At 36.8% G+C, this 144179-nt stretch overlaps 8 protein-coding genes across 13 annotated transcripts; 2 read left to right on the top strand and 6 right to left on the bottom strand.

Moving 5' to 3' along the window:
- Window positions 1-63300: 63300 nt before the first annotated feature.
- Window positions 63301-68410, bottom strand: gja1b (gap junction protein alpha 1b). The gene is made up of 2 exons (XM_081379490.1): window positions 68271-68410; window positions 63301-66094 (listed from the first exon to the last, which is right to left on the bottom strand). The coding sequence occupies exon 2, from the start codon at window positions 66076-66078 to the stop codon at window positions 64933-64935; it is 1146 nt and encodes a 381-aa protein (XP_081235616.1). The 5' UTR covers window positions 66079-66094; window positions 68271-68410; the 3' UTR covers window positions 63301-64932.
- Window positions 68411-68795: 385 nt separating this feature from the next.
- On the bottom strand, window positions 68796-74512 carry gja13.2 (gap junction protein alpha 13.2). 2 transcript variants are annotated; one of them, XM_081379497.1, is made up of 4 exons: window positions 74262-74500; window positions 73593-73711; window positions 72363-72421; window positions 68796-70001 (listed from the first exon to the last, which is right to left on the bottom strand). In XM_081379497.1, the coding sequence occupies exon 4, from the start codon at window positions 69978-69980 to the stop codon at window positions 69141-69143; it is 840 nt and encodes a 279-aa protein (XP_081235623.1). In that variant the 5' UTR covers window positions 69981-70001; window positions 72363-72421; window positions 73593-73711; window positions 74262-74500; the 3' UTR covers window positions 68796-69140. The 2 variants fall into 2 exon arrangements, with proteins under 2 accessions (XP_081235623.1, XP_081235622.1); XM_081379496.1 differs by lacking the exon at window positions 73593-73711 and having other exon boundaries at window positions 74262-74512.
- Window positions 74513-78576: 4064 nt separating this feature from the next.
- Window positions 78577-79966, top strand: gja12.2 (gap junction protein alpha 12.2). The gene is made up of 2 exons (XM_081379501.1): window positions 78577-78707; window positions 79102-79966. The coding sequence occupies exon 2, from the start codon at window positions 79108-79110 to the stop codon at window positions 79843-79845; it is 738 nt and encodes a 245-aa protein (XP_081235627.1). The 5' UTR covers window positions 78577-78707; window positions 79102-79107; the 3' UTR covers window positions 79846-79966.
- Window positions 79967-80480: 514 nt separating this feature from the next.
- Window positions 80481-84095, bottom strand: gja12.1 (gap junction protein, alpha 12.1). Of its 3 annotated transcripts, none has more exons than XM_081379498.1 (3): window positions 83987-84095; window positions 83436-83501; window positions 80481-82689 (listed from the first exon to the last, which is right to left on the bottom strand). In XM_081379498.1, exon 3 carries the CDS (start codon window positions 82655-82657, stop codon window positions 81896-81898), a length of 762 nt encoding a protein of 253 aa, XP_081235624.1. In that variant the 5' UTR covers window positions 82658-82689; window positions 83436-83501; window positions 83987-84095; the 3' UTR covers window positions 80481-81895. The 3 variants fall into 3 exon arrangements, with proteins under 3 accessions (XP_081235624.1, XP_081235625.1, XP_081235626.1); XM_081379499.1 differs by having other exon boundaries at window positions 83995-84053; XM_081379500.1 differs by lacking the exon at window positions 83436-83501 and having other exon boundaries at window positions 80487-82689; window positions 83987-84053.
- A 2228-nt stretch (window positions 84096-86323) lies between these two features.
- On the bottom strand, window positions 86324-88400 carry gja13.1 (gap junction protein alpha 13.1). The gene is made up of 2 exons (XM_081379495.1): window positions 88348-88400; window positions 86324-87614 (listed from the first exon to the last, which is right to left on the bottom strand). Exon 2 carries the CDS (start codon window positions 87590-87592, stop codon window positions 86738-86740), a length of 855 nt encoding a protein of 284 aa, XP_081235621.1. The 5' UTR covers window positions 87593-87614; window positions 88348-88400; the 3' UTR covers window positions 86324-86737.
- Window positions 88401-89327: 927 nt separating this feature from the next.
- gja11 (gap junction protein, alpha 11) lies at window positions 89328-92951 on the bottom strand. Its single transcript, XM_081379494.1, has 2 exons — window positions 91305-92951; window positions 89328-90551 (listed from the first exon to the last, which is right to left on the bottom strand). The coding sequence occupies exon 2, from the start codon at window positions 90529-90531 to the stop codon at window positions 89644-89646; it is 888 nt and encodes a 295-aa protein (XP_081235620.1). The 5' UTR covers window positions 90532-90551; window positions 91305-92951; the 3' UTR covers window positions 89328-89643.
- On the bottom strand, window positions 92135-95783 carry hsdl1 (hydroxysteroid dehydrogenase like 1). Of its 2 annotated transcripts, XM_081379493.1 has the most exons (5): window positions 95475-95761; window positions 95340-95380; window positions 93424-93869; window positions 93113-93331; window positions 92241-93013 (listed from the first exon to the last, which is right to left on the bottom strand). In XM_081379493.1, exons 1-5 carry the CDS (start codon window positions 95507-95509, stop codon window positions 92942-92944), a joined length of 813 nt encoding a protein of 270 aa, XP_081235619.1. In that variant the 5' UTR covers window positions 95510-95761; the 3' UTR covers window positions 92241-92941. The 2 variants fall into 2 exon arrangements, with proteins under 2 accessions (XP_081235618.1, XP_081235619.1); XM_081379492.1 differs by having other exon boundaries at window positions 92135-93013; window positions 95340-95783.
- Window positions 95784-95982: 199 nt separating this feature from the next.
- On the top strand, window positions 95983-134817 carry tbc1d32 (TBC1 domain family, member 32). 2 transcript variants are annotated; one of them, XM_081379488.1, is made up of 34 exons: window positions 95983-96124; window positions 96636-96831; window positions 96922-97083; window positions 98861-99038; window positions 99173-99244; window positions 99332-99457; window positions 100768-100846; window positions 100958-101061; window positions 101149-101210; window positions 101311-101461; window positions 101991-102050; window positions 102740-102842; window positions 103770-103907; window positions 104001-104090; window positions 105128-105270; window positions 106326-106453; window positions 107158-107359; window positions 108865-108944; window positions 109111-109249; window positions 109652-109739; window positions 110052-110170; window positions 110607-110726; window positions 111848-111936; window positions 115190-115312; window positions 115422-115530; window positions 116705-116798; window positions 117265-117390; window positions 118522-118605; window positions 120815-120884; window positions 125395-125510; window positions 126778-126932; window positions 128554-128694; window positions 131740-131928; window positions 134194-134817. In XM_081379488.1, the coding sequence occupies exons 2-34, from the start codon at window positions 96677-96679 to the stop codon at window positions 134311-134313; spliced, it is 3915 nt and encodes a 1304-aa protein (XP_081235614.1). In that variant the 5' UTR covers window positions 95983-96124; window positions 96636-96676; the 3' UTR covers window positions 134314-134817. The 2 variants fall into 2 exon arrangements, with proteins under 2 accessions (XP_081235614.1, XP_081235615.1); XM_081379489.1 differs by lacking the exon at window positions 95983-96124 and adding an exon at window positions 96503-96565.
- Window positions 134818-144179: the final 9362 nt, after the last annotated feature.

The following is a 144179-nucleotide window of genomic DNA, read 5'->3' as shown; positions in this document are numbered from 1 at the left end:
TGATAATGAATGTTAGGCTAGTGCTGAATGCATTAATCCAGAAATCAAATTATGAATAATTTGATGGCAAAATAGCCTGATTACCGGACACTTCTGTACTCATATAGTGTTTTGACCTTCAACAGTGATACATGTTCAACTATATGTAAGTTAGAACTGAGTCAGCTTATGAAAAATGATGATGTTTGTCATATACACATGTAAGGAGAGTATAGAAAGCAGCTGATAAAAAGTACATTAAAAATATTTTGGTCGCAGGTTGCTTTAGCAAGCCCTAGAAGAGTTCATGCATTATTGATTTAAATTAAAAGTCGTCATGAAATGAAAATTCGCTATGTATATTTTCTTATTGTAATTGACCATGTAATTTTAATCAATCTCATAACTCAATCGTCCAGTTGAACGATTTCACTCTTGCGACCAATGCCAGACTTCTCCAATCATTTTGTCCACCCTGCCCCTTTCTTACGATCATCTGCAAGCATCCAATCAACAACCAATGGATAGAATTAAATCCCACCCTACAAAGATCAGTTACTACTTTTTCATTGTGACTTTACCAATTTTTATTTTATTTTTGTGTGTGTGATTTTGACCAGTTTATTCAGCATCTCTTAAACCTCATTCTAAGCATGCAGATGTTCTGGTACTTCAAAATGGCTGGCAATGAACAGACACGGATTTGAAGTAAGCTTGAGTAAATCCCTGATCGAGGTAAAAAATGAATTTGCTCATCCATAATTCAGCAGTGTGTATTTTGTGCTTAGAAATGGCTTTTGTTTCCTACAGACCAAGTAAAAACAAGGGAGAGTTTTTTTTAAAAAGTGACTACTAGTGCATGAACTTTCTTCTGCGTCACTGTCCTACCATTCCCGTTTCTCGTAGATTATTGTTTGTCGAAAAAGATTATAGGTTGACTCGAATGATAATTCATCTCTTACTGGAACTCGTTTCCACTGAGGTGATCATTAAGTCACCTCGCAGGTCAACTTAAAACAGAGTCTTCAGGCCTCTCATGCTCTGCCCGGCAATATCTAAGCTGAGGACAGTAGTAAACCTGACACTTGTTCAAGTTGTTAAAGAAATTACTTAATCTCCAGGCAGGGGTGACTCAGTCATCTATGAAAGAGTAACATGGTGCACAAAACAAAAGGCTCGGACAGGATTAAGCTGTCAGTCTCTCATGCTATGGAGCTGGGTGCCGCTCCAGACTAATGACCTGTAACTGGGACTCAGAGGAGAGCTCTTCCCCTGCCCCAGGAAAACCAGTTTCAATTAGACAAAGACCTCCTCTCCGGAAGCTTGCAGGACGGAGTTTACCAAAACATTTACTTCCTTCCATCTAAGTTGCATCTTCCTCTACTTTACAAATTGTTTACAAAGATACAGTACATGATGAACTTTTTTTATTTCTTAATTATTGTGGCGTAATATGATCTCAGGCTGTCGAGAATAGGTTTATTGACTAATAAACTGGAGAGGAATTATATATTATATAAATAGGTTTGGACCGAAAGCTTAAATGAAGGAATTCTGCAGTCTCAGCAATATTATTTGATCATATTCCTGGTCAGGCCGCTATTTAAATTTCCAACCAACAAACAATTAGGAGTTATCAAGCCGGCAAACAACATACTAATGATGTCAGTGGAAAAGCTGTGGCCAAAAGCTAAAAGACTGCGGAATATCGGTCAGCTCTTGGATTGTCACTGTTGAAAAGGACTCCTTCATGACTGCACGAAAACTTCGGCATTATTGCTAACAGATGGAGAACAGAAGAAAAGCTGCAATTATATTTATCATTCTATCTATCTATCGCTCTATCTATCTATCGTTCTATCTATCTATTGTTCTATGGTTCTATCTCTGTTTGACTGTCATTCTATCTGACTAACTGTTGTTCTATCTGTCTCTATATCTATCTATCTATCTATCTATCTGTCTATCTATCTGTCTGTCTGTCTGTCTGTCTGTCTACGTTAGATGATCTGTCTTATCTGATTGTGTAAAATCTTGCATTAAAATGAAATGAATCATAACTATGCATTGCTAAAATAGAGAGCTACTTTAATTGAGAGTTATAGAAAGTGAGCAGCGATGCATTATGGGTAATCATTGCTTATGTTATGCTGAAACCACAATGTAGAGCCTATTGTGGAGTTCTGGGTGATTGCACTGACACGAAACAAGGGTGGTGTTTCTGTGTGTCAATATGGAAGGAAAGTAATGAGAAAGTATATCATTAATCAGCTAAAGGAACTAGGCACCATTATCACAGGATCTTTAGTTTCAAGAAAGGCTAAAATGTCACCTCGAAATACCAAGAGTATAGAAAATAATGGGATTGGGAATATTGTAATATATGCAGTTTATGGACTACTGTGCATGTAGTGCATGTCTTGACTCTGCATTGTAAATTCCATGGGCCTATTTAAAGTATGTTTGAAGTAATTGCCAGATGGATTTGTGATCAAGACTATTAAAAAACAGAACATAAAAAGCCAAACATTTGTGCTGTAAAACAAAGACTGAAAGGGAGAACAGATGTATAGCAGATACTTGGTGTTGAATTGTTTTTAAATTAGAGCAGTTTCTTTGTGATCTTAGCAGTAATTATCATCCTAGCATCCTTCACGTCTGCAACCAACTCCTTCATGTAACATGTTGAAATGGTTTGAACGTAAACATATTTGGCTTATTCTTCAATTAAGGGAACTTTTCTGATTGTAAAGAATAAATTCCTTTTTCCAGATTAGAAAGTAGACAAAGTACAATCACCCACTTCTGATATAAGGTAACACTTGACATTAAAGTTTATATTATCATTTAACACTGATTTAAATGGCTTTACTGCATTTATCTCCGGCTTGAAATAAATTTACTTTGCTAGCCGAAGTTAGCAAAGGACCTGTTAGCAGATTTAATCCCCCTTAGTGTCAGGACAATTTCTAGGCACAGTGGGAAAACAAACTAGGCCTAATGTATATCTTCTTCTAAACCACAGTAATGAATCCTTGCCTTTATAACGTAGGACAGAGGCAGAGTGCTTTGAAATAACTGTAGAAGTAAAAGGAGTTATTAATACTATAAAAAAAAACCTGCCTGTACTCTCTGACCTGCAAGTGTACTTGTGTTATATAGCTTGTGAATATAAATATGGCTGTGGTCATAAAAAAATATATATATATATCATCAGTACTGAGCAGATTGTTCCAGATTTGTAGATATATTACTGCAGATCAACCAGTAAATGTCTCTAAAATCACAAAAAAAGAAAATGAATCTCTTAAAATAAACAAAGTAACAAATGTTTAATAATTCCCTTATTGTAATTTCCCTGTTAATAAAGTAAAAATGGTGCAAACGTCTCTGCCTCTCTCTGCTTTTAAAGTCTACCATTAGTTGTGAATATTAAAAAGATTTATTATGTTCCTTCCTCTGCGTCACCTTTCCTCACCTCTTCTCACCCAAAGCATTTGTTCTTATGTCTAGTGTCACTGCATGACATAAAACATATGCTAAGAGAACCGAAAATCTGGGGCAATGTGAGATATTATTAAAATATTATTGTCCAGGTTGCACACATATTTCATATTCAAGTACTGTAATTTATGTTTTTCAGGAAAATCCCGTGATACATCTGTGGGAAATGCACTTATTATCTGTGAGTAAGCAAAAGTATATTTTAACTCTTGTAGTCCTCTTCTAATATTAATAGTGGTGATTTCAGTGATTAACAGTGGATGTGTATATAAATGTGTGTATATATACAGTGAGGAAAATAAGTATTTGAACACCCTGCTATTTTGCAAGTTCTCCCACTTGGAAATCATGGAGGGGTCTGAAATTGTCATCGTAGGTGCATGTCCACTGTGAGAGACAGAATCTAAAAAAAAAAATCCAGAAATCACAATATATGATTTTTAACTATTTATTTGTATGATACAGCTGCAAATAAGTATTTGAACACATGTCTATCAGCTAGAATTCTGACCCTCAAAGACCTGTTAGTCTGCCTTTAAAATGTCCACCACTCCATTTATTATCCTAAATTAGATGCACCTGCATAAAGACACCTGTCCACCCCATACAATCAGTAAGAACCCAACTACTAACATGGCCAAGACCAAAGAGCTGTCCAAAGACACTAGAGACAAAATTGTACACCTCCACAAGGCTGGAAAGGGCTACGGAGAAATTGCCAAGCAGCTTGGTGAAAAAAGGTCCACTGTTGGAGCAATCATTAGAAAATGGAAGAAGCTAAACATGACTGTCAATCTCCCTCGGACTGGGGCTCCATGCAGGAACTCACCTCGTGGGGTCTCAATGATCCTAAGAAAGGTGAGAAATCAGCCCAGAACTACACGGGAGGAGCTGGTCAATGACCTGAAAAGAGCTGGGACCACCGTTTCCAAGGTTACTGTTGGTAATACACTAAGACGTCATGGTTTGAAATCATGCATGGCACGGAAGGTTCCCCTGCTTAAACCAGCACATGTCAAGGCCCGTCTTAAGTTTGCCAATGACCATTTGGATGATCCAGAGGAGTCATGGGAGAAAGTCATGTGGTCAGATGAGACCAAAATAGAACTTTTTGGTCATAATTCCACTAAACGTGTTTGGAGGAAGAAGAATGATGAGTACCATCCCAAGAACACCATCCCTACTGTGAAGCATGGGGGTGGTAGCATCATGCTTTGGGGGTGTTTTTCTGCACATGGGACAGGGCGACTGCACTGTATTAAGGAGAGGATGACCGGGGCCATGTATTGCGAGATTTTGGGGAACAACCTCCTTCCCTCAGTTAGAGCATTGAAGATGGGTCGAGGCTGGGTCTTCCAACATGACAATGACCCGAAGCACACAGCCAGGATAACCAAGGAGTGGCTCTGTAAGAAGCATATCAAGGTTCTGGCGTGGCCTAGCCAGTCTCCAGACCTAAACCCAATAGAGAATCTTTGGAGGGAGCTCAAACTCCGTGTTTCTCAGCGACAGCCCAGAAACCTGTCTGATCTAGAGAAGATCTGTGTGGAGGAGTGGGCCAAAATCCCTCCTGCAGTGTGTGCAAACCTGGTGAAAAACTACAGGAAATGTTTGACCTCTGTAATTGCAAACAAAGGCTACTGTACCAAATATTAACATTGATTTTCTCAGGTGTTCAAATACTTATTTGCAGCTGTATCATACAAATAAATAGTTAAAAAATCATACATTGTGATTTCTGGATTTTTTTTTTTAGATTCTGTCTCTCACAGTGGACATGCACCTACGATGACAATTTCAGACCCCTCCATGATTTCTAAGTGGGAGAACTTGCAAAATAGCAGGGTGTTCAAATACTTATTTTCCTCACTGTATATGAGTACATAAAAAAAAGTATATGTATATATGTATGTATATGTATACACACACACACACACACACACACACATACATACATACATACATACATACATACATACATACATACATACATACACTCACCTAAAGGATTATTAGGAACACCATACTAATAATGTGTTTGACCCCCTTTCGCCATCAGAACTGCCTTAATTCTACGTGGCATTGATTCAACAAGGTGCTGAAAGCATTCTTTAGAAATGTTGGCCCATATTGATAGGATAGCATCTTGCAGTTGATGGAGATTTGTGGGATGCACATCCAGGGCACGAAACTCCCGTTCCACCACATCCCAAAGATGCTCTATTGAGTTGAGATCTGGTGACTGTGGGGGCCATTTTAGTACAGTGAACTCATTGTCATGTTCAAGAAACCAATTTGAAATGATTCGAGCTTTGTGACATGGTGCATTATCCTGCTGGAAGTAGCCATCAGAGGATGGGTACATGGTGGTCATACAGGGATGGACATGGTCAGAAACAATGCTCAGGTAGGCCGTGGCATTTAAACGATGCCCAATTGGCACTAAGGGGCCTAAAGTGTGCCAAGAAAACATCCTCCACACCATTACACCACCACCACCAGCCTGCACAGTGGTAACAAGGCATGATGGATCCATGTTCTCATTCTGTTTACGCCAAATTCTGACTCTACCATCTGAATGTCTCAACAGAAATCGAGACTCATCAGAGCAGGCAACATTTTTCCAGTCTTTAACTGTCCAATTTTGGTGAGCTTGTGCAAATTGTAGCCACTTTTTCCTATTTGTAGTGGAGATGAGTGGTACCCGGTGGGGTCTTCTGCTGTTGTAGCCCATCCGCCTCAAGGTTGTGCGTGTTGTGGCTTCACAAATGCTTTGCTGCATACCTCGGTTGTAACGAGTGGTTATTTCAGTCAAAGTTGCTCTTCTATCAGCTTGAATCAGTCGGCCCATTCTCCTCTGACCTCTAGCATCAACAAGGCATTTTCGCCCACAGGACTGCCGCATACTGGATGTTTTTCCCTTTTCACACCATTCTTTGTAAACCCTAGAAATGGTTGTGCGTGAAAATCCCAGTAACTGAGCAGATTGTGAAATACTCAGACCGGCCCGTCTGGCACCAACAACCATGCCACGCTCAAAATGGCTTAAATCACCTTTCTTTCCCATTCTGACATTCAGTTTGGAGCTCAGGAGATTGTCTTGACCAGGACCACACCCCTAAATGCATTGAAGCAACTGCCATGTGATTGGTTGATTAGATAATTGCATTAATGAGAAATTGAACAGGTGTTCCTAATAATCCTTTAGGTGAGTGTACATACATACATACATACATACTGTACATACAGTATAAGGTAAATTATAACCTGCATATTATTGCAGAATTGAACTATTCCTTTAGTATATGTCCAAATAACCTAGACTTCTTTTTTTCTATTTGACCATTTTATTCAAGCATGCAGAAAATGTGGTTTTATCACTGAAAAGTTTGAATCATGGCTCGTGATGAGACATTCTGCTCTACATTCGGGCCTGTGTTTGATAGCCCACCCATCCGACGGCTGCCAGCTCTGTAAACATTTACTCATGCTATTAACACAACCACTGAATTCAGCACTGTCTGACCACATATTACATAGCAGCTATAGTTAGAATATAATGTCTGACTTGTACCACTGCTGGGAAGCATTGTAACATACACAACCAATTCATGACTCATTATAAACAACACAGAAACAAATACACAACAGGGACGGGACATATTAAGGCCCTTTGATATGTGAACCGGGCTCCATGTTAAATAAAACTCTGTTTACAGATCCAAGAACCGAAAACACATTGGCTGCCGTCCCATTAACATGCGTTGAGCACAAAATAAGCTGTGAGATATGCATAAGATGTGGAATATAATGCTATGATAATTATAGGAATCTACAGGCGAATGACGGCACAACTCAGTCACTTCATAGTTTGCTACTATGTCTAAATTAAGATCTGATGAGTCAGAAAGACTGGTAGAGGAGACCTGTTAACATTGAGGTTACATCTGCCTCAAAAAGGTATTTGGACACTTAATTCATGCTTAAAAATATATGATTGTTATATTATATTATATTATATTATATTATATTATATTATATTATATTATATTATATTATATTATATTATATTATATTATATTATATTATAATGTCATACATAATATCTCATATATCATATCTCATACGTAAAACACCTCCTATATCATCTCATATAACACCTTAAATATCATATCTCATATCCAATATAACACCATACGTATATTTCTATCTCATATATCATATCATATCATATACCATACCATACTAGGGGGTCAGTAAGTTTTTTTAAAGAAATTAATTATTTTATTCAGCAAGAAAGCATTAAATTGATCAAAAGTGACAGTGAAAGACTTTTACATTGTTGCACACAATTTTAATTTATGTGAAATTTCTATTCATCATGGTTTCCACAAAAATATTTAGCAGCACAACCATTTTCAACATTGATGATAATAAGAATTGTTTCTTGAGCGGCAAATCGGCATTAGAATGTTTTCTGTAGGATCATGTGACTAAAGACTAGAGTAATGATGCTGAAAATTCAACTTATTTTCTGATCAAATGAATGCAGCCTTTGTGAGCATAAGACTTCTTTTAAAAACGTAAAAAATATATACTGACCCCAAACTTTTTAGTAGCATACTGAATGTATTTTAAAAATGTTTCTAATGCAATAACAGTAAGACAATTTTAAGTGTAATCTAAGTGTCTCAATACATTTTATGGACCACTGCATCATCCCTGCAGTTGCTCATGTTGTAGTGGTACTTTCTTGTGCAATTAAATCTCTGTTTAATTATTTATTTATTTATTTTGCTATAGAAGGCCACTGTGCATTGTATGGGCAGAGCTAATGAAATCTTGATGTAGTTTCAACAAGGCAGAGAACATTAAGCTTCTGAGATAAAGATGGCCCGAATAAATATTGATTTATCCTAGAGATATGAGATTTTTTTGCAGTGACCAATCTGTTTTGTTTAAAAAGGGCGACTCAAATACAGATGTCATCAGTTTCATGGATGTGATAATATCAGATATTCTTTCTTTGAAGTGAGCTTACAGCTCTGGATTGTCTTAAAAGGGAAGGTAACATCAAGAGGACTACATCATTATTTAATCATCTGATTTCTATATTTGGAGGTGAACCTTTTAATAGCCAATCAAAAAGCTTTCCGATGAGCAACAAAACTCAGCTCTGAAACACACCTGCGATCAGAGGCAATCTTTTGTCATGGGAATGAAACAATAAAATTCACTAGGTTTCAAAAGCTAAACAAGCCAACTAGATTTTTACATGTTCGAAAGAAACTGAATTTTGGTGCAAAACTAACCGCAGTGATGCTAAGATGTTCTGGGTGGTTGCCACAACATGCCAGGCTATTTCTATGGGGTTGCTAATGTGTTCTGAGATGTTGCTAGGTGGTTGCTAAGTCGTTTCTGTAGTGTTCTGGATGGTTGCCAGGGCATTTCTATGGAGTTGCTATGTGGTTTCTGCGGTGCTTCAGGGTTTGTTTAAATCCTATGCACCAAAGTATTGTGATTCTTGCCTTAACAAGCAGCACTAATTAGCAAAAATCTCTCCTCCTGCTTGCACAACACTGCCAAATGCATTCAGAGAAAGAGAGAGAGAGAGAGAGAGGGAAAAGAAATATAATCACATGCTACTCATTACAGGTCTGTTGCATTGGAGGAGGAGTTCTGAGGGGAACCCTTCACCTGTGGTTTAAACGCTTCTCAAACAGTTGAAACTGTACCGTCTCCCCTCGTTCTGGCCTCATTTAGTGCACTTGGTTTGAAAATGCACTATTCTGTTCTTAGTAAAGCACTTTGAATCGACGGTGAGTGTAACCAGTCTTACTCGCCCCGCTCCGAGCTGGATTCGTACCTGCGTCTCCGGCATGGGAGGCAGGCTAAAAACCGCAGTCTCAAGTCGCTAGTGCACCTCTTGTGGCCAGGGGAGGGAGGTTTAGCTCTTACTAGCTTGCTTCCGTTACATGAGGACTAAAGACAGGCTGTGAAATTAGCAGTGAGGAGTTTTTATGAAGTACATGAAATCTAATAACGGTTCCGTGGACAATGCCAATCACACTGTCATGAGAAACAAAGCAATTAGATCTTACCAAATACATAATGTGTGAGGGCGTGGGTCTTGTTATGATTGCTCTCACTTTAATGTGTTAATTTAGTGTGGTTCTTTAACTGTTTAAAATAATATGCAGTTAAATGAATCTGTATCATGTAATTAATTTGATTTGGGGTTTTTCTTTATTGAAAGAAAATGTGGCTTCTTGTGTGTTTGAAAGAAGATTCTTATACAAGGCTGAATTTATTGGATCAATAATGCAGTAAAAACAGGAATAGTGTGAAGTGTTATTACATTTTAAATCAACTTCTATTTTCTATTTTAATATATTTCAATAATTTATTCCTGTGCTGGCAAAGCTGAATTTTCTGCATCATTACTCCAGTCTTCACTGTCACATGATCCTTCAGAAATCATTCTAATATGCTGTTTATTTGCATGTATGTGAGTACATATTTGGTTAATCCTTGTTTTTGGCACAAAGGATTTTACAGTGAATTCAAAGCAGTTACTAAGCAGCTTTGAAACAATCAAAGCTTCCTTTAACAGGTGCAGAAACACACAAAAAATGTCATATTGCTACAGTATGAATCAGATAATTGCGAGAAACATTTACCTCTGCATTTAGGCTATGTATTTCCAGGAGAGGGATTATGGGAAAGTGTTGTTTGTCCTAATCAGATTCAGTCAAGATTTGAGGGGCTTTAGCAGCCTTCTGAAGAGTAAGTCTCTCCGTGAAGGCGTGTTTTGCAATTTTGCATTCTGACAAATTATGTTTAAACCTCACTGATACTAAATATTTTGCAGCTGACTGTGTGTGTCTTTGGCGCGGTGCTTGAGACTGGTTTACAGTGAGCACGTGTGTTTGTTTACTTCTGGGAATGGGAGAGAGAGGGTCAGAACGGGTGAGCATGAGGATCTCGAATATGCAGCTTCGCCCGGGCCGACTCTGACCCGCTCTCGCTCTCTGTCGGGAAACATTATGCTTGGAGCTCGGCCCTGTTCGGAGATGCTGGAGACAAAAGTCACAGGGAGTAACAAATCATTCTGACAACAAATCTCGCAGAAGTCCTTATGATGAGTCGTAAACAATGAATTTCTACTCAAAAAAAGCCTGTTTCATGATATTTATTTAAAGTTGCATTCAGGCTCTTCCTCGTTCCAGTTGATTTAGACTTTATAGTGACACCTACTGGTGTGGATGCATGAAATTGTTTACTAGCTGCTGCTGTGAAGTGTCGTGTGTTTGTACTCTGCGTTTGACATCCTGACGTTTATACTCGGTGGCATGCGAGCTGCATCACAACTTTTTCCAGCATAGGGAAACTGTTTGTTTGGACATTTGATTTTTCCACTGGACTGTCTGGTTGCACACATGCCAATACATCATTCCAGAAAATGCTGTTGACTCAGGCTCCGTTGTTATGTTGTGTCTGTGGTTTGTATATTGTATATGATGTTGTATTGTTTGGTTTGCTTGTTCTGTTTAGATGTACTTAGATGTTTATGCTTCGTAAAGCGCCTTGAGAGCTGAAAGTGCTGTATAAAGCAAACATATTGTTGTTATTAAAACAAGCAGGTCATGTGATCTCAAAATGGCGGCGCCCATGAGCTGGCGACCCGCTCCATGGAGGATAAAACTGAAGACTAAAATGACTAGGGTCTTCATCTCATGTAAGGATGCATAATTTCAATGATAAAAAAAAAAATTAATGAGTGAACCTTTAATCTTAAATCATACTGTCCAGAAAGTACAGAAAGAGTGATATGCTTATTTATTCAAAGTTGTACATCGCAAAGCACTTTGCAAGGACATTTAAAGAGCCTAATAAGTGATTTGAAAACACTGACTGTTCAGCTTTGGAAGGAAGACTCAAGGTCTCGCAGTGATTAACAGCTGTGTTTAGAAATCGAAGCAAACACTTCACTTCACGTGCCTCATAACCGAAGATGAATTTCCTTCAAACTATCCACAGCATGGCGACGTTTTATAATTATTCATGTTTATCTTTGGCCAATATTCACGGCTGTTTCGAATGCAAACAAGAACATTGATTTAATATGCTAAGCACTAACAGAACTTGCACCCAAAGCAAACACACTTCTCTTATTCATTTTTTTTTTTTTTTAAACAAACGCCCACTTTACCACCATGGTGGCCAAGAAATGCAGGAATTATAATGGAAGCCTTAAAGGGATAGTTCACCTCGAAATGAAAATTGTGTCATTATTTAGTCACCCTCATGTTGTTTAAAGGGATACTTCACCTCTGGAAAATGAATGTGTATTTAAAATAGGTCATTTATGTAGAAGAAATGTGAAATTATTTTTTAATGTGGAGCTTTCTAGACTAAGAAAAGCCAGAAAATGTATTTTTGGCTTATGTGGATGAAAGACAACAACTCCCAGAATGCACTTGCTTCGCTGCCCTAGGAGGCCACTCCCAAACCACGCCTACCGGTAAGAGAGGACAGTTGAAAACAACAAAGCTAAGCTACTAGCGAGTCTCCGTGATGAGTTTGCCCTGGATTTCGAGATCGCCCAAAATGTCCGGGATTCGGCTTTTGCGTTCTACAGTCGCCATTCATCATGTTTACTGTGGTGAGCAGGACGAGGCTGAGGGCCGCGGGAGAACGGCGCGAGGCCGGTGGCCTTATTACTGAGACACCAGTCTCGCATCTCTCACGGAGGAGCAGGAATTTTCTTAGCAATGTTAAAACGCACATCAACCGATCACTTGTTTAGCGTTCATGTAAACACTACATTCAGATTCACCAATCGGAATGAATTCAGCTAGATTGAAACAAAAGGTGTGCATGTAAACAATGAATGCAGAAAGCAAAAGCCGAATCCCGGACATTTTGGACGATCTCGACGGCTGGACATGTCCGGGAAAAAGAGGATGGCATTGGAAATCAAACGCACTGGCACTGATCTGTGATAGGTCTGTTAGCGCATTAGGTCCAACCCCCTATGGGCGGGTTTGAAAGGGTGGGAACTAGTGCTTGTAGTCTCGGGAAAATGAGAGAGTGTTGCACGACCATTCAATAGTATGACTGGGTTTCTAACAATGCAAAGCTTAATGCAAATGGGTGGAGTGTTCCTTTTAAAACCTGTATGACTTTCCTTCATCTGTGATTTTTTTTTTTTTTTTTTTTTTTTTTTTGGACAATATGCCATTCTTTCAATTTACTCTTTTAATATAATGAAAGTTATTGAGGACTTGGGCTGTCAAGCTAAAAAAAAAAAAATGATGAAAAAGTACCATAAAAATATAAAATATAAAAACCACTTTTGTGTTTTGAGTCGATTTGTTTTCAAATGAATTGCTCGATTCATTATGGAATGTTCACATATATATATGTAAAAGTATGACAACTCTCTGTGTGTTTGGTATGACAATGTTGATATGTTTGGTCTTGGCGGAATAGATCTGAAACAATCTGTGAGCAAGACTTGCTGCTGCTGTACAATATTACATACATGAATTACCTGTAGCAGATCTATACAGGTGGAGCTGGGGAAGGTGTTGGGTTTCTGAAAGCGCGCTGTAACTGTTACAGCAAATGCTATCCAAATATTTGAAGGTTGAGCATGATCTCATTGGCTACTGATACAGTAGGAACCAATCAGATGTGCCCTATAGAGAATGATGTGATTGTAAGCAGGTTGAGTTAAGGACCTATCAGTGCCATCTAGAGTTTCATGACAGATCTTTGTATGTATGTGTATACTTTTATGGGCCTTTTGTGCCCTTCTAGAACCTTAAAAGCTTCAACCCTTGTTAATTGTTATTGCAGAGGAGAACATATCTTCGAATGGTCTCATTGCGTTCATATAGAGGTTGGGGAGGGTGAGTAAATGATAATAGAATTTTCATTATGGATGAACTATACTTTTAAACCGAGAAAATCTTTCTTACAACATTTTAGAACCACTTTAGCCCTTAATGCTGGCACTCATAAAGTGGATAAATGTGAGATCTCACTTGAGCTTTGCAGATGTCTTTGTGGATACAGTGTAAGGTGTTAACACAGAGCCAGCTCACAGGTGTTTGGCCAAGACCTCGGTATTTAAAAAAACTCCTCAAAAATGGAACAGAAAGTCTAAAATATCAGGCACTGTTTTCATTTTGTAAACCTGTAAAAGTAGGATAAAGACCTAAGCTCAGTTCAGTAATTCACCCTGAACAAACGGAGGTCAGCTCAGCATGATGACATGCCTTTCACTTTCCCAGAGTTCCTACACTGACTTCTGAGCAGTCGCCACGTGGCAGGAAAATCTGCCTTTAGTAGGTTAGGATAAAAGAAAGCTACGTAAACAACATGAATGTAAAGCACAGCTCAAGTAGGGTCCAAAAGTCTGAGACCAAGTTGTTTTCTTATTTAAAAAATTGTATGTGTCTGTCTGTCAAAAAATAATAAAGATTTTCAGTGTGGTCTAATAACTGATAATAAAATGACTATGGAAAAAATCAAATTAGGTCATTTAGCTACATAAAGGAAAATGGCTTAATTAAGCGTATTGTGTGGATTTCAGATTTAATCAGTAGGCCTATATAATTGTGGTCATTTCCAGTCAATCAACAGCTGTTTAAAATCTTCAAGTGTTACCCTCTGTCCAATGGCGCCAGGCTCTTAAAGCCTATGATTGAGCTAAAGCCTATGTTGACCCACATAATGTACATGAATGTCATGTGAATGTAAATAAGGTCTAACTGCAGGCCCAGGGTCAGTATATTGTCTCACATTTCTCCAGCGCTAGATCATTAAAGCCTCCTAAGCCAGATAGGCAATGCTTTAGGAAGGGTTTCGCTAGGGTTGGCCCCTGGTCGCTCTCCAGCAACCTGACAGCCCTACTCCACTCTCTCTAATACGTGTTAATTGCATTCCCTCTTACTCACTAGATGGGAAAAATGCGCATGTTATTTCTGCACCAGGGACCATCAGCAGATTCCAGCTTTGAAAGTAAAAAAAAAAAAAAATGGCTGCTCAGAAATGTACAGGGAAGGTACACTATAAAGCACAATGATTTTTATTTTTTTACTTCTGAATTTAATTGAGTGGAAAGACTTTCCCATTTGATTCTTGCAATACTGTATATACTGTGTGTGTGTGTGTGTGTGTGTGTGTGTGTGTGTGTGTGTGTGTGTGTGTGTCTGTCTGTCTGTCAAAGGTGAGGTGGTTATCTTAGAGAGTCAAAGAATGGCATTTTTTATTTTAATTATTCTGGCCATCATTCATAGTACAGGTAAAACTATCTAAAAGCATATCGTCTTTTTATGACATGACATTATAACTTAAAGGACGATTATAAAAATTGGGAAAAGTTCGTTAAAAAAAAAATAGAAATTTCATCATCATCAGCTTTTCACTCTATCGTGTCTTTTCATACTTGCCTTTTTCTCTGAAAAATATTGTACAAATTATGAAACACATGTTATTGAGCATATCCAGGCTGCTCTGAAGTAATTTTCAGTGTGTAAATACACACATATGTGTATGTATATGTAGGATTTCATTTTTTAAGTTCAGTCTCCACACATATGACTTCAAGAGACTTTATGGAACTTTATTCACTTTCTTTATAATGTAAAGAGCAGCATGGATGCTTGATTAGTTTTGTGTTTCACAGATCATTTTTAGTATTCATTTTTTATTGTCAATTTATTATATTTTGTTATTTGTTATTGTTGTTATTATTATAGTTTTAAAGTTAAAATCCACATCTTTAAAAAAGATTTTGATATTTACTTTATGTATTACCAGATCTGACTGCTTGACCAGTCTCTTGTCTTTGCTTTCAACATATTGTCAGATTTCAGTTTATGCATTGCTTCTTTTTAAAGGAACTTTCTAGGATTTTATTTCTAAATAATATAGATTCTTTTTTCTTTTTTTAAGTGCATAAGGACATCAGTTCAAGTTGTAGATCCAGGGCTATTGAGCTTCACAGCACAGTGATTTTCCAGTTATTTAACACATCTGGTTTACCTAACTCCTGTGCTTTTTTTCAGTGGCTGGATTTACAGTAAAAGGTTTAAAGATCAAATTTAGATCAAGGGGTAATCATGGCGTTGTTGAAAGTAGGCTTATCTGGTAAAGGAAAGTGTAATCACAAGCTTTTGTGATGTTAAGGCTCACCAGCATTACCATGTTATCATGGCTCTACAGAGAAATAACAGTTGACAAAGGGGAAACAATTATTTGTATAGGGGTTTACCATTAGACTGAATCCCACTGGATTTTACTATAGGATGTTCAGAAGGAGGTCAGTCAGGCATGTGGTCTTCACTAACTCAAGACGTTATTCTAGAACAGAGATGTGGACTCAAAGCTCATGACTTTGATTGATGTTAGGCTTGTTATTTTGATGACTTATGGCTTAGCAGATGCTAATACTTTTCTTTGAAGAGGTGGGGGGGATCCTTTTATTTTTTTACATATCATTATTCACCTATACTGTACATAAGTTCAGTGAGTGTTTCTGCAATATTCATATAAACAAGTAAATCATATCAACACCACTGTGAAAGTTACAGCTAAAACTGGCACTGTTAACAACTATTAAGTTCTCAGTTTTATTATTTACAGTTCTGTTGTTGGCTAGCAATCAACATAGCTATATTTAATATTTTATTAATTTACACACCCACTGTCATAGATATGGACACCATAAATCAGTGTATTGTTATGAACTTTTAATGTTTCCATTTAGTCAACAGCAAAGCCAGAATTGTTCGTTTTCTCTTTTCTTTCCCCACTAATCTGTATTTTCCCAAATCCTTTCGGGATGTTGCTAAATTATTTGTGTGTGCCTTATTGAGCCATTAAAAAAAAAAAAAAAAAAAAAAGTATGTTATGCTCACCAAGGCTGCATTTATTTGATCAAAAATACAGCAAAAAGTTAGATATTGTGAAATATTGTATTTTTTTCTTCTAAATTCTAAAATATAATTTGGTGATGGCAAAGCTGAATTGTCAGCATCATTTCTATCAATGTTACTATCAAACATTATTATTGTTGAAAACAGTTGAGAAGCTTAATATATTTTTTTATGGAAACTGTGATATATTTTTTTTTTAAGGATTCTTTGATAAACAGAAAGTTCAACAGATTAACATTTATCATTTGAAATATAACTTTTTAGTAACAGTGTACAAGCCAATGCAGATTTGCAATTGGTCAGACAACCAAATTGCAGGACCAAATAGTCCTGCCCCAATGATTCTGTCATGTTAGCATACAAATATGACACTCTTCACCTTTAATGCCTTAATTCTAGACATTGGAAAGCAAATTGTCATGAAATTGTTGGCCAAATTAAAAGTGAAGGGTCGGGGGAACCAGTGATAAAATGCTACGCCGACAGAAGTCTACGTTAACTCTTATTCTGGGAAGTTTAACATAATTACTGTGTTTTGGTTTCTTGATTAAGTTTCTAGTTTCTAATTATTTCTTATTTGGTCTACCATGGTTTGGCTCTCATCATCAGATTTGTCATGTCAACAGGGTGCGGCAGGGTTTGTCATGTAAAAAAAAAAATAATAAAAATGATTCGCCAACTATTATATGTTTCATAGATGTCTAGATGAGAACATAGCGATGTAGTAAACGCAAGGAATAAAAGGATTTCTGGTAATAAATGTCAAATACAGACACTTGACTCCCACAGTAAAACAGTCTTGTGCCTTTGGTGAGCATGGTGCCATATTTTGTTTTTAGTGGTCCAACACACAAGCTTTCCTCAATAGCAATTTGTCCAAACGCAAGTTTCATATTTTATTTTAAGCGAGTCTAAATTACAGACTGGTCACTGGTGCAAAAACAAAAATGCTGCTTTTTGTGTGGTAGCTGCTTTTTCCTCAAACCTCGGTTGAAATGCATTGCAGTTTGTCTAATCTGGGATCTCTTTGCACTTTCTCCAATCATCTAAGTGAGTGATTTGTACATATGCCAGTTCGTTCAACTTCCCATGAAAATGTTTACCGAGCCATTGCTAATCTTCACAGTTAGGTGAGTGAGCTTTATTTAAAACCCGGAAAAAAGCGGTCATGAAACTTGTGAAGGAACGTATTTGCGGATATATATCGTCCATGGATGATTTATATTTTGTACAAACAGAACATGAATAAACGATTTCCCCATTATCTAATGAGAAATTACGGCAATTTACGCACTTTGTGATTACAATGATCATTCAAGAATGTTTCTCAAATCAAAACAAAACCATTGTCTGAAGGCCTGCTCAAACATCCCTGAATGCTGAGTACATTGTTTTCCTAGCATGGATTTGTAGGAATCACAGCGCTGAACCTCTTCTTAGGAGAGAGGATTAGAGGAAAAATGCGATGGCATTCCAGAGATGTTGCCGTAGAAACCGAGGAGTTGGCCAATGTAACGGGTCAGTAGCTTCTGGACAGGTGATGTGCTCACCCAGCAGCGAGGCACATTGAGACTCCCAAAGCACAACTAGTTCTAACAATGGGCCGCAAAGTCACGCTTTTAACACAAGGCACTTTAACGCCTCTTCGCTCCCAGGGGTGAAGGACTCGAGATCATAGTAATGTTTAATAATGCGAGGCAATGTTTGATTTGATGGTTGTACCTCCTATTGTTCTCTGTAACCGGGTGAACTCTGTGAACTCTGATGTCCCAGGGGTGGATTTTTATTAAAACTTTTTTGTTTTGTTATATGATTGGCATCTTGGAAACATTTAACCATGCCTCCATCATTTATTTTTGTTACTTTTAAAAAAATCTTTGTACTTAATATTATTTATTGAATTATTTAATTTTCAGTTTTTTAAATATTTTACTCTTGACCCAGATACAGACTTTCCATCTTAAATTTTGGTTGTCAAATCTATCATCATGATTAATCGCATTTATTATAAAAGTTTGTGTGTGTGTGTATATATTGTATATTGTGTATATTTACAAACTTTTATGTTAGATGTGATTAATTGATTTGACAGTGAAATATGAAAAACCATCATAGAATTAGATTTTTTTTTAACTATGATAACCTAAACAAGGGGTAAATTAATCATCAAAAACCATATTAATATTTATTTGTGTTATATTATATATTATTAGTTTAGTTTTTTTCCCCAGTAAAAATGAGACATGATGTATTAAAAAAACAAAGAAAAAGGGTAAACTTGTGAACAGAATATTTTATTGTGGATTATTTCCAACCATTCAGAATATGTTTCAGTAAAAAATAGTGTGAGAGCATTATTTAAATCTGTGTATTTTAGATGCATAAAATGCTAACTCTGAAATTAGATGTATAGCAAAACAAAATAGTCTGCCATTTTATTATAAAAATGTTTAAAATGTAATTTCTTCCACATATCAAAGATATAATTATTGGAGATGTGTTGGAAATGACATTAGCTAGTTTAATATATATATATATATATATATATATATATATATATATATATATATATATATATATATATATATATATATATATATATATATATATATATATATATATATATATATATATATATATATATATATATTTATTTGAAAGTCCACAGGGACAAAGGTGTCTGTAGTTGAAGAAACACCCAGCCATTTTTCATTGAACAAGAGAAAATGTCAAATAGAATAATCCGGGATTATTGTAAAGATGAAGGTGGGGGAAGCAGTTTGGAGTTTTGCACAGTCTGTCAGTTCTGGGAATATAATGGATTGTGTGCATGGTGATTCCCAGTATTGTGCTCCCCTCCAGAGCTGGAAGATTAAAAGTGTCCTGCTCATTCAGCTACCGCTCAAGAATCAAGAAAAAACAGACTAACTCACAGCTGAGTAAAGAAGAAGGGGGGAAAAGAGTGATTTCACTTTTATGGGAACACAACTCTTCAACCTTTTGTTCTCACAATGAAACTTGCCTCCCAAGGTCTGTACCTGGGGGCCCGAGAGAGGCGGAGGGAGGTACCTGGAAAAAAAAACTCAGTATATCTTGGCTAGCAAAACAATAATGGGAAGTCCAATGAGGTTGTCCCTGAGTGGGGTCTCTCAGTTATTTTTATTTTTTTTTCCACAGTGCTAAAGACGTGAAATAACAGAGGAAGAAAACGAACTTCCGCATCCTTCCTGGTGACAGTTCCATATTCACGCTAGATTGATTTGAGTGCGAATACGATTCTTAACAGTGAGGGCAATTGAAACAATGCTCATTTACTGGAATTTGCAGATGGGCCAACAGCTCTCAGGAAGCCATTGAGGATGTTTCAACAGCCACTAGAGAGTTTATCGACTGATTCACCATTCCCACGTGGTCAGAAGCTTAGAAAATAGCAAGCATGAATCTGTGTTCATAAGTACCTTGGCTTTGGCGATAATGGCCCTTGGCGTATTGCCAATGATTCATTTCGTGTTTCAAGGATAGCTAAATAAATGTACTTGAAGATCAAAGGTGAAACAAAGGTTGAACGCCGTGTTTTCGAAAATCCTTTTTGCCAAGTCATATGGCAAATGTGCCAGTGACGTCCGGATCGGAGCTCACGGAGCACGGGTGCGGTTGGGCCTGCTTATGTTTAGCTTCCTCCGGAGTTGTCTCGATTGTGTACTCATAAACATGTGCTGACAAATAGTCTTGGCTCTGGACACGTTTATGGGCGGTTTGTAGCATTTTATTATAAACAGATTGAAGACGTTTCTGTTAGATCAAGCTAAAAAAAAAAACTTGCAAGACTTAAAAGAGATGCACATAAATAAGGTTTTACCTTGACCTTGAGATTTATTATGCAGTGGCCCTAAATGTATTTCGACATTAAAGGGATAGTTCTCCCAAAAATGTTGCCATTAATTACTCACCCTCATGCCGTTCCAAACCGGTAAGACTTTCGATCATCTTCAGAAAGCAAATGTTGATCTTTTTGATGAAATCTGAGAGCTTTCTGTCCCTCCGTTGACAGCTACACAACTGACACTTTGACGCTTCAAAAAGTTCATAAAGAGATTGTAAAACAAATCCATATGAATTCAGCGGTTTAGTCCAAATTTTCTGAAGAAACTCGATAGTTTTTTTATGATGAACAGATTAAATTTTTATTTACATATAAACATTCATCAGCCACACATCAGTTGTGGTCAACGGAAGATCAAGCATGTTCGCTTGATGTGCGAGAGCCATTGAGGTTCATTCTCGTGTTATGCAGCACATTTGAACTTCCGCAAGAACCAATGAGGTTCATTCTCATGTTTTGCAGCACGTTTGAGCTTCTGCGAGAACCAATTAGGGTTATTCTCGTGTTACGCAGTACGTTTGAGCTTCCGCAAGAACCAATGAGGTTCATTCTCATGTTTTGCAGCACGTTTGAGCTTCCGCAAGAACCAATGAGGTTCATTCTCGTGTTTTGCAGCACGTTTGAGCTTCTGCAAGAACCAATTAGGTTCATTCTCGTGTTTTGCAGCACGTTTGAGCTTCCGCAAGAACCAATGAGGTTCATTCTCGTGTTACGCAGCACGTTTGAGCTTCTGCGAGAACCAATTAGGGTTATTCTCGTGTTACGCAGTACGTTTGAGCTTCCGCAAGAACCAATTAGGTTCATTCTCGTGTTTTGCAGCACGTTTGAGCTTCGGCAAGAACCAATGAGGTTCATTCTCGTGTTTCGCAGCACGTTTGAGCTTCAGTAAGAACCAATGAGGTTCATTCTCATGTTTTGCAGCACGTTTGAGCTTCTGCGAGAACCAATTAGGTTCATTCTCGTGTTACGCAGCACGTTTGAGCTTCCGCAAGAACCAATGAGGTTCATTCTCATGTTTCGCAGCACATTTGAGCTTCGGCAAGAACCAATGAGGTTCATTCTCGTGTTTCGCAGCACATTTGAGCTTCGGCAAGAACCAATGAGGTTCATTCTCGTGTTTTGCAGCACGTTTGAGCTTCCGCAAGAACCAATGAGGTTCATTCTCATGTTTTGCAGCACGTTTGAGCTTCCGCAAGAACCAATGAGGTTCATTCTCATGTTTTGCAGCACGTTTGAGCTTCCACAAGAACCAATGAGGTTCATTCTCGTGTTTCACAGCACATTTGAGCTTCGGCAAGAACCAATGAGGTTCATTCTCATGTTTTGCAGCACGTTTGAGCTTCCGCAAGAACCAATTAGGTTCATTCTCATGTTTCGCAGCACGTTTGAGCTTCCGCAAGAACCAATTAGGTTCATTCTCGTGTTTCGCAGCACGTTTGAGCTTCCGCAAGAACCAATGAGGTTCATTCCCGGGCCTCAAGCAAGCTTGGTTGAGCTTGATCTGTTTGTTCGCTGATAAATGTTTAAATGTGAATAAAAGCCTAAATTCAATCTGTCCATCATATAAAGCAATTGAGTCTCTTCAGAAAATTTGGACTGAACCACTCATTTTTTACAAAAAGTTTTATGATCTCTTTATGAACTTTTTGAAGTGTCAAAGTGGTACACTGTCAATGGTGGGACAGCATTCATTAAAATATCTTCATTTGTGTTCCGAAGATCCGAAGTCTTACGGTTTTGGAACGACATGAGGGTGAGTAATTAATGACAGAATTTTTGAGTTCATCTTGTGCTCTTTTTTTTTTTTTTTGTGCCAGGGTTGACTGCAGTGGTTTTCAGAGCGGGCACAGCTTTTTTTTTCTGAAGGGATTTACAGTGAACTGCAGGTGTCGTGGTCCTGTGGACTGTATGGTACTATTGTGAGAGGAACAATGGCACAGAAAGCTTGGGAACCGCAGCTTTGCTTTGTTCTCGGCTATTGTCTGTTCCCAGGATGTCCTTCAGGAAAATGACAAAAAAGGTCAAGCAACTGACAAACTGCATTACCTTCACAAGACGATGAAATGATTGGCAGGGGAAGACAAAGGAAAGGCTTGATTCTTTAATCTTACACAGATTTATGAGGTTCTAAGATACAGTGATTCTTAGATGATAAAAATGTAAAGAAAAGTATGACTATGACTAAATTTTTAGAAATAGCTATTTTAACATGAAAAATGTGAGTGGTGTTTGACTAGTATAAACTTGCCTCCAGGATGCTATTGGTTTGTGGAAGGTTTTGTCTTAACTCAAGAAGCATGTCAGTCAGATTAACCTAATACAAGTTTTGCTAAATACAAGTCTTCACTGAGGTGGAAGATATTATTGAACCAGCCAATCATTACTTAAGCTACATTAGGGTGTTGAGATGTTATCTCTGTGCTTTTCAGGGGCAGTCAGACATTGCAAACACAGACCTAAGCTGTACAGCAATATTGGCACATGGTCAGTCAGTCAATGTTATGTAATTCCTTGCACATTCATGCATGGCGGAATATATTTTATAGGGAATACCTTGTTTGTAACCGTTCAAAGAGTTTGGGGTCTGTAAGATTTTTTTCTTTTTCGTTTAAAAAAAAAACAAAAAAAAACAACTTGTATTCAGCATGGACACGTTCGTTAAATTGATCGATAAATTGATGTGTGTTTCTTTGGACAGAAAACCAGTGTCCCTTAGTGTAACACTAAGCATGTTTACATGCACACACTACATGCGCTGATAACTCACAAATCAGCTTATTGAAATAACCCGTTGTCCCGGTTTACATGCAAACCAATAACCCTGCAATTCAAGTAAACCGCGTTTACAAGACTTTATTAATAAATCAGTTTATTTCCCATTTGGGATGTCAAAACATAACCATATGTGTATCTGACTCTGAGTATTCCATTTGTTATGTCTGTTGTGATGTTAAATAAAGCATTAAAAACCGAAGAGTGCCAACAAACATGTCAGCGGGAAACTTATGGACTCTCATATATTATCCTCTCATGCAGTTACAGATGCAGCATTATGACTGTGGCATTTCTGCATGAGATGAGAGCACATTTTTATAATTTCTTGGGTCAAGAAAGAGTCAGAGTTTCCGATATTTCCTCCTTCCCTACAGAGCTTAAATCCACAGTAAGGGCGCTTTCCTGTCACATATCACACATACGCACTCCAATAAGCCGACAGAACGCGGCTTAATGCGTTTACATGCCGTTTATGCTTTTATGACTTTACACAGATAAAGGAAAATGGGTTAACCTGTTTACATGATGCACTGTCGGCTTATTAAGCATAATCAGTGTAAGAACGCTCATTGAGAAACCCTTCTGGGTGTCCTTGCTTTTATAGCACTGAGCATTAGAAGACATCTATATCTACGAGTAGTAGTCCTCCATTTTTTCCAAAGGAAATGACGCTTTCACTCGTCAAAGCTATTTATAATGCGGAGTGACTGTTGCGTGTTGGGAAGGCAATTACAACAGGATGTGACCCGTGTCAGCGTTTACAGTTTTCAAAGCAGGGCGGAGAGAAGCACAAATGAATCAAAACATTCCTCCCAAGTAACAAGTGCCTGATAGCAAAGCTCCATGCTGTAATTCCACAGAGAAAGGGATTGGGGTCAGAGGTCAGATGTTATACTAAACAACTTTAAGAAGCTCATTATGGAAGAAAATGATGAGACATCAACTTCTTAGAACAGGGTTTCTCAAACTCGGTCCTGGAGGGCCACTGTCCTGCACAGTTTAGCTCCAACCCTGATCAAACACACCTGAGCAAGCTAATCAATGTCTTCAGGATCACTAGATCAGGGTTGGAGCTAAACTGTGCAGGACAGTGGCCCTCCAGGGCCGAGTTTGAGAAACCCTGTCTTATAGCACACATTTCTCAGCATTTTAGCACAGAATGTGTTTTAAGTTGTTTATTGGTTAATTGAATCAGTTTTATTACAGAAAAAAAAATCCCCCCAAAAAACTAAAAACTAAACATCATTATAACAAGAAACGCAAGAAAGGCTTGTTTTCAGACAATATATCTATAATTAAAAAACTAAAAAAATACCCCACTGAAATTTTTTTTCTTGTCTTAATTTTTAATCTCAGTCATTTTTAAATTAAAAATGTATTCATATATGATTAAACTGAAAAAAATGTGCCCATGGGTAAGAGAAAATGAACTCTGAAAAACTCAGTTAGTAAACTGTTTTTATTTAAATAATTTTTAGATATCTATGAACATGTAGAATATGAAATTAAAATTTAAGATCAGTATCTATACTGTTTTTGATCCACCTACAATTTAAAAACAATCATCCAAATTCTTTACTTGTGTTATATAATGAAATGTAGTAAATTTGAGTTAGTTAACTAATGTATTTTTTTCCTTGACCTTTAGCCTACGTGCGTATTGCTATTGACCGAAAGATGACTGCCTCTCCTCAGACCGTTCTTTATTCAAGCACAAGTCATAAAACCCAAAAACAAAACAAACACGAACAGTTGTGGGCGACTGACCTTGCCAAACTTTTTTTGGGGAAAGACAGCTGGAACAGTACTTGATGTCATTTCAACAAGGCAGCCTAAGAAACTGGATGGTGACATGAAAAGCAAGCTTTGTTTATTAAACATATCCTCGTAGTTTATTTATTTCTGTATATTAAGTAGCGCTAGTTATCCTTTCATAATTGAAAGGAACACTAACACAACAAAAGCATAATTCCCAAGGGAAAATGTATGCTTCGGCACCAAAGGGGTGATGGGAATGCTGGGATACGCACCTTGGTCTAAGCTCTTGTTTGTGTCTGGTTATCATCAGTCTCTTTACAGTGCTAATCTGGGTGTGGTTGGCAGGAAGAGACTCGGCCCAGTGTACCCATAACAAAGACTGGAGTGGCTAACCCAGAGCTTCAACCTCTACAAAGCACGAATCTGCAGGGTTGATGAGTTTAATGTGAGTTTTCCCAAACATTTTCTTCTGAAATGATTATTCAGTGCGAAAAAAGATGCTTGCCAGAGCATGGATGCTAAGACACAGTTCCACAGTTGGCCATGTTATGAGATCAAATTATGGTAAACCAGTATAAATGCTGAAAATAGACGGGGAGAGGAGTCTATTGCAGATGTGAGATAAATGCTCTTCCTCTGAACGGAACCCATGGGATTAAAAACCCATGGGAGAGACATTTCTGGTTAGATGGCAGAGCCAAACCCTCAGAGACAAACAGCGCACCAAAGGGAATCTGCTCCCTGTTGCGCTGATTCTCAGTCTTTGCAGTGAAATTTTGAATTGAATTTATGCAACTGGATAAAAGTAGATGATTTGATTAGTCCTGCATACAGTACGTTTTACTTTCCAACCTCGTAGTATCATACACTTAATAGTTTAAATGATCAATCTTTTGAACCAAAAAAAGAAAATGAAAAAGAAAAAAAAAAAGCTGGATTTGTATAGATTTTATGGTGAAGTTGTTTATAAAATATGTTGAAAAGCTGAAGTGTGATATTTCTGCATTGGACATGTCTTCTTGTCATCCTGTTTTTCTCCCAATGATTTTTATTTTTATTTTTTATTGATGTATGGAGGCCTGAAAACGAGGTAATTATGACTTTATTTATACACTGTATAAAATTATATGATCAATAAGTTATGACAACATGTTTTTACATCGCTTTAACTCAAGCAATTTTCTACTTTTTTATAAGTTTTACAAGATTTATCAAATTTTTTAAGTCAGTTTAGTATAATTTAAGTTGAAATGACAAACATCCAAGTTGATTGTAATTAAAAAATTTAATTTTATTTCTCATTCATCTCACAAATTAAACTTCATATTTCACTATAGCGGCTATATACACTACTGTTAAAAAATGGGGTCAGAAAGATTTTTAGTATCAGTAAAATTGATGCTTTTATTATACAAAAACACATTAAATTTATAAAAAGTGTCATTTACATTAATAAAAAAAATGCTGTTTCAATAAATGCAGTTTTTTTTTTACTTTGTTCATCAAAGAATCCTTTAAAAAAACACTGTTGCCACAAACATATTAAGCAGCACAACTGTTTTGAACATTGATAATAATAAGAAATGTTTATTGAGCAGCAAATCAGCATTTTAGAAAGATTTCTGAAGGATCATGTGACACTGAAGACTTGAGTAAAGGTCCTTTCACATTGGACGCGATTTTGACGCACAAATAATTCGCGCGATGGTTTTATTTTTTGATCAGCTGTTTGTGTAATGAGTATGGAAGCTTGTTTCCACCACTGAATAAAACATTTTAAAAGATAATTCTGACTTTATTTCTCAGAATTGCGAGATATAAAGTCAGAATTGCGTGAAATAAAGTCAGAATTCTGAGATATAAAGTCAGAATTCTTAGATATAAAGTCAGAATTCTGACTTTTTTTCTCGCAATTGCGACTTAATATCACGCAATTCTGACTTTATATCTCCGAATTCTGACTTTATATCACGCAGTTCTGACTTTATAACACATAATTGCGAGTTTATATCTCGCAATTCTGACATCTTTTCTCAGAATTGTGAGATATAAAGTCCAATTCTAAGGAAAAAAAAAAGACAGACTTTTTTTTTTTTTACCTTAGAATAGTTTATATCTCACAATTCTGACTTTATAACACGCAACTCTGACTTTCTATCTCCCAATTGCGTGATATAAAGTCAGAATTCTGAGATATAAAGTCAGAATTGCGTGATATAAAGTCGCAATTGCGAGAAAAAAAGTCAGAATTCTCACTTTATAACACGCAATTGTGACTTTATATCTCGCAATTCTGACTTTAAAACACGCAATTGCGACTTTATTTCATGCAAATGTGACTTTATATCTTGCAAGTCTGAGAAATAAAGTCAGAATTGCGAGATGTAAACTCGCAATTGTGAGATAAAAAGTCGCAATTATCTTTTATTTTATTTTATTTTGTGGCGGAAACAAGCTTCCATAAATGAGCGCTTCCACACCGAACGCGAATGTGCTGCGGCGAAAAAACTACTTTTATTTTTTCCGCTTCGATGTTGATTTTTTTTTTTTTACTTTTGCGGCGATAGAAAAGGCTTCAGCCAATCGCATACTACAAGGACAATGATTGTGTGGCGTAGCATTGCCAACCAACTCGGTTATCACGACTGTGAGTATGTTGTGTGATAGTTTTCGGCGTTGTATAGTCCTGTGCTGTGTTGGCTAGAAGGCTAAACTACATTTGGGATAGAAAGCTAATCGTCAAAGATAGAGATAGAGACCGTGTTTACGCAGCTCATGTAATTGGTTTTGACGCGAACTTTTCGCACACGAACTATTCGCTTTTTCGTTACGCATCCGGTGTGGAAGGGCCTTTAATGATGGTGAAAATACAGCTTTGACATCACAAGAATACAATACATTTTAAAATATATATTCAGATATAAAACAGTTATTTTAAATTGTAATAATAGGTCACAATAATGTTTTTACTGTATATTTGATCAAGTATATTCGGCCTTGGCGAGCATAAAAGTTGCATCATTGAATCATTATTTCTTAATTGGGACTTTACATCTTCAATTTTTATCTTTCTCACAATTTTTTCTCACATTTTTCTGTTTCTATCTGAGGCGCAAAGGACCCGTACATAAATAAAGAAATGTCTGTCTTAAAAAATGTTTGTTTCTGATATCACAGAATATCTTTTTCTCTCCGTATAGAGTTTCTTGTAAGCTTGTGTCATTATGAGCAGAGTCTTCCTTTTCCCCCTGTTCTCACACAAAGAACTCACGTATCAACTTCATATCAGGAAGTTCATATCCTGACAATGTGATAGCTGATGATACACCGGCAGTGAGCACCTTTTTCCTTACCTCTTTGTGATTGTTTTCAGTATGATACTACTAGAGGATAAATATTTCCCTCTGCTTTCATTGTAATAACAGTGATAACTCTGCATCAACATGATAACATTGACATATTGGATGTTGTGTCACCCGAGGGAGGCATGAATCAGACACCGTAACGTCCAGCTTCATGAGTCGTCTAGCTTGGAAACCTGCCCTGATGTTTCGCACATCATCGCTCATGGCGCTCGCTTATTTGTCTTCATTAAAATAGTTTAGACTTGAAATTGCCTAATGGTTATGAGAGCTTTAGAATCATTTAAAAGATTTAGCGCCACACTGGGAGAAAATACCCTTAAAGAACGATTGCAGTTTGTACCGATCCACTAAATGACTTTTAGCAAACAGGGGTGTGTTGCTTTGCTGTGAGTTGTAAAAACAGAGCGTCACTGGTGGGGTCCGGCCGTGATCTGAACCTCTTATCGTCATAATTACATTAGTTCTTAATGGGCCGAATTTTGCCAATTACTGAGGGAACAAACGACAGAATAAACAATGCAGGGTTCTTGTTTATTATATTATCGCACTAAAGATGTCATGTTATTGTGCTATAAACAAATTGAAAAATAATTGAATTTAGATTATATCAGGGCGGAAGAACTTGTTCTCACCCCACTATCTAATTTCTAGCATTGTTCTGACTTTCCATTGTGATTTACACGTGGCCAGGAGGGATTAAAATGAATAATTCTTGAGCAAAAGTTCTGTTTATTTTATTCGAGTGTATTCAGAATGTGAAATATGAATGGGACCGAGGCTATTTTAGCTCATCACGTAACACTAGTGTAACCTTTTCTTTTTGGTTCCTGTAAGGAGTGCAGTCATCAAGTTGGGTTCACCTCTTATTGAATCAATACAATTCTGATTGGCAAGAGTGGACAAGCTAAATGTGATCATATTTGAATATTCAATCGTACAATCATACAAATCTATCTATCTGTCTGTCATTTTATCATTCTTTCACTCACTCACTCACTCACTCACTCACTCACTCACTCACTCACTCACTCACTCACTCACTCACTCACTCACTCTATCTATCTATCTATCTATCTATCTATCTATCTATCTATCTATCTATCTATCTATCTATCTATCTATCTCTATCTGTCTGTCTGTCTGTCTGTCTGTCTGTCTGTCTGTCTGTCTGTCTGTCTGTCTGTCTGTCTGTCTGTCTGTTTTGATTTCATTGAACAAATAAGAAAACCACTCTGAATGTTAAAGAGAAGTTATCAAACTCATTTAATAACATCATACAATATAAACATTATTTTGGTGATTTTCACACATAAACACTACTTTAATTTTGCTCCATTACAGTAAACCGTCATGGGAATTTTTCTGCACGCCACATCTCAGAGTTTAATGACTTTACTCCACCCCCACTCTCTCTTTCTTTCTCTGTTTATCATCTCCAGTCAATGCCGTGGAGCTGTGTACATACAAACGGGAAACGCGTGGTGTCACACACATATACACACCAAACCTGGCAGAGTGTGTCTCTTTGCTGTGTCGAGGGAGTACTGACGTGTGTGACACCACTGTGTGAAGGCCAGTTAGGGTGAGTGTGGCTGTTCCAGTCAAGTGCGTACGAATTTGGGAAGGTATGATGTGTCTGATTGGTGTTTTGTGTGTGTGTGTGTGTGTGTGTGCAGTTCAGCACATTTAATGTACATTGTCCCAAGTGCACTCTTCTGCACAAGTAGTTCAACTTCCTGTGGCTGCTCCTCTGTGGGAAGAAAAATAAAGGCCCGCTGCAGAAAAGGCCATGGGAGATGTCGGTGTCAAAGACAGACCTTTGGGTTGTTGGAAAAGTTGTTTATACATGCAAAATCAAAGCCAAAAGAAAGAAAATGCTAAACATTTGAAACTGTTCTTTGCCAATTCAATTCTCCATTTGAAGTATTTGTTCCTCTTTTGGTGTGTTTTTTTTTACAAGCTTTCAGAAGAGCAATTAAAATATTTGTGTAGCCAATGTAATTTAAAGATGCCAAATTTCTTGTAGTGGTATTCTTGCACAGCAGAGTTTGAGGTTGTTTGTCTTGAACAAAGTAAATATGATCAATCTCACAGCCGGTCAAAAACATTGCTGGGTCACATTTCACCCCGAGATTAAAAGAAAACATATATATATATATATTGCTAAAACAAAAGAAGTTTTTTTTTTTTTGCATTATGGTACTAACTGTTGTACTGCCTTTATTTTTTTTTATTGTAATATATTTTTGAAAATATTGTATTAAAATATTTAACAGAAAAAATTTAAATAAACAATAAATTAAATGATATTAAGTATGAAATAAAAATAATAAATGCAAAAAAAAAAATACTATAATGAGAATCACAATTGATAATTGTAATTACAAAAAAAAAATAGATGCGTAATGGTATTTGGGTGGGAAATATAATTGCAGTAATTTTTGCATAGCAAAGTTTGAGGGGCTACAACTTATTATTTGTCTTGAATGAAGTATGTTTAATCTCTCTCTCTCTCTCTCTCTCTCTCTCTCTCTCTCTCTCTCTCTCTCTCTCTCTCTCTCTCTCTCTCTCTCTCTCTCTCTCTCTCTCTCTCTCTCTCTCTCTCTCTCTCTCTCTCTCTCTCTCTCTCTCTCTCTCTCTATATATATATATATATATATATTATATATATATACTGTTATATAAAACAGTACATACAATTTTTAATTGACCATTAAGTATTTTTGCATTACGGTACTAATTGTTATACTTTGGTGAATTTCTACAAATTTAAATAAAGATCATTGTATTGCAATAACATATTTGAGTAATACATACAAAATTTTAAAAAGAAATATATGAAAATCACATAGGGAATAATGGGAGTTGCAAAAAAAAAAAAAAAAACCTTAAATGAAAAAGTATAACATTCATATGCATAACAATAATTAGAATTCCGGTGGGAAATATTCTTAATTGCCATGAAAATGAATGAATTAATTATGAATTAGTATAAAGATTATCATTTAAGGACAAAATAGTTCACTAATGTGTTTATCTGTGATTGTGAATGCAGGCTCGTCGTTGGAGAACGTTGTCCCGGGACCTGTGATGAGTGGGGCCCTCTAAATGTGTCCTTCCGGACTCCACAAATTCAAGTGACGGCTTTAGTGAAAGGCCATTTCGGTGCGCAACCGTTTCACAGATTTCTGCAGCTCAAGCAAATGGAAACCACACTGAACAAAGACCGAAATAGAACACAGAAGAAAGAAGCACTGTCATTTTAAAACCCTGACAAAGCACGCTTTTAAACCTCTTCTCTGAGGCAGTCCAGTAACATTTACACAGACATCCCAAAACAGTCATTCCCGGCGAGAAAATATGGAGGCTTATTTTGGCGACCAGACGCTCTTGTCAAACAGTGAGCATGTGCACATCCTCACTCTTGAGAAGTGCTGACGTAACAGAGCATTGACACTTCTCTCTCCAGCGACTGTCAGGCATCAGCATTGGCTCTCTTTCCTTCCCATTACTCGGAGAAATCTGATCCCAGGTCAGGTGTTAGGGGGAGGACGTCAGCCAGGGGAATTTAACATGCTGAGGAGATCTTGGCAGGACAAAACAGCGCTTTCGGGACACACTAAAGCATCAGCGCATGTCACCCTTCTGCCGTGCGACTTTTACATCGCGCCGCGCATTTGTTGATGAGCTGTAAAGTGAGATTCAAAAGCATTCCCCTAGTGTGGCTGTAACTTTATTAACATTCCAAATGCATTCTGGGACAGCGCTGTTATTAAAGGCCACCCATTAGTCCTGGAGCGCTTTGCCCAATCACGGCTGTCTCTCAGCCGTTGCCGAGAGACAGCGTCTCTCAAGCTGAGGAAGAGGATATCACGCGTGCTGGGGTTTCAGTGTCGTACATGAGAGGGAGAATCGACTCCAATCCTCTTCCTGTTGATTCCACTTAGGATTCCCAAACTGCCTCTTCCCACGTTGACACAAATACTTAGGCCCATGTGACATCCTGTGTGGAAGAGGCGAACAATACCGGACTAATGCGTCAAGACCTGGGAACTGCGTTGTGAGAGATGTACCATCACACCTCAAACACATCAAGCCAGTTCCGCACTTTTAGCAGTGTTTTGTGTCTCGTCATCAAAGTTCATTTCCCTCAATACTGTTAAAAGTGTTCATTTCATCTGTCAATACTTCAGCTGAACTTTCCATGAATAGGGTATGAAATAATTCATTTATAATATATAATTGGTGCTTATAATTTATAATAATGTTTTCAATATCGATAACTATAATGATAACTTTATTAGCAGTTCTGTTTAATCTAAGTATGTTGCAGTTTTGTCGTCTACCGCTTTAAATGCTCATGCTCCTTAAAGGGATAGTTCGCCCAAAAATGATATTTAACCCATGATTTACTCACCCTCAAGCCGTTCGAGATGCATATGTCAGTCTTTTTTCAGACGAACACATTTTCAGTTATTTTAGAAAATGTCTTAGATCTTTCAGTGGTTATAATGTCAAGTTATGGGGTCCACCTCCTTCAAGTCCCAAAAATGTGCATGCATCCTTCACAAAAGTAATCCATCCGGCTCCAGGGGGATAAACGAAGGCCTTCTGAGGGTAATCCGTGCTGTTTTGTCGTAAAAATATACATATTTAAAACTTTATAAACGAAAATAACTGGCTTCCGGTAGCGGTCGACGCGCGTTCACGGAGATGGATGCTGGCGTATGACGTAGGACATAGCGTAGGAAGCGCCGTGACGTAGAACGAACGTGACAACGCAGCCAGAGCAGAGCAAAACAAAAATCTACGTTCGTTCTACGTCACGGCGCTTCCTACGCTACGTCCTACGTCATACGCCAGCATCCATCTCCTTGACCGCTACCGGAAGTCAGTTATTTTCGTTTATAAAGTTTTAAATATGTATATTTTTACGACAAAACCGCACGGATTACCCTCAGAAGGCCTTTGTTTATCCCCCTGGAGCCGGATGGATTACTTTTGTGAAGGATGCATGCACATTTTGGGACTTGAAGGAGGTGGACCCCATAACTTCACATTATAACCACTGAAAGATCTAAGACATTTTCTAAAATAACTGAAAATGTGTTCGTCTGAAAAAAGATTGACATATGCATCTCGAACGGCTTGAGGATGAGTAAATCATGGGTTAAATATCATTTTTGGCCGAACTATCCCTTTAAAGCAGGATGGATTCTGATTGGCTGTCAGTGTTTTTATCGTTCATCGTCGGGTCAGAGGTCATTCTTCCACCAAAACTCGACTTGTGTACGGCCGTTACCGGAAACCAGTGATTATAGTTTATAAAGTTATAAATATGGATATTTTTCTTACAAAAATCCATCACTTTGCTTCAGAAGTCCCCTATTAACCACCTGAAGATTACTTTTATGATGGATGAATGTGCTTTTTTGGGCTTTAAAATGTAAGTTACTATTCTCTCACATTATAAAGCTTTGAAGAGCCAGGATATTTTTTAATATAAGTCTGATTGTGTTTGGCTGAAAGAAGAAACTCATATACGCCTAGGATGGCTTGAGGGTGAGTAAATTATGGGATAATTTTCATTTATTGGCGAACTAAGACTATTAAACATTTAATGTGTTTAAAAGTTCATTCTAGGTTAATTTTGTCAGAAAATTGTTAATATTACATATCTAATTGTTAAATAAAAGAACTTCGAGCCTCTAAAGCTTTAAAAAAAATACTCCAAGGACATAGTGTGCCATTTTAATGTAAAGTGCCAGGTGCATTATAATCACTGTAAGTTGTACCAACAACAACAATAAAAAAAGAACACATTATAATCACTGTAAGTTGTACCAACAATAACAACAAAAAAGAACACATTTCCTTAGTGATTGCAGAAAGTATTAAAATTGGGAAAGCTACAGACCTTAAGTACCCCTCAGTTGTTGGTACATTGCTCAATGTTCTAAAAACGTGTTAAATAACAGTGCTGGAGCCAGAGTACTTATGCAGTAGATTTTCTCAGGAGCAATTAGCTTTTTATGCCAGATCTGCAGATAAACAACCTAGCGCTCGATTTGTTTACAAAAGTGGCAGATTTCTTTCAACCCCTCTTTTTCTCTTCGTCCTTTCTTTAATTCTCACTTTCTCTGTTTTTGCTCTTGGTGTGTAGATGGAGTGGAAATAGTAGCGCTAATGATGCTTGTGATTTAGTGAAGTATACTTCACCTTTGACCTCTGATGTCACCCACAATAATGTTAAAGGGATAGTCTCACTCAAAAATCTAAATTCTGTCATCATTCACTCAGGTGGCTCCTTTGACTTTTTTTTTTTTTTTTACTTTTTCTGTCTAAACACAAAAGGAAAAATGTGACAATTATTTTTTTGCTCTTTCTGCAGGACATTCATAACATTGTGAACAATATCTCAGTTTTGTTTCAAAAAGGGAAAGCCTGTGAAATGTTCACCATTCCTTGCAAAACAACACATTTAGGCTCAATCGGATCTCTGTTTTATATTCTAGCTATATTAACTGCACTACCATATTATGCAAAGGGATTTATTAAAGACATCTCTTTTTTTCATCATCACAGCATGTCACATCTGAAGAACATGTTTGCATCAAACAGCTTTACTCAGATCTGTTACCCAGATTTCAGCTGGCCCTGAAGAAGTCTTTAGTTATTGGAGCGTGTGGAAGCACATGTCTTTCCCAGTCACGTCGTGCAGAGTGGAGATGTGGCTTTTGGCTGTGATTCAAACCTTTGGCAGATGCAGTTGACGTTGTCATTTTACGTAACATAATTTGTTATGTTAACTGCTTCATATTCACATGCCACAATCATGTATATGCTCAGAGGTGGACAGTAACAAAGTACATTTACTTGAGTACTGTACTTAAGTACACTTTTTGAGTATCTGTACTTTACTTGAGTATTATTTTTTCTGGACACTTTTTACTTTAACTTCACTACATTTGAAAGACAAATATCGTACTTTTTACTCCACTACAATTCTGTCAAAGTCCTTGAGTAGAAAGTAACATCAGTCAGTGGATGATTTTGGTTGCAGGGGTTGCATTTTGATTGAAAATAAAAGTCGGCTTGATGTCAGAATCACACTGATTTTGGTTTCTGACGTCAACCCGATTTTCATTTTCAACCACAATACAACGGCTATCCAACGTTGGAGATTAACGTCAATCTGACATAAACCTGATTTTCATTTTCAACGTTGGATTTTGGTCTTCTAAATGCGAATTTTGTCACTTTTTTGTAGTAACAGTAAGGCTAACATATTCATACTAAAAGCCAAAAAACTTTAAATTGGGCAATATTGGAGGGAACCATTGTGGACGTTATTGAGTGCACGTAGGCCCTGTTTACACAAGAACGCTCGCGGGTGAAAACGTAAAAATATTTTATCAGATGTGCCTTTCGTTTAGACGGCGACGGCGTTTTCGGGGCTTAAAAACGCAAAAAAGTGAAACCACCCTCCAGAGTGGAAATCTTAAAAACGCTCCACCGTTGCGTTTCCGTCTAAATGGTAAAAACGCAAAAGTTTGCTAGACAGTGAAGGCACCGATCACTGCTTCACATTGCCACCTAGCCGCCTGGAGTGCATACTACATTGAATTTCACACACTTTTGCGTCACCATGCACGCAGATTTCCCCCCGATAACGCTCGTCTAAACGCAGAATAAAAAGGGATCACTTCTGCGTTTTCTCTTCAGATCGTTTCCGTGTAAACGTAGCCTTAGTCAATCTCACATTCAATCCCACTACTGGAACTGTGTTCTAGAAATAAATGTGATATTGATACGAGGGTAGTCGGGCATAGATTCAGAGGCATAAGGTACTGTAACTATTACATACAACAATGCAACAATAATAAAACAATGCATTGACATTTACTTTTTACTTTTGATACTTAAGTATTTTTAAAAATGAATTCTTCTGTAGTTTTACTTAAGTAAAAATAGTTCTTTACAACTTTTACTTGTAACAGAGTAATATTTGACCAGTTGTATCTACAGGGTGGGCCATTTATATGGATACACCGTAATAACATGGGAATGGTTGGTGATATTAAAGTCCTGTTTGTGGCACATTAGTATATGTGAGGGGGCAAACTCCTCAAGATGGGTGGTGACCATGACATATACTAATGTGCCACAAACAGGACTTTAATATCACCAACCATTCCCATGTTATTACGGTGTATCCATATAAATGGCCCACCCTGTATACTTTCACTCATGTAAGGAAGTTGTGTACTTCGTCCACCTCTGTTTATGCTCTATATATAACAATGCTGTGGCGCCAGAAATGAGTAGCATTGATCACGTTAGTAAATAAAGTTCAAAGAAACACGTTTTGCTTGACTTCACTGACCACAGTTAATTAATTATATAAAAAATGCTCTTAATTAGGTCTTAGTGAGGTACCACCATTACTTTTGCTCATACTCAGAATTAGGTGTTTGTTGAAACCTCTAACCCGAAGTATTACACAGGTGCGTCCCACATAATTTGTGGTACGGACATAAATGAGACATTAAATCAGAGGTCTTCAATCCTGCTCCTGGAGGGCCACTGTCCTGCAGAGTTTAGTTCCAACCTGCTTCAGCACACCTGCCTTTGAATGTTCAAGCGATTCTGAAGAGATTGATAAGCTGATTCAGGTGTGTTTGATTAGGGTTGGAACTAAACTTTGCAGGACAGTGGCCGTCCAGGAGCAGGATTGAAGACCTCTGCATTAAATCATGCTGCTTATTGGTGAAATGTGTGCTGTTACTTTTCTAAGCAAATGTGTATGATTTTCAACTGCTGAATGATAAAACAGGAATAGATCCCATTGATGTATACTGATTTATCCATCCATCCATCCATCTTCCTCCGCTTATCCGGGGCCGGGTCGCGGGGGCAGCAGTCTAAGCAGAGATGCCCAGACTTCCCTCTCCCCGGACACTTCCTCCAGCTCTTCCGAGGGGACACCGAGGCGTTCCCAGGCCAGCCGGGAGACATAGTCTCTCCAGCGTGACCTAGGTCTTCCCCGGGGTCTCCTCCCAGTGGGACGCGCCCGGAACACCTTCCCGGGAAGGCGTCCAGGAGGCATCCGAAACAGATGCCCGAGCCACCTCAGCTGACCCCTCTCGATGTGGAGGAGCAGCGGCTCTACTCTGAGCTCCTCCCGAGTGACCGAGCTTCTCACCCTATCTCTAAGGGATCGCCCAGCCACCCTGCGGAGAAAGCTCATTTCGGCCGCCTGTATCCGGGATCTTGTCCTTTCGGTCATGACCCAAAGCTCATGACCATAGGTGAGAGTAGGAACGTAGATTGACCGGTAAATCGAGAGCTTCGCCTTGCGGCTCAGCTCCTTCTTCACCACGACAGACCGGTACATCGACCGCATTACTGCAGAAGCTGCACCGATCCGTCTGTCAATCTCCCGTTCCATCCCTCCCTCACTCGTGAACAAAACCCCAAGATACTTAAACTCCTCCACTTGAGGCAGGAACTCTCCACCAACCTGAAGTGAGCAAGCCACCCTTTTCCGACTGAGGACCATGGCCTCGGATTTGGAGGTGCTGATTCTCATCCCAGCCGCTTCACACTCAGCTGCAAACCGTCCCAGATTTCCCACTATACTGATTTAGTGTCCAGATTATCATAAGATGGGTTTCCATCCATGTGTTGTGCCAATTTTGCATAAAAAAATGCTGATTAGAAACACCAACATTTGTTTAAAATGTCAAAAATATGCACACACATTAAAAAAAAAAAGTTTAAAGGTTCCTAAATTTGTTTCGGAGGTCTCCTACAATAGGTTTACATTCATCCAAGGTCCAAAAACTGTAATTTTCTCATAATATACATTGCAGCATCACTTCTTTTCTCACAGTGTCTGAAACGGTTCTATAAAAGATTCGTCTCTATAAACTAATCCTTCCCGAGAGTCAGCTTGGATCTGATTGGTCATATGGCCTAGTCTTTTGTGATTGGTCTAGCACTTACAATGTGTGTCGAAATCGAAATGCCCATTACCATATCTGAATCAGCTCCGAAGGCTTCCTCAGCACAGTTACACAGTTAATCAAACAGTAAATATATGGTGACAGTTTTACCATATCATTTTGAGTCCTTTGGAAGTGCATGCAAAGTTTATTTGCTTTCGCAGCGCAGTCAACAACACAAACCAAACTCTTCCAGGCCTCATCTACAACAACAGTGTTTAAGGGTCAAAGTAGATGTTGTTTGCTGGCAGCCAATGAAGACCATATGGCATTATGCAAATTTGTTACAAACCGACATAGGTTTTTGCAGGATGTAAGACTGGAATTACTGACGACTCGTTGTAGGCAGTTCAGAATCGGATCGTTCTTTTAGGAGACAATAACAAAGACAATTTCCAGACCTTTCACATTCACAAACAGCTATATTACACACTTCATAAAAGGTAATATCCAAAAGAGCATAATTTTGGGGCACTTTATTTTTATTCCCTAGAAGCATTTGCATAAACTATAATTTAATAAATTCCTCAAATCATGCAAGTGAATGCAACTGCTGGCAATCTACTTTATTTTCCAATTGTTTTTGTGCTTTTTTTCTTCTTTTTTTCATTTTTCACATTAATTTACGTTTGCAACTTGATTGGAGGCAATGTTAATCAGCAAGTTAGAACCTCTAGAAACCCTATAGCAATGCTAATGCTAAACATCTTAGCATCTGCATAGCGCTATTCCCATTTTCTGAAAAATCTACTTGTCACTTATTGTTGAGCCTTGTATGTATTAGCTCCTTATGACTGACACAAATTTCTTGCAGTAGTAGGTCAAGTTCTTCAGGCATACTTCCCTCCAATTGAGAATGGACACCAGCCGGGTGGGAACAATGTGCCCAAGCGGTCACCACCACGTTCTTTCTGGGAATAATTGTCAAAGGTTAGTGTCCAGTGTGTATTGTGGTTGTTCAAGAGGCTTGACCCCCTCAACCACAACAGAAAAACCTCAACCACAACAGCTGTTCACTTCAAATATCCCATCATTCCTTCATTCCCCTAGCGGGCAGGCAATGTACACAAGCACCAACAACAATGCAGTGCATTTCAGGATAGACAGATAATCTTTTTATCCTAAGTACAAGAAAAATGTTGAGCTTTCTCTCACCTTTTCCCAAAATACGAACAAGCTTTGACAAGAGTTTTGAGGAATAACATGCACATTTTCCCCCTCTCAGTTCTTTGTATCCCTGTCCTGTAAACATGGCAAAAATAAGCCTTTGATTTTTAGGTTCAAAGTGAGAGCTGTGCTGGACGAAGTCTCTCAGCACCCACCTCAAGCCCACAAGCTTGGCATTGACAATAAAGCGAATCTACTCATAGCTATACACTTCAAAGATAAAATGCAGCATTTTTAGGTTGAAAATAGCATAATTCATCGTGCAGTGTGCTTTTACAGTATAGGGGGATAGAAGAATACAATGTGGCATTCCTGATTGGATCACATGTTAATTAGTTTGGATTTGCTGAACTTGAAATTAACTTCAGTGACTATTTCTTTGCTGAACTTCAACATCTTTTCTTTTTTCATTTCAAAGGAGTGTGTGAGGAGTTCTAAAAAGAACAGAAGATTTAGTGTCAGTTTATTTCTGAGGATTAAAGCACCTCCTTCTGTCCCCCCATCCCCCTCAAACACACTTTCAGGCCGTGTCCGCTGAACTGTTGCTTTCAAGAGGACAGAAGTGGCTTCTATTGCATGCACGGAAAAGTAGCATGACTGAGGCAATTATTGTTTTAAACTAATAAACGTATATAAAACAAAAGTTTGAGGTTAAGATTTTTTGGTGACACTTTAGGGTCCAATTTTCACTATTAATTGTTAATTAATTAATTAACTTTTAATTCTCACTAAGAAATTTCAACTATTTTATAGGTTATATGAGATTCAACACATTTTTTAAAGTTAGTTTAATGTAATTTAAGTTAAAGTGTTGATTGTACTTAACTTTTTTTTTCTTTTTTCTTTTTTTTTTACAATTTAACAACTATCTTATCTATTAATAAGCAGTAATTAGGAGTTCATTGAGGCAAAAGTCATAGTTAGTAGTGATAATTGGACCCCAATGTGACCAATTTTTTCCAACTGTTTCTTATGCTCACCAAACTTGCATTTATTTGATCGAACATACAGTAAAAACAGTAATGTTGTGAAATAGTATTACAATTTAAAAGAACTGTTTTCTATTTGAAAATATTTTAAAATGTAACTGGTAAAGCTGAATTTTTAGCATGATTACTCCAGTCTTCAGTGTCACATGATCCTTCAGAAATCATACTTATATGCTGATTTGCTGCTCAAGAAACTTTTCTTATTATCAATGTTGAAAACCGTTGTGCCGCTAAATATTTTTTTGTGGAAACTGTGATACATTTAGTTCTCATTGGTCAGTCGCATTCCGTGGTCAAAATAGTTTTTTGTAATGACCTTTAGAAAGCGACTGATTTCTTAGTCACTTTGCGTGGTCCTAATCGCCCTGTCTGTGTGTGTGTGTGTGTGTGTGTGTGTGTGTGTGTGTGTGTGTGTGTGTGTGTGTGTGTGTGTGTGTGTGTGTGTGTGTGTGTGTGTGTGTGTGTGTGTGTGTGTGTGTGTGTTTTTTATGTGATAATGACTGACTGACTGACTGTACATTTTCCCTTACATATTTATAACCCAACAAGACCCAGAAATTGCTGCGTTTGGGATGATTCAGCAGCCAGAGCTTTAAATGTTCTCCGAGTTAACACGATACTCTACAGGACATCAACCCCTCTCTCTCTCTCTCTCTCTCTCTCTCTCTCTCTCTCTCTCTCTCTCTCTCTCTCTCTCTCTCTCTCTCTCTCTCTCTCTCTCACAGAGCTGCTAGAAGGGGGATTACAGCCAATCCAAGTTCTTTTTTTTTTCTGTTTGAACCACAGCCTCCTGTTTTTAGTGACCAATTACATCAAGGCTGGATCAGCACATGTCCAAGCTGCCTTTCATAGACTCTCTACCGCCCGCCTGCTTGGCCTCGCATGTGAGGACATGCTGAACAAACACCACTCTATGCCCAATTATAAGGACGCCTCTATTAAAGGATGCTTCTGAATCACATAAGAAAAGGCCTCTGGTTCTTTAAAATCCCACTCATGTCATCATAAGGGACCCTGGATGCTTTTGAAGGAGAGTTGTAAGCAGAGTCATGGGGACAGGGACTTTTAATTGTTCCTGGTCAGTCACCACAATTACAGTCAGGCTCGTTTGCAAAGCAGTCCTCTTTTTTTTATTGTGCAGAAATGTTGCCCTATTGTTCATCTCCACGCTCTAGAAATTCCTGATCAGTTTAGATGAATAAGCTCAGAGCAGCTCTCGCCCGCTATTGATTGTCGCTAAAGCCAAAGGCAGTTAAAAATAAATCCCTGGTGAACCAAAGAGGTGCAATTTGTTTGTTTCTCTTTAAGCTTGTAAAGTGGAACCATGTGAAGCAGACTTGTATCTCTGAAGACTTTGCAAATAATTCCTGTCTCAATTCCTGGTTGCCACGTTTCAAACATAATTACATGTTGCAGACATAGTTTGTTTTGTCTGATGTGGTTCTTTCATTTGCTTGCTGCTGTTTTCAGCCCCGAAATCAGCATCAATAAATTCACTTTTTCATGTTTTATTTATTTACCCAACATAATGCCATGGCATAAAACTAAAGAGCGAACAAAAGCAATATTTAATACCTTACGTAACTTGCGACACACTCTTGAAATGCATGAATGCACTTCTGTATATGGTTGCCAAAGAGTCGTTTGGTTGTGCTGAGAGAACCATTAAAGAGTGAAATGCAGCACAGAACTGCTTTCCGATTTGGTGCTTGAGCAGAAATAGTGTGATCAGGTGGTCAGAGCGGACAGTAGTTGGGATGTAATGATGCAGAATACCTGGGGCGGACCGTTCTCCTTGACGTGAGCAATGTACAACAGCACACACTAACCCACACACACACACAACATGACTCCTTGATAAATCACCCAATGCTCCAGTATTGATCTGTATGGCTGCATTTGGACTTCCCTTTTTAAATGATGGATGAAGGAAAGACAAACGATTCATAAATGTAAAAGTGAATACACAATGGAATAGAATAGAGTAGAGAAATGGTGAATGAACAAAACTTTATAACAGAATAGAGTGGTGGTGTGGTTTAGTATGAAAGATGCTGTATGATGAGCTTAAATGCTGTGGTTTAATAAATGCACTGTATAGAATGATTTACATTGGGTCCTGCCTTGCAAAAAACATCATTTTATATATATATATATGTACTGTATGTATACATTTTTGCACAAGCTCTACAATTCACCGGCATCATGTCGCCAGTTGAGGTAATTAACATTACACTGTTATAGTTGAGAGACTGTGATAGTTTGATTATAGAATACATTTGAGACTATAGTTTGAATCAATCCCTTTTCTTCGTATGACAGATTGACATTATAGTAGGCTACAGAATAGCTCTTTTGGCATTATCCTGAACATTGTATAAGCATTCATTTAATGTGTCGTAGAACAAAAAACAAGGCTCTCTGGAGCATGCGTCAATGTCACATCCTTTTAATTTTCCTGGCAAAAACGTCCTTCACATAAAAAACAATCTACAGGATTTCAAAAACTGGAAACTGGGGAAGCTCTCATATTTTTAGGTTTCATTACAAAGCTGTTCACATGTTGGCAATAAAAATGTGATTAATACATGCAAATTCATACATTAAAGGGGTGGATCAGGATTTTGGACATCGGACCTCATTTCTAAGTTAGCCTGGGTGTTATTTATAAGTGGAGACAGTTTTCAAAAATTATCACCCAGTCCTCCCAGTTGCATAGTTCGCCGGTGCTAGGCTAGCGCGAGTCAACGGTAACTGCTAGACTGCCATTAAAACAGTTTTACCCACTCCACAGTACACCAAAAGCAAATAAATTATAATGCCAGACTATCGATGTAAATGTCTGTTGAGAGAATAATGTTAGAAATCAAACTACCCTTGTCCGATGTCCAAAATCCTGAACCGCCCCTAAGCCAGAATCAGTAAAATTGATCTTGTTGCGACAGATGCTGGTTAATGAAATCACCACTTTTACTAATAATGATTCTGAAGAATTTAACGTAATGCTCTTTAAACTAATGATGTTCATTAGTGTCTTTTTTTCCTGAGGTCTCCCTCAACACAGGATGAGGTTAATGTTGTGTGCAGCAGCCAGCGGCACTAAATGGATCATTTTCTTTGTTTCAGCTCAGTAATGACTGCATGCAGGACAAACAGAGATCAGCTCTATTAAACAACCTCAAGACCTTTAAGGAAGGTGTTCTGCATGAAACTCTGAAACACAGCGATAGGCATCACCCCCTCGGCAGACGGCGAAATGTTCTGCGTCTCTGTCCTGAAACTGGTGGCTTACTGGATATCTCAGATCTGTACGCACAAAAGTGCACGCTAAGAACAAGAGCGTTAAATTCCCTGCAGCTTTACCTGGCTCCTTTAGGAGCTCTTTATATCAGCTCACAGGGGACAAAGCGAAGATATTGGGATCTTTCTGTTGTCTGCAACATTAGCGGAGATTGCGTGTAATAAGGCCTTGGATGCCTCTGACAATCAGAGCTGATTGCTTTGGCTGGCCATAAGAGTGCCAGCGCCGTTTGATGTGCTGACCAAAAAGGCCAGAGCTGCTCTCTGATGCCTTGCCTCATCACGATATGAGCGTTCAGCAATGTAGAAGTAATGGGGGAGCTCTTGTCTACAAGGCCTCTGAAAGATAGAAACCAAATAAGAAAAACCACAATAGAAAAAAAAGTGACTTCAATGCCATCTTTAGCTGTATCTTTATAGATATATAAGCATGTCTTTTGAGAAACTGAATGAGAGAGAACTTATTGGTGTATACAACTAATTAAAAGTGTCAGGCTATATGGAGAGAACATTTCTATCCACAAGGAAAATCCAGGACCTTGGCCAAAACGCAATGCCACACAAAGAGCTTGGGGAAAAAAATAAATGCGTAACTGAAAACAGATATTTGTCTCTGTGGCATCATTCATATGGTCTCACATTTCCATGAGATGAGAACAGAATAGAATTCTATGAAATGTCAGGGTAACGCATTACAATGAAGTTAACATGAGTTAATGCAATAACGTAAACTGGCAATGAGCAATATATTTATTAACCTTTCTTAATATTAGTGCACCTATTATACTTTTTCAGATATTTCCTTTCATGAAGTGTGTAATATAGCTGTTTGTGAATGTAAAATGTCTGCAAAGTTTCAAAGATCAAAGTGCACGATAAATGGAGTTATTGTCTCCTAAAAGAAAGAAACAATTCTGCGTACAATGAGTCGTCAGTAATTCCAGTTTTACTTCTTACACTAACCTATTTAGGTTTGTAACAAATTTGCATAATGCCAGCCTATGGTTTTCATTGGCTGCCAGCAAACAACGTCTACTTTGACCCGCCCTCAAACACTTTTAGCATGAGGCCTAGAAGAGTTTGGTTTGTGTTGTCGACATGTTGAAGACGCTGTTTTGCACTGCGAAAGCAAATCCACTTTGCATGCACTTCCAAAAGATTAGGACTCGGGCTTGATTTGATACAGTACAACCATCATTACTGTTTATATCACTGTCACAAATGCTGAGGAAGCCTCCAGAGCTGAAATATGGTAATGGACGTTGTGTTTCCAACACGCAGCGTACGCGGTAGACCAATCACAACATACTTGATTGGCTATCTGACCAATCAGAGCCGAGTCGGCTCCAGGAAAGAAGGGTGTAGAGTAGAGATGAACCGCGGATCGGGCGGATGACTTGACAAAAAATAATATTTTAATTCAATTCGGGCTGGTGGCGGGCGGTTGAACTAATCAAATGAAAAATATACATATACATACAATCAGCGGATGGCGGGCGGGTGCGGTTTTGAAAATTGGTCAAAAACGTTGGTGCGGATGGATGGCGGACGGATGATGAGTTTTGTGATGCGGTTGCGGATGAAATAATAGCCCATCCGCGCACATCTAGTGTAGAGACCGGATCCTTAATTGAACTGTTTCAGACACTGTGAGAAAAGAGGTGATGCTGAATTTTATCAAGTCAAGTCACCTTTAATCATTTAAAGCTTTATACAATACAGATTGTTTCAAAGCAGCTTTATAGTGATAACTTGAAAATAATGCAATAATGGAGTCAGAAAGCTTTCAGATTTCATCAGAAATATCAAAAATATGTCTTACTGGTTTGGAACGACATGAGGGTGAGAGAAATTAATGACAGAAATTACATTTTTGGGCGAACTAAAATGAACCCTTTAACCTAGGATGCATGTAAACCTATTGCAGGAGACCTCCAAAACAAAATGATTAAAATGGGCTCTTTAATCAAAATAGTTACTAATGTTAAGAGATAACTTTAGCTCTTTGCAAAGCAGATTTAATGTGTTATATTCACTTATGTCATGATATAATAAACTGTAACACAAGCTCTTTCAGTTTTACAGTAAAAAGTGTCTTCTCATGGGCTCCCCGTTGTCTATGGTTTCCAAGAGGAACGTCTACGACAAGAAAAAATGCCCCCTCAAACAACATAATTCTTATTTAAAGGGCATATCTCTTCGAATCACAAGGAAATGTACAGGTATGTGCACATGTCCCAGTCCAGTTTACTTGAGTATCTAACATAATATACAGTAAATCTTCTAGAAAGTCTTTGCATCTTTGTATCTGGTGATGGATTGTGCAAGATTTAGACTTAACTTTTTTTTTTTTAATCAAGTGTCTCTAGCTATTGTGTTGTTTTTTAAGCAGACATGTCCTCACTCTCTGCTGACCACTAATTTACAACCACATAAATAATGCTTTTAACGTGTAATCAAGCACAAAATAACTGCATTTAAAAAGAGGCAAACTCATCCCAGATTATCTGAGAGGATCCACCCTTACAGCTGATTAACATGTAGGCATTTTCTGACATATGTAACTATCGAGAGGCTGTAGCCTCCGGTGTTTAACTTCAGTCATTAGTCATGTTGTTGACATCATAGTGCATAATATGCTATTATCCTGTATTGCGTAATTGCATGTTAGTACTGAAGCCAAACCAGGTAGACATTACGATAACAGCTTTAATTGGTTGTCTGGAGCCCCTGACTGTCCTGATTACCTGACTAACAGATGTGAGGTAAGCTGTGCCATTTACACGGGTTTTCCTAAAGACAAAGGGAAAGGAAACAGAAAAGTTATATTATGTGGGAATCATTTTCATTCCAAATAACAAATAAATGAGTTTATGCAAAAAAACGATACCACTATAAAGTCTATTTTGACTACACATTATTTCCAATTTTTTTTATATGTTCCTAAACCAGCCAGCAAATGCTTCAAAATTAATTTCAAAACATTAAAAATGTCATGTAACCTTATTTGGTATTTAGAAAACAAATTTACAAAAGAGATTTATTGGACTTGAACAAACTGTAAGGCGTTATCATCTCACATTCCAACCATCAAGGTAACAGGGAAATATGAAATGTTGATCTCTGTTTGTAGTTCCCCCTACTGTGTGTGTCAATACACAATTTTGTGGCATAAAAATCTTTGATTATTTTCTTTGAAAGCTGATTATTTTCTTTGAAAGGTGGGACTCTCTTCATCCCTTGGATACTCAAGTTTTTTTCAATGACACCCTTGTAATACTATCACCTATCACCTTTTTATCCACCTTTTACCCAGATGCAACTCTGACACATTTTAGATAAAAATGCAATATACTGTAGCAGCCGGTGAAGTCACCGGGTTCGAGCAGCAATCTAACTATTCCCTATACCGACAGAGGCCCTTATTGACTCATTGACAAAACATTGACCTAAAATCGCCTGATTTGCAGCTGATCAGTCGCACCTGAATAGTTTTTAAGATATATCTATGCACATTATTTGATACTTCAAATGTTACCTGTAATGTTTATGGACTTTTCATGCAGGAAAAACTAAAAAACATTTCGATTTGTGTGTCTGCTGCACACTGCAGACACAGGTAACTGAAATATATTTCTTTATGAACGTAATTATGCTGTAAATATTAACCATGAACATATACTGTATCTGGGAATGTTAGCAGAAATTTATAGATATTACAATACATACAGTCCTCTATTACTATATTGCACTGAATTGTATTAAAATCCAGGGTTTACCATGCATCATCTTGCTCGAAACGACATAAATGCTTGGAAGTAAAACTTCACGTCTTTAAATACATATGCAGCCAATGTGATTTCTCTGAATAAGTTGTGAAGTGTGTATTATTTCCTGATTTCTTTATATAGCTACACTTCACACTCTTAGAGATCTTGGAAACTGTTGAAAAAACTACAGGTCATCTCAAATTCGATGGCTCTTTACTAGCACGATTTGCATATGAATTAAGTGTTATTTGAATATTTTTGAGCTAATTATTCGTTAAGCCAACATTTTAAGTCGTCATCTTTATTGCTTCGAAAACATGCTGTTAGCAAAACCACAGTTGAATCATTTACAGTTACTGCACAATTAAAATCAAATTATATACACAACTACAGTGAACTGTACAAGGCAAAATAAGTTCTATGTACATGCAAAGCATAAATTCGTATTCATTTTGACATTTGTTGTACAAATATTTAGGTGTCTTGATCCTTAAAGTCCTGTAGGTTGTGAGGTGGAGCTGCTGTGGATCGAACTTGTCCGTCCATCACATTCCTAAGTAGACCTTCTGTTGGCTCGGACCAGATGGGATAGCCTTCGTTGGATAGGTATGGGATAGCCTTGGGTGTCCAACATGTAGCCAGTTTGTGGTTCGTCCCTCCTCGGACCACTGTTGGTAAATTTTCACCACTGCTGACCTGGATCAACCCACAAGCTTTGCCATTTCAGAGATTCTCTGACCCAGTCACCTTGCCATAACAATTTAGCCAAAGTAAAAGTTTCTCAGGTCTTTATTCCCTCCGATTTCTCCTGTATCAACATGTTGATTACGAGAACTGATTGTTTGCTCGCCGCCTGCCGATCTACCCAGACCATATATGGCCTTGTTAACACATGATCACTGATATTCTCTTATCTTATCTCTTCTTATCTCATAATATATATAGCCTGAATTTGTTCTAGTTTTACTGTATTTGAACACAACCAAGCTGGATTGTTTTAGCCACTGTTTACTTTCACAGAAGCATTGTATTCTGTGTTTATATATTAGTTTTGAGAACCATTTCCTTTCGCACAAATAGCATGTGCAGACAAGAATAGCATGTAAGACAACCGTTTTAACAGCCATCCGGTTTGTAAATGGTTTATAGTTTTCCACCAGTTCAGCTTTCAGTCCTTCGCTGCTTTTTTTTCCAGTTGATATTAATTTTACGTTTCACACTTTATGGCCATTTTACGCAGACTAATTCTGCAACAGCTGCACCATTAACTCTTCAATCACTCATGGCGTTCGGTGCAATAAAAAGAGCTGTGAGGCGAGACGCGCCGCGGGCTTGCGGTGAGGGTGACACACGGGAAGACCCGCTGTGGGCTGATGGAGAGGCATTCAACGCTCCCAGGCTTGTTTCTGGCTGGCCGCTCTTCCAAAGCCCAGCCCTCCCAGCAGGTGATATGGGTAGCTACTGTTTATTAAGCTGTTTTGTGGGCAGTAAAATGCAAGAAGTGGCCTATTAGGCCTTGTCTATGTCTGACAGACTGTGGCCAAGCAGTTCACTAATTACTGCTTATAAACGCTATAATTTCATTACTTATCGCTGAGCCCAGCAAAAAGGAAAGACGTTATTTGTTCAAATCGACCAATACCACTCATGTAAATCACAGTTTGCTCTCCATCCATTTGTCCAATTATGCACGCTTGTGCGCAAATGACAACCTCAGACATATATTTGCCTACTACTGTGTTAACTTGCTAAAATAAATGAAAGTTTGACCCATTCTTTCAGTAAGATTTCTTTCCCACCAGATGACATCACCTATTAGCTCTGTTTACCCATATTTTTTAGTCAATGCATGGGAACAGCGACTGGCTGACATGCTAATACCATGTGTATGCATTTAAACCCATTTAAATGTGTTTTTGTCAAAACATGGAACACCCAGCAAGTCACATATCATATAATTTAGGAATTATAACTCATTTAATTTTGTCTGGGTTTAAGTGCTTTTACTTAATTGTTTATGATTATAGCACAATAGCGCTTTACTATTAATCAGAAGCAAATGTTGTGGTTATTTGAGGGTTAGACATCAGCAAATCTCCAGAAACCTTATGGCATTCATATGGCATATTATATTCCAATAATTACAGTAGAAGTGTGAGGAACTTGATCTCCTCTGTGCCAGACCATTCTGGGTTGACTGAAACCAGATCATGCTTCAAACTGGTTTCCTTTAATTTTCGTATTTATTGGATTGTGGTTCAAACCATAACCACACTTTTTTTTTTTTTGGACTGACAAAGTCACATCAACCACATTTTTAGATATAGGGGGAATTCATGATTATAATTATTTAGTTTGTATTGACAGTCATATTTTCTTAGGTTCAACATTACTCTAAATTTCACAGCACAATTCCCGATCTTGTGGACCAATTCTGAGTGATTGTTTGCCGTTGAATTTTATTTACGTGAGGTAAAAGCGCAACATTAATTAGTGAGAATACAATATTTTTTGTGAATGCAATAATTTGCATAGAAAGATGCACTGATTTGCCCAGAAAAGAGCGACAATGACAAGGATTACTTAAAATAGTTACGGCACAGCCTTATATAAGCTTATTTAGTGCCTGGAAAAACTTTTACCAATTCTTAAGCCATAAACCATAAAACAACTGTAGTGAATTTACCTTAGAGTGGTCATATGGTGATTTGTCAAACCAAAAAATGACAAACTCATTGTCCAGATTTCCAAATACAGAATGTCAGAGAGTATAAAAGTATTACACTTTGAAGAGATCCACACCAAGATTTTTACAGACAGGAAGGAAGGACATAACATTGGAAGTAAAAGAAGAGCCAAATTAAACACTTGTCTGGCGCTGTTGGATTTTGCTATGGTTACTGCTTGGTAACTGTTCCAAAGGCTTTAAGACCATATCCACAAAAATGAGAGCTTAATAGGCAAAAGAGAAACTGCACACACACAGTCCATTCAGACTTAACTCAGATGATAAGCTTGTTTCTTTACGGGAATCTCAATGGAGGTTCTTCTGCATTAAAAACGTTCTCCCAGGTGAGCTCATAGCTTCAGATCATCATGACTCAAACACATCACTTCAGGCGTCGGCATTTAAATGATGTCAGCTTCATCTGAGTATCGAGCGGACTTCATTGCTTCTGGGTTGCCTGTCTAATAGCCTCTTTAGCAGAAATAATTGCAATATAAATAGGCTGTGCTGATGAAATACATACTTTTGCATTTAAAGGTGTTTCTTTTAAAGCCTTCATAAAAGCATCCAGAGCTTGGCACTCTGTTTAAGTATGTGTCAAACTCTTTGTTGCCAGTATTACAGAGCCAGACTCGGAGACGTGCAAAGCAGAATTGGGTTGCATAGGAACTGAATTCCTCCCACGGACTCATGTGGTGAAAATTTGAAAAAGCGTTCATTTGTGTGGGTAGGACAGCGTGTCTTTCTGATGTTTTTCTCTTTGTGTTGTGTTTTGCAGCATTTAAAATGGAAACACTGTGTCAATGCTAACGATAGACACACTTCATTATTCAAATGATTTCTTTCCAAATGTACAGGTACACCACGAGAACAGTGACTCAAGTTCAACTTGAATTGTGGGTTTGTCGCTATTGCTCGCATTCGGGCGCATGTGAGATTTTAGAAGTTCATTATGAGTTCTGAACCTTGTGATCAAATGAGGGGGCAGCTGAGGGCGGCCTCGCACTGAAGGCATTTTCTTTCAACTGTTTGAGCCCATTACCCCGTCCTCACCTCAACTCAACCTCAACATCAAGCCTTAATCCAATGTGTGCTGCAGCAGAAGCTAAGAGTGGGTAAAATAACACTTCTTTTCTTGAATTTCAAGAGGGAAAATGGTGGATTTATCTGTCATTAGCTTAGCATTCATCCTAAACATTTTCTCACACCTTTTGTCCTTTAGTAGCTCTTAAACATCACAGCATTGCTGATTAAAAACAAAAAGCTAGCGGGGGTAGCAAAGTCCACCCTGCTTAGCTCAATGTTGTGCCATGTCCAAACTCCTACTAAGAGCAGCTCGTTCCGCTGTGAGCTGATTTCTAATTAGCACCCTGTTCATTTTGTTTGTTGTTTTTGCTTGGCATGCTTACTGTGAGTTCTTTCTGCTTTGACTATGCAAAAACCTTTCCCAAAATCTCTTGTTTGGTAGTACCTAAATATTTGCCAGCTAACAACCTCAGAACAGTGCAAGCTGATGTTGATGTTTTATGCTTCAGCTTTTATTTAATGATTGATTCTTTTTTTTATTAACAGGATGACAAGCTGATGCAGTGTAAAGAAAAGCCAATACGCTTCTTGTCATAGATAGATCATTCATCTATCAAAACTCCAGACTGACTTTGGTAGGTCACATGAAATGAACATATTTGCATCATTCTCAATTGAATTAGTGTTTAAGGATTTTTGCGGAGAGCTTCCAGAAACTGATAAGTTTAACAACCTGAGGCACCTTTTCACGTTGGCTTGGAGAAAACCAGAAAACTATATTGTAAAGTCATTCATTCCATACATACCTCACTTTATTTTTCATTTCCTCAATCTCTCTTTCTTATTGTTTGTCTTTAATGTAGAGGGCCTTCGTTTGGTTTTATACAGGATGACATTTGGCCCAAATTCTTGCAATCATGTTAATAAGTAAAAAAAAGAAAAAAAAAAAATTGGCTGATCAGCATGTGATTAAACTGACCATATATCAATACAGCCTTTATTTTATTTTTTTCTACTGGTTGTGTCAGTTTACTTTACAATGCAAAGATGTTTAATATTACTTGGTTATAATTTGCCAGTGTTGCTAAGTTACAAACAGATCATGATTTAAAGTTTTTAAACTAAAGTCAAGCTCTCATGAAAAAAATTATAAGAGAGAGCGAGACTGAACTAGCTATTAACAAAAAGTAGTAGTCTCTCTCTCTCTCTCTCTCTCTCTCTCTCTCTCTCTCTCTCTCTCTCTCTCTCTCTCTCTCTCTCTCTCTCTCTCTCTCTAACAGCATTCAACTGCCACCTGAGATTTGAATCAGTGAATCATTTCTCTTTGATTCGGTTCAACAGTTCAAATACACCGATTCACTAAAGCGAATCAGACTTGTTAAAGGGATAGTTCACTTTGAAATTAAATTTTGGTATGTTTTAGCTTACCTCAAGGGCATCCAAGATGTAGGTGTCTTTGTTTCCGCAGTAGTTTCAATTTTGATATTTTTAGGTCAAACCTTTCTTGTCTGTCAGTCGTATAATGCAGGTCTATGGTCACGGTCTCAAAGAGCATGCACAGAGTCCAAATTAAAACAATTCCCCATTGTCCAAATTAAACAATTCCCCATCGTAAGCACACATTGATGGCCTAAGACACGAAACGAGCAGTTTGTGTGAGAAAACGAACAGTATTTATATCGTTTTTAGCTCTCATACACAGCCACGTCCCCAAGTGATCTGAGGGCGCGCGCGCATCCTGGTGTGTGACGTGTACGCAGACTGGTGCATAGATATATACACTAGATGTCGCCTTGTCTTTAATGCGACATCTAGTGTTTATATATCTATGCCCCAGTCTGCGTACATGTCACACCAGGATGCGCTCGCGCCCTCAGATCACTTGGACGTGGCTGTGTATGAGAGCTAAAAACGATATAAATACTGTTCGTTTTCTCACACAAACCGCTCGTTTCGTGTCTTAGGCCATCAATGTGTACTTACGATGGGGAATTGTTTTAATTTGGACTCTGTGCATGCTCTTTGAGGGGGTGACCATAGACCTGCATTATACGACTGACAGACAAGAACGGTTTGACCTAAAAATATCAAAATTGAAACTACTGTGGAAAAAAAAAAACCTACATCTTGGATGCCCTTGAGGTAAGCTAAAACATACCAAAATTTAATTTCAAAGTGAACTATCCCTTTAATGCTACATACCAGAAACATTCTAGGAGAATGTGTTTGATTTTTGTGATGTGACAAGAGTATTTAAAAGTAGTAGGTAAGTTTGATAACTTCAAATAAATCAAAATCAAAAAATGAGTTCAGTTTCTGCCTAATTTGTATAATCAATTTGGTTGTACAAGTAATTTCAAGTTTAATTATACTAAACTGAACACTTTTTTTTATGATTTACAGTAATGTAAAAACATAAGTTGCAAAGACTGATCATATAATTTATAGAGAGCAGCTACTTTTTGAAACAGGAAAAAGGGGAAACTTTTTCCTCTCATGGTAGCAACAGTGGCCAAGACAGTTTTTCCCGATCCTCGAATATGTAAATTTGAAGAAGAGCAATGTGATCTGCAGATGGAGCAAATGCACCTGTGTACAGAGACAGTTCGGCTCTGAGATTACACAGATTTTAGAAGACAGCAAGGGAAACTGCCATCCCTCGCGAGCTAAGCAAGCTGCAAAATGAGGAAACACTCTGTCAGGGAATTGCAACCATCTCAAACAGCCATCCATCAAAGTCATTTTATATTACAATGCACACTTTGGTATATAATCAAACACACAGGCGATGTTGTCTGTTTTTACAATCACAGCGGTTTGAGAACCTTGTATGCGTTAGCAGGGAAAATCAAAGAAGAATATTTTAGGAAGTTTGTGGATATGCACTTACGTTTGTTTGTTGAATGTGTCTATAGCAGTTAAATGAGTGCTATGTCATCCTGCCCTAGTACTTTTTTTTATATATCTTAGCTGCTCGCATGCGCCTGAGGAACACGCGTTTTTGCTGATTTCAGAGTTCCTCAGCATCTGAGAGCCACTACTGCCTTGGCAAGTGTGCAGCCAGCAAAAGCGAACATACAAAGCCTTGTTTTTAACAAGGTTATTAGCTGCTTTAGCATTCCTGATGCGATTGTAAACATGCTTGTGAATTTATCTGGAGATGGAGAGCCAAAGCAGTGGAGGTAGGATCAAGAGAAGGAAAACCCAAAAGCGTATAGATTCTCACAGGGTTCAGATGTCCTGAACAGCAGTAGTGCGGCATGCAGATAACAAGAATCACATTACTCTAAATACTGACATAAGTTTCCATAAATGAGAGAAAAGACCCCTCATCTGTGCATGGTCTAAATTTAGAAAATCCTCATAATGTGCAATAGCATATTTGGCATGCTATTACTGGAGCAAATGTGTCCATTTCAACACTATAGCTATGTTCAGAATAGAACAAAGCTATTAAATAAAAAAACAACTAACATTGAATCTATTTAATGGTTTAAAGCAAATAGCTATTTGTTTAATCAGTGCAGCAGTTTGAAACTTTTTTGAAAAGGTTTTTCGGCTTTTCATAAATATATTTATTTTTTATTTTTATCCCACTTTTAATTAAAGTAAAAGTTTTGGTTTAGTTAAACCAGAGCTGTTCTGCAGCGCAAACAGAGCAAAGTCAAGTCGTCACCTTTATTTATATAGCGCTTTTTACAATACTGATTGTTTCAAAGCAGCTTTACAGTGATTACAGGAAAATAATGCAACAAAGTCATGGGTTAGTAGTGCCAAGGTCATGGGTTCATGAGTTCAAGGTCCCTTATTATGCCCCTTTTCACAAGATGTAAAATAAGTCTCTGATGTTCCCAGAGTGTGTATGTGAAGTTTCAGCTCAAAATACCCAACAGATCATTTTTTACAGCATGTTTAAATTGTCATTTTTTGGGGCTCAGAAAAACGAGCTGTTTTAGTGTGTGCCCTTTAAATGCAAATATGCTGCTGCTGGACGACCCAGGGGGCGGAGCTTCATGAGCTCGCGCTCAGTCTCTCAGGACAATTTCATCTCACGGAATGATGATAATCAGAAACTCTCAGTAACGGTGTTCAGTTCGAGTCGGACAAAAATGCCTACAGAGTCAGAGTGCTGTATAGAGATGAAACAGGTATAGTTTAGTAGTTTAATTACGGTTATTATAACGTATTTGTCATCTGCTTGTATGTATCCATTATTTATTAATAGCCTACAAGTCTGCTGTCTGAATGATGATCAAACATACTGATGAGTTTAATAAAGTTTATTGTACATCACACAAAAGATGAAGCGACAGTTTTACTTCAGAAAATCACCGTAAGAGCTGAGTAAACACAGTAAGTTATAAGAAGTGCGCAAGTACATACACGAATTTTGGGGAAGTTGAGGAAGCATTCCTGTGGGCGGAGGTTAGTCAAAAAACGGTTCTAGTGACGTCATTAAAGAAGGAAGTAGAGGGATGTAGTCCAAACGAGCCGTTCGATGTAGGCGACTTCTGTTAAATAAAATATCTCGCTTGGCATTGAACTTTGAGCTTTATAATTTTACAGATATTATTTATGCTCTAACAGCAACATTACACACTAACTTAAGTTTGAAACATGGGATCACGAAGAACGGGACCTTTCAATTCCCAGGGAATGAAAGAGTTGATAAAATGTATATTTTAAAATGTAATACTTAAAAAATAAATAGAAAAAGGTGTCGGTAACACTTTACAATAAGGTTCATTAGTTAACATGAACTAACAATGAGCAATACATTCGTTACAGTATTTATAAATCTTTGTTAATGTTAGTTAATAAACAGCTGTTTATTGTTTGTTCATGTTACTTCATTAACTTCATTAACAAATACAACCTTTGATTTTAATAACGTAAATGTTGAAATTAATATTAACTAAGATTAATAAATGCTGAAGAAGTATTGCTCATACTTAGTTCATGTTATCTAAGGTAATTAACTAATATTAACTAATGAACATTATTGTAAAGTGTTACCAATGTGTCTACCCAATGCATAAAATGAAAATAACCAGGTGTGTATTGACCCTTCGGTGTTCATTTGTACATCCAATTATTGAGCAATTATTATACTGTACTTTGCTCGCTCAAAAGCCATGATATCTCTCGTGGACAAACTAAAATCGCGCGCGCGTGTTCCTACTTCCTAGCTCATTTTCTCATGGGCGGAAATATTCTCTGGGCGGGCAAAGCAGAGAAAGGGGAGGTAACATTTCTCCTTATAACGTCATAAGGAGGAGATTCAAGATCAGCGCGATTGAGCTTCCATTTTCTCAAAGGCAGAGAAAGATAGCAAAAGCTCGATTTACACCGATTAAAATATCTAGAAACTCTGGGACCATATTCAGGCTAGGGGAACTCATATTAATGTTAAAAAACCTCAGAAAGTGAAAATTTCATGTCATGGGACCTTTAATATTACTTCCAGTTCATTTGTCACTCTAGAAATGGAAGGTTTAGTTTAGCGCATTGCATCAAGGGATATGTTTCATACAGAGTGCATGCAATGCATAGTAAACATACTACTGTATATAGGCTACTGCAGAAGTAGTAAGAGTAATATGATAGTATGCAATTCTGATCAAAGCAAAAATGTCACTAACTGTATTTAGAATAGCATACATTTACATTTACTGCATGCATTTTATCCAAAGCAACTTGGTTTGCATTCAAGATGTACATTTTATAAGTTCATGCAATCTAACCCATAACTTTGGCGTTGCTCTGCTGTCTGAGAATGGCACTTGCATATGTTCTGGTGTAAAATACTTTCCTAAAACACTTTTAGCTGCCTTGAAACAATAGAGTGCTGCAGTAATGACATATTTTTGTTGGCCAACCCGGAAGTTAGCATCACCCTGGTTCTTTCAACAAAATCCCAATAGGATTTTTCCATTGGCTTGAGCTGGGCTCAGACTACAGGTGTTTATAAATCTCAACCGATTGTGAAATCTGGTTGCATCACGCATATAAGAAGAATCTTCACAAATTGTCTTCTTTCAAATCTCAAACCTGCACACACTACAAGATTTGAAAATCTTAAGATTCTTAAGATTACAATGCCAGATTTAGTACCTCACGTGATCTAACAGGGAAGCAGATGTAAAGAAAATGGATACTGTGTCGCGGCAACTTGCTCTAGACATCATATGAGGAGACATTATAAAGTCAGTCGTATTATTGCAACATTTCGACCAGCTGTTCCTCCATCTATACAGCTGTTTGTTGTCAAAGGTTCCGTCACTTCCGTCTCCTTGTAGACGTCTGTCATTTGCTATTGTGGAAGTGCTGATAAGTACTGTGGAAGTAATCATAGTCATAATCTTTCCAAATTAAAATCCGTCCGGTAACGGTCGATTTCTGGCCAAGGAGTGAACTCTGAGTGAACTTGCATTATTCTGAGCGCAGAGGATAGAGCAAAACAAAGCACCGGTCACGAATTAGAAGTCTAAAACTGGAATTTTTAAAGAGGTGGGAAATTTGTTTGTTTGAACCGCAGGAGGCGTTTGCTTGTACCGAACCGTCCAAAGTAGTCGATTGCCGAGTTCACGCGCGTGATCATAGGTAACTAAACCTATGCGCTTGAACTCGGCAATCGACTACTTTTGACTTCACCCGAAAAACAGGATGTAAACAGGTATTTGCGCTGGCTTAAATAACATCATTTTTATACATTTCTTTCACATCTACTGCAGTCAAATTCACTCGTGTTCACTCGGAAGGAATCACTCACATTTTCTGTGCACTTGTAATGACACATCAAGGATGTTAAGAGGCTAAAAGCAGGTTTAGTACTTGCCCCATTGAAGTCAACAGGGTGCAAATGTTAAAAATAGAATAACTCGGTGTAGGCAACACCGATTTTTGTCGTTGTTCTCTGTATTGACAGCACTCCAAATGTACAAAAAAATGAGCTCAATGTTAAAATTGACCGGAGTTCTCCTTTAAGCTTACGCTACTCCTACATCCTATGTCATGCATCGGGTCAGAGGTCACTCTTCAGCTGGAAATTGACTCATGTACAGCCATTATAAATATGGATATGTTTCTTACAAAATCGCATCACTTTGCTTCTGAAGGCCTTTATTAGCCATATGCATTACTTTTATGATGGATGGATGTGCTTTTTTGGGCTTCAAAATCTAAGTTACTATTCACTCTCATTATAAAGCTTGGAAGAGCCAGGTTATGTTTTATTATAACTCTGATTGTATTTGGCCTTGGACACCTATACACCTAGGATGGCTTTATAGTAAATTATGGCATAATTTAAATTTTTGGGTAAACTGACCCTTTAAGCTTCCAACAACTCTTTCAGTCTTTGTTTAAAATCATTTTCGCTGAAAGTTCGAGATATAATAGTTTGTGAGAGCGCGATTATAAACACAGATTATATGCACAGATTCTCACTGCTAAGGGCCAATGCTGTTGATGCCACTTTATTGAGAGTTAGGGGTGCAATGGATCACAAAATGGATTGGATAATTTTTCGGATCAGGAATCCGAATAGCCTTAGGCTACTAATAAAGTTCAAACATTATTACGGACAAGTGAAAAGTCAGTAAAATAAGTGCAAATAAACAAGCATAGATAAATACAGGACAATAGAACAAAGATAAACAGTGCCTTAAGATTTTCGGTTAGAGCTTACCAAATATTTAGCTGCAGAAATTGAATAATCAATAATCTTTCTCGCTTAGCAGCTGTTTAAGCAGCCCTTTAAAATTATAGCTATTGCAAATACATATTGCCAGAAGAGCAGTGTTTCAGAAAGTGATTCAGACTGCTGCATTCTTTGAATAGATGCTGGTTACAGTCAGGCGAATGAAATATATCTTATTCCCCATTCTTAGAATACTCCTGGCTTGATTTTCCCGATTTGGACCTCTCAGTGGAAAACCAGGGTGCATCTGGCTAAATTTAGAGTAATGACCATAGTCGACATATTGGACGTTTTGCCGTAAGTGAGAGCCGGTGTGGAAGTGAGGGGAAAATACGCAGAACGCCGTTTCGGGGTGAAGCATGGAAATATTTTGCCTATGCCAGTCAACCAGCTATTGACTTTGGATGTGGGCTGCATACTTTCTTCTCTCCTGACCTCTCGGTAACCGATGACAAGTCTCGTAATTTTAGCTCTGGTATGGACCCAGCGTGCCCTATACTCTCCAAACCCCATCCACCTCAATTAGAGGTATCTTACAGAGTCCCAGTGAACTTTAAAGTCTCTCTTTGAGACGCGCAGGATCCGGCCACATTAAAGATTTTACGGCCTTGACACTTGGACGAGGGGAGCCGAAGAGTTATGCTATCAAAACAAAGGTGGCGCTGGGTTGCAGAGAACAGAGTGGACAGTGGCAGGACCGCCGTATAATGCATCCCACATGGTCAACATCCTGCTCCAACAGCGACACATGGAAGAACCTCATGTTCCTTAAAAAAGAGATGCTGTATCGAGGCCTTTGCTGATTCGCCCCGAGCAGGCACAGAGTTTGCTATCTGGAATATGCTGCATGTGCGCATACGTCATGCAATATTGTTGTTGGGTTTTGCTGCTCATGTTCTGGATTTGCACTTCATTCCTCCTATAATTCTCTTCATCTGCCTCATTTAATTTGCATGCATTCCAGTGCGCATCTGTCTGCTCTCTGAAGTTGTGCTCTGTTCTTGATATCAGCTAAATAACTTAATTTTTCTGCTCTTCCCTGAGCCTGGTGTTTAGTGCTCGTGCTCATTTCCTGTCTTTCATTTCCTGTGTCCGTATTTTGAGTTTCTGTCTGTGTTTTGAGTCCGTCTCTGTGTCTCTTCCTCTGTCTGTGCTATGGTGCAATAGCAGCCTGTGAACTCATTCTGTCATGTGTTGTTCTCTAACTTTAAATGTCTAGGAGACTGCTTTTAACAATAAACTGTTTGTAGTTACTAAGGTGTTCTATAGGTTATTGCCAGGGCATTGCTGTGTTGTTGCTAAGGTTTGGAGTGTCAGAGTGTTCTTGGTAGTTGCTAGGGTGTTGCTTACTCAAAAGTTATTCTGGTCACTCCTTCAATGCAAGATCAATCCTTTTTTCCCCCAGACATTTTATTACCATTTTAAATGTCAAATTTGTAATTCTAACAGCTTAGAACAGCAATAGAACATCTCTCCTCAACAAGTCACACGGTTTAGGTACTTTAGCCACCTCCACTAATTACACAGATGCTTCATATTGATGACTTTTGAATATAACTGGAATAGAAGTGAAACGAAGACAAGGACAAAGTTAAAACAACAGACCTTTTCGATGTAGCGCTTGCTTATCAGAAACTCCAGGCAAAATTTCGGGCTTTAAAAATTTGCGTTGTTTTCCACGGAAGGAATTGGCAAAGCCTGGGGTCACATGCCTCAGGTCGTCCTGCAGACTTCCCGTTGGAGGCCTAACCTAGCAGGGAGGAGCTCATATGGCCTACAGAAAACATTAACTCACTTTGAATAAACAGCAAGGGACTAAAACAAGGCAATAAATTAGGTGAGACTGAGACTGACAGTGTCAGGTGATGATATAGTGAGAAATGAGAGAAAGAGAAAGTTAAATCCTCTTGCTGACAGAGAGAATCTATTAGTGCTGAGTTCCTCTGACTCTGTGCGTGTTCTTCAGCTTATTAGACATGTTTGGGAGCTGCTCTTCCATGTTTAATAAAACCACAGCTTTTCTCTCAGCAGTCCCAGACCATCCAGCAGTGGAAAATTTCAAAGAAAAATGCGATGAGGACGAATCCAATTTCTAACCGCACGGAAAACTGAGACACCATTTGGGATTGGCAGCTCTCGCCATTGTAAAATTGGAAGCATCCTATTGTTTTGCTTTGCTTATGCTTATATAAACAGCAGGGAATGGGCAGATCTCTCAGGAAACATGACTGTGCATGATATCCACAGTGCCTGGAGGTGCAAAGCGGTCAGTCCGTGTGTGTTGACCATCTACAAAGAATTGCATGTTTTTCACACCCTGCGTGCTTGATAGTCGGCATTCCACCGCTGAGCTCCAGGAAGAGTCGGAACATTTGCGGGAATCACATGTGATGTTCTCATGCACCTACACTTGGAACCGCTCCCATATAGCAGCAGGAGAGGGATAAATTCAGAGATTTAATAAACATTTTGGTCAGGAAGATGACCGTCACAGAACCAATCCTTTTTGGAATTGTGAATAAAACTCCCCAGAACATTTGTTGCAAACTTTCTAAGGGGGAAATGGTTTATCAGATTGTGAAAGACGTGTCATTAAAAAATAAAGTCAGGCGGGTGTCCAATATAAGATTGTGAGAGAAGCAAAGCAGCTGTTTAATCAAACATGGGCGACGTCATAATAAAACGTCCATTGGACATTTTTAGTCAAACTTAGCAGCTTTAACATGGATTCCCAGCACCACCCAGGAGTTGTGGTCTGGGTGGCAGTTTGGGCACAGGAAATGTAACTCACACACTGAGGTTTCCAGTAGTGTGGGCAGAAGCCTATGCATTTCCAGTGACTCTTTACTGACGTCCCCATCTTTCTCTGCAACATGTTTACCCATCCCTCGAGCGGTTTCTCTGACGTACATTCTGTTTCATTGCTGACATATCTTGTGGGATGAAATGGTGACTTAGCATAAAGTATTTGAATTGAAAATACATAACTACCATTCAAAAGTTTGGGGACAGCAATACTTTTTTTTCTGAAAGAAATCAACACTTTTATTCCACAAGGATGCATTAAATTGATTAACGGGGATGTTAAAGACATTTATAATTAGGGATGCTCTGATATCTGTATCAGGCCTGATACTGCATGTGAAAGATAAAATATGATAGAGCAATAGAATGAACAGTGAAAGTGACAGAAGCTTTTACAGTAGATTTTAACAGGCATAATTAAGCATGAAAATAACTGAAGGAAATATATATTGAAAATACAGGTATCGGTATCGGCCTCATTCTGAAAAAAGGGGCATCGGTGCATCCCTATTTATAATGTTACAAAAGATTTCCATTAAAAAAAATACTGTTCTCTTGAACTTTCTATTCATCAAAGAATCCTGAAAAATAAAATATAAGATGGTTTTCACAAAAATATTAAGTAGCACAACTGTTTTCAACATTGACAATAATAAGAAATGTTTAAACAACATTCTTGAACAGCAAATCTGCATATTAAAATGTTTTCTGAGGGATCATGTGGCACTGAAAACTGGAGTAATAATGCTGAAAATTCAGCTTTGCCATCACAGGAGTAAATTACAAAATAAATTTTACAATATTTCTATTTTTACTGTATTAAAAAAAATGAAATGCAGCTTTTGATGATTTCTTTCAAAAACATGCAAAGCTCTTATAGACCCCACACTTTTGAAAGGTAATGTATATGTGTATACAGAAGACACTGGGCTTCAAGGCCTATTTTATTTATTTTTGCACCAGCTGATTTCTTTCTTTTATCTTGTTCTGATGAATAACTGCAGAATTTATCAGTTTGGCCTCTGGTATATGCAATCGTATTGTGTGATAAATCTGGTCTAAAAAGATCTGCATTAATTAGCATTAGATCAAAGTCTCCTGCTTTTTTTTATGTTCTTCTGCTCTAGCCACATGTGGTCCACAGACTCGGCCCAGGCATATGGTTTTATTTAGCTTTGTGGAAAGGTTAAATAGGAAACTTGGATAAGAGAAAAGGCTCTGAATCTTTTTATATGATGAAATTTTGAAAGTTTCTGGGGCATTTTAAAACATACATGTAAAAACTTATCAGTCTTTCAGTTTGCAGTCTTTCTTGGCGTAGACCGATCTTGGCCGTTACACTGCGTTTGTCTCTATTGCCTGTTTAAACACGGTGGTTTGTGTAGGGCTAATTCTCTTGGATGAAAAGCCTGCACCAGACTCCTTTAGATACTGGCACCAGACAAATTGCAGAGCATTTTGTCTTTTTTTTTTTTTTTTGATCATGTGCCTCTCGTTGGGTGTAAACAAAAATACTGAAATGAGTAAGTGTATATTGGAAAACATTAGTGTGGTCATATAAAAGAGTTTGACTGAGACACACAAATACAAAATGACAAAGAAAAAATCTTTATTGGTTAAATTGCTTTTTCACAGATTTGATTAATGTCCGTTTTTGTTTGATTGCTCGGTTTTTCCACTGTCGTGCACACCGTACGACAGCGGATTCCCATGGAATGGCATTACATCAGTGTTGTTCTGATTTAAAACCCAATATGCACTATTTACCAGATGCAAAATCTTGCCTTTAGCCACTCAACGGCCCAAACCCAAGGATTCTGTGAGAGCACTGTTAAAGTGTAGTGATTTTACGCCTCGTAGTGTGTTGTAAAATAAATTAGTTACGTGCATAACAGAGAACTTCTCGTCATTTTTGCATCAAATAACACCCTAGCCAAAATCTCAGTGCAAACACCATTGTAGCTGAAAAATCCATGAGCCTCTGCAAATGAGTACCAATACTATGATGCACAATTTGAAAAATCAAAACAAAGAATGTCCATAATGAAATTTCATCTACTAGAGTTTGGTAGTTGTGGAGCTACGCTGGCATATATCTCTTAATATAACTGACTAAATATTAGTCCAGCTCTAAAAAAGCAGTCTTCTATAAAAAAAACCTCACATTTGTGACATAGTTAGCTTGATTTACAGTACTAAAACTCTATCTCTCAAGCAGCAATGATTACATTGAGTTAAAAAGGTCATTCACTCCAAAGGTAAGACGTTAATTCTACTCATTCTAATTCGAAACTAATTCATTCCGTCTGCCCTCCGCAAAGAAAAAAAGGAAAATAAAATGACAAAAAAGAGAACAAAAGTTAAACTTTCTCTCACACACTATTTAGGACAATTTCAGTAAAAATGCAGAAAAGAAAATCAAGCCGTGTACCAGTTGGTACAGCAGCTCAGTCCACACATAGGCATTTTCAATCCATACCACCACCCAAAAAACAACAAATATCATCAAATAACAAAAACCGACACCACATAAATTCAAAGTTTATCAGGAAAATGACAGTCCACTGTGATTAATAAAAAAAAAAGAAAGAAAAGTATTTGCTGATGAATGTATTGCTGAAATTTGGATTATTGTCAATAAATATGCACTTGGATGGTATTAATTATGTAGACATGACCTTGAGTAGTAGTCAATCTTAATCTAGTGGTGGATATCCTGTTAATTTTTATGAATAAATAAATATTAACACCCTGTTGGACAACAGGGATTTGATGTCATGCGAACGAGTGACGTATAACCGTGTGTGTGGGCGGGAGGGCGGGGTTAGAACACAAATCTACACGTACTGCAGGAGTGCAACATGTTAAAGTGGAATCGTTGTGTGGCATTTTAATAAACCAAATACGAACAAGCAAACAAAATCAATCACATCACCAAGGCATATTCTGGTGGGCAGAATCGAGAGGCGCCCCAGGTTTGGCCCCGCTTTGAGCCCCCCTATAGCTGTTCGTTTGTTAGGGCATGTTAGCTCTGCTAGTTTTCAACATCATTATTAATGAATAGTACCTCCAGCAGTGTGAGTAATTTTATGTCTCTGTATCGACTAGAGTCTAGAGTGAGGATCTTGTGCGGATGAAATCCCGCCCCCTCAGCACAGGAGTTGAGCGCGTCTCACTGCCTGTGTCAGTCTTTTGGCGTCGTGACGCGGCACCGAGTCGCGCGGCTAGACGTCCAGGTCGTCGGGTCTCGCTCGACTGCTCATGCGGCTGCTGGCGCGGCTGCACGGCCGGGCGTCTATCAACGCCAGCGGCTGCAGCTCGTGGCCTGGCGTCAGTTTCTTGTGCTCCTGCGTGTCATCGGGGAAGTCGAAGGCCTGAGCGTGCGAATTGGAGATGGTGCTTCCGTTCTGGCCCAAGCGGTTCTGCTCTGCGCTGTAGTTGGCCCAGTTCTGCTCGTTGGCCTGCTTGTTGTAATTGCGACAAGAGTTGGTCCGCTCGCCGGTGGCTAGTTTATAGCCCGGGGGCGACATGGGCGAGAGCGGTGCGGTCGGCGAGGAGCAGCCGTTGTAGTAGGCGTATTTGGTAGTGGACAGTTCCTTGGGTGTAGGGCTCATGGTGCCGGTGTGGTACTGTTGGTTCTGTTGGCCTTTCACACGGTCCTTGATCCGTTTGAAGAGCACGTAGAAAAGCTCTATGATGTTGAGCAAAAGCGAGACGAGCGAAACCACCAGCATGAAGATGATAAAAATGGTCTTCTCCGTCGGCCGAGAGAGGAAACAGTCCACCCGGTGGGGGCAGGGCGAACGCTCGCACGTGTACACGGCGGCTAGGCTGATGCCATAGATGTACCACTGGATGACCAGGAAGCCCACCTCAAAGACGGACTTGAAAATGATGGTGACTATGTAGGTGCGCAGCAGGGCGCCTTTCATCTTCACCTTGCCGTGCTCCTCTAGGCCGTGCTTGAACTTCTTGTGCTCGATCTTCTTCAGGTGGACCTCGACGTCGCCGCCGTCGTTCTGCACGGCCTTCAGCACCTCCTCTTTGCGGTTGAGCTTCTCCTCCTTGCGCATCAGGTAGAAGACGTGCGCCAGGTACAGGAGCGTAGGCGTGGACACGAAGATGATCTGAAGCACCCAGAAGCGCACGTGCGAGATGGGGAACGATTTGTCATAGCAGACGTTCTCGCAACCGGGCTGCTGGGTATTGCACTTGAAAGCCGACTGCTCGTCACCCCAGGCCGACTCCACCGCCGTCCCCAGAACTAGGATCCGGAAGATGAAGAGCACAGAGAGCCAGATCTTCCCTCCGGCCGTGGAGTAGGCCTGCACCTTGTCAAGAAGTCTTCCCAACGCACTCCAGTCACCCATCTTGAGGGAGTTCTAGCTGAAAATAGAAAAGCTCAGATGTAATAAAACGTATTCAGACACTTTTGGAGACTTGAATATGTCTGAATGTCTTTGTATTTGATGCAAAATATCAAAGTGACATCTCTGAACAAATAACACAGTGATTTTTTTTCTATTATTTTTAAACAAAGAGTCCATCACTTTTAGTGAATGTATGAAGTCAGTTCCCCTCAAGGTAACATGCATAACTGTTAAAGCATAACATAAATATATATATATATATACTGTATACACACACATATGGCACATTTGGATTAAAAAGTCACATGGTTTTAGTAGTTGTTATGCAATGCAAAGACATTCGTACATTTTTGAAGTGTGTCTTAAATACTTTTGTTGAGGCCACTGTAGTGTATTTTTTCTGCACATGAAGCACATGATGAAAGTGTTAGTTTCAGCACCTGCTGAGGATGTTATTATGAAAATAAGCATGAAAACTGACCTCAAGATTATCATAATATAAACTACACCTGGTCTCAGAAAGCTCACATAACAAACATGTGGCTCACACACACGTAGGGGTTAGGTTTAGGGTTGTAAAACCCAGCACTTGCTGTCTTTTGCTTTGTGAAATCAAAGTTCTCAAGCTAATGCTACCATGACCATGAAAGTGAGTCATCATCTACCGATTAAAACATCTTAAATGCCTCTTTAACATGACTAAGAATTTAAACTGGCTGGGGAATTTAAAGACACGTGTTTATTTAGCAAGATGTTGGTCCCTTTGGTTGCATCAGCAATGTTTAAATGCAAACAATAACATTCACTTGAAATCTGAATTGAATTGGGAAGCAAGTCTTTGATTAATTCCCCTGTGCAGCATGGAAAAATCAAATATCATAAGGAACTGTTTAAGAAGTTCTAAAGAATTTCCTGATTCATGTGGTGCAGGCATGATGAAGAGCATCTCTTCAATATCCTGGACAATTTGTGGGTCTCGTGGCACTAATAAAGTTTAAATGGGGTATGTGGAATGTATATTACGACAATTACAGTGTTAACATTTATAAGAGACATCAAGGGGGAGACATCAAGTATTTTTCTTGTTTAGACATCAATAGTTAGAACGTAGGCTTGTCTCTCTGTAATGTTGCATTCTACTAAATCTTTGATAGGTTTTAGTATATAGTAAAGAATATGGTATAAGAACTGTTTATATAAAATTTACATGTAGGAATACTTGAGAATCACAGGTTTAAGTTTTGCTACAGAAGGGATATTTAAAGGGATAGCTCACCAAAAATGGAAATTCTGTCATCATTTACTCACCCTCGAGTTGTTCCAAACCTGTATGAATTTCTTTCCTCTGCTGAATACAAAAGTAGATATTTTTGAAGTATGTTGATAACCAAACAGTTGACGGGCACCATTGACTTCCATAGTATATTTTTTTCATTCTATGGAAGTCAATGGGGCCCGTCAAATGTTTGGTTACTGACATTCTTCAGAATATCTTCTTTCGTGTTCAGCAGAAGAAAGAAATTCATACAGGTTTGGAACAACTTGAGGGGGTGAGTAAATGATGACAGAATTTTTATTTGTGGGCGAACTATCTTTTTAACATTGTAATACGGGACTGAACAGCGCCCTCTAGTCTACAGCGCGTTGACGACGCAAGCGCAACAGTTCGTTTTTCATCAGAAAGTCGTATTAGAGTTGTAAAAAAAACAAAAGCAGGAAAAAATTAAAGTTTCTTTCCATTTATTCTATAAGAAAAATAGCTGTTATAATTTGTTTCAATTAAATTCATGTATTTGATTCCTGCTTACATTTTTCTTCAAAACTTATTCCAGACACAAAGTTTTTGAAGTTTCTATTATTTCCTTTTTGTTTTAATTACTTGAAATGTCTATTAATGTCTTGTTTCTACCGAACATGTCCTCCACAACAGACGTGAATAAATACTAAACTAAACCTAAATATGATAGGCTATAATAATGAACCATATATGATTATAATATGTTATATGGCGATTCATATCGTTTCATAAACTTCTAAACTCACTGAAAAGTTTTTCAAAATCAAATCAAATATGACAAAAGCTTTTTAAAATGATTCAATTAATTATTTAAAAGTAACTTTCCACTGTGATGCTCAGTTATGAATATTAGTGCTGTTATGGAAAAAAAGTTTTTAAAAGTTGAAAGACTTACCTAGATAGAAGTAAAGAGAGGAGAGCCCTGTAGGGACTTACTCCGTCACCTCTGAAGACCAGTCACCAAATCCAAGTAAGCGACTATGGAGAAACTGAGGCACACTTGTCAAACTTTCCCTGCTTATAAGAGACTCGGAGGGAAGAAAGTGGAAAGCAGACGCACAAAGTTTGACAAAGTCACGTGACTGCTACGTCAGATTTTTTTGGGTCCTCCTCATACACTCTCGCTTGATGGGGTTCTTCATCACAGATGAACAAATATTTCGCTCGAAAACTTTATGAAATTGACGAAAATTTAACAATTCACAAACAGTTATGTATTATAAGAAAGTGATCAGTAAATCAGAATGGTAGAAAGTTTTTGATTATGATTATTTTTGATTATTATTTTGTGTGTGTGTGTGTGTGTGTGTGTGTGTGTGTGTGTGTGTGTGTGTATACTTTTTTTTAATCATAATAGTTTAATAGCTCAATAGCTGAAACCCCTGTCTTTATAAGACAATAATTAATACACAGTCGGTTTAATGTACACATTTATCTCCCATTTATTCTTGGTGTATAAAAAATGTGTTTAAACATCTTTTTAGTTGAAAAATAAAATAAAAATGGCAGTTGAAACGGTAAAACAAACAAACAAACAAAAAAAAAAAACACTGGCCTTAGTGACAGAAGTAAGGCGTGAATGGAACTCAAGAAGATTACAGCGCCATCTAGTGTTCAGTTAGCAAAAGTTACAATTAACAATTAAAAAAATAAAATAAATCATAGGCTAAGTTTGATCATAATCTATTATATTAATATTTGTGAATATGAAGTTGATTATATTAGCTATGTGTATTTTCCTACAAGTGTTCCCAGAAATAGGTGCCTATAGATCAGCTTTGGCTCCATCAAGACTGCCTTTTCTTTGACCGCACCTGTTCATAAAGGCCATGTTTAACTCATTGTGTCTCGTTCCATCAACAGCACTGGGTTCTACCATAAAAGGTGAAGGATAATGGGAATCTCCAGCATGCATTACATTCTTCCTATATTTCTTATTCCTCCCACTTATCCTCTTACAAAGCAAATAGAATATTTCTAGAACATTTAAGGCCAGAGACACACAAGCCACTACCAGCATGAAGATAATGAAGATGGTTTTCTCTGTGGGTCTAGATATGAAACATTCTGTCTCCGTCGTACAGGGCAACATCTTACAGTGGAACTTGTGCTCCATGATAAATCCAAATAGATAATACTGTCCAACGATGAATGCCACCTCTAAAATGATCTTCGCAAACAGCTGGGTCAAGTAGGAACCCAGCATGTTTCCTTTGATTGCAACCTTCCCGTTAGCGTCTGTATATTTTGGCTGCTTCGACATCGGGTTCCTTTTCAGTTCCTCTCTCAATTTTTTCTCTTGGTGGATGACGTGTACCACGTGGCCCAGGTACACCAAAGTCGGAGTGGAAATGAAGATGATCTGCATGACCCAGAAGCGAATATGCGAGATGGGGAACTTCCAGTCGTAACACACGTTCTCGCAACCAGGAGTGTTGGTGTTGCATACTAAGTTGGATCTCTCGTCACCCCACACGCTCTCCGCCGCCGTTCCCAACACCAGGATCCTGAAGATGAAAAGGACGACCATCCATATCTTGCCGATGACGGTGGAGTGGGACTGTACTTTGTCCAGTAAAGCTGAGAGAAATCCCCAATCTCCCATGATTGGTTGCTCAGGGCTTCCCTGGAGGACAGATAGGAGATATACGCTAAATTATACGCCATTATTTTTTTATAGGAATACATGGTGATCATCACAAATAGGAATTGGAGGTCACTCAGCTGATCACTCTGCACAATAATCTAGAAAAATGTGAATCAACACCATAACTGAAGCAGCAAAATTTTCAAATTTGGCCACAGCTAAATCAAATTTGGCCACATTTATGTTTTCATAGACAACATGAGGGTCAACACTAGGAGTGTCGTGCTCATCTGAGGATTATGCCTCATAATCTGGGTCTTCCTCTATCTCAGACACATTCTCCTCTGTCACTGTCACTTTCAAAGAACTATGACAAAATCTAATTGACAGAAAACCTTTGCTTAGAGGTCATTTTCAATTGAGAGAGAGCATAAAGAGAGAGCTCACATGCAGAGCACAAAGAGAAATGGTTTATAAGGCTTCTGTGGAAGCTTTCCTATATTTGCTCCTCCTCTATATTATGTTTTCCCCTCTCCCACGGCACAAAATATCAAAGTTCTGAAAAAAATGATGTTTTCCCTTCCCTGGAAATATCTAATTTCTTGTGAGAATTATGATTCACCCCTCCACTATATCGTATGAATGAACTATCAGTGGTTCTTGCACACTTCAGGTAGACTTATATGGTAATGTTAGGTTAGGGCCCTAAAGCCAGAGGTGGACAGTAACAAAGTACATTTACTTGAGTACTGTACTTAAGTACACTTTTTGAGTATCTGTACTTTACTTGAGTATTATCTTTTCTGGAAACTTTTTACTTTAACTTCACTACATTTGAAAGACAAATATCGTACTTTTTACTCCACTACATTTCTGTCAAGGTCAGTGGATGATTTTGGTTTGTAAATGAAAGTCGGGTTGACGTCAAAACCCGACGTCAGATTTACGTCAGAACCCGACGTCATTGAGCATGCTGGGAAACAGAAATCCCAGCCCAGTTTCAGTTAAATTTAAGTTTGTCTAAATTAAAAGAAACAAGTTCATGAAACTCAAAACAATGAAACAACTCAGATTACTTAAAATGTGTCAGTTTTGTGAACTCAAAAGAAAAAGAAAGTTCTAAACACTCATAAAAGTTGATTTGATTGATCTGATTTAAGTTTAACCTACTCAAACCAGTTAATTATTGTGAGCATCAGGGTTTACAGTGAACTGTTACACTTATTTTTCTTAAACAGTAGTCAGTCTATGGTTTCTGCTGTGCAGTATTCAGTAAAGTAGTCACATTGAGTGACTTATTCAATCTCATATTTAATCCCACCACTGGAACTGTGTTCTAGAAATACATGTGATATTGATATGAGGGTAGGCATAGATTCAGAGGCATAAGGTACTGTAAGTATTACATTCAACAATGCAACAATAATAAAACAATGCATTGACATTTACTTTTTACTTTTGATACTTAAGTACTTTTAAAAACGAGTACTTCTGTACTTTTACTTAAGTAAGAATCTGTCTTTACAACTTTTACTTATAACGGAGTAATATTTGACCAGTAGTATCTGTACTTTCACTCAAGTAAGGAAGTCGTGTACTTTGTCCACCTCTGCCTAAAGCAGAGGGAAGTTTTTTGAAGATCATAAAATCTCAAGTTATAATGACCTCAATAGTATCCAATACAACCAAAACAAATGTGTGATTTTTGTCAAATCACCAATGTGTGAACAACTAAATTTTTTATATTTCGTATATGTTTTATACAGCAAAATGAGCCTGGGGTCAAATTGACCCCAAAGAACACCGATGCTACAAAATGTGTACAGAACACTGAAAACATATCATCATGTTAACTTCATGTTTACCCAGTTGTGCCCATTAAATTAGGAAAATAATTTAAATATGAAGCAAAAATGTTTTTGTTAATTATGTATTTAGAGACTGAATGTGGTCAAATTGACCCCAAAGGTAATAGGAGGGTTTTAAAACAAGCAAAATGATCTGCCAATGGGGTAAGAAAAATGTTCTTGTTTCTGTTTGAATTCAGATTCGTTTTCTGACCCCATTGGCAGATATTTTTGCAGATTAATGCAAAATGAATGCCCCCTCCCCCCCTAGTAAATCTGCATCTTGATTTAAGAATTTTTAGATATTCGGACTGGAAACAAGACAAAAACACCATGTATGACAAGCATTTTTTGCAGTGAACTTATTGTAATAAAAAGGGTAAAGGAATGTGTAAATTGTCCCCTTATAGCCATGAATGTTACAAGAGAACAACAGCGACTGAGATTTTTGCAACACATTGGCCATTTTGCTGTAATGTTCTCACTTCCCAAAAATCTTTCCAGTTTATTTAAAGCATTTGCATCTTATCCATTATAGAAATGTCATACTCACCAAATTAAATGGGCAAGAAAAACGTTGTGCCTTGTAAGCTCAGAGTATTTGTCGCCAACCTGTAGACATATAAAATCATACATTTTAGTACACAATCAAAAAGACAAGTTTTGGATGGTATTTTGGTTTATTAACCAATTTGAAACCTTTGAGGGAAAGTTATTTCCTAGTTAGAATGTTTTCTGTAAGAATTCATACAGATAAGATGGGGGACCACATTAATATATATATATTAGAAATGTTTTATGAATATTTAACACTTTATATTAGGTGTCTTTAACTGCTATGTAATTGCAGCAAAAAATACAAATAAAAATAAGAACAACATTCTGTATAGCAAAACACTTTTGCTATTGAAGTGGGATAAGGTAAGGTTAGGGACAGGTTTGGTGTTTAAAGGTATGGAAATTACTGTTGTAATTACATCTATAATTACAAAAGTGTAATAGATGTAATTACAGAAAATTAATTACAGATGTAACTACATGCAGGTAATCATAATAATAAAAGTACCATCTCTGTAAAAAAGTTGCTGCCCTAAACTTTTAAAGCTACAATATGTAAGATTTTTGTAATAAAATATCCAAAAATCACTTGCACAGTGTGATATATTTCCTGCAGTTGTGTACTTACAATATCCCGAAAGTTTCAGAGTTTCAAATTTCAGAGAAATTCCAATTTTAAATAATGTCTCGTCCCTGTTCACTTGTCGCCAATCAATGACGTAATATCCGCGTTATCCCTGATTTCCGCTCATACTGCCATAGTAACCATGGCGACAGACTTGGACAACTGTGTTACGTCTAACAAAAACGCTCACGCTGTTGTTGTTTCGTTCAAACATTATGGACTATGGCAAGCAGACTTTGGGACAAAAGGAGAACTAAAACAAGGATCAATATCAGCGTGGCGTTTCCGAAATGCCGAGAGCTCCACGTCCGTGACAAACTTCGACTTGACAGAGACGCCGCTCCTGCATGCACTTTATTAGACAGGTGAGCAAATGTACATAAGACAAATCAATGTTACATAGCTCATCATGATGAAATGTTAGAATGTGATCAGTATGTTATTCTAATGTTGATCTACTGCTAGTCTCATACAGACAAACTAACACATAGAATAATATTATTACTTTCAACACACTCAAATGCAGTTTAGTGTGATAGTGTAGACCAAGTAAAACAGCGCTGCGTTACCTCACAAGTTTAATTTATCGAATAAACTGACCTGTGTGAGTATTAATTCAGCACTTGCGGGTAGTTTGGTAGATTGAAATGTGCTTATTCCTTTATATCCGCGGGACTCGCGTTTGGCACTGATATCTGTCTCTCATTAGCAATCGCGACCTGTTCATACCACACTCATGTTAAAAACATCAATGTATTCACTCATCCATAAACATTATTAGATCCTTCGGCATGACGACAAGTTCCATAATTCCGCTTATGCGTCATCAACCTACGCCTTTGTTATTGTAAGTGGTTAGCGACCCCTAGCAGCGAAAAAAAATTACATATTGTAGCTTTAAGTACAGTCAACCTGGCTGTTTAAGTAATTTCAACTTAAATTACATCAAACTGACTTAAAAAATGAGTTGATTCTTGTATAACTTATAAAAAGAGTTGAAAATTGCTTAACTTATTTTGATGAGTAAAAACATACGTTGTCATTACTTATTGAGCATAATACATTTTTTTACAGTGTATGTACTTAATAAGTGCATTGTACCAAATGATTTATTTAAATGTTAGTAGTTAAAGACACCTAATATAAAGTGGGTCCAAATAGTTAACAATAACTATCTTGTTAATTATTTAAATATATTTTATATTAAATTAATACATTGAATATGTAACTGTTAAAATCGTACTCCAACAAATCCCAAAATATTCTTACCTGAATGAAGGGTTCAAATGGTAATTTCCCGTAAAGTAACAACTACTACTAATGATTGTAAAAAATATATTTTTTAAAACCCCTTGCAAGTATGTATTTAAATCAGCTTATTTTCTTATTCAGTTTGTTGAGATTTAAAGACTATTCTACAGTAAAACATCTGTATCTTTATGAAATACCGGTCGCTTTCGATGCAGTCAGACAGGATTCAGTCATTCATCTTATACATGACATGTGATTTGCCTATATCTGAAGGAACACTGAAAGCTCCACCCAACTCTATGATAAAGAAAGCCAGTTTTAACCAGTCATTTTTCACTTCTTTATTTCTGTTCTTCTTAGAAGTAGTCCAATCATGAGTCTAGTTGCATCACACTTTCACACATTAGCGAAATTTGTCTGAATCATCAGCTTCGAATATGTTGCGAGGTGGAAACAACATCTATGTGATGGTGGTGTGGTGTCGTGGCTGAAGATCAGGGCTGGTTATGTGCTGGGTTTGAGCCCTTATAAGAAATGACAATCACTGCTGTGTCTTTGACTTAACCACTGATTGTTCCAGAGGGATTGTCTCTATAAGAAGGGACACAAGTTTCAGCTTAATGAATAGCCTACAACGAAACAATATTTGGTAACACTTTATTGTACAGTGTCCTTGTAACACGTTACATGTAGTTAATATAGTAATTATTGTGCATAATTACACACTACAAACCTAAACCACACCCTAATCCTAAACCAAGTGAAGTCAAGTTACCTTTATTTAGTGCTTTACAGATTGTTTCAAAGCAGCTTTACAGTGATAACAAGAAAATGATTTAATGACGTAAACATTATGACGAGTTAATTTCAGCTGCAGCAAAATAAAACAGTGTCATTGTTCAGCTGAAGTCAGTTTAGTGTTTATTCAGTTTCATGGTAAAGAACATCAATTACTAAATGAGTTCATTTCATCTATAAAGCAGTTCTGCAGAAAACAATGATGTCATCTTCCAGCTTCAGTTTTTATCCAATAGTTTCAGCTTAGTCAGAACAATAATATTGTTGAATATTAAGTTTCCCCAACTAAGCAAGCCAGAGTCGACAGTGGCAAGGAACCCAAACTCCATCAGGTGACAGAATAGAGAAAAAAAACATTGGGAGAAACCAGGCTCACTCTTTCTATGAAAGAACATACATGTAGTGTGATTATGATTCAGGCAGCATCACAAGTCAGAAATCAGATTGTGGATCGGTAACATTAACCCTAACCCTAGGTACATGTAGTTAATTATTATTACTCAGTACTTAAATGTATAATTACACTGTTAAACAGTTTTGGCAGACATTAATAAAGCTTGATGAAAACTTGCGCACACACACACACACACACACACACACACACACACACACACACACACAAAAAACATATTTAGCCTAATCTCAAGCTCTTCCCTGACACTGTTGTCTCCTTGGTAAATAAGTACATTGACTTTTAAGACAACTTCTGACAAAATTGTTAGATGTGGTGGAAAGGCGTCACAAATGAGGAATGGTCATTATTTGTGTAAAAATCTTTTTTTTTTTTTTTTTTTTTCTCACATACAGGAAATTTATTTAATCCTTTATTTATAATTTATTTATGATTATTTCCCACTTTGTTTAGATAATTGTAGTTTTTATGGAATATTATTGTATGATGGATGACCGATTTAAACTTTATGTATTTAAAGTCATAGTAAAAGGTTTAAAAACAACCTTTATATAATAGGAAAAAGCTAAGTTTTAATAAGAATCAACCCGATATTTAAAAGTTCTTTGTCGTTGAAAAAAACTCTAGCCATATCCTAATTTCCTAATCTGAAACAAGCCTTTATAAAACACAAATCCCAATTTGAATGCATGAAATGAGGATAGATACACTGTAAAAACACTGTAAAAAATGAGTGCTGTGATTATTTATCACAACTTAAAATTCAACATTAGATTAAGAAGTAATGAGTTGTTTCATCTTAAAAAAGTACTTGTTTGTGCTTGACTTAAAATAGTAGGTTTAGTTAACTTTAGTTGGATATTTAATTTATCTCAACAAAGTTTTGCAGCTTTTTTTACAGTGTAGATAGATAGATAGATAGATAGATAGATAGATAGATAGATAGATAGATAGATAGATAGATAATTCTCTGTATAAATCACAGATTGACCCTGACAACCTTTAACACGTGACAATGTATTTCAATTTTAATTTCAGTTAACGCCTTGTGTAATCTCCCAGTAAAAAGGAGTTTTATCTCTCAAGGATTTGCATTTTTGCTTAATTATGTGTTATTGTGGGAGAGAGATCTGCGGACAGTCATCCTGACAATGAATTTGAGTAATCTCTGCTTATAAAACACGGACACGGACACTTTTCATGTCAGTTCTTTGTGGTTGAAAAAACTCTAGCCACATCCTAACTTTCCTAATCTGAAACAAGCCTTTATAAAACACGAATCCCAATTTCAATGTTTGAAATGAGGATGGATGGATGGATGGATGGATGGATAATTCACTGTATAAATCACGGATTGACCCTGACAACCTTTAACACTTGACACTTGATTTTCAAGTAAAGCCTTGTGTAATCTCCCAGTAAAAAGGAGTTTTATTTCTCAAGGATTTTTTTGTTTCATTATGAGTAGTTGTGGGAGAGAGATCTGCGGACAGTCATCCTGACAAAGAACTTGAGTAATCTCTGCTTATAAAACACGGACACGGACACTTTTCATGTCATACGTGACTGAGATCCAAAAAAGGGGGCAACTGAGGGACAGCAATCATTTGAACTGATAACTCAATAACAAAGATATTTTACACCCAAGACCTGAGAAACTTCACCATAGATTTGAACTTACACCCTAAGTGATCAAAAGAAATATTGTCTCAGGTCCTGACAGAAAAGTCATCTTGCAGTGACAGATTAACTAAGCCCAAATTAATGAATGGACCCTAATATTTTCTCTTATTGCCACATGAGGATAGGAAATTTCATAAGAACAGGATCAGCGAATTACGTCAAACTCAACATTTTAGAGAACACATGCTTAACAGCTTCAACCACCCCAATATTGTGATGTCAGATCATTAAACTGTGGACTGAAAACCAAATATTACAAATATAAGAACAAATCCTGTCAAACAGATACATTAGAAGGATATATCATCATTGGTTTAGGAATAAAGATGTGGTAAAAAAAAGAGTTTAAAGAAACCATAAGATGGGGGGAAATAGAACACAGAAGTAAAGAAGTTTTGCTTCCTAAAATGGCTGTTGTTTTATACAGACATTTGGCCACTTGAAGCTGAACATTTTCATTCTAGTGAATCTGTTCGTCTTAAAAAGTCCTCTTTCCCTCTTGTAGATAGTGCTGTAAAATCTGATTGATTCTAATGAATCGGTTTGTCTGAAATGGCTCGGTCTGGAAGGTCCGATTCATTCTTTTGAATCTGTTCGTCTTAAACGGTCCAGTCTCTAATACGAAACTCTCATACGTTTTTTTCCGGACGTTCTTATACGAGGATAAAAATTGTGTCCAAAATGTGTGTCCTTTCATGTGGTGTTTCTGTGTTTTATCACTGAGTGAGACCAACCATATTCTGTCTGCACTGTACACTTCACAGAACCGCAAGTAAAAGTAATGTTTGCCAATTTTCTCCCATAATTATGGTTTCTGTGGAGAATAGCTGTGGTGAAACTACATGAGAGCTGAACAAAGTTCAAACATGCATGCTAACATGCATATTTACATATTTGCTGTTTTAATTTATGCATTTGGCAGATGCTTTCCTTTTACCCAAATAAATCCTTAATTGGCTTTTGTACCACGGTAAGATATTCATATTAAAATTGATATTACAGAAATGTTATCTAAATAATATCAAAACACTATATTGTATAAACCCATTACTGTACAAAGACAAAAACAGCATAACATATTGCAATGATCATGGCCTTTGGATTACATACTGTAAGATATTTTTGCAAAAATGTATGAAATGCAAACAGTCAGACCTTTCCTTTCAACATTGTGTTTGTGTTTTCGTGATTTCGGAAAAACGCTGTCCATGGAAACGACAGTTTCATCACATTTCTCATGATCATGACTCTTACATTTTTTTTTTTTTTTGGTTTCATGTATTGCAACATCCTGAGGCAAAGCTGGACAACGTAAAGGTCGGTGTGATTTAAATCCGAGAGTGTGTGATTGATTTTGAATGTGTACGTGCTCATCGACCCGAAGTGAAATTCATTTATTTTTTTACTTTTTTTTTTCGTGCCCACCCATTTTTTTTTGTGGGTGGACACAAAATGAAAGCTACACTTATAAAAAATACAAAACTTGTTGAAGATCAGATCTTGATACCTCTGATATCATCTTTTCGCTTGCACATAAGAAGTGTCACAGGACCTGTCATCATAAAAATAAGGTATGTTAACCTTGGCAATGGAATTACACTCTACTTTGCACTCTAACATTTACTGATGATGATTGTTTTTATTTAAAACAACATGTTTTCTTATTGCTGATAGGCCACATATTTTAATGTTGATGTTGTACCAACTTTCCTACTGTGCATTATAGAAGAACCCATACATTAGCTTTTTTCCTTCGTCAATTTTACAATTTAATTATTTTAAATGACAGTTATAAACTTGAGGGGAAATGACTACATAAACCATCAAAAGTGATGGTGATAACTAAAAGACCATTTAGTTAAAAATAATAGAAATTCTTTTTTCAGAGTTGTCAAATATATGTATGTCCATGTAATTCTTATTCTCCCATATTGTACTTTACCTCAGAAGTCTTCTCATTTGCAGGTCAGCATGGGAGACTGGGGATTCCTGTCTAAACTTTTAGACAAAGTGCAGTCTCACTCAACCAATATTGGGAAGGTTTGGTTGACGGTTCTGCTGATCTTCAGAATAATGGTTCTTGGGGCTGGACTGGATAAAGTCTGGGGGGATGAACAGTCCAGTATGGTCTGCAACATCAAGACTCCTGGTTGCTTGAATGCCTGCTACGACCATGCCTTCCCCATTTCCCATATGCGATTCTGGGCGCTCCAAATCATCTTTGTGGCCACCCCGAATCTGGTCTACCTCGGCTACGTTCTGCACATCATTCACAAAGAAAACAAACTGAGACAGCATTTACAAAACCAGGCAGAGAAAAGTGGCGTCAAATTACCCAAATACACTGATGATAACGGGAAGATTTATTACAAAGGAAGCCTGCTTTGTTGCTATATGTTGAGTCTCTTTGTGACCATCTTGTTTGAATCAGGGTTCATTGTAGGCCAGTACTATTTAATTGGCCTTTGGATGCCCACGCAGCTAGACTGTAAAGTAGACCCTTGCCCTAAAATCGGCCTGCATTGTTTTACATCCCGCCCAACTGAAAAGAGCATCTTCATTATCTTCATGCTTGTTGTGGCGTGTGTGTCTTTGGTTTTGAATCTAGGAGAAATATTCTATCTGATAGGTCGTAGGAGCCAGCACAAGACGAGGCCACCTGCAGTGGTTGAGATGGAGAAATTAACCCATACTAAGACATTTTGCTAAATGAAACAGTCTGAAATGACATAATTTTTCCTTTAGACCCATGTCTGGAGCTCAAGCCCTCCACCATTTTCTGTTCTATTCTATTTAAATAGTCCTTTTTTTCCCTTTTCTTTTCAGGTGAAACAAGATTTATGCGTAAAAATAGTGTTTACGTCGCTTATGTATGCCATTGTATCTGTTTTATAATATCTGACTTGGTAGCTAATTGAAGAACACAGTTTAATTATTATGAACATCAGCCTATTATTTTAGCAGTAGCTTAACACACAGTTCAGGGATTATTATGAACATAACTATTGTGAATATGTCATGTGTGCAAATAAAAATACACATAAAAACAACAGCAAAAATAGTGTGTTGTTTATAAGATGCAAAATGAATGGTTATTTCTAAATATTACGAGTGATGGTGTCCAATGTTAACTAGAAAAAAAATGTTGGCTAGCATTGCTGTTATGTCTTTTCATCACAGGGGGGCGTGTGAAGAGCACAAATCATCAGTGCATTTGAAAATCAGGACAATTATATACCAATACATGAAATAACACTTCTGACAGAATAATATAATATTAAATTGCCGTGAAAAGCAACTAATGCACTTATAAAACAAACAAATTAACACATTTCCGTTTTTTTCAATTATTCCATTTTTATTATAAAAAAAATCTATTTCATTTAAACATTTAAAAAATAAAAATAAAATATGAAACTAGGTTGAGATCACCATACAATTTAAAAGGATACTCGACCACATTCGTTAATAGTCACATATCGCATTGTATTTGTTTATTTGTATGTAGGCTGTGCTTCAAGTAATTCCCATTAAGATTTACATATAGCCTAGTTCACCCAAAAATAAAAGGTCGTCTCAACACTGCATGGTTCTCTTCTTCCATAAACCACTAAAGGAGATAAGGCAAGTAAAAAGACAAGTGAAACAACCAAGTTTGACGCGTCAGAAACGGACATATCTGAATATTTGTGAGATAAAAACGTAAAATATGCGCACATTCAAATTGCAATTAGATTCCAGCAGCACGTGAGACATATGGACTACTTCTATGATATCTTTATCGTGCTTTTTTGTTATTTTTGGGGTCATGGAGGTTTGGGTGAGTAGCTAAATTTGGGTGAGTAGCTAAATTATGCTAATTGATATGTTTAGATGCTCCTTTTAAGGGATAGTTCACCCAAAAAATGAAAAAAATGAGATTATTTACTCACCCTCAAGTTGTTCCAAACCTGTAGATGAGTTTCTTTCATCTGTTGGCCACAAAAGAAGATATTTTAAAGAATGTTGGTAACCAAACAGTTGACGGTAGCCATTGACTTCCATAGTAGGACAAAATAGTACTACTATGGGTACCTTCAACTGTCTGGTTATCGACATTCTTTAAATATCTTATTTTGTGTTCAACAGAAGAAAGAAACATACAGGTTTGGAACATCACGAGGGCGAGTAAATGATGACAAAATTGTCATTTTTGGTAAACTATCTCTTTCATTCTTTTCTGATTTAATGAAACTCTAACATTTCCCAATAGCTTCCCCACACTAGCTGAGCAATACTTTAATTTATCAAGAAAAAACATAGGCTCGTTACATTACTCACAGTTTTTATTTTCCACATTTTACTGGTTACTCTCATAGAGTTCCACGTGGTTTGATTTAACCAAATGGGGAGAGAAGAAAGTATTTAGAAAATTATGAAACTGCAGTTTGTAACATAAACTATTATCTAAGTGTAACGTAAGTTTATGACAATTCCGTTGTGAGACCAAGTAGAGCATCACAAAAATGTAATAAAATGAGATAAGTGATAGATCATAGACAAGTCATTACCTTAACAAAGGTTAGAAGTTATATATAGTCCATATAAAATTACTTTAAATAGCATGCACCAACATTCATTCTTGTGCAAACATTAAATACATATACTCATTTCACAGCAAAACAAAAACTGTGCAAAACAAATTGATCACAAAATGACATTAATTGTAATACTCATTTATCTATGTACAAGCTTACAACACCAAACAATCTTTTCACCCTTAAGTTTTGCTAGACTTTGAAGTTCCTGTGATGTGCACCTTGGATCCATTTAAATCTTTCGAGAATGCAGACACCTGTGTGCCACGATGTCTCTTTGACCTGCGGCATATCAGGTAGAACATCTCAATCACGTTCAGAAGCAGAGAGATACACGCCACCACCAGCATAAAGATGATAAAGATGGTTTTCTCTGTGGGACGAGACATGTAACACTCGACCGTATGAGGGCAAGGCGATTGGGAGCATTCTATCTTAGGGATCATTATGAAACCGTAAATATAATACTGGCCTACAATAAACGCAGCCTCCAGCAAGATCTTAACAAACAGGCTGGCTAGGTAACTACCTAACAACTGGCCCTTGATTATAACTTTGCCATAATCGTCGGTGTATTTGAGTTGCTTGATGCCTTGCTTTTCAGCATGGCTTTCAATCTGCTGTTTCAGTTTCTTTTCTTTGTGGAGGACATGCAGAACGTGGCCGAAGTACAGAAGCGTTGGCGTGGACACAAAGATGATCTGAAGTACCCAGAAGCGAACGTGGGAGATTGGAAAGGTGTGATCGTAGCAAACGTTCGTACAACCCGGTTGCTTAGTGTTGCAGATCATTTTTGATTGTTCATCGCTCCACACCTTTTCGGCCCCGGCCCCGAGAACCATGATCCTGAAGACAAAGAGGACAGTGAGCCACACCTTCCCTACGACAGTGGAGTGAGACTGCACTTTGTCCAGCAGCTTGGAGAGAAAGCCCCACTCTCCCATGCTTGTGCCTAGTTTCTTCTCTGCCTGGAAAACTAGGGGAGAAAGACAGCATTTTTGAGTGGTTTTGACCTGCCTAAAATGCTGAAAACAATCTCATTATTTACTCAACATCATGTCTTTCAAAACCCATATGCTATTATTTTTCAGCGAACACACATAAGTAGAAATTTTAAAAGAATCATTGCATTGCTCATAGAGCAGCGGCTAGAGAGAAAGAAAAAAAAGTCTAATTTATGGACTATATTCCAAGACTCCAGTACTATACTAACTTTGAGGGAGGAACAGAGTAAACATTTTTGTCATTATTCATTGATAATGTTAAAATAATGCATGAAATACTTCATACATAATACAATATTTACAGCTGTGAAAAACTATTGTGCTTAGAAAACAGAGAAAAAATGGATTACATTTTTAAAATTATATTTAAAAAAAATATATAAAAATTGTTGTATATATTTTTTATGTAAAAAAAAATTAAACATTATTATTATTTTATCTATGTGCTTCAAGTATTCAAAATGAAAGGTCATCTCCCTGCATGGTTTTCTTTCTTCCATAGGTCAAATAATTGTAGTCATTATTCAATGATAATGTTGAATACACATCGCATGACTTATGTTACTAAAAAACAATTGCTTGCATCAATAATGTCAACACGACATATCTGCATGTGGGCAACGCCAACGTGTAATTTTCGGCAGAAGGGTAAGATTATTAGAGAATAAGTAAACGATTATGTATACAAAAAAGAGAGAAATACACTTAACCACAATACCTTTGTGAACTGTGACAACAATTCAATGTTCAGAAGAAAAGAGCGTCCAATGTGCAGCGTTAAAATCTGATTAAAACAAAATATAATTTAAAAATATGAATTTGAAATGAACATAATTACATTTACTTAGTAAGGAATTGAGTTATTATTATTATGACCAAAACACAACATTGATTGCTGTCTGTATTATATCCTAAAGACACTGTATTTTTGAAAACAAGCAATTCTAGGCATTACATTTGTGGTTTAATGACAAAAAGGGAATATGTAACTAATTAGCAAACAAATCTTTCAACATGCAGTCTTCAAGATACTCAACAATGTTTTAACAATGTGAAAGACTGACTTTTCCAATCTAGCATTCAGTTCGAAACAGTGAATGGTTAACATTCAGCAATCACCAAAATACTTCTGTATATCAGTACAAAATAATATTATTTGATTATAGTCAGTTTTGTGTTTAGAATCCTGAAGGGAGCTTAACAATACATAATATCACATAGAAATTAGCAAACAGAGCCATACAAAAATGTAAAATATGAAAAACTTACATTTCTACCTGTGACAACTTGCGTCTCAGTCCGGTGCTGATTGACTATTGCTCAATGTTGAAATGCCATGTGTCAGGTGTAAAGATTGAACTTCAGTGCACTTGATTTCGCAATTTTTTCCTTTTTTTTTCTTTTGGGATGTCACCTTCCTCTTGACGTCTGATTAAAGTTCCATTGCCATATTTGGGATTACATGATAAAATTGAGCCCAAAGTTAATTATTAATCATGTTAGAATCTAGGATAAGTACATACACACGAAACAATATCTCTGTACCTTTGTATTCTCACATACTCATACTCGCATAAATACACATGCAATGCAGTTCACACACGTTTGGCACGGTATATTGATTTGGCATCAGTGTGATTCATAACATTGCAGGAATTTCTGAACACAACTAATACTGGGAAGTAAAACCACTTTTTAATGTTTCACCATGAGAGAAGAGAGCCGAATAAAAAGTATCTTGGCATCCACCACAGGAGGAGCTTTTATAACATAATGAATCCTTGAGTTTTATTCTTTATTAAAACTCTTTATTATTGCTTTATCCTTGAGATGATTTCATCATCTGAGCTGTAGTTATTCTATGCTATAGTCAGTAATAAGAATAGTGATAAAAATCAGCAGCGTGGCCATTTTTGAGATATGCGAGAACAACATACATCAACATAAAGATAATACAAATGCAACTTGCAGTGCAATGCAAAGAGGAATAGTGGAGCAAAAATCAATTACATTTTTTAAATAAATGTAATAAATTAATCAAATTAAAATTTTATAAAACTATATAAAATGCTTTCATAATTGTAATATTTTAACATACTGTGCGGGCCAAAAATATTGCTACAAAATGTCTTTATTTGTTTAAATTTTTTTTTTTACTGATTTTAGGAAACTACTTGATAATTCTGAATCTTATTCCTTGAATAAACAATAATGCAAATATAAAATATGCAATTATTGATTTAAAATAAATACATGTTATAATCATTCTCTAACACTTTACTATGTCTTTAAAACATTTACCCTTAAATGCATGAATGTCTCGCCAATCATTATTACATATTCGGGTCTTAAGTGACCCGGGTCTATATCTAACACAGATGGCTCTCTACTTGTTGCATTAATACACAACTCTCCTGATATTAGAGTACTAATTACAGAAGAATAAAATAAAGCATATTTTGTTACCTTTTGGAACTTGGAAGGGTTCATTTTGAGCATAAGTTTTATACAATCATCACTGTCCTCTTCAGAGCTCCTTTCCAAGTACATTCAACATCTGGCTCATATTTGCGATCTCAAACATATTCTCAAAACTATCATTTTCAGCATCTTCAAAATCAATATTTTGATCGCTGACAGCTTCTTCACCAAAACCACCATTAAGTGACAGTGACAGTAATATTTTATTGCTTTCAGTACTTGCTATGCAGTAAATAGCTGAGCCATTTTAAGTTTTGCTGATGATACTTCCTATTGTTTTGTTTTCTGCCTGCGGTAACTATGAGTGAAACGTCACTTCATCATTGTGTATCAGACATTGCCACCTTGTAGAATAACGGTGAATTGCACTTATTCAGTTATCAAAGATTCTTTATTGTTGTGCAGAAAAAATACACTGTTACACACCTCGGGTCGTTAGCAACCCTATACAATTTTTTACAACAGTCATTCTTTTATAATTGTATTATTTTGTTCTTTTTATGTTGTTTATAATGAATCGATTGAGGAATACTGAGAAGGTTGATGTCTAACTTAAACAAGTAATAAAAACTCGGTGAGTGTTTTAGCGCAATTTTCTCACCTCATGGGATCACAACACTAAGAGATAGTAAATCTTTTCCTGGATTTTTTTTGTGCGTTCCCGAGATTAGACCTTCCTTAACATAATGCCGAAAACCCGAAGTCTCTAGGTGGTCTGGTTGAGGAGTAGATTGAAGTGCAAGATTGGTGCGCACAGACAGAACAGAAATCATGAGTTAACAAGCGCAATTTTGTCCGGTGGAAAATTGCGCTAAAAAATGTATGAGGACAAGGGTAGTAAATGATGTCCCTTGTCTAAAGACTTGAGGTATGCGTTTAAGGGTTAAAACATGCTATGTCTTTAGGGTAAAGAACAATTAATAATATGATGAATTAATATAATTAATCAGATATTAGCAATTAAGGACATATAGCCTGATTTGTGATTAGAATGATGACTTTTATTTATTATTTTTAAATAAATCCATTGCCACTTCATGAAACTGCATTCATTCTGTGCTTTTGTGAATGAGTGTTTTTACTGGATTATAGATATATTGTGAAATAAGAAACTTCGGTTGTTTTAAAAGTTTTATTTTAAACAAGGATATTGTTTACACATCACTATAGATTTGTCTGTTTTGTAACGGGAAATGTGGCCAATGGAAATGACAACATCAGACAAACAAGACGTGGACACCAGTGCTTAAGTCACCTATACTGACTCTTAAAAATATTTACACACATTATATACAATAGTATAACAATAAGCAGTTACCATAGTCAAAACTATCCAGGCCAAACATGTATTATGCACAAAATAATCATAAAATAATTAAATAACACAATCTATTTTTTAGAGTATACCATAATATACTTTCTTTCTCAAGTGTGTAAAATACTGGACAATCAGTTAAGGGCTTTGGAAATGGAGCTGTATAGATGTTTCTCTTAAAACTAGGCAGATTTGTTACATTTCTGAGATCCAAAAGTCCAAATCTAATGGTCTTCCATCAATTGTTTTTCTTCTTTCGCCCCATCCAGGCTTCCTCCAAGACTCTGACCGCTCTCATACTGCTTGTTCATTTTGTTTTGCCTCAGAGCGTCTTCCGAGGTCATCTGCCAGGAAGATGACAAACTGGCGGGGTTTCTTGGCGAAGTGATGTGATGTGAGCGTTTCTTGCATCCCACCCTGGTGCACAGCAGGTAAAACACCTCTATGACATTCAGTAGCAGAGACACACAGGCTACCACTAGCATAAAGATGATAAAGATAGTCTTCTCTGTGGGACGGGACATGAAACATTCTACGGTGTAAGGACAAGGAGATTGGGAACATGTAAACTTGGCGATCATAATAAAGCCATATAAATAATACTGTCCAACGATGAACGCAATCTCGAGGATGATTTTAAAAAACAACTGGGTCAGATAGCTGCCGAGCAGGTTTCCTTTAATCTTGACATGGCCAGTTTCATCTGTGTATTTGGGTGACTTCAACTTGTGGCCCTCGCCAATTCTTTTTATCTTCTCCCTGAGTTTTTTCTCTTGGTGAATGACCTGCACCGCATGGCCGAGGTACACCAAAGTTGGAGTGGACACAAATATGATCTGCAAGACCCAGAAGCGGATGTGCGAGATGGGGAACTGCCAGTCGTAGCACACGTTCTCACAACCGGGTTGCAACGTGTTGCAAACCAAACTAGATTGTTCGTCACCCCAAACGCTCTCCGCCGCCGCTCCCAGGACCAGGATCCTGAAGATGAAAAGGACGCTCATCCATATTTTGCCGATGACGGTGGAGTGAGACTGTACTTTGTCTAATAACGCTGAGAGAAATCCCCAGTCTCCCATGTTTGCTGATGCTCAGACTTTCCTACAAAAAAAGACATGAGAAAGGGTAGGAAAACCGATGAATTACAAAGTCCACTTTAGGTTTAACTTAATCAATAAGCCTTTAAATGAGGCTTCATTAATGGAATACTCTTAATAGATGAATATACTTAATAATTAATAAGTCCTTCAAACAAGTTTAGTTATTGTGCTTAGATTTGCACATGTAGAAAAGTAAAACGAGAAGAATATTATAATGGTTCAAAAAAGAGGTGTTATTAATAAATGTTACATTTTATAAAACCAAATGAAATGCATTAATAATTGTAATACTTTAAATGGTGCAAGCAAAAAAATGAATAAGAAATATTGATTCAAAATGTACAGTGGTGTTCACAGGAAACAACTTGATAATTCTGAATCTTATTCATTGAATAAACATCTGTGGCTACCGGTAAATATAAAATACGCAAATGTTGATTTTAAAGAAATACATGTTAAAATTATTCTCTACATTTTTACTATGTATGTTAAACATTTACTGTCTTAAAACATAATATGGATTTAAGGTAAAGAACAATTACTAAGATAATTAATTAGATATTAGTAATAAGCACTTTGCCTGACAACAGCCAGCATATAATTCATTTTATTTAATATATTCTTAAATGTTCTCTTTTTTCATCACAAGGCAAACATCTTTCATATTTGTGACCTGAAACAATGTATACATGAACAGAAGCATACAAACAATGTAATATTGATTTCACACTTACCTTTAGCGAGTTGCACCTCTTCCTTTTAGAAACTAAGCCGCATACCAAGTGATAGCCGACAATAGTTGAACCTTGATTTTTGGGCTTTACTAAGATTGCGTAATGGCTGTAAGTGTCCTACTGTCACGTTGTCCAACAGTTAGCAATGACAAGAACTAGATTTTAAATGCAGATACACAGGAGTGTCACATTAATGATTAAAAGGCTCTAACAATGATATGTACAACACTTAAGTGCCTGACCCACACATACCTAATATTATGTCTTATATTTAATAATACCAATCATTCATTATATGTGTGTGTATGTGTGTGTGTGTGTGTGTATATATATATATATATACACACACACACATGTAATGAAAAACTGGAAAAACTTGAGGTCTCGAATTTTAAATACCTACAGTAGGCACAATTATTGATAAGAAACTTAATTTTGAAAGTAACGTAGAGTACATCCATAAAAAGGCAAGACAACGTCTGGGTCTTCTTAGGAAACGGAGGAATTTTAACGTTAGCACGCACACTTTTACTATGGTATATAGATCAATGATTAAAAGTATTCTTCAATATAATATTGTTTCATGGTACGGTAATCTAACAGTTAAACAGAAGAACAAACTTTCACAAATAATTAATCAAATCACTGGACACAAACAACACCCACTTCAGGGCTTATTGATTGTTTTAGGGGAAAAAATGGCAATTGTGATTTTTAAAGATCATACTCACCCCCTTCATTCTACTTTTGAAATGCTCCCATCTGGGCATAGACTCAAAAAAATGATTTGGCCAGAAGAAACATATATATAAATGTATCATGGTTTACAAAAAAACATTAAGTGAGCACCAAATCAGTACATTTAATTTATGAAGGATCATGCGACACTGAAGACTGGAGTGTTAAATTATAATAATAGGTCACAATACTGTTTTACTGTATGTTTGGTCAAATAAATGCAGCCTTGGTGAGCATAAGATGAGCTTTCAAAAACAATTTTAATAAATCTTACTGACCCCGAAATAAACAGAACAGAAATAACTGAAACACAAAAACAGAGTTTACATCACACTGTTTTGCTTGTATTGAACCTTTCTACAAAGTACAATTTCAGACATAAATGACAGAAAAACAAAAATAGAAATTTCAGCAATACATTATTGATTCGTTAAACAGAGAGAGAGGGTCAAAGTGTGCTTGGAGTTGGGGGGTCTTGACCATGCACGAGTTAGTTGGATCAGTGGATGTTTGCTCAAGTTGACCGTGTGAAAGACTTTGTGTGCAGAGGCTTGCTGATTAGATATGGACCTCTTGCATGTCAGCACTATGGTTCTCTGAAACCACACTCTTGGTTGCCTCATTGCCAAGCTCCCTCCTCTGAAGCTCCAGCTCATAGTTCACCCAGTTCTGGATCCCCTGATCTGCATTTTTGATGTCCTTCCTGTTCACAGCCGGGGTCACGGTGTAGTCCTTTCTACGGCTGAGACACTCATTGATCTTCTTGGTGCACAGATATAGGATCTCAATCACATTCAGGAGTAAAGAGACACAGGCCACCACCAGCATGAACCAAATGAAGATGCTTTTCTCAGTGGGCCTCGATAAGAAGCAGTCCACCTTGTGAGGACACGGAAAACGGGCACAGACATATTGGGCGTGAAGGGTGAAGCCATAAAGATAGTACTGGCCCAAGATGAAACCCACCTCCAGAAGTATCTTACATAGCAAGCTCAGAATGTAGCTTCTCAAGAGACGCCCCCGAATGTTGACCTTCCCATTGTCCCTGCTGTACTTGGGAAATTTGTAGCCTTTCTTGAGGAACAGATTGATTTGCTCATTCTGAAGATCTTTCATCATCATTTTTCTCACTTTCTTCTCGACGTGTATGACGTGGACGACGTGGCCCAGGTAGGCCAGAGTAGGTGTGGACACAGAGATGATCTGCAGTACCCAGAAGCGGATGTGCGAGATGGGGAAGGCATGGTCGTAGCACACATTTTCGCACCCCGGCTGCTCGGTGTTGCAGATGAAGTCCGACTGCTCGTCGCCCCACACTCTCTCTGCACCAGCACCCAGGACTAGAATCCTAAACACAAACAGGACGGTGAGCCAGATTTTCCCCACCACCGTTGAGTGTGTCTGCACTCTATCCAGCAGTCTTCCTAGGAAGTCCCACTCACCCATCTTTAATGTTAATCGAATTCCTGAAAGAAAAAACATTATTAATTGGATGTTCGGCAGCAATTAATGTGCAAACATGCCCATAATTTGATTCCGCATATTTTATACAAGCACTGTTGATGGGATTGTCAAGTCAGGAGACAAACCAGGTTCTTTTACAAAACATACACAGGAACCAAGGTTTTTGCCCTAAAAACCCAAAACATTGATAACGACAATGGTAATACATCTTCAACTCAGCTTGTCGCTTTTTTATAATCATAGAATGACATTTTCATTATTTGCCTGCTCAGGGATATAACACTTACATTTCAGATCACATTACTTATATATATTTTTTAGAGGCTTTATTTTTGTAACATTTAACTGAAGTATGTAATTTATTTCTGTGATGGAAAAGCTGAATTTTTAGCAGCCATTTGTCCAGTTTCAAGTATCATATCTTCAGATATCATTCCAATATGCTGTTTTGGTGCTCGTGAAACATTATTATTATTATTATTATCAATGTAGAAAACAGTTGTGCTGCTTACTATTTTTGTGGAAACCGTGATACTTTTTTCACGATTCTTCGATGAATAGAAAGTTCAAAAGAACAGCATATATTTGAAATAAAACTATTTTGTAGCATTATACTGTAAATGTATTTTCTTAAAAAAAAAAAACAACCTTACCGACATTACCGATTTATACCGGTAGTATAAATAGAGAGAATCATGAACAAGCATATAAATGACATAGATCGATAAATACAAATAATTAATCTTTTCACTTACCAAATTTAAGAAGACTGAGAAGAAGGCTCAATCGCTCAGTGAGGACTCGAGGGAAATGTGTGTTGCAGGATTTCTCAAAGCCATCCACTTCCTATCGAAGAGGCAGCTTTTGAACCAAAACAAAGATTGTCACATTATCTGTGTGTAAATTCCAACTTTCAGCCTTGACGTCTGGAATAGGAACATTTAGCTAGAATATTAGTTGTTCAGTTGTGTTTCTCATGCAAGATTATACGCCATAACATTACTATAATATCCCTTCATTTATGTATCATACTTTAGTTCTGGCTGGGCCCTGTTGTATAACTCTTAATAATGAGGTTATTTCTGCACTTGCTGTCTGAATAGCAAAACAGTTGTTTTCAAACAGGTTTCCTAAACTTCTTCCATTGGTCAGATAAACAGATAGTCCCACCCCCAAACTTATAACATGTTGAGCCAATGTTTCCATGGCATAGTAAACTGGGAAAAGTATTTTTGGAACAAAAAACTACACATTTCACCTTAAAGGATGAAATAAGTATCATTCATACTTAAGTATTATTCAATATATAAGTCATTAACTCTTGACCCTAATTCCGTCTATTTTTGAAATAATTCTATTCTCCAACTCCATGCAGACTTCTGTTTTGACTTCCCTGGAGGAATCCAGTGTTGAAAAAAACATCCAAAGTATGGTACGGTTGTTGTTTTCTACTTCTGTTAGTGTTAATGCAAGTGAGATAAAGTGAGCAATGTGCATTATGTGTTCTTGGCAGACACAACATTTGAGCTTGTCAGCTCATTCAGAGATAATACTGTGTCAGCATGACTGGAGTTTATACAATGGAGAAAATATATCAATTTAATTTTGAATATTGAAAATCAAACAATTTCAAACAGTCTTTCACTAAACGCCCACTAAATTAATTAAATAAAATAATAAAACAGTTTTTTATAGACATTGAGGATATTTATTGATAATTTCACTGTTGAAACAGCTAAATGAGATACACTGCAATAACCAAACACTGGCTACACAATGGTACAATGAAGATCTATCAATGCTGAGTATAGCCAGTATACTCAAAAACACCTGGAATAAAAATAAATAAATAATTTACAAAACCTTTTTTTTTTTATATATTGCTATGATTTTTGCAAAATGCACAAGGATGGGATTTTTTTAAAGGGATAGATCACCCAAACATTTTGTCAGAATTTACTCATCAAGTTGTTCCCAAACAGTTGACGGCACCCACTGACATCCATAGTAGGAAAAAAATAATTCCTATGGAGGTCAGCGGGTGCTGTTATGTGTTCAACCGAAGAAAGAAACTCGTACAGTTTTGGAACACCATGAGGGTGAGTAAATGATGACAACATTTTCATTTTTTGGTGAACTATCCCTTTAAGTCAAAATGCAATAGTGCAAAAGCATTATAGAATTGTCATCATAATCCAACCATTCAAACCACTTAGAAAAAGTTTTTTTTTTTTGCAAACAGAGGCATTTCTTTTAGAACTGTTAAAGGAACAGTAGTTGATTTTAAGTTTCAACACTTGAATCACTCATTTTGTTCTAAGATTGGTCAAAGTATACTCTGCAACATCCATTTGAAAAATCAGGCCTTTCACATGGAGGGGAAACATCCCTGTCAGGTGGCCCTTGTGAACACACGTGATCCCAGAATCCATACCCACTCTGGCATGCACTGCACCAGTCCAAACTAGAGAAAAAGTGAAACAGAAAGGCAAAGAAACACTAAATATAATGCACATGTTCCCTAAAAGAGGAAACTCACTGTCTACAGTGACTTAAAATGTACCTGTATGGTGTGAGGCCAGTATCCTGTGGTTCTGTGAGAGATGCCCAGAGTTAAAAGAGCATTCCTGGCATACACTTGTGGGCTTGGCACCAGCCAGCCAGCAGAACCGTAACCATCAGATCTTTGAGATGCAACTCTAAAAGGCAGCAAACTCTGCACGAAGACTCCTCGATTACCATATTCATAGTGCAGAGAGCGACTGAAGTTATCGAAAAAGGCCTGTGGGGAATTGAAAACGCAGCTGAATCATAAGACAAAGTAAAACACCATATATTTGGTTGGAAAATTGGTACACAAACAGACAAACTGACCGTGGATGCAGAGAGAGGAGCCTTTCTAGGAGTCGGACGCAAGCAGCGCCCAGCAGAAATGTTGACCACTGCTCCTTTTCCCCTCTCCACCATAGCAGGCAGTGCCAAGCGGGTGACAAGAGTGGCAGCAACTACATTTCTATTAATAGTGTCCCACACTGCAGATTCAGAGAGGTCCGTAAAGTCTTGAGAGGTGTCCAGAGACCCGTCCAGACTGTTAATGATGAATCCAATATCTTTCCCGGCGATGGCATCTCTTATAGGTCTGCAGGCCGTGGACCCCTGACTGAAATCAGCTTCAATCCAAATGGCCTCTACCCCGTGAGCGTCTGAGATGGCTTTGGCAGTGTCAGCTACATTACTGATGTCATTACTGATCAGAATCACAGAAATGCCATGCCTGGCCAGTTCCTCTGCATATGCTTTTGCTATTTCCTCTGAAGCTCCTATGAAAAAGTTGTCCATGTAAGTTAGGTAATTATCTGTAAAATATCAGTATGCTATTGAAGCTTCTTTCCAATACGGAATTACGGAATAAAAAAAGGTAGGCTAATTGCGTATTTTTATCTTACAATTCTGACTTTTTTCTTGCAATTGCTAGTTTATATCTCACATTTCTGACTGTCATTCACATAATTCTTGGTTATAAACTCACAATTGTGAGTTAACATAGCAATTCTGACTTTTCCCCCCCAGAATTCTAAAAACTTTTTATGCATTTTGGCCGATCATTTACATGACAACAGCGTTTTGGGGTCCGGTGCAAGTTTTTGAAAACAATAACGTTATCGTCCCCGTGTAACTACAAAAACAGGAATCTGTGAAAACGATGACGCCATGCTCATGCATATTACATGTTCAGTCTATAGGCGTGTTAGCCTGGAAATCCAGACCTAAATCTGAAAGATTAATGGTCTGGCATCAACTAATGAAAATCGGCCAGCTCGAGGGGCGGCACCAAGCATGCATTTGAAAATCTCACTGCACGCAATTAGATAACACTATGACCAATCACAACAATAAATCCCATGCACTAGGCTACCAGCGAAGCTAACTGGTAGATTATACTCTTATCGTATCCGGTCGGCAAAACAGCAAAAACGCCCTTCTTGCAAAGGAAGTCTAACTTGTTCAGTGTAGCGGCCAAAGCCGTCTCAAACAACTGGTATTCATCCATAGCCATCTTGCAATGTTTACTAATGACTGTGATGTCGTCACCTGTTTAGCCTCTGGCCCGCCTATATCAGATAACCCGATGTGATTGGTGCAGCTCAGATCGAGGGGCATATTTAATGAGCAGCATTACTCGACACCAGAGTAACTCGCTGAGCAAATTCAACTTGTGCTATCGCGAGAACTCCGTATTACCAGGGTATAGGCGTGTAGTGTTTCTTTACAAAGTGACATCGCCAACTTCTGGCCTGTTAAGCGTTTTATAAAACGCTATAGTCTATACGACTATAGTCGTTTTCGCAGATCCGTTTCAACGGGGAACGTTTTGACAACGTTGTCATCTGTATAAAGTAAATGCTTTCCTGTTTTTAGTACATTGTTGTCGTGTAAACGTACCCTGAGTTTACATCAAGCAAAATGTTTTTTTTTTGTTTTTGTTTGTTTATGCCACTGAATTAAAAAATAAAAGATAATTGACTTTTCATTGATCTCACAATTCTGACTTTTGTCTTCGCAATTGCGATTTATATCTCATAATTATGACTTTTTTAATCAGAATTGAGAGAATTGTTCAACTTTTGAGATCAACTTACAGATAAAAAAAGTAAGAACTGTAAGATAAAAAGTCGCAATTACTTTTTTAAAATCTATTTATTTATTATTCCGTGTCGGAAAAAAGTTTTCATATTATGCAGTATTATTACATATATCAAGGTTCAATGCATAAATTAGATAAAACCTACCACATATGACAGCCCATTGTCCATATTGCTGACTAAGATCTCTATGGCAGACAAGACGAGGAATAAAATGAAGCCTTATCAAACTATAGGAGTCCCTCATAAATATAACAGCCTTGCTGACTGTGTAACACGCACCCACGAGCGCCAGCGTTTCCACATAACAGCTGCATGATCTGGCAATTTCTCTATACAAAAGCTGGAAGCTGTCAACAGCGGCCATTAAAAGCTGAAATCTCTACAACTGTTCACTCTAAATTAGCTGCCAATGGAAAAATAATAATCTTTTATATTCAGTGATTTAGTCTGCACTCAACAAGCCTGACTATATTAGTTAATACAAGCACTATTTCACCAGATTCTCCTCTTCAGTCTCGTCACATCATCATGTGTATCAGGAAACCCGGAACATTAAAAAGTCACGTGATATACTCCCATCACGTGATCAACTCTGGCGTCTTCAGCCAGTGTCAAATAAACACATGAAAACATCACCTTTCTTCTTATTTATTTGGTTTCATCGTCTTAATTTGTAATATTCGCTATCGTAAATATCGATAGATACGGAATATATTCATACGGTTGTGCCGTGAAGCGTATTTTTGCATATGACAAGCGTTTTGTAAGCAGGTGCTTCATCTCAGCTGTGCTTGTTTCCATAGAAACGAGTAGTGCTAACGGGTGCTAAGCTGGAAATATACATCTCTGTGCGTCCGATTATGGATGATTTCTAATGTTATGGAAGCGATGTAACTCATCTGTTTGGACATGATGTGAAATTATTGAAGGTAATGTTTACAACTACTCGAGCTGGGTCTTAAGGAGAAAATATAGCTTAAGCTTAATGCCAATACTTGAATTCTGTTTTAATATTTAGCAGTAATGACATATTGCTAACGTTAGCCTGTGATGCATTACTCCGATGTAGGGCAGTCTAAATGTTATTAATAATCTATCTATATTTCCTATTTTTAGCTTTATTAAGTTAGCCCTGTGCAGGTATACTGTATCAGATTCAGGCACACTTGACATGAATCTTTGTTTCTCATGATTTTGAAATTGCTTTCATAGACAAATTATTTTATTTGCTTATTGGCTTGTTTTATTGTTTAATAGGTTAGGTCAGATACTGAGGAAAACCTGGCTACAAGTATCCAGCATACATACTGTTTTAAAAGCATTCCAGGAATCTAAACTTTGTAAGAATGTAACGTTACTGTGTGGACTGTGTAAGTTACTTCCCACCACTGTTACTATAAGCCAAACACACCTTACTTAACACCTTGCTTCTCTAAGCAGGAGATCACCCGTAGAGAAGAGATCACACATCCCGAGGAGCGATGTCTCAGTTCTCCAGCGAGGATGAGGCAGAGCTCCAAACCCTGCTGCGAGAGCTCCTGAAAAGTGTCAAAGACAGAATCTCGGGAGCACCATCGGTAGAATGTGCCGAAGAGATCTTGCTTCATTTGGAGGAAACTGACAAGAACTTTCACAAGTGAGAGATCTGCCTCTTCCAGTACATTTTAAGCCTGATTGTGGTTACTATTTGTTTGACCTGTTTTTGTGCCCTCCCTCTGTTTTTCAGCTATGAGTTTGTGAAGTATCTGCGGGAGTATGTGGAGAGCAGTTTGGGAGCAGCTATTGAAGAAGAGACTGAGAATTTTACCAGGGGTGATAGTCATGCTATTGGGTCCGGACAGGACAGTCTGGTTCATGCTGTTACCAAGAGGACTAGGGAGTCCACACAGTATGTGTTTTTATAATTCCCCTTACCATGTGTTTCTTTATATGATAAGATGATTTTGTGGAAGTTTTCTCACTGCATGATGCAAAAATATCTGCATCAATGCAATTTTGAAAGTAGTTCGGTAAGTTCCCATTAAAAAAAAAAAAAAATCAATAAAAAGCTCTAAGCCGTGAACCGAATCAAACCAACCATCTCCAGGATAAATCACAATATTACAATCACTAGCCTCTTTCACACAGTAATCCCGGTAAATTAACATGAAATTACTAGAATTACTTTTCCGGTAAATACGCAAATGTGCTGTTCACACAAGCAAAAGCGTTCCGTCTTTTAATGTCATTTATGATAAAGCCATAAAGCTTTGCGAATTACATGACGTAATCAAAACAGTAGAATATGAAATTACATATTTTAAGTCATTATATGAACAATGCATATTTTAATTTTATTTCAAAATACACTACCCTTTAAAAACTAGATTTTTTTAAATGTTTTTGAAGTTATGCTCGCCACCCATTTAGTTAAAACCGTAACATTTTGAAATATTATTACAATATAACTCAATCAAAATAACTATTTTGTATTTTTATATATTTTTAAAATGTAATTTACTCATTTTTATTATTCTTTTTTTATTATTATTACATTTGAAAATATTTGTGCTGCTTAATGCTTAATATCTACTTAAAATTGTTGGCAACCATGGTGCATTAGTAGTGTATCCAGATGTATTCAAATATATAACTTGATTATAGTATCATCAATGCTTCATGTGAGTGGTTTCTGTTTTCATTGTTACAGCAACTTTTCCGAGTATGGGTAGTTTAGTAGTAGCCTGGTAATACCAAACTCTGCTACTTCGCTTTGCTTCGTAGACAGAGTCTGGCATGGCATAATTGAAAAGTGTTTTCTTTCTCGCGGGGGGGGCGCTTGTCTGAAGTTTAAAATCATTGGTTACCCATAAGCCAATCACATAACGTTTGGTTATGGCGTGTGTTATGCGCATGCTCAGCCGCATCTAACTGTAAACACATGTATGATGCAAAAACAAAACCATTGCGCGAAATACCGGAGTGAACATGGCTGTGAACGACTTTTGCAGATTATGTGAAGTAAATCTACGCATCCACGGTACAATCAGCGTCTGCGTCACGGCTCTCAGCCCGCCCTCTGTTCGTTGATTGGCCGGCTGTTTTCAGGCCGGAGGAAAACAGAAAGCTATGACGCTGTCTCAGACTGAGTACAGAAGCGAAATGAAATTGAGCAGAAGTACGAAGTCTGACGTAGTCAGGCTAGTTTAGTAGTTCATCACCATAAATTTAGTGAGATGGTATATCTGTCTTGAAATGTTTATGTTTTTGTTAAAAATCAATGACATGACCTTTAAAAAGTATGTTCTATGTAAAATGGGAAGTATGAATGAAAATCGGATGTACATCTGCCATGTTGTTCCTGTCACGTGACCGACCAGCATCAGTTGCGTCACTTCGCTGCCATTCATAAATCCTGTCCTGTGTCCTCATGGGATAGTAAAGTGCCCATTGAATGCACACTTCAGAATCTCAATGGTAGTAGTAGGGCATCCAAGTACTTTTCTCCTGGTATTTTTCAAATACTATGTATTCAGACATACTACTCTGTTGGTGTACTGTAATTTCACATACTTTATAGTAGGAAAGTATTCGATTACGAAAGCAGCGATGATGTTTACTTTTAGCTCCTCGAAGACTTGAATAGAAAATTATGATGTTAACATGACTTTTTTATATATCTGTAGGTATAAACAGATGATGCAGACTCTGAAACAGACCATGATGGTGGTTGTGGAATCACTAATCAATAAATTTGAGGAAGATCAGCTTAAGAAAGAGGAAATGGACAGGAAGATCCAACATGAACAGTCAGGCAACCATTACACTGACAACTGCTCTGACAGTGACTCTTCATTCAATCAGGTTGTTTTTGTATTAATTTAAATAAGTTACAGTGGCTGCACTGTTTTTTATGACATAGCATATCACAGTTTTTATCTCAGCTTTTCATACCATAGACTGAATCACTAACTGATGTCTTTGATTTCTTCATGTAGAGCTATGCATTTATCAAACATGAACAATTGCAAGTCATCGCTGAGAAGCTTGACCCCGGTAGACCACGAGAGGTGAAAGCTCATTCTCTGATACACCCACTTCCCATTGTTTCAATTATAGTCAGCATGATGCAGCCATCCTGATGTGTTTAACTACAGGTTCGCTGGGAAGCTTTGCAGTCTCTGTGCTATGCCCCTCCCTCTGATGTCCTGAGCTGTGAAAGCTGGACTGGTCTGCGCCGAAACCTCTCTGCTGCGCTCACTGACCCTGACCCTGAGCTCAGCGTAAGAGCTAAGTGCTAAATAAGCACTGACCTTTGCCATGGTCCAAACAGCAAAACTGTTTCCTTAGCTGCTTAATGTGGAAATACAACATTTTCAAGCAGTTTCCAGAGAAGTGGTTTCATGTGGAACGGGAGGCCATGACCCGTTCCAGTGTTAATATTGAATCCCACAGTATGTGGGAGTTTATTAAATATTTTAAATCAGGGTTATTATAGCCAACTAAATCCATAAAAAAACATGTTCATCACTTGAAATAAAATAAATGTGAACTGAAATAAAATTAAACATGAATAACTTAAGGCTGGAATACACTACACAAATTTTAAAATCTGACCCGATTTTAAAACTCTAGTAGCCGGTTTCACAGACTCGTCTTAAAAAATACACTTATTTCTAGGCTTAAGCCTAGTCCCAGACTAAAATGCAAGTTTGAGCTGTTTTAACTGAAAGCAACTTGCACTGACAAGTCTTAAAATGTCACTGCCATTGTTTTGTCTCAAGATGCACACAAGTGATGTTTTTTTTAATGCACCTTTATAAAAACTACTTACATAGGCCTAATCCTGGCTTAATCTAAGCCTAGTCTGTCAAACCGGGCCTAGGCATCATGACCACAGTAGTTGTTGTAGCAACTGTGTGTGCTGAGTGAGTCAAAAAACAAAAATGAGCCAAGCACATTTGGATGCGGTCTTGGGTGGGTAGATGCGGTTGTGAGTGGCGCAGTCAGTTTTTTTTATCTGAGCTGATGAGACCTATACTGTATATAGGGGCTAATTTTTTACTCGTGTTCTGTTAATTTGCTTTTGTATTGTTATTGTATTTGTATTGTATTTTGCAACACTGGTAGATAGAGGACAGCTTTGGTTGCACTAGCTACGCATCATACACTACGATATGTATTCTAAAATCAGCTCAAAATCTCAACGTTTTGATATCCTCCAACTGGATGGAATCCTAATCTGAAGCTGAACAACTAAAAAATTCCAACTGCCAAAATCTACAGAATGACACAGATTTTCTGCAACTATTGTGGACTCGTTAATCTGAAAATCTGAGCAAAAGACGTGCAGTGTATTCCAGCCTTTAGACATATTTTCTGTCAGCTAGTTGCCAAGCAACATTTCTCATTTTAATTTAGTTTAATTTGGTGTACTAAAATAATTATACCAAAATGTAAATAGACTAAAACAAAAAACTAATAAAAATGACAACATAATTACTAAAACTAACTAAAAGTATAATTTAGGTACTTAATTAATATCTCAATGATACTAAAATAACACTGTCATGAACATATTCTGTTTTCACAGGATAAAGTCCTCCAGTTTTTTGCAAAAACATTTTCGTCTTCTCCATTAAATGTGACCAAGGATATCTACGCTAGCATTGGTAATAGTTTAAACTTACTTTAGCAGGATGCAGTATGTTTTAATATTCAGTATATATGAAAATGAACAGTCTGTCAATTCGTTTTCATGAAGTGTCAACATCTCTTTTCAGCAAAAAGCTTGGAGGCTCATTTCCTGTACCACAAGTTGAGTTTTCCCAGCGGTTCTTCAAGTATTGATGCGAACAGACCAGATATGGCCCGTCTCCTCAAACAGGTATATGTCATTTCTTTTCTCCTTGCATATGAATAAAGTTTAGGTTGCTTGGATATAGATGAACTTGTTTCTTTTTGGTCGTTCCAGATGCGATTAATGAATGACTTTCAAAAGGAAGTGACAACTTTTTGGATACGACATCCTGAGAAGTGAGCTTTCACCTTTCAATCCCATTTCCCAAGTATTGTACACTATATCTTGATTGTGTCAGATTCTTGAAAATAAATGAGTTTTCATCCTGTGCTCTAGGTACATGGAGGAAATAATTGAGAACACCCTCTCTCTTCTCGCTCTGCATTCTGAACAAGGCATGAGCAGTCCCGGCTCAGAGAAATCCCTAGAGCCTATACACCTAATCTCTCTGCTGGATATCAAAGCCACCTGGTTTAAGAAATGGATGGTGAGCCAAATTTTTATCAAAGAATAAACAAAACCAGAAACACAAAACACACGAGTGTCATTTTCTAAATTAAGCTGTGTTCACACTGCCAGCGACATGCAGCAACAAAGCGACATGATCCCAGTCCCGATACTTTAACGACAAGAAAACTGATTTGGTGTCTACAACATGGAATAACATCCATGAATGTCACTCGTAAATGTTACTAGGCAACCAGTAGTGAGAACGTCCACTAGGCATTCAGCAGTGTGAATACAGCTTTAGAAGTTTTGTTTACTTGTTTTTCCATGTCCAGTTTCCAATATATAAACTGATATTGATTGATTGATTGACATTGATTGATGTTCTTGGTGTGAACAGTACCGCAACAGTAAAACGCAATTCAAGATATATTCTCTGAAATTCAAGTAAATGTATCTTCTTTTAAGGATGTTTAGGTATGTTTACTGGAAAATATGACCAAAAAAATTTATTTATCTACTCAAACGATCAGAATAATTAAAATTGATGACTAAATATTGTTTTTTAGCATGGCTACTACAGCAGAACCGTTGTCTTAAGACTTCTTGAGAGGAAATACAAGTCTTTGGTGAGTTTTTCTATGTGGTATGCACAAACCAATGGTTGTAAACGCTAACTTCTAGCCTTAACCATAAATTCCAGTGAGAATGGAATGCTAGAAAATGGATTTCACTTCCCAAAAATGGATTTCATTTTTGATAATATGTAAAGCGACAATAGACAATTTCAAACAATATTATACTGCATTGTTGTCACATGATGAGCACAGGATCCCTGCGGCTCCTTAAAAGGTCTTAACAAGTCTTAAATTCAGTTTTATTCAATTTAAGGGCATAAAAAGTCTTAAATATATCTATATATGATTTAAATGTGAATGTTTAAATGTGGAAATTAATTGTTTACTATTTTATAAAGCTTTTTTGTCAAAACCTGTATTTGAACTAGTTGTTTAAATTTAGTTGTTTTTATCATCATTGAATTGGCCTCTCATATGGTATTTAATTTGTGTAGGTCTTAAAAAGCCTTACATTTTATTTTGAAAACATTGCAGATAGTCTGGAGCATGTTTAGCGGCATCAAACTAAAAATATTCATACTGTACATTGCAGAAATTGTTGTGTACTTTGTAGTATGATAATATACTATTCCGAACATAATCAGTATTCACTGGCTGGTTTAAATGGGTAAAATGAACAGTTTTTCAAGTGTCTCTAATAATAGTATGTGTTCAAGTGATTATTAATATTTTTTTCCCAGATTGTTAATGCTCTGCAGCAGTGCATTTATTACTTCGATTCCTGTGATTCAGTAAGAGAGGAAACCTTGGAAATTATCCACAGCCTGGAACATCAGCAGATTGGTACGGCTGAACTTTTGCCCACAATGTTCACATGCAGTATCATACTTTATCTGACAACCTGGCTTATGTTTTCCCCAGTGTGCCGTTACAGACTGTCCTCTCATGGTCAACTAGCTAGATTATCATTGCCAGAGATAATTCCAAGGGTTTGTGGACTTACAGTGAAAACCGTTCCCAGAATTCGGGTTCTGTATTGTAGCTGGAAGATTCACATGAAAAAACAAAACACCCAAACATACACACAGTATTGACTGATTGCGTTATCTTCTGCTGTTTACACAAGTCATAGCTACCAGACTTTTAAACCTCCCACAGCAGTAAAATATTCGTAACACATCAGCTATATTCAAAAGACGCTTATCTAGTTTCTGTGATCAGGGTCAGTTTATGATTCTTCCACACAATTCTCCTTTAAGGCCACTCATGTAGTATTACTATAGATTTCAGATGTCATATTTCGGTGGAATCAATCTACCTTATCTTTAAAAGGTCAACATACTTGTAAAATTGCTTACTGGGTGAAAATCACAGAAATATGTGCTGGTGACATGCTGACATTTAAAAAAAATTAAATGTACTTTTATGTATATACACTATAAATATTTATTTTTCTTTGTTCCAGCATTTGGCATGGCAATTTAGTAGTCCACCCACAAAAACTGACTTTTTTTTTTTCAAAAGGAAATTCTTCCTTTTTGTTATGGGACTTGGACGTGTATTTTACGAGTTTTGTTAGACCCAGTAAATAACCCAAACTACTTTCTCCTCTAATGCTTTTTGAATATGCAACCTTTCTGCACTCAGGTTTGTGTAAAGATAAAAATGTATGTTTCAGTGCTAATTTAGAAACTGGAGGTCACATGCAAATGACTGAATCCATTTAGAGCATGCTCTGCGAATGAGATGTTCTTGTGTTTTGCCCCTCAGGCCCTGCTCGGAGAACTCTCTACACTTCTAAAGAGCTGGAGTTTGTTTATTTCGTTCACTCGCTGTGTGTGCTCGGGAGGCTTGTGATGTACACTAATGGAAGGAAACTTTTCCCCATTAAAGTGAAGAAGCGTAGAGGTAAGTTTGGAGGGGAGGAAGCAATCATTTTTGAGAATAACAAGTCTGACTCACTAAATGATCTCAACGTGTTAAACTTGTGGCCTTTTTCAGATCCGGTAACTTTGACTGACTTGGTTGTGATTCTGATCAATATCATATACCAACACCCAAAACCATCCTGTGGTGAGACACCACATGCAGGTGCGTCATAAGAGTACCAAAGTGATAAACTCTGATTAACTCTACATCAGAAACTCAACCACGCCTGCCCATAAAGAGTGCGTCTAAGTGTGGGATTTTTTTAATGATTAGCACTAACATTATGTAAATGTTAGTGCTAATATGGGTGTGCCAGATCATCCTTCTCACCGTGACACAACTGTATTAGAACAAGGGCCTATTATGTCTTCCTCAGGTTAATGAACTTACTCACTTCCTTGGGAGGATAAATGATTCAATCTTATCTAGAAAACTTACAGTACTGCACTTTATACAGTTCCAGTGATTATCTTATTATGTGGAGCTGATTATTGATTTGGATGCTTATTTAAAGGGAAACTGTAGTTCGCCAAAATAAATATAAAAAATTGTTATTTTCTCACTCTCATGTTGTTCCAAGCCTGTATGACTTAAACAAGTAATAAAAACTCAGTGAGTGTTTTAGAGCAATTTTCTCACCTCATGGGATCACAACACTAAGAGATAGTAAATCTTTTCCTGGATTTTTTTTGTGCGTTCCCGAGATTAGACCTTCCTTAACATAATGCCGAAAACCCGAAGTCCTAGGTGGTCTGGTTGAGGAGTAGATTGAAGTGCAAGATTGGTGCGCATGAGTTAACAAGCGCAATTTTGTCCGGTGGAAAATTGCGCTAAAAAGTGACCATCAGATTATTCAACATTTCTCATTTTGCGTTCCACAGAGGAAAGAAAGTCATACGAATTTGGAGTAAATTATAACAGAATTCTCATTTTCAGGTGAACCAGGCTTTAACCTGGTAGCGTAAATCACAAATCACTTATTAAGGCACATAACATCTTTTTTAAAAGAGGTAGACTTTTTTTTTTACACTGGAAGAAATACTATTTTTCTCTTGGTTTGTCTTTGTCGGACATGTTTTGCTGCGCTTTAAATCATTCATTAACTGAGATCTGCAGTAAAACTAAAGGCCGACAGAGGGGTCTTAAAGCTCCCAACGAGTTATTACAGGTATGTATGTCTGTGTTTGTGTATTCTCTAGACTCCCTGTCTCCCACTCATCTTGTGATGGAGGTGTTAAGGACCCTGTGTGACCGCACTGAGTGTGCTGTGGAGTGTCTCTACCAAATCCCTGTTATAGAGACTCTGCTGGCTCCCGTTATCACCCTGCTTAAAGGAAAGCTGGTCAGCTGAACATGAACACTTCCATCAGCACATGTGTTATCAAGAGTCTAGACATAATTATGAAATGTGAATTCTGCTTCACTACAGGGGCCCTTTCTACTACTCCTACTTGTAATATTTTAGCCTGGTAATACCATACTCTGCTACTTCGCTTTGCTTCGTAGACAGAGTCTGGAATGGCATAATAGAAAAGCGTTTTCTTTCTCGCGGGGGGGCGCTTGTCTGAAGTTTAAAATCATTGGTTATCCGTAAGCCAATCACATAACGTTTGGTTATGGCGTGTGTTATGCGCATGCTCAGCCGCATCTAACTTCCACTGTAAACACATGTATGATGCGAAAACAAAACCATCGAGCGAAATACCGATGTGAACATGGCTGTGAACGACTTTTGCAGATTATGTGAAGTAAATCTACGCATCCACGGTACAGTCAGTGTCTACGTCATCACAGCTCTCAGCCCACCCTCTGTTTGTTGATTGGCCGGCTGTTTTCAGGCCGGAGGAAAACGGAAAGCTATTATGCTGTCTCAGACTGAGTACAGAAGCGAAATGAAATTGAGCGGAAGTACGAAGTCTGACGCTGTCAGGCTAGTAATATTTTACTTCTTTTCATTGAATTTATTTGTTTGATTTATCTTCACAAATAGTGAACATTCTCGTCCATTATAGCGGGGGAAGTTCCTGAATACTGAATAGGCATGCTAATGTGGGTAGTTTTATGTTAATATGTTGTTGTTTTTGACATTAATTCTATGATGATTTGTTTCTTTTTTTACATAATTGTATTTATTTATTTATTTAAAAAAACATATAGTAACATACTACAATACAATACATACATAACTTTTTTCAGGGTTTGTACAGTACAACCATTACAAAATTTCAAAATCAACAGAATATTTTTACAGTTTCACTACAGAAGAAGCCTGTTAATTTAAATCCTGAAATAAAACTGTAAGCTTTTATATAACATCTCATCAGAGACCTCATCTGCAGCATTTTATATGCATTATACTGTTCGCCCCAAGCATTTTCAATTTGTCTTTTGTTGCAGCCCAAATTAAATTCCCTAGAAAGTGCCCTGACTCACATAGCAGACACCCTGGCGAGGATCGCTACCACTGAACGAGGTTTATCACTCCTGCTTTATGACAGAAATCTCGTCTCGGCCGAGGGTGAAAGGTAAGTAAATCTAATTTTGCTCTCAGGTTACATTCATTATTTTTTCTTCCTGCTAGTGTCATCTCGAGCTTGTCAGCACTTGCGCCATATATATCATCATGCATAGAATGAAAGATGAGCTTCTTAATAAAAGAAAGGACCCTTTGACACCAGTGTCTTTAGTGAAATGAGTTGTAACATACTCTGTAAAAGAAACAAAAGATGAATGCCACTAAAATAGAATCCACCTTATTTTGCAATGCGAAAGTAAGCTTTGGGAATTCCGATTTTATTACAGTAGCTACTATAGGTAAATAACTAGAAGAATAACAAAGTGCAGTAAAGGGTGTAACTTTTTGCGCTACAAACCAGTGTGTTTATGATTACGATAATAAATACAAATAATATGATAACAAATACCAGTTTGCAATATCAAGCAACATAACAGACTGTGTCTGTACAACTAAAATAATTGGAAACCGATGATACCAGAAGCCTTGCACATTCAAGTTACAAATGTCTGCACCTACTCTTTAAAATAAGTTGAAAAATATAGAATAGAATTGCCCATGTTGTTATCCACTACGCTATACCACCAATCATTTGACCACACTAATCCAGCAGTTAAAATCATTCTAAAATAACATTCACAGATCCAGGCACTTTAATATTTTATCAAATTGGAATAACACGGTACTAATATGTTGTGCTGTATATTTCCACAGTATTTCAGCTGCACATGTGGTTGTGCAGTTTACTCAGAGGCTATTGGCAAAAGAGCTGCATGTGTTCAGTGAGCTGGAGATTTCTACTGCCGTGAGCGGGGCCTTTATCTTCGTCTGTCGGCAGATGTACAACACCTGCGAGGGGCTGCAAGTTCTACGGCCATACACACTGCATGAGTGCATCGCTAAAGCCTGGAGAACGGTGAGCTTTATACACATTAGCCTCACTAGTTCAGTTATTACCAATGTACTCTTTAGCTGGCTGTTTTATCCAGACTAACAATAAAGTAAATATAAAATTGTGATGACCTTGTCCTTCAGTTACAAGCCCAGATCTTTTACCGCTATGCCATAGAACAGGGGTTGGCAACCTTTGGCACACGGAGAGATGATCACAGAAGCTTGCGAATGGTTTGTCGGGTCTTTGCGCTAGATTTTTTCTTCTATGATTTAAGTGGTTAAATGCTTGCTAAATAAATCATAATATTGTTTTATACATGAGCGCAAAAGGCCTTAAAATGCTTGAACCCCGATAATTGCTGCTTGCAGCTACATTTATTATGAATGTTATATACATGAAATTATATTATATACTATTATATACTGTATATATATATTCAAACGTAAAGCAATAAAAAGGTAAAAGCTCACATTTAGTGTAAGTTTTATCTTAATCATCCTATCAATGATTATATAAAAGCCAGAATTGCATCATCTTATTTTAGTCATCTAACTAATCTTATGTCTGTGGTTGTAGGAGTGTCATGAGGTCAGTGCCACAGAAATTTGGTAACTTTAATTAGTAATCCTTTAATCATAGATAAAATAACTTGTATGTCCATCGTTGGTGTTGTAATGTTTTATGAAAAGATGTGTCTGATGAATTTTTGTCTGGGAATCTGACCAGTCCCTGTCTCATACCGCCAAATATATTACCGTTTAAACATTTTGGGTCAGAAATACTTTTTAAAAATGATTTGAAATAAGTTTACACTTACCAAGGAAGGCTGCATTTATTTGATTATAAAAACATTAATAATTGTGAAATATTATTACAATTTAAAAATAACTGTTTTCTATTTGAATATATTTAAAAAGTGTAATTTATTCCTGTGATGGCAAAGCTGAATTTTCAGCATCATTACTTCAGTCTTCAGTGTCACATGATCCTTGAGAAATCATTCTAATATGCTGATTTGGTGCAAGAAACATTTCTTATTATTATCAATGTTAAATGTTATATGAAATAGACATCTTTTCTAAAAAATAAAAATGTCTTTACTGTCACTTTTGATCAATTTAAAGTATTATTTCTTTTAAAAAAATCTTACTGACCTTACTGAAAAATTATTTTTTGCTATTATCAGTCCTCTCACAGCCAAAATCAAGCCTTTTTAGCTTATTCTGAACTGCTGCTTTAGAGCCTGCAGTGTCTGTTCCCCAGGCAAAACAGTATTAATGTTGGAAGAAATGCTGAACGTCCAATCTCTGGGCTGTGTGAAGAGGATTTGTTGAATATAGAAGCAGCAGTAAAGTGCTGCGCCATCATTAATGAAACCTCCCGGGGGTTCCCCTGCCTTCAAAAAGGCTGAGTTCGAACGGTGTGAGGAATCAACATTGCATTCAACATGTCGTCTCATTATTTAGCCAATGGGTTTGAATGCCGTGTAGCAGTCCAGCCTGACAGCGAATTCTCTTCCCCCACAGACAAGCTCAATGTCAGAGAGAGTTCCCACTCCTGTTCCTGGAGCTCCCCCAGTGCTGGCTTCCCAGGAGCTGCAGAGCGTGTGAGTATCTCTCCATCATGCCTCCAGTGATCCCCTGTTCCTGCACAAGCTGTTTGTTTCTGTGCTAAACTCGAGCTTGGCCTGCCAATGCTGTTTCGTGGGAATGAATCAACAAGAACAAGAAATAATGAACTCTCTTCCTGAATCTTTTATCCTGGTTCTACAGTGTGGCCTGGGAAGAGATGCTGTTGGACAACCTGCTGAACTTTGCTGCCACACCAAAAGGACTGCTGCTCCTCCAACAGACTGGAGCCATTAACGAGTGCGTCGCCTACATGTTCTCAAGATTCACCAAAAAACTACAGGTGATATAATCAGATGCCACTTTCAAAAGCATTTTATTCTGATAAAGAATATTAGTGGCTAGAGATACTTATATTAAAAGGATAGGTCACCCAAAAATTGTGGTCATATGATCTCAATATGGTGGCCACCATAACTTTTCAGAATAGAATAGAATAGAATAGAATAGAATAGAATAGAATAGAATAGAATAGAATAGAATAGAATAATACCCTTGTGAACAGTAGACAAAATGTATATAAAATCAATTTGTTGTGTACATTTATGCACAGGTTTTCATTACTTGAGTCTACTCGCTTGCCATTGGGGACATTTATTTTAATTGTTTTGCGTTAGATATTACATATTTCCAGACTCTGGAATTTGAATGATGTGTATTTCCTCCATTCTTTCTCTTATCTTAGGTCAGCAGGTGTGAGAAGTTTGGTTATGGTGTGATGGTGACCCAGGTGGCTTCCACAGCCCCAGGCATTGTGGCCTTGCAAAGCTCAGGTAGATAGAAGTATTATTTATGACCAATTTCATATATATTAAGAACATCATGTTATTGATGTTCTCATGATGTTATGATGATGTTAAGAACATCATCTTCCATATTTTCTCCTTACAGCTTCAGACAGCAAAGGTCATGTTAAAAAAAATACTGAATTACATTGTTAGTGTTTCTGCAATCATTACATTTCCTGGTACTATTGATCACGCACGCCATTAGTCACTGAGACGACGTTGCACAAGGGAAATGTTTTAACATGGAAACTAGGTTTTCAGGCTGTTGAAGGAGTTGAACTTTGAGTGGATTCGCAGGATTTTTCCAGACAATCGTGGTGGAGCTGTGGTCAGCCTTGGAGTGTGGTCGAGAAGATGTGAGGGTGGTCCATCCGAAATCTACTCCAATGGACCCTATTGACAGGAGCTGCCTCAAGGTTCTGACTCCCCTATCATTTATCTTGCAATTAATATTCAGAAATGGTTTGCTATTTATAGTTATTTGGAAGCAAAAGCTATGCTTCATTGAGATTCTATGGATAAGGCTTCGATTTGACAATTTCCACAGTCTGCCTACAAAAGCTACACTGAATAATTCCATAAATAAATGCAACAGTGCGCACAATGACCCACCAACCACATTAAAGTTAATATGAAATTACATTCACAACCCATTTTACCTGGTTAACATTATCCAGTTGCAAATTATTACATTTAATAAAAGATTATGAAAGCAGACCTTTTTCATTTTGTTTTGAATAAACCATTAAGGACGAACACTAAATATCGAAATACTTTTTGATATTGTTTTGACCCCAAATATGGGTGATATATTTCTGAATGACTTTGAGTGAGTTTTGTGTGTGTGTGTAGTCCTTCCTGTCTCTAGTCAATCTGCTTTCTTCACCTCACGCTGTGTGGGAGCTGCTGGGACATCGAGCGCTTCCTAATAAGACAGAGTACAATTTGAGAGAGATGGCCACATCAGTTTTAGTGAGTATAATAGACAAACCCAAACTGGCCTATATATGTCTAGTCTCCGCCCACAGTCTGTTCACTGATCTTCTGATGCCTATTGTTCACATAACTAACTTGTATTGAGTGATTTCTCAATACAAACAGTATAAAAGTAGGAATTTTTCCGTGAGCTGTATGAGCAGTATATACATTATATACAGGGTTGTTTTATTCTGAATGAATAAAACTTTCTTTCTTTTTTAGCAAGGATGAATTAAATTGATCAAAAAAGACAGTAATTTTATATTGTTCGAAAAATTTCTATTTAAAAAAAATATTTTTTGGTCTTTCTATTCATCAAGAAATCACTTTTTTTCCTCAAAGTTTAAGCAGCACAACTGTTTTCAACTGTGGTAATAATAACATTTCTTAATAAGAAATGTTTCTTATGTGCCAAATCAGCATTTTAAAATTATTTCTAATCACAGCAGTAATGACCCCTGAAAATTCAGCTTTGCATCACAGGAATAATGAAAAAATTTAAATACATTAATGCATGAAAATCAATTCAAATATGTAATAATTTGAATTTAAAGTGTCATCATATTTTACAATAGCACTGTTTTTACTGTATTTTTAATCAAATAAATGCAGCCTTGGTGAGCATATTAAAAAAATATTAAAAAATATTACTGACTCTAAATTTTGCAATGATAGTATGTATATTAACGAATCATTTAACAGAGTCTCTACACATTTCCCTCCATTTTCCTATATATTTGTACAACCATTCATAGGGGACTGATTTATCATTATTTGTTTTTAAATAGTACATAAAAACAAAATGAACTGTGGTTGGTTACTGTACATGGCCAGAAGGTGTCTTCCAGTCTAAGTTGGTGGTTCTTGGCTACACAAGACTAAATCATATCTAAGTTGTGTCTGCTGATAAAACAGTATTGATGAAGAGACAAGTAAAACTCTCAGAGTTGTTTAATATGAAATTTAGCAGCTCAGATTTTCTTCATTTGCAGTTCAAATCATGATCATTGGAGGGCACACTTTGACTGGTGTGTCTTTGAACTCGCTCTGGTCTTTGTCACACTTATTTTGAAATCATGCATTTTTGATAATGACTCACTGACTCTTCCCGTCAGGACCTGATTGACCGCCTCATCATTATTAACTCTGATGCGAAGGTTCACTCCCTTTTCAACTACGAGCAGTCCCACACGTTTGGCCTGAGGTAAGATCAATAGTTCACTTCTCTCTACCAGTAAATGGACAGGAAGAGCACAGAAGTGATAGAGGGTCCTTATAGAGGTTTATTATCTGATTAGCCTTTTTTCTCCGTTCATTCTTCTCTGGGGATCAATGGCTGATTGATTCAGCTCTTTGTGTTCTCTGTGCTATGATTATCCTGAATTAATGCCAGACAGGGTGATACCAGGATGTGAAAGAGTTCTCGGGATCTCAAAGGAACTAGAATTGACTGGTGTAATCCATCTACTTATTAAAAAGGAACACTTTTGATGCATTTTGTTCACATATAAATGAATTACCGTGGTTTAAAAATAAATTAGTTTTTATATTTTTTAGCAGCTATCAGAAACAGAATTGGTTCAGCACTTTAGATCACTTGCCGCAGCTTGAGATCACATTTACATAGATGCATAGTGCTGTGCCAGTTATTTCCCCCACCGGTGGTATTTATATTAAAAAGGATTATGTCAATATTATCATTATGAGTATAACATAACGTAACCCTCCACATTTAATTTTTTAGAGACTTTAATCTAGGTTTCTGAAAAGGGCAAAATAGTTGAGTATTAAGAACAAGGTGGTAATAAAAATCATGTATTAATATTGCATGAACAGACCATCAATTTACAGATGTATATTCAGTGGTTTCACACTCTCAGCAGCTAATAATTCACCCCACAATACACAGTGTTGTTGGCGCAAACAATGTTTATGCTCACTGCAAGTGAACTATTTATTTTATTGTGTTTTATTTTATCTTGTGTCGTTTTATTGATGCTTTTCACGGTTGAGAAAATGTTAAAGCAACCTACCCATTTTGGCATCTGCCTAGTTAGGTTAGTGCCAAAATACTGTAGAGGTCAATTGGATGAACAGCCTTTGACAGCAAAGGATATAGGACGCTTTTTTCTCCTCCCTTTTAACTTCTTCTAACTATGTGATAAATGGTTAGTTATTAGTTATTATTTGCATGTGGCATCGTTTTTCCAAGTCCAGAACCAGAGTGGGAGTATGGCAGGAGATTAGGTTCTATTTGAGCGTAAACATTTATAGATATGAAAAAGTGTGTTAAATCATTTTAATCCATACATGACTGCTAAGATGTGTCAATTCTGATTGAGTTTTTAAATAAACATTCTGTCTTCCTGTGAGTTTCTTAGCGTGTGTTTGTCTTATTCCGCCTGAATCTAAATCTTTATATGGCATTTTGCCTCAGTGCAGAGGAAGTTGCCTTTGGCAATCCAAAGAACAATTGTGATGATGAAACCAAGTACTGTTTATTTGTTGCTGTCATGTTAGGTTTGCTGCATTTCCCTTAATAAAGTCAAGATGTAAGTTGTGGCATAGAAAAGAGTGAGATCCTCAGGCATATTCTGGTAAAAATATAGAAATGCATTATTTTAATCATTATCTATCCGTAACAGTTCATGTTAATAAAGTTAATAAAGATAAATAAGGAGAAACTACCAATTAGTACCTTCTGAAGAAAATGTGTGTGGTTGCCCATGTAAAACTCCTCTTTCTGAAAGTTGTGAAAACACTATTGTGGAGTTTTTTCTTTTGCTATTTTAGCAAGTGGAAACAAAATATATTTAATGTAGTCTCTCATTTACTACTATTGACAACTATGACAACTTCCGCTTCTGAGAAACCTGGAAATGTGAAAAGGGTCAAATGGTTGCATGTCAAACGAGCCCCGATGATGGTCTGCTTGAGAAATCTTTCACCCTCACGCGGAATCCCTGATCGGGTGGGATTCCTATTAAAAAATTGCCTGTGAAAATTTGCGGAACAAAAGTAAATCTGACCACACCCTGAGCCTTAATGTTAAGTCATCCTAGAAGACCATGAAAACAGTCACACAATGTTTGATCAGCACACAGTGTACAAAAGCTTACCAAACAAACTCTTAACTCAATAACAGAAATTAGTCAATGTTCAGTCTTTTGAATTCTTGTGTCCTTATCTAAGATACCAACTCTTAAAGAAACTCTAAAACTATGATTTCAACTTAGAAGTTCAAATGGATGACATTCTATGGAGTAACGATTGCAATAACCAGCCAGACAGTGCAGCAAATCTGTCATTTGATAAAGTGACTCAGTAATAGATGTCTGGCTGTTGGGATGGCAGGGCTCAAGAGGTGAACAGGCACATAAAGAAACAGAATTTCCTGGGTGTGGGTATGTGGGAAATGACAAAACTTTGACTCTTGTATTTGTGGAGAGATCCACATGCTATATGACCAGTCCCACACTCTTGTGTTTACATGGAACATGGCCCGTTTGTGAAATATCAGCATGTAGTTCATACCCTCGGTCATCTGAGGTGTGTTTCGAAGTCCTTCAGCTCAAGTATTTATCTGTAGATGTTACAATATCACAGTTGTGTATAGATAAATCGCCCCCTTGTGTCAGATTTGAGACTAAGCATTAGGCCCATTTAAAAAATTAAAGACAAAGGAGGTTAACCAGCATTATTATGCATCTGATTTGTAAAGGTGTTTAATTTTCTTAGTCAAAATAAAAATCTGTTGTTTTTTTTGCAACCTTCCTATCATTCAGTAACTACATATTATATTTTATAGAATTTACAGACTTTAAAGAGCTGAGTGCTGTTAGGATTATCCGTATCCAAACATCTGACAGTTATTATGCTTTGGATAGCCCACTCGGCCTTGTGATCACAGTCACATTAGCAGAGAACAGGCTGCGTCCAAAGGCTAAGGCTGCTGACTTCACAGCCAGCATTTCTGAATGAAGGAACATCCTAAGTTAACTGATTTCAGTCTTCTAAGGCACTATAATATCTATAACGTCATGTCTAATGACCGAGAACAAATTCAACTGAGCTTCAGACATTAGTCTACTAATGAGTTATAAGTTAAAAATAATGAAAAAGAATTACATTTATGAATGAATTGACACCTACCTACAAATGCCTTGTTGTTTCTGCATTTTTAAGTTGGGGTAAGAGAAAGTATTTTAACATAAAATGTCAAAAAGACTTTAATGACTTTAATTTTAAAGTTAAAAAGACTTTAACTTGAAAATTTAATGTAATGTAGAAAAGTTGTAACGCAAACATCGAGTCAAAATTTTATGGTATGGAAGTGTGCACCGATACTGAATGCACCATCCATCCATCCATTTCTCAGCTATGTACAATTAAAGTAATGTTGCTTGTTCTTTGTTTTCCTTTTTAAACACTTCTGTATCCCATCTGCGCTCTTCCAGGCTCTTGAGCGTGCTGTGTTGTAACCTGGATTCTTTTCTTCTGCTGGAGTCTCAGTATAACCTCACCGAGTTACTGCTGCAGGGTCAGAAGGACAATGTCACAGAGCCGCCCTCAGGTGAAGGGTGAGTGACCAACTCTGACTCTATAGTTCAACAAGACTCAGATGTACAATATGAGCATACTGTTGAAACACTATACATTAAATCTTTATACTGTCCTCATCAACCTTAGGGAATTAATCATCGATGGACTGTCTGTGGAAAGAAACCATATCCTTGTTCGAATCTGCACTGTTGGTGGCCCGTCAGAGAGGAGACTTCCTCGCAGAGGCCTGGAGAAGGTGAGGGTGCAGTTGTGTACAGTTTGTCACGTTGTAGATACAGAACCTCTGAAGCAAAGTGTCACAGTTTGCAATTTGGTTGCAAGACACATTATTTATTTACACTGTAAATAAAAAGCTGTTTCATCCTGGTTATTCAGTTCGGAAAATGGATAGTGAGATTTAATCTGTTATTGAAGACCGGATGCTTTTGCACAATTTTACATCATTGTAACTGTGCCCAAGTTAATAATCTAGTTTTAGATGCCTCTACATCTCATGTTTAGAATTTAAAAAACAGAAATGGGGTCTTAAATATCAGCATTTATATATCAACATTATTTCCATGGAGGGGTTTATTGCTGCTTTGTCAGTTGTTTATTAAGAATGTGCTGTATTTCAAATGTCTCAGAAATTATTTTAGTGGTGTGAACAACAAATATTGTTCTTCTAAATAGAGCTTTGCTGATCCTTTGTTGTAATGTAAAGAGGATTTGCAAAGTCTGGTTACAAAAATAGATGCATATGTGACAGTTTGAGTGATGACTGAATATGACACATAGTTTGTGGCTCTGGTTGATGACTCAACACATCTTTAAGTGATTATCACGACTGGGAAAAAAAAAAAAAAAACCTGCAGCCTTTTGTGTTGGACAAACAAAGCCCTTATGTGTTATTCTTTATTTTTCATTTGTTTTATAATGAAACCAGACTCTTGATTTGAAACTGCAATAAATATTTATTAAAAATGTGTTTTGGCACATTTAATGGAGATGCTTAAAGTTTAGAAAATTGTGACCTCAGGAGGTCAGACAAAATATACCCTAAGTAAGCTGTCATTCAGTACTAGTGGTTAGCTTGTTTCAGACCAAAGGTTGGTTTGTAGTTATTGATAAATGTATATATTTTTTTTGATAAAATATTAAAGGGATTGTTCACCTAAAAAGGATAAATCTGTCATCATTTACTCACCCTCAAGTTGTTCCAAACCTGTATGAGTTGCTTTCTTCTGTTGAACACAAAAGAAGATATCTTGAAGAATGTTGGTAGCCAGACAGTTGTTGGACCCCATTGACTTCCATAGATACATTTTTTTTTTCTATTATGGAAGTCAATGGGGTCTGTTTGGTTACCGACATTCTTCATGACACCACAGTGTACCATAATTATGTAAAGTGTTCCATCTGTCCCTTAGGGAAGTGACCCTTACCCATGGCCAATGGTGTTTACCTACCCTCTGCCCAAATTTTACATCCTTGACGTGCCCAAGACTCTCCGCACTAAACAGGGTAAGAACAATCTTTTAAAGCTCTTGGCATTTGATGTGTTATTTCCCTAATTTATGAAAGGAATCCTCCTATTTAACAGTTACAGTTTGATTCAGTGTTTTACAGGGTTCTACTTTGTACTAGTAACTTCAAGGACACTTTCTCTCTTTATGACAGACTCATTTCTCTTATTTACTGTCACGGCGATACATCTTTATTTCAATGTGACAGCTGTTTCCAGCTCAGTAAATAGAGACCAGAGGTTCTTAACGCCTAGTAAACACTCTTCCTTTAGGAACATGCGTCAATATGTGTGTGAAGGCCTATTCAATGTCTCAGTGATGTTTCTTTAAATGTTTGCTTGGCTTGAGTCGGTATATTGTACTTTTGAAGGCCAAGTAGTTAAGCAGTTGGCAGTTACAAGTCAGAGTCACAAAGTGCGTGCCGTAACTGTCATAGACTTTGAACACTGCGTATTTCTTCTCAGAGTCAGAGATCAGTGCTTTCTTGGCCTCGTCTAAAGAAAATGAGAGAGATGCTGGTTGGATGGATGACTGCAGGAGACAGTTCTGCAAGGTCATGGCTACAAAGTCAAACACTCTGACTGGATACGGTATGAGCCACATTCAGCTCTGTCTGAAATTCACAGCAAGATGCACAGAATCTCTAATCTTTTTACAGTATTTAAAGGTGTCAGTAATGAGAAATCAAATTTGCTGGGCAAACGACATGTCTGCTCAGTCACCTTGAGGTAAAAAGGGGTGTGATGATGTAGGATAAATACTAAGAGGGTCCCAAGCATAGACGCTTTTCCTAAACACCAGAAGAACTAACAATATCCCATCCTTTTCAGTGGCAGTCCTATCCTACCACAGTCCAATCCTTTTTCACATCACATTTCAGTGCAGATTGTTTTGTGATCCTATCACAGTGTAATGCAGGCTTTGCAAAGAGGCTGTTATTGAAGGCCGGGACAGCACAAACTAAGTATATTAGGCTCGACAGCAAAGCTGCAGCTCGTGAGTCAGTGTTGTTACTCATTTCACATGCAAAGAGGGCATTTACATAGAGGTCCTAAAGGCACAACAGCAGCCTGTTTAATTTGAAGGGACAGAGAGATAGTGGAAAATCATTTTAAAAAATAAAACTAAATATGACTGTTTGGGCAAATTAAAAGTGAACCAGAGGGGAAAACACTGTGAACTTGGATGTACAAATAAAATAATGGAAAAACAAATAAAAAGATAAAAAATGTATGAAATGACCCTTTTTTGCATTATATGTTCCAAATGTTATTCATTTTGGAAGAGAAAGCTTATAAATGAATGTATTCAGGATCTCTAATTCTGCAAGACCAGTTTCTGTAAATGCTGAAAAGATTGTAAACAATGTGAAGTGTGCAATTGATTTTTAGACTTAAGTTACTGGCATTTATTTACATTCACACCTTAAAGTCTAGTATGTCTTTTTCTTTAATTTTACGGTCTGATCTCCCCTAGAAAGACAATTGATTTTTACATTAAATTTATTAATACATTAATGATAAAACTGTAAAACCCTCTTAAACCATGCTGTGTTTTTCTGGATTAAGAGTAGAATATTTCAATATATTATATTGTAGCTCAAGATATTCTTTGATTTCTCTAGCATCCACTCTTTATATGACAGAGGCTCTTTTGCATGAGATTTGAGGTTTGATTCAAAGGGAATTGCCTTGCCTCCTTTCTGTTTGCTGCTCTCGTAGTACTTGCTGATCTTTTGGAGAAGGTCGTGCTGCATCTCTCTTCTTCATCTACCGACTGCTTCTTTCCACCTGCTGAATATAAAGGTCAGTCAAAAGCACTTCAATGTTTAATAAAATGATATTATTTTTATATTCTCGCAGCCAGCTAACAGAGATACCCTTGACTTCTGACGGAATAAATTGGATAAGAAAAACACAAGAGTTTATGTGAATATACCTTTGTGTAGTATAGCCCTGCTTCTCATTACTGTACATTAAAGGGTTAGTTCACCAAAAAAAAAAAAAATTCAATTGAATCAATTGCTCACCCTCATGTCATTCCAAACCCGTAAGACTTTCTTTCATCTTCTGAACACAAATAAAGATATTTTTAAATGAAATCTGAGAGATTTCTGTCCCTTCATTGACAGTCCACGCAACTACACTTTATCTATATAAGAGATCGTAATATTAATCCATATGAATTGAGCAGTTTAGTACAAATTGTCTAAAGATGACTCAATTGCTTTATATGATGAACAGATTGAATTTAGGCTTTTATTCACACATAAACATTGTTCAGCAAATGTTGGTTCTTGCATAAACTCAAATGTGCTGTGTAACACAAGAAGGAACCTCATTGGTCCTCGCACATCAAGCAACATGAGTGTGAGTAAATTATGACAGAATTCTCATTTTAGGGTGAACTAACCCTTTAAACAACAAGTATTTTATTAGTGGGTGTGATAGTGTCACATTGCACAGCAGTATTTAAAAGACAAATTGCTTTCTGCTGGAAACTTTCGGCATCCCACCTAGTTAGCACATGATCACCATGGTAAATTTATTGTAAAAATCCTTCTGGAAGACATTGTTCAGCTTTCTATTCATGCAAACAGAATTATTTAGAAAACAGGCGAATAGTTGAGGCTCTGTGGGTTTTATCATTTATTATCAACTGTATCATTTATTAAACATAATGGTTCTCAGAAATAATATTGGACATGCTCTTTTGTTTAAATCCCAGCTGCAAGTAATATCTGCAGGCTTGATTAATGTGACGACTTCAAAGAAAGATTTGACAAAATTCACATCCCTCTAAACCTATTATTGTTTTAAGAATTATAATAAGCCATGATAATTAGAATTGTTGCTTTTCTGTTTGACTCTGTTTGAGTATAGTAAGGGTCAGGGTCAAGTATTATATTATATTATATTATATTATATTATATTATATTATATTATATTATATTATATATTATATTATATTATATTATATTATATTATATTATATTATATTATATTATATTATATTATATTATATTATATTATATTATATTACGTTATATTATATTTCTCATTTGTTATCATGTATGTTTGTTTTTACATTTTTAATCCCACAGTGTTTGAATCTAATTGATCATGATTGTAATGTTTGATTTGGAAATAAATCATTCTTTTGAAACAGTTCTTTATGATCCAGTTGAACTGATTTGTCTAAGGAAATCTAAGAAAGAGAATTCATTTAGGAATAAAACGTGTATGATATTTTGGAAGCAACATTTGCCATCTATATAAACGATTTGAAAACATACTGATGAACAGTAGTATTTAAGTAAATATGATTTTGCTTCAACAAGAAGACACAAAATGCAGCTTCTGGGCAAACTTTTGAGTGATAAATGAATTACTGAGTGAGTTCATTCAAATGTGAATTTATATGCCTGAACCAGTTGCAAATGCCCAAACTTCCCAAATATGATATATGGGAACATGCAGATGCCCGACATCGAAAGGATTGTGGTGTTATGTTACATTAGCATTTGTGTCCTCTGTATCCTCACCTCTCATTTAGCAGAGCAGTTGGAGCGAGTTGTCATGCTTCATCTCACTTAGCTGTTCATGTCATAATCGCTGAGGGAAGTATGATTTGTCATTCACCCTTCTCTCCTATTGGTTTGTTTGCCAGCCAGTCAAGACCAGTCACTTCACAAGGTGCACATCTATCTGCATTATGTCATTATTACATTCCTGACATTGTTGTTATATTAATGAGGATGGAGGAATGGTCCCATAATTATATCAGTGGGCCCATTTCCGTCTCACCAAGGGCATTCACTCAATTAAGGCGATTCTTAAGCATGATGAATGTAGATTACGCAGCTGATGCTGATTTGTGGGTAAGCCGATGCTGAGATGAAAATGTATTATTTAACAGCACATTTTTCAGTGCTCTTTTGCTACTTGCTGCTCCATTTACCAAAATGAAATGGGTGTTTGAAGAGTAATTTCTCTATTCTTTTTTTGTTTTCAGTGGTGGACCACAGTGTAAAGACTCGAAGCCTGTCTTCTGTGGAGCAGTTAGGTGTGGGGATATCCCTCAGGTAATATATATGCCATAACTAGGCTAATGGTTTATGTGAAAATAAACCAACTTTGGAATTAATTAATATACTAATGTACTAAACTCATTTTATTGTTTTTCCATAAAAACAATTCCTTAGACATCCTTAAAACAAAATTAATTTACTTAGAAACTTTATTATTAATAGTATTCAATTAAAACATAATAATTTAATTATTAGCACAATATGTAACTTTTTTGCTTTAAAAATAGCAAAAATCACTATATCTATGTTATATATTTTTTTTAGTTGTGTACTTACATTATCCCGAATGTTTCCAACAACTTTCAAATGAGGAGAAATTTGTAATTTATTTCGAAGACACGTCCCGTTTCTTTATTTCCGTTTTGTCGCCGCCAATGGCGTCATATCCGCGTTGTCCCTGGTTTCCGCTCGTGCTGCCATGGCAACCAGAGCTATGAACCAGAGCCCTCTGATAGTAACCAAACCGACTGACGTGAACAGCTGTGTAGTTCGCAATGTCTATTTGCACGCTGTTGTTGTTGTTTCGTTCAAACATTATGGACCATGGCAAGCAGACTTTGGATAAAAAGGAGAACTAAAACGAGAATCAATATCAGCGCAGTGTTTTCGAGATGCCGAGAGCTCCCATAGACAGTATATAATCGAGAGCTCCACGTCCGAGACTTCGACCGCTCCTACATGTACTTTATTAAACAGGTGAGCACATTTACATAAAACGAATCAACGTTATATAGTTCAACAATGATAAAATGTCAGAATATGATCTGTATGTTATTCTAATGTTGATCTAGCTTAGTCTCATACAGACAAACTAACACATAAATTTCAACACATTCAAATGCAGTTTAGTGTGCTAGTGTAATGTTAGATCAAGTGAAACAGCGCTGCGTTACCTCACAAGTTTAATTTGTCTAATAAACTGACCTGTGAGTAGTAATTCTGTACTCGCGTGTAGTTCGGTAGAATGAAATATTCTTTTATATCCGTGGGACTCGGGTCGCGTGTGGAGCTGATAGCTGTCTCTTAGCAATCCCGAACTGCTTCATATCACAGTCATGATAAAAACATCGATGTATTTACTCATCCATAAACATTATTAGATCGGTCGGCTTGATGTTGACGACAAGATCCATAATTCTTAGCAAATGTTGCGTCATCAAACTACGCCTTTGTTATTGTAAATAGGTTAGCGACCCCTAGCCATGAAAAATTCCATACTGTACGTTTAAGCATTTATAATTAAAGTGCTTTTCATTGCAAGGCAATCTCCTGGTGCTGGTTAGAGCTTTTCTTCTCATCTAAATGTATTCTGCTTTAAAGGGCGTGACATGGATTTTTTCCCCATTATTTTAATGTTCCTTGAGGTTCACATATAATGTTAATAAAATATATATATTTTGCTCCTGCAATTACTTTATTATCTCTGTTTATTTAACATTGTTTACTGTTATTTCACTCTTAATAGTCTATTTATAAATGCATTCTATCCACGCATTACAATCATGACCGAAAACAAAATCAACATTCAATCTTTGTCACCCTCAACCCCTCATCGAGCTCCTTGGACAGCGTAATGATCAGGCCATGAGAGCAAAGAGATAAAAATGCCTATGTGATGTCACAGATCGTGCAATATCAATATGCTCCTTTTTTGGAGCTTGATTAAATAAATGCTTTGTTTATAACGAAGAGAACATTTTAAGCTATGAAACATGCAGGATACTTTAATGGTACACAGACCCCTTATATGTCAAAAGATAAAGGACCCCTATAAAAATGTTTAGATAGTTAAACTGCAAACCAGGACAAAAATACTGATTAACCCTCAGGGGTCTGAGATCACGCCGGCGTGATCTGCTCGATTTTTTTCCTTATGAGTTGATTGAGACCCGAAATTCTCTTTTGACTTTGATTTTACAAAACAAGTTTCATACATCAATCGATTCTGTTAAATGTGTATTATTTTTGTGTATACTCACAATAAAAACAAAGTGTTGTGCTTTTTGCCAAATAAAGAAAAATAAACACGAAGCGAGTTCTGCCTTCTCTCTGTCCGTGTAGTCCATTCTGAAACGCGTCCGAAAATGAACTGTAGCTTAGCGAATACTCAGTCAAACAGGCATTCAGACACACAGGCATGAAGCTTGAATTCTCTACTTTTTAATGAAGTAATTTATATAAAAAACAAATATTCTCATCTTGTGAAATCTGTATTAAAAGAGAGCGATTCCAGTCGACCTCATTAGAGCTAATTCAAATGTAATGTGACTCCGCCCACAGAGAGCGCGTGCTATTCAAACGCAAATGGCTGAGGTAATCCGCGCAATCCTGTGAACGCCCCTATCATCAGCACAAGAAAACCAAAACACCAGTTTATTCAGAACATTACTTGTTTACAACGCAGCGCTGTGAGGAATAATGACGAATACGAGGAATACGAGCTGAGGAATACTAGTAAGTTTTTCCTTCTCAGGTTTCTGTTTATGATTGAATGAACGGCATAGATGCGCTGTTTACCACAGCTGGCAAAAAACAATATTACGTGACAGTTGACTTTCAAACATTCACAGATACCTCAAAACAGAAAGTACAAATCCTTTCTTTAAAACGAATTTCGTTTTGTATCAATTGTATCTTAATTTTAATATTTTTTTCATTAACAAATTTCCTGGATTTAAAGTAAATATAGGCTAGCAATCACAACATAAGGTGCTTGAACTGGAGATCATCAACCAGACCATAGCCTACTCGCCTCACATGTCTAAAAAATGTGAAATATATTTACATTTACAGCTGGTTCTAAACAAAACCATCCAAAACAAAAAAACTATGTAGCCTAATAAATGTGCGTTTCTCCGGTGCGTTCACTAGCCTACTGCGAAGATCGCGAGTCAATAGCCTATCGTATTTTTTTTATATTTTTATTTATTTATTGCACAAGTCATACATAAATTCATTCATTCATTCATTCATTATTACATGTGAACGAATAAAAGAATAGAAAAAAAGGAACATGGAGAAGAAAATCTTATGATACCTGTCGCTTATTTGTGCACATCAGAAAAATAAATAAAAAACAGCTACTTTATAAATGGATCAACCCCAATCCTCACCCCAAACACCAAATATTTTCAGTAATACCTATCTTTACACTTAATTATCATCATTTTAAGCGTGTGTAAGCGTATTTCATGAAAACAACGTTACAGTCAGGTGAAATATGAAAGACAACATTTTGTTTAGTAGATTTGGGTACAGTTTTTACTGTAGAATATACTGCCTCGTCAAATAAGCTTTTGTTTAGCAATTTCTATATATAAAATAGCCTACTATTTTTGTCAAAAATAAAGTCATCAACTAAGATGTTAGCTGTTCCAATGTTGGCTATATTCAAAGTAATGAATACATAGATAAAATGTAGGCCTATAATCTTTTTTTACAAAGAAAGAGTACACTTGAAATATTGTTGAAATTGTAATTATTGTTGTAATTGTAACCTTTTTAATAAAATAGCAAAACATATTTACAAGATAGATGTAAGCAAAATCTTAAATGGTCCTTGCATTGTGGCTCAGTCAGTTGTCACACCTGAGTGAATGGCTCATCATTATGCAGAGTGGGTGGTAATTCAGGTGAAAACCACTCCTCGTTCACGCCCCCCTCGCATATTGGCTTTCCAAGCAAAACCTGTTTTACATCAATTTAAATCAATGTATGGTTTTATGTGAACGATAAAGCAAGACTATTTTCACATAATTTAGAAGAAAAAACTATAGGCGATGATATCCTTTAGTCAAAAGTCTTATTGCCACATATTTAGTATGTGTTTTGTGGCCTTATTTCTGCAACTTTCATTTTTATTTTTTCCAATAACCACGCATAAACATTATTCTCTTAAAAATTCAAACATATACATGCATGTTGATCAGATATTTTGGTAGCCCTGTTTGTGCTATATAGAGTGAATTTACACCTTTGCCATTAACATGTTTATAAATAACTGAAAAAAGCACAAATGTCAGAGCATGTCAGAACACCTCTAGGGCCCAGAAAACACCTCAGACTCCAGAGGGTTAAGAAATTGTTGCAGTGTTTTTATACAGATTCATTCTTTCTGCGATATGTCAGCACACTAAGTAACTATAATATGAACCCATTTAGATATTTTGTCTTAAGGCAATCCACATTGACTGTAATCAGCCAATGCATTCTAGTGCTCAGCACTTTGGGATAATTGTAACTCTCTGTTAACCTTGATTTGGTGCTGTGTTTCCCAGGGAGAGACTGTACATGCATGATAAAACCGAATTTAATTCAGTAGTGATATTTGTTCTTATTAGTCAAGAAATATTGCCTTGAGAAAGTTCTAATTATGTAAATGTACACAAGTTGGTGTTTTGGGAAGAACATTTTTAACAATGTCTTTTCAACTTTGTTTAGCAAGGCCTTGAATGGGGTATTAAATGAGGCTGCCGTGTAAAACAGTGTGTGTTTGTGTGTATAGGTATGGCAAGTTCCTGAAGCTATTGAGAGAAGATTCAGAACAGGATCTGTGTCTTTTGCTAAAGCACTGTCAGGAGTTTCTCTCGCAGCAACGAGTCAAGGTCACCTCTGAGCTCTGTATCCTTCTCATTACAGATTATTCCTGATATCAATCAAATGACGCAACTTATTGCAAGAATTCTGATATTTTACATTTGTTTTCACAATATTGTAATTTCTGTAGAACATATATATATATATATATATATTTATGTTAATGTGGATGAATCACAATTAAAAGTTTAGTATCAGATCAATTTAGTATGTTTTTAGTATACATCTACCAATGCCCATTGATTAGACACATTTTCTGTTTTCAAATATTTTGAGTGACTTTAGCCCCAAAATATTGGATACACAAGCCATACTTTAAAAAATATGAATGTCAGTGCATTATATAATAAAATATCAAACCAAATGGCCAAATTTGAAAGAAATCTAGCTAAAGTACACTTTTGAAGAGTTTTTGTAGGGTTTAAAATAATGAAACGACCGTTCAAAGGCTTTGTGTTTAAGATATTTACAAAATGTGTTATGTCTCTTATGTTCACCAAGATTGCATTTATCTTATCAAAAAAGTAAATATTATTACAATATAAAATAACTGTTTTGTATTGTAATATAATTAAAAATATTGCTTATTCCTGTGATGGCAAAGTTGAATTTTTAGCAGCCATTACTCCAGTCTTCAGTGTCACATGATCCTTCAGAAATCATTCTAATATGCTGATTTGCTTCTCAGGAAATATTTCTTATTATTATCAATGTTGAAAACAGTTGTGCTGCTTAATATTTTTGTAGAAACTGTTATATATATTCAGGATTCTTTGGTGAATAGAAAGTTAAAATAACATAATTTAATGGAAATATACACCTTTACTGTCACCTTTGATCAATTTAATGCATCTTTGGTGAAAAAAAAGTATTAATTTCTTTTAAAAAGTCATTCTGAACCCAGACTTTTGAACGTTAGTATTTATTGTTTAAAAAAAAAAAAAAGATAAATTAGCATTTTGACACTTTCTGGTTGTCAAGCATTAATGCAACATGTTCGCCCTCTGCTTGGCTAACTGTGAACTTCACTTAATAAAAATCAGTTGGTTATAAGTCATTGCAAAACAGCTCAGAACTTCTAAGAAAAGCTCTAGTATCTTTTGTTTGCAGATGTTTCTTGGTTTGTATCTAATGATGTTTGCATTTCTTCAACAAGTGTTACTTATGTGTTCAAATAGTTTTTGGGGCTACTATATCACTTTTTAGCCATCAGGTCCTGCTCTCTAGATATTGGCATTAGCAACAACATGTAGGCTAGAATGTATTGAAGATTCCTTGACCCAGTTGTCAGCCTATTTTCAGGGGGGTTATCCTGGTCACGACTGGTTTGCCTCCACAGTTTTTCTGCTCATGCATGGCGACGTGGGCCGTTCTCTGAGTCTGCTCTTGCGTTTCTCCCGTCTGCTGCCGTCTGCCTTCCTGTGGCCCCCGAGACTGCACAGCTCTGTGAGTTACAGCTCATCACATTTATCGTTTCTCTTTCTTCTCATTCATGTCAACCTTCAGTATGTGTTGCTTGAGTAGCTGTTATCATGACTGGAGCAACAAAATACACACACAACGCATTAAAGGACTAGTTCTCCCCCCCAAAATTCAAATGTTTCAATCAATACTTTTATTCAGCAAGGATAGATTCAGTTGATTAAAAAATGAAAGGAAACACTTTTACATTGTTACAAAAGTTTTCTATTTTAAATAAATGCTGTTCTTACGAACGATTTATTCATCAAAGAAACCTGAAAAAATATCATGGTTTCCACAAAAATATTTAGCAGCACAACTGTTTTCATCATGGATAATAATAATAAGAAATGTTTCTTAAGCACCAAATCAGCATATTAGAATGATTTCTGAAGAATCATGTGATGCTGAAGACTGGAGTAATAATGTTGAAAATTCAGCTTTTCCCTCACAGGAATAAATTATATTTTGAAATATATTAAAACAGAAAACAGTTATTTTAAATTGTATTAATGTTTCACAAATGACCGTTTTTACTGTATTTTTGATCAAATAAATAGGAGACTTCTCTCAAAAACATTTTTCTTTTAATCTTACAGACCCCAAACTTTTGAACAGTAGGGTAAATGTTGACAGAACAATAAAGTGAACTATTCCTTTAAATGTCTCAAACAGCCCATGGTGCAATTTTGTAAACTAATAACATCTGCATCCCTCTCATGTTTAGTAATGTTCTGAATTGATATGCATATTCTTGTGTAGCTCCCATATTCATGTGCTGTAAACAAATCTGAGCATTTTGACCTGCATTATCATTCTAATCTCCATTTGCATAGGAAAAGTTAATACTGGGAGGAAATGCTGGATATCATGATATTACTGGGGCATAGTCATTACTGTGGTCCCCATAAAATGTGGATGGAGCAATCTCGCTCTCTTTCTCGGAACAGCAGATAGTAAACAGAGCTCAGTTAATAGAGTTTCAGCTGTAGAGATATGTGCGGGATATGATAATGCTCCATACACACGAGTTCGTCTGATTACAATTCCATATTTCTGTGCTGTCAGAGTGGCCGTGCATGTAAATCATTCAGAGACAATGATGAGAATCAGAAAAAGAGAAGATGCAGTCGTCACATTCGTCACAGATGCCTCAAAACAGGAAGACACAAGCAGCTTATAAAATCTGGTCCATGTCATTAGCACCTGTGGCATTTTGCTGTTTTCTGTGGTGGCCAGTACCCTTGGAGGAAGAGTTTATAAAAAATTACTTTACTCACCTTCATGCCATTCCAAAAAAAAAAATAAAAAATACAATTTTCTTTCAGCTGAAGAGCACAAAAGGGGATCTTTACTTCAAAAATGAAAAAATAGCATCATAAAAGGGACACTGTGTGTTATATATAAGTCTTCAGAAATCAATGATAGCTTTGTGTGGAGAAAAGACTATAATCAAGTAATTATTTACTGTAAGTAACTTTGCAGAGTTCTCAAATCTCATTTGCACTTCATGATCAGTTACGACACCAATGCAGCTTAGCATAATTTACACCACACCTTGTGCACTGCATCTTCACAGTTTCTTCACATTTTTCCCGTGTTTTAGGTGCATCTCCCTATAGAAATCGCTCAATCGGGAATACATCCGATCTACTCCTGCACCGCTCATTACGTTGAGATGTTGCTCAAGGCCGAGGTTCCTCTGGTTTATTCTGCCTTCAGGATGTCTGGCTTCACTCCCTCTCAGGTGCTGTATTTTAAGTATTTTATTAGGAATTGTTATTTTCCATTTTTAATAAATCTCCTCTGTTGGTAAAACTTTGCAAGTATGCCTTCTGGTGTTTTCAGTGTCTCAGAGCAGCAACCATCTTCCCAAATTTTCCAAACTTCCCAAACTTTTAATGTGGATTGGTTATAAATCTGTTGTCAACAGCAAAGAAGCAATAAGGTCTCCTCTGTGGTTTCACCAAAATTAGAGTTTTGTGTTTTTTTGAAAATGTTTGAAAGAAATAAGAATTAAGAAATTAAGCCATGAATATTAGTATTGTTATTTTAATGTTAATCACTAAATTTAAATGTATTATTATTATTATAACTGTTGTTAAATATGCAATTGTTTTACTGTACAATATAGTTATTACTATAGTAATATATTTCTTTAGTGGTTTTAGTTTTTATAATTTATTACAATAGAAAATATTCTATTAATTATAGTACAAACATTTTATTAAATATCAATAATAATAATAATTATTTTGTCTATGAAACATGAATAATTTTGTAAAAACCTTTCCATACAACAAAAGCATATAATCAGTAAAGCCAAATATGACACTGAGTTATCTGAATTTACTTATGGGGCATAATAATAATAATAATAATAATAATAATAAGATGGTGTGGATGTCATGTATTTAAGCTCATCGCATGTTACTTTGTCACGAATCACTTATGATGTGAATTGTGATCGCTGGGTGAATTTGTGTGACTTTGCCAGGCTAGAAATATAAAGATGCAAGGACATTCTGTTATGACCTGAATGACTGACAATCTTCATAGACAAACGCACTGATTATTCAGCGCTACACCTTCTCTGGGGTTTATATGCATGATCTCAAAGCTCTGCCTCAAGTCTTTTGTCAGATGAAGTCAGATATAACCTTTTCTAGCAGTCAAGGACAAGCAAATTATAGAGTAACTGTGTTTTCTGCATTTAGATTTTTTTCATATTCTTTATCATTTGCTCACTCTCAATAGGAATTAATTCCTATGCCCTGACTAAAAAAGATGTATTTATCTGTGCGTCCAGAAAATTTCTACTGTTATTAGAATGGAAGATGTTTTTTTGGTAGCTATATTTTCTGAAAATTTTTCAAAGCTGTTTTGGAAAAATAGCATTTTCAAATTATTAAATAAGCATAAGCATAAATAAGCAATAAGCTTAAAATCTTTCTAAACAACATTTTTTTAAGGACACAGGAAAATAAAAAGTCTTCCAGTATAACAGGAGGCAATTTACACAACATTTTTGTTTGTACTTCAGTGTGAAGGGAAAGCAGAATCAAGGTTTCAGTATTCCAGGGCATCAGTAAAATAATTGTTTACCTTATTGTTTTTACATTACAGATCAAACTGTTACATTAAACAACAGAGGGCAATTGCTGTAATTGTCATCTTCTGGTACATTGTTGAGTCTGTGAGTTAGAAGCAGGGTGTTAAGATTTTTAGTATAGTGCTAAGTAGGGATGTTAACGATTAATCGTCGATTAAGTAGGTTCATGCGTGTGACATGTAAAGCAGACACTAGGAAAAATGAATGTTATGTTTGGGACCATTTTACAGTTGTTATATCGTGTTTATTTTGTGTAGGCCTATCTATTCATTCAGCACTTCAGCGCACGCAGCTCAAACAGCAATGCACGACTAATAATAACTATGATTGGGACTGTCACATTACATAACATTTATGAGAACACTATTTTATCATATACACACACGCATTCAATTCATACAGATTCTGTGACATGAATTTTATTTATACCACACTGAAGTATTGATTCGCTAAATGCTGCAGTAAATGATTGATGGTCATCAGTGTGTTGAGTGTTACACAGCTGAGTAATAAAAAGAAAATACCCAAAGTTGTGAAACTAGTAACTAGTTTTGAATTGACAGAAACTGAAGGAAAGAAGACTTTCTGTTTTAAATTGAGTGTCACCTCCATCATAGAGGGCATCCGTGTCTGTGCACTCGGAGAGAGTGTTTCGAATTCTTGACAAAGCAGGAAGAGTGTCTGAAAGAGAGACACAGATGCTGTATAAATTGCCTGCTGGAGTGGTCTGAATGTATGCATGCATACACGCTTGGTAAGACTGGAACACCTTTTTATGATACCGTAGAATAATTGAACAGCTTCTGAGGAGGATTATATGACCTGAACGCAGTTCACCACCACAGAAACAAACCAGAAATACGTCAAGCTTGTCGATGAAAGGGATTTTTGCATGTGATTCATATGATGTGACTTGATTTATTTCTGTGTATGAGTTCAAGGGGCATTCTTTCAATGTTATTCATACACTACAAGTAAAATTAAAAATCACGTTCTTTTGAAAAAATAAATAAATATTTCCAGTGAACATACCAAACAGTTGTGTTAGATTTAAACTTAAGATCAAAAACGTAGTGTTGGGTTGGTAAGATTTTGTAATGTTTTTGAAAAGTCTCAAGACTGCATTTATTTGATAAAAAATACAATAAAAACTATAATATTGTGCAATATTATTAAAAATTGTTAAAATAATGTTGAAATTCAATTTTAACAGATTAGTATTTTTGTGGAAATTGTGATATTTTAAGCATTCTTTGATAAATAGACAGAAAATTAACAGCATTTATTTAAAATAGAAATCATTATTCATTATAAGGGTCTTTATTGTATTAAATATTTTACTTACCCTAAACTCTTGAACATTAACGTATTCTCAAAACAAGCTGTTTTGATTCTCAAATAAATGTTGACGTTTCTTTACTGGAAAATGACAAAAATACTAATTAAAGAAAATTACTATGTTGTGTGTGATGATTTGTTTCATAGATAATTATGATTCTAATGGGAAATGTACAGTTGACTGCATTATGTTAAAATTCGATACTCAGAAGTTTTTGATCTCTCATTTATTTGTCCAGCATTTCATTTTGATTGATTTATAAAATGTATGGTGCAAACGTTGCATTTTCTCTCTCTCTCTCCTTCCCGCGCTTTCTGTTCCTCCCTCCACCTGCCGTGTAGATCTGTATTCAGTGGCTTGGCCAGTGTTTCTGGAACTATCTAGATTGGCCTGAGATCTGTCACTATGTGGTCACCTGCGTCATCATGGGACCAGATTACCAGGTGTACATGTGTGTTTCTGCCCTCCGTCACCTGCAGCAAGAGATCCTGCAGCACACGCAGACGCAGGACCTGCAGGTCTTTCTGAAGGTGCAGTATAACTTTTGTAAATGAAAACGATGCTATCATTTACTCACCTTCGTGCCATTCCAATGTATGAGTTTTTTTCTTCTGTGGAAGCTGTTTAGCTGAATGTTCACGTTCTTTTCCGTACAATGAAAGTGAATGGATCTGGGGCTGTCTAGCTCCAAAAAGGACCAAACAGCACCATATAAACATTATTGAAGTGTTCCTCAGAGGAAAGAAGTTCTGGAATAATAACAGAATTTACATTTTTGGCTGAACTAGTCCTTTAAAGTAAGAGGCGGTGTTGTTTTAAGGGACCATGGAGTGTGCAAGCGTGACTGCAGTAAATCAGATTAAGCAAACTCTTGTCCTTGGTTCACCCTTAAAAGTTCAAAACTTTTGAGTGTTTGTGTGTGCGTCAGTGTTCACGGTGTACCCTGTACAATAGAGAAACCATTTCAGACTATTCATGAATGGTTTCTGAGGATTTGTACATATCCAAGATTGCAAAACTTATCTGTATTTCATCTAAATTAAAGATCGGGAATGGAAATTACTCGTAACAATCCCTCCCGATGTCACTCTGAAGCCAGAGTAAATGTACAATGAATCCATTTTGGATGATTCAACAAAGGGGAAATGAAACTCAACTAAAGTCATTCTTTGTTTGCAGGATTTCAAAAGCAATTGTCTGTCACTATCCAATCGTTCCAACACTTTGAAAACCATGACACAGTCTAGCTAGTGAGTTCAAAGCATCCTGCAAAACCATTTTAGGCTTTTTTCATTTTTATCAGCAACAATAGATGGTGGAAGAGTTTTAATGTCTTAGATAATGGGTACTTGTAATTAAAATGTCTTTTTTATTGTTTCATTTTGAACACACCAGCGTGCATCCACTTTCTGGTTTTGAATGGCTTTGTAGGCAGGAGACTTTTTTCAGCTTTAGGGAAACATCTGGACTTTTCACAATAGTCCCTAATGGCTCTGTGATTTTATGTTATAGAATTGTTGCTACTCCACAGCTATCATCAGTGCTGTGAAGAAATTCAAGCAACCTTCCTCACAATAAAACCCAAACAGGAAAAAATGTAAATTCTGTCGTTATTTACTCACCCTCATGTTGTTTCAAACCTATATCACTTCTTTCTTCTATACATTACAAAATAAGGTATTTTGAAGAATCTCCAAGTTGCTTTTTGACATATAGCAAACTATTTTAATATTCCAAATTCATCACACCATGTTTGAATTCATTGATACTAAACACTACTGGTTCTGACTTGTGACCGATTGTGACAGCTTACTGCTTGATGGTGAATACGTTTCATTTTGGGGTGAACTATTCCTTCAAGTTCGCAAAGACTGTAGTTAAATGAGGTCTCATCTTACAATACGTAATTTAATAGTACGTAAAAAAAAAATAGTGGAAACCTACTTTTTTTCCATCAGAGCAGCGTATGCAATTTCACAATCTTTGTCTATACTTCTCAGTTATTATAAGACTCTATTCGGTTTTATTGAAATATGCTCCATATTTATATTTATGACATATCTAGCTTTTATCAGCAGTGGATAAAATTGGTTATAGTTTGTTTTATAATGGACTATTTCAGTCATTTTTTTTTTTTTATTTTTTTTAAGCATTGTGAGTTTATCTATTTTGTTTGTCATTGCCAAACCGTCTGTTGTCATTGCGAAGCCGTCTGCAGTTATATCACAAAACTGCTTGCACTGCAGGCATGTTTTATTTAATGCAGCAAACTCATAAAGGTTTATTATCCCTTCTCTCATTTTCATCTCTTCACCATGAACTGAAGTGTCCTTTTGTAACTTCAGGCATAGCTTTTGGTCTTGCATCCGCTGACTCATCGTAAACAAAATGTAATTAATTTGGCTTTGTCTAAACGATATTATTTATCCCAAGCTAAATGTCAGAGTGTATTAGGCGGTGCATTGTTTATTTAGTACACTGACGTGTAGCCATTCCTCACATAGTGCCAGTATATGACCTCTTGTTTCATTAATAAAGACCTTTTGTTACTGTTGGCAGTGAGATTTGTCACAATATTTATTATGTGTAAAAGTTTGCATGCTTTCATGCAGCAGAATACAATTGTCAGAGTAATTTTAACCACTCTGTGTCGCACATAATCAGGATCTGCTCAGACTGGAATAAGAATATCAAAATCTTGAACGTAATCATTTCTAAAGCTGTTTTAAGCCTGATCTACCTCTTTTCCACAAACCGGCTCTCTCTTCAAATCTGTGCTTCTTTTGTGCTTGCAGGAGGAACCAATCCACAGCTTCAGGATGAGTAATTACCTGGAGTACATGGAGGGGCTGGAGCGCAACTACAGATCCATGGTGCTCTCGGACATGAGGAGCATCTTACCGAGGAGCAGCTAGAAGGAAATCTGAGGATCAGCAGGGACTGAAAGTGCTTGTGGTACAGAATTAGACTGAAAGTGTTTCATGGAATTTAGGCTGTTTTTGTAACGCAACATGCTCGACGTGCAACGAGGCCGGCGTTTTGACGGACACCATGTGAATATTTCCCTTTTGCTTTCATTCTCTTTGATTTTTGGATTCTTATACTGAAGTATTCTCACTCAGGGGATCATAAATATAAGAAAACAAACTCTTCAAAGGCTAGTTAATAAGTAACTGTAGTAAATAAGTAACTGTAACTGCATTGACTGGTGATTTTTTTTGTAAAATGATGCTAAACTATATATTTCACTATTGTGTATGTGAGCGTGCGCGCGTGTGTGTGTGTGTGTGTGTGTGTGTGTGTGTGTGTGTGTGTGTGTGTGTGTGTGTATATATATATAGTACCAGTCAAAAGTTTGGATACATTGCTATTTTTAATGTTTTTGAAAGAAGTCTCATCAAGCCTGCATTTATTTAATCAAAAATACAGAAAAAAAAACAGTTATATTGATAAATATTATTAACATTTTAGTTAATGGTTTTCTATTTGAATATCATTTAAAATATCATTTATGTGATGCAAAGCTGAATTTTCATCAGCCATTACTCCAGTCTTCAGTGTCACATGATCCTTCAAAAATCATTCTAATATGCTAGTTATTATCAATGTTGGAAACAGTTGTGCTGCTTAATATTTCTTTGGAACCTGTGATGCTTTTTTCAGGATTCATTGATGAATAAAATGTTAAAAAGAACAGCATTTATTCCAAATATAAGTCTTTACTATCACTTTTTATCAATTTAACACATCCTTGCTGAATAAAAGTATTATTTTCTTTCAAAAAAAAGAAAAAAAAATACTGACACAAACTTTTGAACTGTAGTGTATATTGTTAGAAAATGTAATTATTTAGAATAAAATGCTGTTTAAAAAAAGGGGGGGGGGGGTCATCAAAGAATCCTGAAAACCGTATCAGGTTATATAAAAAATATATATTAAGCAGCACAACTGTTTCCAACATTGATAATAAATCAGCATATTAGAATGATTTCTGAAGGATCATGTGACACTTGAAGACTGGAGTAATGGCTGATGAAAATTCAGCATTTCATCACAGAAATTAATTATATTTTAAATTCTATTCAAATAGAAAACCATTATTTTAAATTGAATCCACTTGATTTGGGAATGTTGTGGGGACACAAAAGATTTCCCAATGCAGATTTGACAACAGGTTCATATTGGAATCCGCGTTGACCAACAGAAAGCTGCTTGGTTTGAAAGCGAATTCTGTACAAGTTGTCCTTTATATGTTGCTATTGACAAGAGACGATGAACCGGATTTGCTTGCGACATTTCATTTCAATTTCGTACCTTCATGGTTGCTGACCCCAGATACTAGTCACTCAGCCTGTTACATGACATCAGTAAATATGAAAAAATCATTATTTTTAATGGAAAATCAAACATGAAGTGAAGTAAATATGATCTATGTCAACAGTTGAGTACAGGATGAATCGCAGGCCATTCTTGTTGTGTACACTGTAAAAATAAAAGGTGCCTGGAGGAACCTTTTGGGGTTCTTCACTTTGCCACACCGGCGGAACCGTCTGTAGATCCTCTAGGCACCCTTTAAAAAGGTCCGGTTCTCTGAGGAACCACACAGGTTTCCTGAGGAACTCTAATATTAGGCACTTTGTGGAACCACTGTGGGTGCCTCCAGGAACCAAATTTCATTTTTTTTTAAATATTTAATTTCATGTTGTTACTATGGTTACCTTTGACTTCTATTATAATAAACAAATTGAACCAAATACAAAATAAGAATTGTTTATTACATATTTGATATTCATTTTTATACATACACTTCCATGCACATGGGGAAAAAAGCTAACTACAAATTAATATCAATGACTACACAAAAAAATAGTATAATACATAAGCAACATGAATAATCAACCATGTATATACAATAGATAAACAAGAAAAGACATCTCAACAAAATGCATGGAAACACTTATGTTCCACTAAATAAATCAATGTAAAAAAAATTACATTTGAACTAATTAAAAATGTCCATCATACTTAACTTTAAAACATTTGTGTTTCAGTCCGATGGTTAGTCTGACATCACTGTTTCCAAGTCCAAAAGCTGATCAGATGCCAAAAACAAACAACAGTGCTAATATACACTCATTGTGCTGTAACCTTTATCTCTATTATATACCGAAATCTCTGATGGTTAGTTATTCAACTATTTTGAATCATAAAATGTTTAAGTCTGGGATGCCGTTAGACTGGAGACTGTAATGTACACTATGGCTTTTGAAAAGCTTAAATGTGAGACTTGAATCAACAGTGTTCATAAATGGTTGTTGAGTATTCTCATGAAACAAGATAGAGGAAGTAGAAGTAGAGGCTTCGACCCGAAACAGAGTTAAGGTACAGTAAAATGATCTGTTGTTCTGTGAATGTTCACTGGTGAATTCAGTCATTTCAATATGAATTCACACGATCAGCAATTTCGTTTGTGGTCAGAAATGTCACTATGGGACCAAGTTGGTGTGAGGTACTTAATGAGTTAGAAAAGTGAAAAGGTACAGCATCGTTTTCCGTTTGTTTTTCCTCTTTTCTGGTGGATGGTCCAGGCACTTCAATGATTTTCAGGTCTACAGAAGGATTTTTATTCTTGATCAAACTTGTATTTCAGCTTACCGAGACCCCTGCAAAGTACAAAATTTACTGTTAGTAATGTTATTAAAGTGATAGTTGTGAAATTTAAATAATTTCCTCAGCCTTGTGACGTTCCAAACCTGTTTGACTTTCTGTCTGTGGAACCCAAAAGCAGATCTCAGGCATAATGCAACCCCAGTCACCGATCGCTGACACTGCATGAAACACAAGCAGAAAACAATTGTGTAAATCATTCATGAAACCATTCTTATGCACACTTGTCTAGTTCAATTCAATGCAACAATTTATGTAAAAATGGTTAAGCTCCAAAAATGTCCCAGAAAAGATCCTAAAAATAATCAATGAGTTCACAACTCATGTGTTATGGGTTGTGTTGCAAGTCTTCTGAAGCCTAATTGCTTTTTCCTATTTATTTATTTTTTTGTCGAAAAAGACTAAACTTGAAGTTATAATTCAGAGTTAAAATGTCTATAGCATTTTTTGTGAATCAAACCTGTGATATTATTTTTCTGAGTAACATGAATGAGATTTGAGATCATGAGAAAAGATTTTCAGAGAGTAACTGATTAAAAAACACAAGTACACAGTCAAACAATACAACTTCACACAGCTAAAGTTCATAGTAATAAAGTACTTGCATGTGGTGCAGGTAACTTACTGTAATTCAATGTTGCCACTGAAATGTGAAATGTTCAGATGAAGACACAGTTGTACAAAATATGTTGAATTGAATAACTAAATCAATCTAAGACAATAAGTCAATCATTTCCATTTGTTCATTAGATCAACGTAGTTAGCATCGCGGCTAAAACCTTCATACCAGATACTGTGTGTGCAATAAACGAGTGGTAAACACTATAAAAACGTAGTAATGTATAATAAATTTAGTTTATATATGTGTGTGTTTAAATATATAGTGAGTAGACTCTGTATTTATATTTATTTGGCGAGTTTACAAACCTTGTAATGGAGAGCCGAATAAACGGCGGAAGCTTTGATGAGAGGAGCCGTTACTTAGTTTCCTGATGACGATCAGCTGAGCTTTGTTGCGCGCGAGCAGCGCGAGCATCACTGAAGCGAAGACAGCAGACTGGGAATAGCAGCAGTTTCGTGACAGAATAATACTTTTCTCCTCCTGCTTCTTCTTCTTCATAATATTATTATTATTTAGTGTTGTTGTTTAAGGTTTAAATGACTTTATAAAATAGGCCTATACTAAATATATGTAAGCTACCCAAGTGAAAAAGACTATAGTTACTGTTAAATGTATTAAAAATGCATTAAAGTATATTTGTATTGTAGGTCTACTAAAAACACACTCAAGTACATTTTTAATACATTTAATAGTACATCTTTTTCACCTGGGTATGTATACTGAATCAAACTTGCCTATAATAATAATAATAATAATAATAATAATAAAAATGCATTAAAGTAGGCTATATTTGTATTGTAGGTCTACTAAAAACACACTCAAGTACATTTTTAATACATTTAATAGTACGTCTTTTTCACCTGGGTATGTATACTGAATCAAACTTAAGTAGCCTATAATAATAATAATAATAGGATAATAATAATAATAATAGAATAATAATCTAATTCGGGCCTCACTGAACCATTGGGTTCCTCCAGATGCTGGCTTTAACATAAGAGATCTTCCAGGAACCACTTAAATGTTAAAAGATCTTCCAATAACCCTTTTATCGCATTTAAGTTCCTCTATTTTCCCCCAAAGCACTTCGAGTTCTCATGGTAATGAAAAGGTGACTCCAGAACCTCTGAAGTAAATACAAAGTGCTTAAAGGATCCCATAAGTTCCAGCAAGAACCTCAAAGATTGTCAATGCTCCTCCAGTAACCCTACTATAGGAAAAAGAGCTTTGAGGCACCAAAATTACATTTTGAAGTTCCTTGAGTATCCAACAGGATACTTGAGGCTCCTTTAGTTTTTACAGTGTAGTGTGTGTTTTTTTTCTAAAGGCATACATTAACATCTGTAGTCTGTTATTCCCATCCTAAGGAAGCTGTATAGAGAGGCAGTATCATGTTGGCAGGCCATCATTAGCACATAGATGCAATCTCTCACCCTCGCCATCTGTAACTCACACTGTGAATAATGAATTAGATCATTAGAGAGAGGTGTCTTTCTCTTTCACAACAACTGCTAAATATTGCATACGGTTTACTCAGTAGAAGGCAGAAGCAGTTATAATTTTAAGCTGTAAAAAGTTCCCTCAGAGTGCAATCTTTTACACCTATATAACTTCTATGTATATGCTCAGATACAACCACTGCATTAAAATCACTTGTGCGTCATCAGTTGATTTTATCTTTGTGTAATCATAACAAGCTGTACACATTAATCAGGTTAATGATTTGACGGCTGATTGTTTGCCAACAGTCATCTGGAAATCTGGAGTGTCTTGCTTGATATGGCTTGTTATAAATTGACAATACAAGCCTTTGTGACGTGGATGTTGATGATGTATCTACAGACCAAAATGGTAGGATAATTAGAAAAGACTAATTATGGGTAATTAAACTGATTAACTGATAATTAGGGCCTATCTGTCTCTGTATTAGGCTTGAGGAGTTGCATTAGCTTGACTTTCTCTGGTAAATATGCTTTATTATTCTCCTCCACATTAATTATCCATGTTATGACTGCCAAATTCCACTTCTTGAAGAATCTACTTGATGAATGGGCGAATTTTAATCAAACGTGAGCATCACTATCCCTTACTCACTCTTAAGGGCACTTGACATTAGTATTTCTGAAGGGTGAAGGGTGCAGGGCGTTAAGGGCCATTCACACCAAGAATGGTAACTATAAAGTTTTTTTTTTTTATAATCATTTCAATTTTATGAGAATAGGGAAGTCCACAACCATGTACCCCACATATATAACAATAACAACAAAGAGGGATGATATAGTTGGAATCACATTAGAACCATTCCAGCTGATAACCGATAATAACATTGACAGAAAATTCGAATTCAGTCAGAGTTACCGCCATGAACAAATGATTATTATTAGTCAATTATTTTTAATGAATGCATGCAGCTTACAACTATAAGACATAAATCAGTGTGTTTACTGACTGTTTGTTTATATTTCACAACCTGTAGGTAAAGATGCACATCATTGGCCTGTTGCATGAAGCTACTGTACCCTAACAAACTGAGTTTCAGAGTAGGTTTAGGGTTGACGAAACCATACAAATCCAACCTGGTTTAGATCTGATTCACCATTCCAATTAACCAATCAGATTTGAGGGACAAGTTTACTGTTTGTCAAGTTTAGGCTTACAACCATGGTTAGGTGCTTCTACATCTGTGTTATTCACCTATCATTTCCTTCTGATTTTAGGGTTAAGTTATGGGTAGGTTTAGGGTTAGCGATAGGAATTTTTGGAAAAATTGGTTCCTGGATCAACATGTTTCGGTTTCTCTTTATTTTGTTGACCCCTTTAACACATGATGTTGACTATAAGTAACGTTGCACCTACATGTCTACTAACTCTCATTAGTGTGAGTTGAGTATTAGTTGTCTAAAGTTAGGGTTAGAATTATTTGACATGTAGTTGCAAAGTTACTTATAGTAAGTAGAATGTCTGTTGGAGGACCATCACAATAAAGAGTTAGCAGATATTAAGCAGACGGTCTACTGATACTCTAGTGAGAGTCAGTTGACAGATTGTTCAAAAGAGACCATCAAAATAAAGCGTTACCCTTGTTTCCTGTCCAAAAATGTGTCTTAATAGGTAGAATCATGGTGACCAGTCAAAAATGTCACTTTGCTCACAGCTGATTGGTCCAGTTTTAGTTTGCAATCTATAACCCATAAAACAGAGCAGGTTAGCCGTGTAGCCTAAGTAACATTGTGACGAACACCGTTAAAAACCAATCCATCTTCTTGAGCCTGAAAAAACAGAGCTTGCTCAAACTATTCTCAAGTAGAAGTTTATAAAAAATACTTTTTGTTTTAGTGGTGCTCTACACTTTGCTAACAGCCCATTTTGAATTTGTCCTGTATTTCAGGTGAAGCTAAGCAGTTGTCATTTAGCTTTGATGTTCAAGTGTCAGTCATCGGATGCCTACTTACTGTGCATTGATGGACATACAATCAATCTGAGAGTCTTTGAAGAAGATATCACAAGCATTATCCATCTCCATTAAACTCCAGAATCTCAAGGGGTGAGGGGATGAATCCATTTTCTCTCTGTATCAGTTCTAATCTGGACTGATTAGCGTGTGATTAGAATGCATGACTTTAACTCTCCCTGTCTGCAAACCCAAAGCCCAGTAGCATCAACGATAGGTCAGTTTCTAAAGCAAATGGATGAGATGGAGGGAGTCAATTCTTATTCCTGGTGGAACAGAGGAGGCTTAAGGATCAGGCTCAAACTAAAGAGAGTTAAAACAGACAGACCTTGTGTGGAAAGTAAATTTCTTATGTTCAAAGTATAGGCTCTGAAGAAAGGAAACGAAGAGAAGAGCCGAGAGGCAGAAGATGATTAACACACAGGTATAACTCATCCATTCCCTGTCAGAAGAAGCCAATAATTTATAACACACATTGTGTATTATACACACGCTTCCTCAGTCAAGTTGGAGCCCCATTCTCATCACACAACATCAGTACCACTCATTTGAATCGTATCGCCACTCTGGAGTAGCACAACGGTGTCCTCTGGCTCAGCTCCTAATTTATTTAGAGACTATTCTTTTCACATTCTCTTTTCGCTGTGATCTAACCCAAAAATGACATCATCAGCACAATTCCCCCTCAGGCCCACCTGACGAGACCATCAGGTTAATTGCAAAAAGTCTCATTAGCGTTATCATACAAGCAGCAATTTGAATTACCCGAAACACAATACTTACCAGAGCGCAGAGGGTGTCCCATGAATCGAATATGAGAGCTTGATGATCAACTAGTGCAGATAACCCACCCGGGCAAAAAGCAGCATTATTCTCGAATGTCTCTGTCTCTTCGAATTACAGGAACAGAGATTGCAGATAGTGTTTGAGTGAAGATATCACAGAAGAAGTGTACAATATGTCAGAGTCACGTCACAGAGGTGAGGCTCTTCTGTCTGCTGTGTGACATACCATTCATCCAGGGCATCTATCTATCTATCTATCTATCTATCTATCTATGTCTGTCTGTCGTTCGGTCGTTCGTTCGTTCTGTCTGTTGTTCCATCCATCCATCCATCCATCCATCCATCCATCCATCCATCCATCCATCCATCCATCCATTCATCCATCCATCCATCCATCCATCCATCCATCCATCCATCCATCCATCCATCCATCCATCCATCCATCCATCCATCCATCCATCCATCCATCCATCCATCCATCCATCCATCCATCCATCCATCCATCCATCCATCCATCCATCCATCCATCCATCCATCCATCCATCCATCCATCCATCATCTAATTACTCACCTATCTTTATGACCGTTATTATAATTTTTATTACTTTAGGCACACATTTTTTTTGGTTTCAGTTAGCTTTATGTTAAACTCATATTCCACCACTTAACTGTGAAAAAAGGAAACAGCAAAAAAAAAAAAACGAAACAAAAATACATCTCAGTACAAAGAGCAAGCCAAATGGAATTGTGGGCGTTGAAGAAAAAAAAAAAAAACTGTACCATCGCATTGCGTGGACAGCTGAGATATTTTTTCCCATTGTCTGCCTCTTTTTCACTGTGAAGTGCCTATTATTGACTTTGATTTTACATAATGTATTGACATCCTTGTAGCTCATACAAATGTGGCATTAACTGATGAAACCATGGTTGGCATCTTTCCTGGCAAAAGTTCATTTAATTTCTGCAGGTCAAAATTCAGTCAAAGGTGAATTACCACACTCCAGGTGTTACTGAATGTGTTTTGCACTAAATGGATCTGCTGATTCATTGCATTTTGACTAGAGTAACCTGGCTGATATAAATATACATTATAACATCTGGACTACAAAATACTATAAAATAGGGAAAAAATGTGACTGGAACTTGACTTGCTGCCATAATGATATGGTGCTTGCTTGATAGGCGGTTGCTAAGTTGTTCTGAGTGGTTATTTACAGGCCCAAGTCAAAAGAGTCCATTACCCCAAGACCTCATATCAGCTACTATATATATATTCTAGATGTGTGCCATGACTATTTTTTATTAATGTTTAAAATTTTGTAACCGACTAGTGTAACAAATCCTCAGAGGACTGTCAAAAAAGTCTGTATATGTGATTCATTTAAAATAGCCTGTACTTAATCTATGAATCAAACAGTCAAATCTAATACTGTTGGATGAATGTCACCGAAAAACATATGCAATGTACTTATATAATTTATGTGATGCTTGCCTTGCATTATGATCATTATACAGTAAACCTAAGTGTTCACTTAATCAACATTAACCAATATAGACATATTAGTCTTGCACTGCCTAATGATAAAGTACCAACTCAGCTTATTATAAACAGAATTCCTCAAACAAAATGTAAAAGTTAGCCGAAATAAATCAGCACGTCAAGGTATTGTTGTTCGTTACCGCCACTCGCGTGTCCATTTTTGAACATGCTTTTGAGTATATGAAAAGTGCATATATTATTATATAATATTAGTTAGTTAAAAATAAACATGGTCTATTTGAGTGCTTAAAGACAGGATGCAAGGAAAGATAAATGATGGGTGTAAATTGGTATGCCAGCAGTGTATGGGGCTTCCTCCACTGAGCAGATCAAACAAGCTTCTGCTTAATGCTTTTCATTTATCAATACGGCCCCATCAGTAGACAAGCAACAGTCTGGATTCTCTCGAAGGAGCGCTTGAGCTCAGAAACATTAATGACAGACATCACCGCAGAAAGGTCTGAGTCATGGCAGAGAGAGGCTAACAGAGATCTTAGGGATCAGATTGACGATTAACCCTGGTAAGTGCTCACACATACACAGATGTACAGTGGTGTGGGGGATTTTACATTATCAAACAGACATTAATACTATAATATTTTATTTTAGTATGTTATATTCTTCGATTAAATTAGCAATTAAAAATAATTTGCATGTAACACTCAAGTGTGAAATTAATTGTTTCTACTGTTTTGCATTGCTTCAAAAATAATAAC

This window comes from Scardinius erythrophthalmus (assembly GCF_964197995.2).
Source record: "Scardinius erythrophthalmus genome assembly, chromosome: 11".
Lineage (NCBI taxonomy): Eukaryota > Metazoa > Chordata > Actinopteri > Cypriniformes > Leuciscidae > Scardinius > Scardinius erythrophthalmus.
Note: the sequence above shows the minus strand (reverse complement) of the source record. Positions and strands in the feature narration are given on the sequence as shown.

Excerpts from the sequence above, each read along its gene's own strand:
- gja12.2 (XM_081379501.1), top strand. The coding sequence starts at position 79,108 with ATGGGAGACTGGGGATTCCTGTCTAAACTTTTAGACAAAGTGCAGTCT.
- tbc1d32 (XM_081379488.1), top strand. The coding sequence starts at position 96,677 with ATGTCTCAGTTCTCCAGCGAGGATGAGGCAGAGCTCCAAACCCTGCTG. Across the intron at positions 104,091-105,127 it reads TGGTGAGACACCACATGCAG|ACTCCCTGTCTCCCACTCAT; the intron begins GTGCGTCATAAG and ends TGTATTCTCTAG. Across the intron at positions 125,511-126,777 it reads CAAGGTCACCTCTGAGCTCT|CCTATTTTCAGGGGGGTTAT; the intron begins GTATCCTTCTCA and ends CCCAGTTGTCAG.
- gja1b (XM_081379490.1), bottom strand. The coding sequence starts at position 66,078 with ATGGGTGACTGGAGTGCGTTGGGAAGACTTCTTGACAAGGTGCAGGCC.
- gja11 (XM_081379494.1), bottom strand. The coding sequence starts at position 90,531 with ATGGGTGAGTGGGACTTCCTAGGAAGACTGCTGGATAGAGTGCAGACA.
- gja12.1 (XM_081379498.1), bottom strand. The coding sequence starts at position 82,657 with ATGGGAGAGTGGGGCTTTCTCTCCAAGCTGCTGGACAAAGTGCAGTCT.
- gja13.1 (XM_081379495.1), bottom strand. The coding sequence starts at position 87,592 with ATGGGAGACTGGGGATTTCTCTCAGCGTTATTAGACAAAGTACAGTCT.
- hsdl1 (XM_081379492.1), bottom strand. The coding sequence starts at position 95,559 with ATGGCCGCTGTTGACAGCTTCCAGCTTTTGTATAGAGAAATTGCCAGA. Across the intron at positions 93,870-95,339 it reads ACAATGGGCTGTCATATGTG|GAGCTTCAGAGGAAATAGCA; the intron begins GTAGGTTTTATC and ends ACTTTTTCATAG. Across the intron at positions 93,014-93,112 it reads ACTGGCCTCACACCATACAG|TTTGGACTGGTGCAGTGCAT; the intron begins GTACATTTTAAG and ends CTTTTTCTCTAG.
- gja13.2 (XM_081379496.1), bottom strand. The coding sequence starts at position 69,980 with ATGGGAGATTGGGGATTTCTCTCAGCTTTACTGGACAAAGTACAGTCC.